This window comes from Rhea pennata, chromosome Z (genome assembly GCF_028389875.1).
Source record: "Rhea pennata isolate bPtePen1 chromosome Z, bPtePen1.pri, whole genome shotgun sequence".
NCBI lineage: Eukaryota > Metazoa > Chordata > Aves > Rheiformes > Rheidae > Rhea > Rhea pennata.
This window is the reverse complement of record NC_084702.1, coordinates 20,443,181-20,587,359: the sequence shown is the minus strand read 5'-3', so window position 1 is coordinate 20,587,359 and position 144,179 is coordinate 20,443,181. Positions and strand designations below refer to the sequence as shown.

Genomic DNA, 144,179 nt, shown 5'->3' with positions numbered 1-144,179 from the left:
AACAAGAATCCCTCCCATTTGGAGGGAAATAGGAAGGGCCTGGATAATGCAGGCAAGACAAGAAGATTGCTGCACACTCAAGCAAACAGTGAAATTAACGCAAACACAGCTGCCAGCACAAAGATGGCCTGTCCTGTCACTGAGCAATTTATGGTAGCACTTAGAGGCCCTGACAGCTCAAGGCCTCTAGTGATTAAAGGTGCTAACTGCACATATTAGAACATGCAGGACAGCCAGTCAAAGTAGCTCTGGCTATCCATGGTTTAGCATCTCCCCACATAAGCTTAGTGCTTAATCCTGGTTTTAATTTAATGCATTTACATCACCTCTGGTAATGCCTTCCTCATTCTATCTTCCCCCTACATTGACCCTTTGGCTCCACCTCCCCTTATGGCCAAATGCCTCACAGATTATAGCCACTTGTGAAGGTGCAGTGACAATGCCTGCAGAAGTTCTGGTGAGAAGTCAATGACTGGCAGAGTATGTGGCAGCACGCCCAGCGTGTGAAACTACACACTCACCAAATTCCCCTCAGGGCCAGGTGTGCACTCTCTGTTTTGGCAACAACACCTAGCTGTTTCCTGGGCAGTAACTGCTCAAGGTTGGCACAGCTGAGACAAGGAAATGGTTAAGGGGTCCTTATAAACAAGGAGCAGAGTTCTGCCTAGGCACCTGACCTGTGCAAGCTATGCCTCCAGCAGCCTCCCACTGGTGACCCCTCCTCACAGATCCCAATCTCTGTGATGTGCACAGGAGGAGACAAAATAACCCAACTGACATGTAAGTGGATGGATGTCCCCACTATCCAGCAAGTTAATCCTTGCAACCCACTCAGCAACCAGGCAGTTTCAGGTCTAGAGGGTGTGCTGTGTGGGTGCAGAATCCAGTTAAATCTGAACAGTCAGACAGGGAAATGACTGCTGATGGGCCAGGAGACATCTACCTGGTACCAGTCAAAGCGAAAGTGTCCCAGTCTATATCCCTTCTAGGAGACTCTCACCCAGAGAACCAAGACATGATGAATACACTGAGTGAAGCCCAGTCTTGTACACTGATAGCACTCAGGACACCGATGGAACCATGGTGAGCGCATCAAACACAACTTCCACAAGATAAAGAGCCTACTTCAAGTATTACATGACGTAAAGTCCAAAGAATTTGCGTAGGACAAGCTCTAACAGTAACCGTTGTCATGGCTGTCAAATTTAGGACTATGGCAAAAACGCCTGGTCCTAGGCTGATTAGTTCTGTATGCATACATGTTATAATTTACTATATACATATACATACATATACATGCATATGTATATAACTCTTACAATGATTTAGTTGCCCGCACACCTTAATTGTTAGTTTAGTACCAGAAAGGCATGTCTGAACATTGTACACACACTGATGGCACTGATACCACATCTCTTTCAGTCACGGTGAAGTGTACTGAGAACGCCTGCAGAATATCTGGCAAGGAGTCAGTGACTGGCAGAATATGTACCTAGCATGTCCAGTGTGTGAAACTACGCACTAACCAAATCCCCATTAGGGCCAGGTGTGCACACTCCATTTTGGCAACAACATCTAGCTGCTTCCCAGGCAGTAGCTACTCAAGGTAGGCACACCTGAGACAAGGAAATGGTTCTGGTAGATTTAAGGGGTCCTTACGAACAAGGAGTGGAGTCCTGCTACGGCATCTGACCTGTGCGTCCAAGCCGCGCCTCCAACAGCGTCCCATTGGCAACCCCTCCTCATGGTTCCCACGGCTCCCCATGCAGCTTGTAGTGCAAGTCCATTATTAAACCCACCCTGTTTAACTCCTTATGAACCTTGAGTTTCTTTCTCCATTGGTATCCAACCTACTCTTGCCCACCTTGTGGTCACAGAAGGCATCCTTGGGGCTCTGCTAAAAACACCAGGATGAGCTCCCACCATGATGGGAGCTGGTTCTTTGCCTGATTCTAGGGATAGTGGCCAAACAAGTAAGGTAACAGAGCACAACTGCTCTGTCAAACTGAGGCAGAATACAAGCTGCTCTGCAGGAAAAAGGGCAGCAGGTGCTTTTGGAAATAAATCATCTAGAATTCTGTGAAATCGAAGAGCCTAGAACTCCCTGAGTCCACAGAACTCCCTGAGAGTGATTTCTACTGTGTCTGATGATGGGCTTTCTCATGTCTATATAACTAGCATTAAATATCAGAAGGAGTACCAAGTTCATATTCTGTTCTTTTAACTGCAGAAAATCTGTGCAGCACAAAGTTCCTTCAAGCTGCATAGCCCAGAGTCTTCATGCAGAGGTCACGAATTTCTGCTAAGGGAGTCGGGGAAAGCTACATGCATTCTTCTAACATAACACAGTAAAATCCAGAGATTTTAAGTTGCACAGATCCAAACTTCTCTCTGCAGATACACTGGATTTCATGAAAGCTCTGTAAAGCTTCTGGCAAAGGAATTTGAATTATGTATCCTGTCAGAAGGGAAAATGCAGCATTTTTTCCTAGTAGTAAAATTTTCGAAAGTAAGCAACTGATCAAGAACCTAGCTCTATGTACGCAGAAAGAATCCAGTTCTTTCAATCTTCCAAAATCATCTCACAGTGAATACTTCCGGTAAGAGGCCTTTTCCAGGGCTCGGAGATGACAACCTGCCTGAAGATCTGATATTTAGATCAAGTTAAGATAGTATTCTAGTATATAAGAATTGTTAGGTAAAAATTATTTGCATAGCACATCATAAATATAAACAGGGCTTTGATTTTTTAAGAAAAGTTAGTAGAGCCTTCTAGAAAGATTTCTTGAAGAAGACATCTTAAAAGGACGGAGAATGTAGCATACCTGGCTGTATACATTTTGCACACAAAACATTTTCTGGTACATAACCAGTGTTTCTTGATTAGCAAGGGATAGAGGTTCCTGTCCAGGCAGTCATCATGATGAATAAGCCTTGGGGAAAAAAAGACACAATAACAACCAGCCACATTTGAACTGATCTGAACACAAGCATGGACGCTGAGAATAAAGGCATGAGTTAGATCCTAGTGCAAACTATGATGAGAGTGAGGAGACTTCTGTTTTAGGCATTCAAATAAGACAGAATTCAGAGCACTTAAAAGTTTAAAGCTTATGTCTCTTATACACAAACTAAGAGACACACAAACATCACTAGGGAAATGTTTAGAGGCTCTTCATCTGGAGATCATCTACTTATGACACATACGACTTTTTTGGATTGCATGCCTCTACATATGTACTATGAAGTACAGTTTATGAACAATGCTTAGATATATCAGGCTTCTGGAAACAGAAAATAATTTGCCTCCCACTAAACACAGTCACAGTCTTGCTACCCACCATACTCTGAGCATACAATGAGTACAGCACACGCAATAAAAATAATCAGCACTAACTGTTGATGTGGTTGCCACCTCACAGCTATTACCTCCTCTTTCTCTTCCTTACCTATCCAGCTCAGCCCACTATTTCCATTCTTCTGTTCTATTCTTGCTTGCCACTGCTTGGCACAAACTCCAAACTAACAAGTGCAGCTGATTCTAGCCAGAGGTGCTATCAACACTGTGCTCCTGAGTGCTCCGGAATTAGTATGCAGATATGCCACAAGTTTGCTTTACATACAAAGAGCTCTTCACCTTGAGTGCCATTCTCCTCAAACTGCAGTCATGCCATGCTAGTTAGAAAGCAATGTTTTTATACAGAACAATATATACAAATATATATATATATATATATATATATATATATATATACACACGCACATGCATGCACACACACACACATGTATATAAAAAAGTATGGGGGAGAATAATCTTCAGGTTACTCTAACAAATATTCAACACAACATCTGAAGAAGTCTTGCTTTCAACTACTAGGGGACTCCCAAAAAGCGACAACTTGCCTTATATCTGTGATGATGATGATGTGCTCACAGTTCCCTTGGTGGCAGAAAAGATACGGAAAGCCAATTCTGAAGGATAAATCATTAAATGTGTAGTCTTCCATCTTAGCAGACTGAAGATTTCCATAGCCTCTGTCATGAGATTCTGACCACTCAATAACTGTTCTGAAAATAGAAAAGTCATCAATGTAGCAAAGCCGGAAACTGCAAAGGTACAGAAAAGGAAGGCGACTTTCCATGCATTTTAGGGAACCTGCAAAACTCTTCACTGGAATATAGTCACAAGACTGAAATCAAAGCAGTTCCCAACAGTTCATAATACTATGAAATAATTTTGTAGTAAGACCACAACCCTACAGAACTGTGCACTGTCTGCAGACATCTGTTTCTAAAGCCACAGCAGGCAGCCTTCTGAAGAGTTTCTTAAACATACACCTAATTGCACAATTTAGATTTCCAAAATTTAGGAATGAAGGGGCAGTGGTCATTGTTGCAACTATTTCTCTTCCTTCCAGTACATCCATACATAAAAGATTTGCACTTCTACAAGATTTGCAAATCTCTCTACTACAAGATGGGCAGTTCTATAAGGATATGTTTTAACAGTCTTTTCCATGAGGATCATCACGCTCACGAACAGAAAGAGGAGGAGCAAAATAATTAATTTCTCTGAAGTCATACACCAAGTCCAGTAAAACAAGAACTGAGTCCAAACACATGCCTCTTCCATACCACCTGTTCTAACACCTTGATCATCTAAGTTTCACTAAAATGCCAGAAAGCCCACAGGTCCTTAGAATAAAGTATTTAATGCTTAAATAGATAGTTCTTAGGCTCAAGTAGTGTGAGCTATAGTTCAAAATAAAACAAATCTGAAACTCTCCTCAATATCCTTTCAGATTTCTTTTCCTCAACAGTCAAGAGACTCCTTGCTCACTTTAGCGTGAAGACATTTGATATAGACTGAGCAAAATAATAGCCCATACACAGTGAAGGCTTGTTGTCTTCCTACTTCTTCTTTTGCCTCACAGGCAAATTTTTTGGTGATCATCACAACTAGAGATGGCATTTAAAAAGCCAATACAGACTGGCAATTGTCAATGTCTTCCCCTTTGCTGCCTCCTGTAACAGCAGAGTAAAATGGGAAACAAACGCCGCCTTCTTCCTTTCAGAAGGGAAGTGGATAAAAAAAGCAAATAAAGTTAAAAATAAATATCTATTTAAAAATCTATTTAACATAAGCAAGTAGCATATAAAGTCCATTCTAACTTCATATACTAGATTTTTCCTATCCTAAAAAACACCGCAACACATTTAAAATGGTTCATTTTTCCTTCCTGAAACGGTTTCTCTTGTCAACGTATATACCATACCTGCTCAGATCTCTGCACTCAGGGTATCTTTTATCATTATAAAAGACACCTTCAAAATAAAAGAAGGCAGATTTGTAGAGATCCTGAGAGAAAAAGGAAGAGAGAATAAGTGAAGTATGCACTAGCGTTACAATAGATTAAACACTCAAAGCATTACAAAAACACAAACACAATGTGCATTATAAGTATCTGAATTACATAAAAATGCTTCCTTCTATAGGTTTCTAAGCTCTGCATTGAATTTAGATGCTGATGTCACAACAAGGCTTATGCAATTGCTGACTATGGAGTCACTCTGCTGATGTTACATTTAACATTTAAGCCAATACAGGTTTTATTAGTTTTCTCATTACTATCCCCATCTTAGCATTTACACATTTCTGTCAAAACATAAAACAAGAACACAAGCTTTGCTAAAAAACACCATGTGCTAGGATGACATGGAACTCTCAAAATCCAGTCCCATTCCTGCCCACCCACACCCTCCCACCAATGAATACCACTTGGGAGCAAGTCCCTAGTCATATCCATGTAAATAAGACAGACATAAAATTTCATTAGGTTGAATCATCCTTCTTCTACAGTCTTAGAAAGAAATCCCATCCTCCTTCAAAATGCACCCCTAGTTACATAAATGCATGCATGCAGTCTGCTTGTACCAGTATTTTCTCTATCAAAAATAATCAGCATTTTATAGCACCAGCAGTGCCAGGACTCACTGGATTCAGAATCATCTCAGGAAATGAAGCTAACCCCTTTTAGCCTCCTACACACATGTAATAAATCCTGCAGCAGGACCACCTGTTTAATCTGTCATAATAATCATGTATTTAAAAATTAGGTTCCAAAGCACCTGCAACCTCATAAAATAAATGAGGGGGAAAAAAATCCCACTGAGACCACAAAACCAAGCATCATTCTGTTCATCTATCTATACTGCTTGCATACATGCATACATTCAGAGATTTGTCCCTTTTTCTAGAAAACTAAAAATTAGAGACAAATTGTATTTTTACAAAATATTAACTATATGTAGTTTTGGAACTTAAAAACAGCTACACAACAGCAGGAAGTGGAACAGACTAACATGACATACATATAGCCAGAAGACAGAAAACATTTAAATACTTATACAATCTAACTTCTAAAAAAAAAAGAAAAAAAGAAAAAAAAAAGTCACTGTTTTGTTGCTGTTGTCAAAAGTTTTATACAAAGAAGTGACTTGAAGAGAGAGAAAAAGACCAGGAAAGGCTGTGCTTTTTTATATCCATGTTATTTTTACTTTTGAGCTGAGTTTTTCCAGGTAAACTGGTTTGGTTCATTCTATAATTTTCTAAAGACTCAGGCCAGATTACAGAGTATGTTATCAAGCTGAACACAATCCCCGTACAGGGCTTAGTGGCTAGACAGTTAACAGTAAGAAGAGGCAGCAAACAGCCTTGTGCAGTGGAACTTGAAGCAGGCAGATGCCTCAGATCACAAATCCAAAGCAAGCAAGAAACCATACTGTCCAATTACTTTATTGCATTTTGCTGAAGAAAAATAATAGTAAAAAAAATAGTAACTTCTGTCACAAGAGTGATATAGCCACTACGCAAGTCGATCCTGGCCTGGGGAAAAGCACAAGTTGTCTTGCACAGCATTCTTTACTGGAAGTAATTGGAGGTTTAAGGACACTGAATCCCTCTGGAACTATTTCAGAGTGGAATACTTCTGTACAGACCGTTGCTTAGACATTCTGCATATACTACATATGCATGCAGATCTAACATATAAAAGTGATGCTAAAATACACTGCATACATGTACAGTTGAACTGTTAAAAAACAGTTACAAAATATAAATTTTCCAGTATTTTCAATTGCACTTTGAAAAACCAGGAGCACTGTTTACCTTCTGGCAAAAAAATTACCTGTTACTATATACTAACACCCAGATGTTGCACAAAACCCTTTTAAAACCTGTGTTTTCTTCAAATATATGAAAAATACTTGAATGAACCTTTCATTTGTAGACCTCAAGAACATTTTGACCAAGTATCTTCCAGGTGTGCATGTAACCCCGATATTGACAGGATTACCTAACAAAATGGGTGGACTCAAGTTCTACAACCTTCTGTCTGATTACAGTATGTACAAGCTGATGCATAAGTGAAGGTTGCTATTAAGTAAGAACAGAAAAGGCAGAGAAAGAACAGATGACAGACAATGGAACATGAATTATTTTACAGGCTGGATACTGAGGTATCAACAGACTAAACAAAATCAAACATGAAAACTATGGCCAACTGGGTACTCAAGTCCCAAACCAATTTTATTCCTCATTAATACAGAATGAATGTCAATTTGTATGAGGGCATCTTATTCAAGTTTTAACTCTAAGGTGTTAAAAGACAGGAAATGCAGACACTGGGACCACAGATGGAATCCATAACTGGAGAGGATTTGCACAAAGGCATAGTGGTAGGATGTGTTTTGGATTGAGATGATTTGTTCAGGCCCTGCACTGTCACCCTCCCTGGTTCTCTATAAAGCCTAAAGACTGCTACACTCTGGCAACTCTTTATCAACTTTTGAGGATCACACAGTTCCTAGTTAGTGAGTGCTTTAAAGTTTCTCTAAACTTCAGAAGATAGCAGTCTGTCATAGTGAACAGAAGGTCACAGGAGGCACTATTATACACTTCCTGGGAATTTCAGTTAGATCTTTCCTGATGAATGCTGGCCAGAAGTATGGATCAGAGACATTTCTTCCTGTCAACCTTGAAATATTCTTCAGTCTGTGAGTAAGGATCACCCACTACATTTCTCCAGGGAACCCCAGTAGCAGTACCTCTGCATAAAAGATCCATGACCCTTGCAGAGAAGCAAAGGCTGACAAAAACATAGGAGTAGTAGGAATAGAAGAAGTTAAACCTATTTACACCAATAAAATCAAAAAAGCCTCTCTTACCCTCTCTATATCAGCTAACAAGCTATCTGCTTATGACATCTCTAGAGTTACGGCTCTAACCTGAGAGCAAAAACATCGTCCTTTTGTATAGCCTGTATACTCCAAGTGCACTTGAAGAGAAGTCAGGGCTGAGATCAACAGGTAACTTGCATACATAGCAAGTTGTCCTGTGAGTTTGAGAGAGTCATTCAGATTTAAATCTGCCTCTCAGAGCCTCAGATTAGTCAGAAGTCTTGGAAAAGCTAATGTACTTCTGGCCACTTCTCTTCCTGACTGAAAGGAAGTAAATCCTACCTCACTGACAGCTAATTATTGTCCTGCTGAAGCAACAGGCAAATTTCTTTCACAAAGACCTTTCACACACTAAATCAACACCCCACTACAAGTTGTAAATTCGCAATCATGGTTGATGCAAACTACTGGAATTAATGCACACTGCTCATCATCAACTCTTGATGGCAGGTCAGACATGGCAGTATTCATTTACTTTGGGAAAGTTACCTGTGTCACAAAGCTAAATTTCAATCCTGTTTTTCATGACTCAAATGTCTCCTCTGCATGACAAGGAAGATTTGAGCCTCTAAATTCAGAACTAATCAACTACTGTTTGACCAGATAGCTGTAGCAAGTTTTGTTCATATTCTTCCATTCACTTCTGCACAAGTGAAAAGACTGGTATTTGGGATGTCTTTCTGTTTTCTTAAACAAGAAAGCTTTGTTTTTTCAAAAGACACATTTAATTAGAATGTGTCCTTTTCATGGATCCTTTCTGTGCACCCAAAAAGCAAGTGGTTGGAGCAGAGGAAAATAATCTTCATTCCTATGCTTGCTCAGCATCCACTTGCAAACACAAAAGTAGGTAAGTTAAGTGAGATGGTGAACCTTTGGATTTCTATTTCTCTGACATTTTAGAATATACTCCAATGAAAAGTCAGTCCACAGGCACACATCTATACATGAGCTTACTGCTACTAGTATTACTGTCCAATGGTAGCAGCTGACATGCCATCAGGAATGCACAAAATAGGTAAGCTTGGCAAGGCCACCAGGAAGTAGTTAGTTTTGCTGTAACTCACAATCAAAATCAATCCATCTAAATTTAGTGCAGAAAAGAAATCTTCCCTCCCTCTCTCTTTTATGTTCTCAAAGTTCTCTACACACACAGGACTTTCCAAGTAGAAGCTTTTACCTTGCTGATGTGCTCTGGTGCTTGATCTGGCTGATTGCTGAACTCACCACCTATTTGGAGGTCACTGACACAGGAAACAGAGTCTCTCAGCTCGGTGAGCTTCTGACTGCCCAGTACAAGGACTGTCTGATATGGCTTGTGATCTTTATGCTACAAAGAAAATAGCATATTAGCTTCAAATAAGGAAAAAAAAATTCTTCAGCATCAGAGCTGCTCTTTAGTGACCGCTTGGGGTTATTAGCAGTACCACAAGGCTCATCACCTCCCCATGCATGATATAAAATAAATCTTGCCTCAACCATTCTTAAGGCTGCAGATAATTAGTGTTCTCTTGAAGCCCCAAAACTACATTCCCCACAAGAAAGTGCAGAAAAGATAGGAAGCTTGAGCAAACTTATTTCAAAAGCAGAAAGAGTACTTTATTTTTCATTTGTTATACATTCTGAACCTTTTGTGAAATCAAGTAACTGATGAGTAATTATTATAAGAATTTTTTTCTGTAGAGCACTACCAGATAAAGAAAGCCCGACATGACCTTGAGAAGTTACCACAGTCTAAAGGTTTACCTTGTGTAATACCACACTCCCTAAGTGGTCTCACTGATTTTAGCTGCTTGGTCATTATCTGCATATGGAAACCTGCACGTCATTATGAGAGTTTGGAAAAGGCATCAGAATACGATGTAGAAAATTCAGTACCAACCTTCTGAAATATGACAGGATAGAAGATATTCAGAGTCAAAAGCAGTTCCCCCTCCTCAACTAGATCTTCTGGATTGTCTGGTCTCTTTCCAATTGCATGAGACTCCTGGAAAAATAAAGATACGCATAGACATTATATTGGCAACTGCTGATACATTTTTCTCTAACACATATATTTTCTTCTAAAGCTTTTTTTTCTACTTTGTTTTGAGCAAAGCAAAGTTTAGATGCATTTTTGATTGCTGGAGTTGAGTCCTGTGCAATGTGCTCCAGGTGACCTGCTTGAGTAGGAGTGCTGGACTAGATGATCTCCAGAGGTCCATTCCAACCTCAACCATTCTGTGTTTCTGTGATTCGAGATAAAAGTTTGAGAAACTGTCCTAATTTTAACTCCTTTTCAAATCTCTGTTAGTGTAGCCTTCTGAATTGACAACAGGCTAGTTCTTCCAAGATAGGGAGTTGAGAAACTGCTGTAATTACTTCATTCCTCAGCTCTGGAGTTAACTGAGATATTTCCAGGAATTAGAGACATTTAACCACTCCTCTGCCCTGGTGGAACCCAAATGCCATTGATTCTACCACTTCTCTTAGAAGCTTCCTTTGGATCCTTTGACATCAAAAGGGGGATAACAACTTTCAGCTTAAGAAAGACTGACTTAGAAATCTGCCATAGGGTGCGGTTAACAAAAGTCAATGTAACACTGTCTCTTATTAAGGAAGCTGAACATAGCTGGTGGTCTCAGTTTCTCCAAAATCTAAACCCAAATACAGCACTGCCCTGCCATACAGCTAGATTTTTGAGAAGAACTGAAAGCATTTCCATCCTACTCTGTTTAAGGCATAGCTCCAACTGTGAAGACGAGAGAGGCCACTTTTCTGTGGTTCAGTTTCCTATTACTTAAACAAACCAAGAGAGAATGCTGGTTCCAGAAACACTTCACAAGCACAAAGCAGTCTTCAAACTTAGTAACAGAAGTGTGTACTGCTGTTTGGTGTCGGTGCAGAAATACAGGTACGCTATCCTTTTGTATCCCTTTCCTAATGTGAACAAATTCCAAACTCATATTGGTTACTGTTTACATCCTATGTCAGATAGCGTAGCCACAACCATCTCTCGTACTCAAACACATGATGGCTTAGATTCCAAAACAGAACTCGAGCAGCAAAGACACTAAGTATTTTGTCTAGTCCCACAGTACATTCATGTGATACTCAGTACACTGGATCTCCTATACACTACTCTAGTACCAAACAAGTAAGAGTAACCGTACAGTAGCAACAGGCTGGAGATTCTCCTTACTACATTTGGCACTAACAGACTGTAACAGAAGAGTTTCTGTCTCTAAAATGTTACAGTATGGATTACCTTTCTATATAGTCTCTCTAATCCTTAGTTGTTACCTGCAAACTCACAGTCTACATAAACAACATACAGATTCACAGGAAAGAGGGGGAAAAAAAAAAAGAAGCAACCAGAGGTTGAATTTTGCCTGTGCTGAGTTATCGTGAGATCCTATCAGCTGACAGAGAATCTTACCATCTCATAAGCAAGTGTTTCTTGTCTGCAAGCCCGATCCACAATTATGGTTTCTTCTCGCCTCTCTAGTGCCTTCTTTCTAATTCTGATGTGGAAGAACATAGGAAAAAAATTTCATGAATAGCTTTATTCACTAACAGCTAATCTCTAGGCAGATTTTCAAACACTACAGAAGCTATTACTGTATCTTTTTCAAAGAGCAGAAATTCTGGCAGTCTTGGTATGACAGATTATGTTGTGATGCTCTTCTCCGACTCTAATAAAACATGGTGATACGAAGACCAGCTTTTGGATTCCTCTTCCCACCTCTTCAAAGGCTCATCCAAATTAGCGGGCAGTCTTACAACAGTTGTCCATAAAAACAATAAAATCTCATGTGAGCAGGCTCTCCTGGAAAAACTATTTTACTACCTACGAGGAAGCTGTTTCAACTATTCCTCCCACTTTAGAGGAATTCAATTCATGTTCAAGTACAAAACAAGATGAAAAAAATAACTTTCTCAATCCTAACGCATAGATACCTTTCTGGCACAGATACTTTTTTCTGTTATAGAAACTAGAGTATCATTTCGGGGGGGGGGGGGGGGGGGGGGGAGGAGAGGGAGAAGAGTACCATACATAGAATACTTACCACAAAACATACATTTAATCGCTGTATACTGAACTCACTTTAATTTCCAGGACAAGCCCTTTAACCCTGGGACCTTCCTGGAAGTTTCCAATAACAACAAAACTAATGTCAATCGCAACATTAGCACGAACTTCTTTGCATTAGTATTACACAAACTGAAATTCAAGGACAATAAAAGTCTGAATTGGTCAAGTATGAGTTTACAGCTCATGAAGTGACAAAACTGTAACACATATGGCTCAACCTATGGAAATGCACAAGTAAAATTAATGAATTCCATTAAGAAAAGGGGCAGATAACAGAGATACAAAACTGCAATTTGAACACTGATACTTTGGAACCCACAGTGTGACTTTCTGCCACTAGAAATAAGAGCTTACATATTTATCTCACAAGATTTTGGGTGAATCTCCTTTACACCCCCGTGTGGAGTTCCCCTCAGTATGCAGGCATGCTCTAAATTTAGGTGCTATTTCAGAAGCATCTAGCACCAGAACTCCTCAGGTCTTTCCGTAAATAACAACCACTTCAGTGAAACACTTCAACACAGACTGTACTCTGTATTTATTACTAAAACATTCCTAAGTAAGGAAGGCTACCAGAAAGCTAATACCAATTATCCTATCAGGAGATGATGTTTCTGCAGTTAGAATATTTCTGGAAACTGCTTCAGAAAGCACACAATTACCTGGAAGATGAACATGTGATCAGCCATGCTTCTGCTGTTACGTGGGTTTGTTTTTAAATCAGGATTCTGTTAGGGTACCATAACGACATACCGAAGAGTTAGTAGACTGCTATTGTCAGGAATCACTTCCGGGTCCTTTTCTTCATCAGAAGGCATCAACATATCAACACTAGAATAGTAACAAAATGTCTATTGAACATTTTTGCATAATTACTTCATAATTAAAATCAGTAACATAGAAGGAGTAAAGACAAGAAAACATGAACAAAGAAGATAAATATCTTATATTCCCTATATCAGGGCAAACGGATATTGTGGTTGCTAAGATAAAGAACCAGAAGCCAGAGTGCCCTGGAGTTTATATCTGGCTCTTCCAAGGACTGGGCAAGCTTTATCTCTACTTTGCATTCTGTCTTCCAAGCATAGCTTCTTACAAATGTGTAACAAGCCCAGTTCAGAACATGTGACACTTTCCATAATCTAGAAACATCACTTGGCTTTTTCAACTATTACTCACCTACCGCAAATTTCTGATGATACATGGGAGAATAGATTCAGCTATGAAGCAATCATTAACCTTAATGATCTGTTTAGCAAAGCTAACACCCCTTCTTGTGCAAACATAGCATACTGAGCATAGGCAAAGCCTACATAAACATAGTGTTCACACATGGAGTCACTGCTGTGTTATGGTAATAATTTACACTGTATTTCTTCAACTGAGAATAAGACAAAGCTTACACCAAAGTGACAGGACTACCCTTCCTTGTACCCTTTTTCCCATCCTCAGATCTTTTTCCTCCATGTTGTTCATGCGTCTGCAGAGAACTCAACTGATGCAGACTATATTAACTATATTTTTATAAATTAACTATAATTTTTTTGCTTCAGTGTAAATCACTAAACAATGTAGGAAGGATGAACAGAACAATTGCTTTTAGCTGCAGCAATGACCTAAACTCATGATACCAACACCAGGTTTTTGTAACATAAGCAAGGATTCAATTTCTTATAAAAATGCCATGAAAAAGAATCCTGTGAGACACCGTAACTGCCCCCTCCATATTTTTAATACTATTAAGTTCTCATAAGCCATTTCAGAAATGATTGAATGCCAAGACTGCCATAAGGTTGATACTGTTGTAACAGTATCTGTTACCTTTTTACTCAGAAATATACAAGGTTTAAGACAGTAGTCACTCTGTATTAGTAAGAAAAGAACTTTGTCTATCTAACTTACAAATTGTCAATAAAATATTATCTAGGGTATAGATAATATAGAGGGTAGAGGGTATCAACCACTTCAAATCAGACTTGGCCTGTCTCCTATTTGCTTGCAAAGTATATAAAGGAAATGCTTATAGCATTAAGTCAGTGTCCAGTTTGAAACCCAAGAAACTCTTATGCAAACTCATCTCTAAATATGGACAAACTAACCACTGGCAATACTCAGGAAGTAAAGTTTTAGAGAGTACCATCTATTCTTAGTATAATTTATAACCTTATAAGATGCTAATGAAAAAGAAAATAATTATGTCCTTCACATCAACAATATTGAGTAATAGTATCACTGCAGTAATGAATAAGCCTTCAAAGTAAAACTGCATAGGAATATACAGTAATTGATATCAGCTGATTCCAGACCTCTCATTTGACAAACAGCAGAAGTCAGACACAATTCTGGTTCTGGACAGATAACCTAGTTCTCATGACCCAGTACAGTCACTTTTTATTTAAGATGATTCAGATTTGCTATTGTTTCAGTATTTTCTTACCATTCAGCAGTACAAAAAGAGTTTTAAGTTTCCTCTCTTAGAATTTAACTCCAAATGGGAAAACCTTCTTTGAAAGTTTGTGAGAAAAGCAGAGTCATCATTCAGATGCACCTTTTTAAAAGCAGCTGTGTGGCAATTAGTTACAATCTCTTATAAAAATAATTAACTTTATCCTTAGATTCCCACTTAAGGAACTAAAGGCAGAGACAACTGAACCCTGAATCAAGTGCAGACTGAACTGATGCTGAGGAATAGTGATTTAATTAAGAGACTGGAGAGGAGCATGAAAACAGAGAACAAGCGGCAAACTCTTAGATGTGGCTGTTCTCCACTCCATGTAGATTCGTGATACGAACTGTTCATCTATTTAAGTAATGTATAGCCCCTGCTGGGTAACACAACTCATACGGGTAACATAACTCACAACACACACTGTTCTGTGGCCAATTAAAAAAAATAAAATAGAATTTATCTCCCACCAGCTCACTCAGACTTGTTTACCTAAGTCTTCCTGCACATGAGTCAATGTTCCCATTCAGCAGCCTTAGTCACTTAAGACCTAACATTTTGCAGACATCTCTGCACATTCTTCAAATAAGAGGTAGGTTTTCTGCAGGATCTGAAAATGCCTATTACTTCCTCTTATGAAGTTTCACCTCATCAGAGGTGACAGTCTCCAGTTTTCCTTTATGCATAGATGTAATGTCCGTACTCACTGTACTCTCCTTCCCACATAACACTACCCCAAAACATGCCAGAGACCTCTGGCTGTGCTATCTGCACAGTGCCCACTGCGCTCCTCCTTTACAGTTCCCCTGTGAGCAGCTCCACACAGACACAGTGTAAAAGAGAAGGCAGGCTAGTTGCTTCCTCACTTTCCTTACAAGGACAAAACTGTAGCTAGAACAAGTAGAACCTAGAACTGGATTACTGAGAAGCCCCATGAACCCTAGAGAGGCCAGACATAGATATTTCCCACCCTGGACAGTCAGAAACTCTCCATTTCTAAAGGAATGATACACAGCCTTTTGGATATCTAATAATTTACAACCTGCCTTATCATACATAACACATGCTTTGAAGCCTTAGAAGGCTTTGCTGTATGGCCCTTTCCACAGACTATAGTAGAGTTCCTCCAGAGTAACTCCAGTGAGGTCAACTGATTCACACCACTAACATTTGGTCTATGGTCCTGTGGTTTTCCAAATGAAAAGTACATGCCAATCCCTTCTGAAAAGAAGGCTAAGCATTGGTGTCATATGCCTAACACATAAACTATGTGATACAAATTTTGCAATCAGGCATAATTTGCTCCTGACAACCACAAGTATAAGATGCCATGGTGACCCCACAGAGAATATACTTAGGGAAACAGGACAAAGAACATCCCATTAATAACTACCAGTGCACTCAATTATGGGAGAGAGACATGGCCAAAGACAGTAGCCAAAGTATTTCATGGACACTAAGGTGAACTGTAGGAAAGTGATGAGGAACAATATTTGCAGGTTTCACTTGAGAAACAAATGGAAATAGTTACATGGAACTGGTGTCCCTTAGGAAGATACTTTAAGAAGATTAGGAATAAAAAGTCTAAAGGCAAATCTGTGGAAATTTGGACATGGAAATAAACCTTAACTGAAGCATTTAATCACTGTGACTTTACTTTTTGTAGAATACTTTGGCAACCCAATCAGCCTTCTCAGCTTTAGAAATTTACCTAAAAGATGCTTCAATATTTTGCCCAATGCTTCCCCGGTAAACAGATACAATGTTTATACCACCCTTCATACTGCATATATTTTAAGGGCAATACTTTCATCACCTTTGAGACACTAATACTGCAAGATGCTAAATACTAATACGTTAAGACGCTAATGCTAGCTTAATGCAGCTTTATAACACATCCCTAGAGATATTTACAACTATCCCTTCTAATAAAGCAAGAAGGTGAACCAGGGCTGAAGTGGAATAAGGTACATATAAACCTCACCTCCCTTGACCTACCTAAAATCCACACTGATCTGAGTCTAAGCCTGTCGTACATAAACACAACAAATCACACAGAAGGTGAAACAGAATAACAAGCAAACAGAACAGCATTCTTATCAGTTCAGATCCAAATAAGCGAACATGGAACTTTTCTTAATTTCTCTGCATTGTTTAGTCTTCACAGAAGAAAAAAAAAAGAAACCAGTGTCTCAACCACAGCCTATTGGGATGTACAGCAAGCTAAACATTACTCCATTTCTTTTCATCAGAAAATCCTTAACCATCAAGAATACTTAAATGTGTATTATGTCACATATATTCTAAACAAGACCTTCTATGGATATTAAAAAATGTAATCCTGATTTTATGAAAGATTCCTATAACCCTTTGACATTTGTTTTTTTAAAATACATGTAGGGGGGTATCCTCACTGTCCCATCTCTCTTCTACCTAGAGGAAAACTGCTTAACTTCCAAGAACAGTAGTTCACAATCAAAAAATAGTTTTCACATCCAGGATATCCTCACTTCAGTGCACAGAAACTATATTCAGGCCACTATTAAATGTGACCCAGATACTCCATTGAACAGAGATAACAGTATTGTCATCTCTTCTCATAGGAGAAATACAAACAGCACAGAGCAGACAAGTGAAAGTGATTAGAGGTAGTGATTTGAGGCCAGTCCATGTAAGGAAAGACTCAAGAGACTAGGACTATTTAATTTGAAAAGCAAAAGCACATGGAGATTAGGGATTGAGATTTCTAGCCTGCACAGGGGAAAGGTCACATCAGGATGTGCAGATTTATCTTCATTCTCCTGCAAAGCCAGTAGGCAGCTGCCAGATGACCCATCCATTCCCCCAGATGGATCATCTGTCTTTTTTTCCTTCCCCAAATCTTTTCACTACACAGTATCACTTTCCACAGTATACTCGGCAGCAAGTGCATACAGTGTAGCAGTCACAGATGTAAAGAAGCTGAAGAGAAAGCAGAATGATAGAAGGGAAGAATAAACAAAGCACAGAAAAATCAGACCAACATTCAAGCAAAAATAGCAGCAGACAGGATCAAGCAACAGCATTTTGGAAGACAGCCAGCTACAGCACAGGAGCAATCACAGACTACAACTACCCCGCAAAACATAGAATAATTCCCACAGTCACTGCCACATCAGAATAACTGCACCTTCTTTAACGTAAACAGCAACCTCTGCTTTTAGCAAGCCTAGTAATGGTGTGTGTGTGTGTGTGGGGGGGGGGGGAATGCAACCCACATACCACGATCCCAGTCACCAGCACTTTGATAGCTGATGACTGGTTTAGTTAAGCTAGCATTAGAAGTAAGAATACTGGCATTTTTTTTCCTCCAGACATAATTCAGTAAGTGGTGATTTCTTCTTGCCTTAAAAGTGCCTCTGAAAGTCTCAATTTGTGAATACCTTACCAAGCTCTCACCATTAGACAAAAAATTCTCCCACAAGTGTATTTGGCTGCACTCAGAGCTCTTGGGCTCTTATTCCTACTTTTACTTGTTTCTTGCCTTTTGTTAAAGCAACACCTATTCCGATCTCTCTGTCTCTCTCTCTCCCTCTTCTCCTGAGGCATCATTATCATTTAAATAAACAATTATCAGACGAACTTTTTCCAGTTAGTGACTTTACTAACTGCAGCTAGTGACTTACTAAGTTCATTAACTTTATTATTACTGGCTTTAGCATCATTCATATTGCTACAATATAATTGGCTGTATAATTATCTCCATCATTTGGGTTACAGCACTGAAAATATTTAGGAGGACGTATCCACTGTGTAACACCTGCGTTTCTTTGTAGCTATCACACATGCAGGCCATTGAAGGAAAACTGAAGGACAGCTCAATGTACAGCACAACTCTGCCTACTTCATGGAGTTTTTCCTTCTGACATCACATCTGAGATTATTCAGTATGTTAAGGTGAACAAATTTCATCTTACATTTGAAAGAATGAGTAAATATTTCAGTATCTTTGAGATGACTATAACTGAGGGACAGAATGTGCCCAAAGCTATACAGACAGTAGCTGAAGTCTGACATGCCTTTCTTATCAATGAACTACAGACAAATCACCAACTGTGACACTTTCTGTAGGATTTTCTGGGTGAAATTTGGCTTTTCATGCTGGCTGAGTAAGATGAGATGATTCTAACTGCTAATCTGACCTGAAAGCCTAAAGCTTTTCTGCTTTAGCTTGTTAGCTCCTGCTGCTTTAGCCCCTGGATGGTTCCACGCTTTCCTTGATACTAGCTTGCATTCCCTGGTCTGGAAAGACAAACAAGACGCGCGCAAAACAGGAAAACGATTTACCTTTCCTAGCCCTAGTCCTAGCCCTAACTAGGGAGCGGCGGGAAGAAGCACTGCGCCCATGAATAACGACTATTACAGCTTTGAGGTAATCGCCGGCCTTGCCAGACAGAAGCAGCAAAGGACCCAGAGAGGCCAAAGCGTCACCGTCCGCAGCCAGTGAACCGCGTTCCGGAGTCCCGTTTACGCCGGACGCGGAAGCACACACATCGGCCGGCGCAGAGGGGGCTGGGTGCAGGGAAGAGCCCACCTGCACACAGCCCGCAGCTCGGCCGCCGTCTCCGCCGCGCAGCCCAGCTCCGCCGCCGCCAGCTCCAGCTCCGCCCCCGCCTCCGCCGCCAGCGAGAGGTCGGGCGGGCCCAGATGCTGCCGCCAGCAGCGGCCCAGAGCGCCCACGCGGAACACGCGCGTGTACAGCTCCGCCACCTCGTAGTCGGGCACCGTGTCCGCTCCCGCCGCCCCGCTGCCGCCCGACATGGCAGCCGCCGCCGTCGCCGAACCCGCGCGCGCGCGGCGCCCTGGGAGCTGTAGTCCGCCGCGGGCGGCCGTTAACGGCCGCCGCCGAGCCCGCGCGCGGCGCCCTGGGAGCTGTAGTCCGCCGCGGGCGGCCGTTAGTGGCCGCCGCGAGTGTGTCGCGGCCGCTCGCTGCCAGGCGCCTCGGCGCGAGCAGCAGGGCGCTGGTGGCTCTCGGGCGTGGGGGGGGGTGAACGGCTGATTGGCGCGTACGGCCGCCATGGGCAGGGCGTAAGGATAAGGTGGTGTTTCTGAAGCCTGGAATCAGTAGTTGCTGTTTACTTAGCAGAATGAGCGGCCTCGGTGTGCTGTGTCCTTTCCAGGCAGTGCTAACTGCAGAGCTTCTGGTCTGCACAAGGTAAAACACAGAATCATAGAATCAGTAAAGTTGGAAGGGACCTCTGGAGATCACCTAGACCCACCCCCCCACTGCTCCAGCAGGGTCACCTACAGCATATTAGACAGGATCGTCTCCAGGTGTGTTTTGAATATCTCCAAAGAAGGAGATTCCACAACCTCTCTGGGCAACCTATGCTAGTGCTCTGTCACTCTCACGGTGAAGTTCTTCCTTATATTCAGGTGGAACCTCCTGTGGTTCAGTTTGTGCCTGTTGTCTCTTGTCCTGTCGCATGGCACCACTGCAAAGAGTCTGACCCCGTCCCCTTGAGACCCTCCCTTCAGATACTTACACACATTGATAAGATCCCCTCCCAGCCTTCTCTTCTGCAGGCTAGAACACTGTCAGTGCTGGGTGATGGGAGGGGAAAATATGGAAAGATTTTTTTGGCCAGAAGATAATACAGCCTAAACTGCTCATCTCTGCAGGTATTTAATTGTATCCACCACAAGTTGGGCCTCTGTGCTCATGGGGTGCCTTATAGGACAAGGGCAGTCACGAGATGGAAGGCACCTGCTGCAAAGTTCGTCTGTTAGTATTGACATCCATGGATCCAGCCATGCACAAATGGTGGTATTGCTGATTATTTCTGCAAGTGTCTGGAACTGCTTGTTAAAAGATCTAAGGAACAATCATGTAAAATGCATCATCTTCCTTGTTTTAGTGTGATAGGAACTCTTTCGTCATGCTTTATTGCAAAATTATGTTGTTCCTCTACCTGAAACAATGTTGTTCTAGTACCTGGAAATTCCTGGTTGGAAGTCTGACAGAACAGTCATTAGCCACACATGTTACGAAAGAGGCAGAAGTAATTCTGGAGTGATCTAAAGTGATACACCTGTTGCACAGATCAACTGAACCACAGCCTTCACAGTCACTTGAAGCCAAAATGATACATTCTTTAAATACTAAATAGTGTTCCAAAGGAGCCTCTTAATGAATAGTTTGGAGGAACATGATGAAAGTGAGACAAGGAGAAGGTCATGAAAGGAGACCAGGGTCTTTGCAGCTGCATGGAAAGGGTAGGATGCCAAGAGTAGAAGAAGGTCATAAAATTGGCCTGCAGCTTTGGCAAAGGAAAACAGTTAACCTGGTGGAAGAATGTAGCTGCACAGCCCCACAATACAGGAACAGATTCTGCTTCATTTAGCCCCTATATTCTCTCCAATTATATCCACACTTGACGTGTATTTCAATGCTGAATTTCTTCCTTAGCTCTCACTTAGATCTGCTTCTAATTGTGGTTGTTCTTCTTTATGGAAGTTTTGCCAAGTTTCAGCCCCACCTTTCCTGTCCTTATTAACACCCTTACATTTTCTGTCTTTCTCCATCACATGACGTTTCCCAGCTCCGGAGGAAGTTTTTGATTAAGGGTTGCTGCTCTCACTTCCTGTTATAACCTCCCCAAAACCTACTAGTTGTCCCATTAGGGATTCTCAGTCCAATTTCACAAACCACGCCTGTTTCTTGTCTTTATTGTGATCTCCCTTTGAGGGCATGTTCTGTTTATGTTGTGAACATACCTTTTCCCTTTATGCACTTGCAACATTCCCTGAATCTTGAAAACATTCCATCACTAATGTGATGTAGCCACATCTAGGATGGGTGTGATGGGACTATACTCATCTATGGCACAGTGTTGGAATGAGCAGGTAGCAGCAATTTGGGCCAAGAATAGAGGGATTAAATCCTACTCTTCCAAAAAATTATTTCAGATTTTTAATGTTTACAAAAAGAAAATAGGCTGATTTCAAAGGCATTGTGTGGAAAGTCTACACTCAATTGGTAGAACTCTATGGCTGGATTTTATTGGAAAGTATGAAAATACCAAAGTACTATCACAGAATTCCTCAGCTCAAGGATGATCACTGCTAGTGGGGAGTGTGATTTGGAAGAGGCTCCAGACTGCTATGCTTCTTGGATTGGGGACATCCCTTAGGGCTGTTCAGTCAGATATATGTTACAGATTTCCCTCACTGCCTCACTTTCACCTCTCCATGACAGATTCAGTTTTGGAGTTCCTTTGTATTCATTAAAAAGGGAAAAAAAAAAAAAAAGATTTTCAGTCACTACAGTCTAGATAAATTTCAGCCTCAGGAATAGTTAAGCTAACAATACCAGAGCAGAAATTTTTGCACTAAGAGAGAGGATATGTTTTCTGTTTCATTTCCCAACTTTAATATTAAAAAGTCATATACTTATAAGGCAACTCTGCTCAATCCAAATCCTCTTAAGAACAAACAGAGCTATTTACTTTTATAGCTTGAAATTAATCTGCCCTTTATATACTAGGGCACAAGCCCATGAGCATTTCAAGCTTTACAAGAGGTACTTATTTTCTCTGCCAGAGAAACTTCAGTGAATTCAGTCTCAAAGTGAAGGCTGTGTGAAGCAGCATAAATCAAGCAGGTATTAAACTAAATTCTTAAAGTAAGGAAGTGCTGAAATTGAGGAAGCATTCAGAGACCATCAGCATTAGATGGAAAGTGGAGATGGTGTTCAAGAACCCTGGAAATAAGAAGGTGGTAAAAACGCCCTACATGTAAACTTGAATAAAGGGAAATAGTAAGTAACTTGTTGCTGAAGTAATCAGATAGTCTCTATTTTCAGCCTGTGATCCTGAGAGCTTAAGAGACTGATTTTCAGACCTCATGTGTGCACGACTTCAGCTACACTCAGTAAAAGCTGTAGATACATAGCTGTTCTGAAAGCAGATCCTAAATGGTCCAGGAAATCTGACGCAAATACATTAATTAAACTTCTAGACTTCACCACAAAACCACCTTTCATTCCTTTCTTGAATCAGGAGGCTCTGGAAGTACATATATATTCATCATAGTTAATCACATAGCACTGTACTTGAACAGTACTTGCAGCCATAGTCTTAGAATGAAAGGGTAGCTTTGTGGCTTAATCATAAATCTCAGATTTTACGCTATTTTTAGCTGTGACTTACATCATTAAATGTAGAAAAGTCATTTAAAGTCCTCTGGGCTTCCTATTCGACCCAGAAAAATCACCCTAAAAACACTTATGCTACAACAAGAGTGTCTTGAGACTAACACAATTTATGTCTGAAGACAGTAAGAAAATACTTTTGGAGAAAAGATGTTGAACATTATTTTTACGCAGTATTGTACAATCAGTTCCGTTCTTGCTTGTTAGCTCAGTGACCTTGATCTCCATGGTGTTGAACATTGCCTGTTGCTGTGTTTTATGCAATAACTATCTTAATGAAGCACTACGGGGATACAGAAATGTTCCAGGGCTGTAATTTCATGAGATGGGGCTTCAACAGCAGGAGGCTTAAGAATTTATCTTTGCTGCTTCCTCTACTACACCCATTCATTATGAGGATACAGCTGTCTTCTGGACTGCAGTAACCAAAGTACTGAAAAAATCCAGTCAAAAGTACTCTCCTTTCTTTTGGATGATTGTTTTTTAACTTGGCTTCAGTTAAGCTATAACATTTACAATATGATCTCATAAATGGCTGCACAGCTAGCCCGGGACTCACTGGGTATGAAGATGAATGGTGAGGCCTAGGAACCTGTTGACTGTCACTGCCTCCAAAATTCCCAACCTGAGGAATAGTGGTCTGAAGTTATGATTATCTTTCCATCAGACTTTTAATGGCAGCTACTATCACCTTTCAGTGTCACACCTGAACAGGAATGATCCATTCCTGAAATGCAGCTAAATATGAAGAATAAAAGCAGCTTATATTATTTTTGTAATGAAGAAAGAATACACACTCACTTAATATACTCATGAAGGATCTGCATGAATCTTTATGTCTAAAAATATCCTGTAAAAAACTGTGCAGGCAATTTTAAAGTTTTAAAATGTAATTCAAATAAAATAGATAGATTGATTTTACATCTCCTCCCCGAAAGTTATAAAAGCAATATGTTCTTTTTCTATCACTCAGGCTACTCAGGAACAATTAAAGAAAAGAAAGGAAGCATCCTTTGGTTGTTAATTTCTGAACTGTTTCATGGTTCAATGTGGCTTTAAGCAACTCAGGTAAGAATTGCATGAATGCAAGATGTTCATCTCCTTAATATTGAGGAGTCAGAATGATTTCCTTAAAGGGTTTCTCTTTATCTCTATGCTTTCTTCTGCTTGCCAGTTAAAAAGCTAGGAGTAGTTCATTAGAAAAGCAATACAAAGATTCAGAGAAAGAAGATGTCAGGAATGCATACAATCTAAACTAGATTAAATAGAGTTCTAGTCTATGGGTTTAAATGTTGCTAATCCAAGGAATTCTGAACTTTATAGCTAAATTTGGGTATATTACTAAAATAAGGAATAAACAGAAGCCAGACACAAAGCAGAAGTAGTATCATAGAACATATTAGCTCCAGTTGCTGGGAGCTTATGTATCACTTATGGTCAAGGCAAACATAGCTATCAATAAAGGTCTGGTCAGGAACTTAAGATGCCACAGTTGTACCAAACTTTTACTCCAGTGATAATTAGTTGTAGCTTCTTTGGAAATATATTTTAAATACCATCCTTGGATTTAGCCATGTATTAGATCATGTTTGCCTTCTGGTACAAGTTGGAAATGAAAGCTGCAGGATATCAGAAGTCACATTTGGACTTGATGATGCATTGCTAAATTACCAGCTAGAAAACATAATGTGTCTACAACATTTGCAGGAGAAAGAATTGCATTCATTGATGATGTGGTTTTGCATGTTGCCTGCACATTAGAGAACCTTCTGAATTTACTCTTTAGTGCCTAACAGTCTAATCCTGTTCAGATATACTATCAATTTTCTTTTTGGTAAAGTGACTAATGGATTTTTCAAATTTAATTGTGAACAATCTTACCAGAAACAATGTATTAAAAATATCTAGACAACAGGAGAGGCTATTACATAAATTGCCATTGCAAATTGATGGAACAGGTGCTTTTGCCAGAACTATGCCACTTATCTAACAAAGGACTAAGAAAACTTCTACCACTGCAGTTTTACATAAGAGAGAAAATAATGTGAGAAAAGATGAGATTTGCTGAGGCAGCTGATTTTCTTCCAGAATTATTTATTACTTTGCCAGTCTAAATTGCCAGTGTAATTAACACCTAAGAAGCTATGAACTACATTTTAAAATCATGTTTTATAAACCACAGGCTCTTTTTTTCCCCCTCTATATTATCTACTTAAAGTATGCAAAGACGCTAAGTGAGACTGCAACTGAGCTTCTGCAAGGTATCTCAGCTGATCAGTCATCTCCTATTGCTGAACTCTTTCCAAAAGAGTATGTAGTATTTCTGCTTCATGTAACTGCCTCTAACTGCCCCTTCTATTTTAGAACTTTCATTTGCAGAATATAAAGGAAACCTTGTCATGTGACATGGTAATTCATTGCCCAAATAATTTAAAATGTTTAATGTATGTTTTACAAGCTTTATGGGTTACTCAGAAGGATTCTGTACATGGGGAAAAAAATTGTTTTTTGATGAATTTTTTTTAAGAGAAAATTTGGTAATTTGATGTCTGTATAAGTTTCAGTGACTTAGAAATATGCAAGACCATATCTACTTATAAAGATTTTGAGTAATTGTAGCCTAGCTGTGAAACCTAAAGCAAAGGAGCTAGCTTCCAACTTTCATTGAAATTGAAATAGATAAATAAAATCCATATATCTATGAAACATTTTGACTCAGAAGATATTTCCGTGTGCTGATTAGGCAGTTGCAATGAACAGTTTTTTTATTCTACAATTGCCAGCTCTTAATCACAGAATCACAGAATGGCTGAGGTTGAAAGGGACCTCTGGAGATCCTATAGTCCAACAGAGCATGTTGCACAGGATTGTGTCCAGGCAGGTTTTGAATATCTCCAGAGAAGGAGACTCCACACCTCCACCTCTCTAGGCAATCTTTTCCAGTGCTCTGTCACTCTCAGTAAAGAAGTTTTTCCTCATATTCAGGTAGAACTTCTTGTGTTTCAGTTTGGGCCCGTTGCCTCCTGTCCTGCCCCTGGGCACCACTGAAAAAATTCTGGCCTCATCTTCTTGACACCCTTTTTTAAGATCTTGTAGATATTGGTAAGATCCCCTCTCTGTCTTCTCTTCTCCAGGCTGAACAGGCCGAGCTCTCACAGCTTTTCCTTGAAGGTGAGATGCTCCAGTCCTCTGATCATCTCTGTAGCCCTACACTGGACCCTGTCCAGTAGCTCCAAGTCTCTCCTGTACTGGAGAGTGCAGAATTGGACACCGGTAGTTGAGATGTGGCCTCACCAGCGCAGAGTAGAGGGGCAGGATCACCTCCCTCGACCTACTAGTAACACTCTTCCTAATACAGCCCAGCATACCATTAACCTTTTTGGCTACTGCTAGCTTGTGGTTAACCTATTGTCCACCAGAACTCCCAGGTCCTTCATAGACATACTTTCCAGCGGGTCCGCCCTCAGCCTATACTGGTGCATAGGGTTATGGGAGACAGTGTCAAAAGCTTTGCTGAACTTAAGGTACACAGCATCCACTGCTCTCCCCTCTTCTACCCAGCCAGTCACTCCATCACAGAAGGCTATCAGGTTGGTTAAGCAGGATTTCCCCTTTGTGAATCCATGCTGATTACTCCTGATCTCCTTCTTTTTCTCCACAAGCTTAGAGATGGCATCCAGGTTGAGCTGTTCCAATACTTTTCCAGGAAAGGAGGTGGGGCTGACTGGCCTGGAGTTTCCTGGGTCCTCCTTCTTGCCCTTTGTGAAGAATGGCATGACATTGGCTTTCTTCCAGTCCTCAGGCACCTCTCCAGTTTTCCATGACTTTTCAAAGATGATGGAGTGTGGCCTATCAGTAACATCTGCCAGCTCCCTAAGTATTTGTAGGTGCATCCCATCAGGGCCTGTGGATCTGTGGGTTTCAAGTTTGCCTAACTCCACCAAATCCTTACACTTTGGCATTATATCACAAATGAACAAATAAGTAGAAGAAAAAGAAGAAAGGATCCTGGGAAGAGGCTGATTTGAAAACAGGCATAAGTGTTTGTCAGCTGCCTTTTTAAGTGAAGGAGGAATACTCACCGCTTCAGAAGGATTGTAAGGTTTTCTTTTATGGTTAAGGTGTTCACTCAAAGAGGCAGACATAGCCTGTAAATTACATTATGTCTTTCTTACTTCTGACTCTCAAATCCAGCTACAGAAATCTTTGCTGGAATTTTAGAGTACATTCTTCATCTGACAGATAACCAGCTATTATTTCTCAATTTGTATTTTTTCCAAGAGCTTTAGTTATGAGTAAGGACCCCATTTTGCCAGGTGAGCAGAAGAAAAATGCAGCACAGAGGAAACAGGATAGAATTAATATAGTCAAAGATGTTTGGTCCAATATGAAACTGTGATGCAGCATTTTGCCCAGGGTGCAGAGAGACATTCTACTGAGTAATCTCTATTCCAGCCCATCACTGATTGTTCTTGACAAATACCTGAGGATCTTGTCCCTATCTTACGCTGCATGCTATCCTCATAGATTATCCCTAGAGGAAAGACTGAATTGCATCACATCAATAATTTTTGTACTAGCTTAAGGGCTTTCTGTCATACCAAATGACAGTACTCCCTCTTACTCTGTTGAAAGCTGGCTCCTGCTATGCCTGAGAGGAAGAAATTTGAGAAAGTAAGTATGATCACTTTTACCAAGTTGAATTCCATAGCTGAGTGCCATACATTGTCCATTTACCCTCCTTCACTATCACTAGAAAGAGAACTTACTGGACAGCCTCTTGGTTGCCAGTACCTACACTGAGCATAAAAGCAGAGTGTGAGAATTTTGTTCAGTTCAAATCAAATCAGTTCAATTCAAGTCAATTCAATGGAAGTCCAGACAAATTTATGGAAGAGTAATCTGGTGGTGATTTTTTCACACAGAAATTGCATCCTGCTCAGGAAATTTTTGAACTGCAAAGTATGGATTACAGGAAAGTACTTGGGGAAAGATTATACATACTTGACCTGTTCTTATTTTCCTTTCACCTGAAAAACATTCAAAGTATGCTTTTTGCCACTGACAAAGCCAGGATACAAGGCTAAGTGGACATGTGATACCTCTCACTATGCTCATTTTTATATTCTTAATACACTTAGCTCACTGCTTTTTAAGGAAAAAGGTGCAGAAAAACCCAATTTTCACCACGTGTCATCATCACCAGTACTAGCCAGCTTGGACCACAAGGATTAATTGCCCTATCAGTCTTTTTAAGGAGCATTTTAGGGAGTGTCAGAAGGTTTGAAAAGAAAGTAGGAAACTGTTTCTGATTTTTGGAACTTCATTTTTGACACTGGCTAATTTGTCTGTTGACAAAACTTGTAATCTATTCTAGTGATACAATTTATACCGATAACAGGCTTGATAGAGTCTTCCATTCTATATAGCACTCAAAATTCTGATAGAGAGACAAAGTACCTGTAAGGAGTTCTGTACACAGGTCAGAACTTACTATCTCTGTATGTATTAACATATGCATAAAATCAGATGGCTTGGAAATAAAGGGTCCATTAAGTCTTCTGAAAAGGTATAGACAGCACAGAATACAATGCTAGCAAAATGCAAATAACATTCTGTTCTATATTGCCTTTACATTTGCACAAACAGTAACCCTAAGCTTTTGAGGGTTTTGCAAAGATCTTTAGAATCAAAGCTTAATGCTACAGTGAGTGAGAGGATGTTGAAGCAGCAGGGAGGACACTGTCTCCTGCTGAGAGGATCTGACCTCCAGTCATGAAGATAAACAGCTGCATTGCTCAGTGGGCCTTTTCTGTGTTTCATAATACCCAGATAATCACAGGCAGAAAACATCCACCTCCTGTGTATGATGATTCCCAATGCGTCCGCATACCTTTCTGTAAGTACTGGTGTCGCTACTACAGATCCATGAGCATGTGATTTTTCATGCTGTTTATTATACTTTTTTGCACTAAGTGTTGAAGAAATAAAAGTATAAGAACAAGTCTTGAAAAATTCTGGGATTTTGTTCAGCAACCAATGTGTAGTCTCATCATCTTTATGAACAGACTGTTCATGCTGACAAGCCAGCTAATTTGCAACTTGCACCTCCAGAGTAGGATACAAGCATACCTTGATATCTTCATGCTAAATACAAGCGAATCTACTTTAACCTAGGCTTCCCACTCCATCACACATCTTCTAAATGACACCCAGCTGATAGTGACAGAAGTGACAAGAATAACACATTTCTTACTATGTAGGCATAATTCAGCAAGGAGCACGAGGGCTAGAAATTGGAAACTATTCCACTAAAAAAATCTGTTGAATGCCAGTGATGATAATTGCTAGTGATTATTCACTGATTGCTAATGCAATCCAGATTTATCCATCCCAAACCACAGAGAGGCTGGCAGTTTTTCATATAGGAGGATGTTCAGGCTAGATCTTTAAACTTCTAACAATAACTCTCATTATAGAGAAACCTACTATTTAATTGCTGAAATCTGTACTAAGCTTCATGCAGTTTTAGACTTACTTTGTGGACATACAATACTTAAACTTGAGGGCAAATTGAACTCTAGGAAGCAGAGGAGGAAGCAGAGCATTAGTAAAATGATACTAGATGAAAGACAAAATTCTTTTGCTGGTTGAATAACATTAGAATAAGTCAATGGAAAAGGGAAGTTGCTGTAATTCATTTGGACCCTGTAATTATGCTGCATGAAAGAAAGATCTGTGGGGAGAGATCAGATCTTTTATGAGAACAGATGGTATAGCTGAAAAAAAGATGACAAGGTTTCACGCACACAGACCATTCATTAACTGACAACACAGATGGATCAAACTCACAGCTAACTAGAGAACAGTACTGCATGTGTGGGTAAATATATATCTGAAACCTTTTCTGAAAAAGACTGCTTAATCCTCACCCCCAGAGTCTTCATTTTAGAGGTTTATTGAAGACTATTTGCTACACATTCATCTAAGTCTTGGAAATTGGTTTTCTAGTACTGAAAGAAATAAGCTTCTACTTGGAGTCTAAAACAGAAGCATGCAGGAAGCACTTGAAGACAGATTTTTAGTGCTTTAGGGAGTTGTTTTTGTTGTTCGGACAAAGAGTTGATCTTACTGCATGACCAAATAAGCGCTGGAGTCAACAAAAGGCAGAGAGCAGGAGGCTTTTTGAGGGGCACTGTATCTAAGTCCTCAAGAGCCTAACAAAGAATGTAGAGAGAGCATCCTCTGTGCTAGTCCTTTCACTGACTGTGCAGGTAGATTTTGTAGGTGTGATAGAAAAATTTGTACTGTTAAATGCTATGTTTGAAAGTTGTTTCAATCGCTTACAAATAGTATTTTACAAACCAACATAGCTTAATTTTGTGAGATTCTCTACAGCTAATGCAATGTAAACCATATGCATTAATATTGCACTAATAAATCTGCATTCTGGTAAGTGAACTGTTTCAGCTGATCTAAATTCTTTGAGAATTGCTATTTATAAGTGGATGCTTTGATTAAGCTGAAGAGGAATGAACAGGCACATGGTTGCAGATGTTTTGTGCCCTCAGAGAATGATTCCCATTTGTTACTCAAAATACTGATCTCTCTGGCTGAATTAGTGTTGTCTCTTCTGTGGTCCTGAGGCGCTCTGCTCTCTCTGCGTTCCCAGTGGCAACTTGTACATGCTATGTACAGCAGCTGGCTGAGCCTCGTTCTCTGTCATATGGGACTTCTTATATAATGGTGCTGTCCTTATCCTCCTCTGAGGCATCGACAAATTCAGCAAAACAGGGACAGCCAAACCAGCACTTTCTTGCCAAATGTCTTTCTGTACTCTCCTACATTTCCCGTTATGGAACAAAATGGCTTTGTGATGTAGGAAGCCTTAGATGATGGTCCTCCGCTTTGGCTTGTCAAATGCGTGGGGAGGGTGACTCTTACACAAAAGAGGAATTGGCATCATTTTAGCTGTGCCTTGAGGAATTTATGGTATGGGAATGCAGGTTTAAATTCTAATGCTGCTCCTTAGGAGACAGCTGAATCTTTTTAGACTTCTCGTGGCTGCTGCATTAGCTACATGCCACTGAAGTGGCTTGACTGACCCATGGTAGGACAAGAGAGTCATTGTAGTCCTGATCACCCCATAGCTCCCAGTGAGAAGAAAATGTAGTTATAAACCAGGAATAATCTGGAGATAAGCCCATTGAGCTTTTTAAGTTGGGCTGTCTGTACACAGACTTCTTATAGGTAGGTAGTGTAATTCCAGGTAATTATACACTCTCACTGGTCTATGGAAATATTTGTCAGAATACCAATCCTAATAGCATCCTGCTGAAGCAGACTAGTCATGTTATCCCATATTATGGGACTGAGGCATGGAAAGACAAGCTTACTGGCAAAAGGTCATCCAGTCAGTATGTACTAGAACATGCACTGGAACTAGAGTTATTCAAGCTCCAGAATAGTTTCCTAACTACCAGCTTATCCTTCCTATCCATTTGTGTCTTTGCATATGGCTGCACTTCAGTCCTCTGTCTGACTGTCCATGATAGAGGCCGTGTGTACTGGCTCAAGCAGGCATAAAATCTTGTGATCATAATTACCACAACACTGAATCTCCTATTCCATCTTATAAAAAATTTTGAAACCTACACCTGTGGCTTATTTGCTCTCCATAAAGAAAGTACAAACAGACACATCATTCTTAAGCTTCAATTTGATACCTCTATAGGGTATTTTAATTCAAAAATGTGCAGCACACAAGGTTTTATTTTAAGAACTACAGATAAATACTTTTCTGTTGAATAATCCTTGCTTCACTGGGAAATAGGAAACCCACAAATAAATGCGTGGCTTCTCAACATGACCTATTGTGGCTCACAGCCATCTGTGTTTACAGTAAGAGCTCGCCCACATGCATTAGTCTGTAAACTGTACCAAAAACAAAGCCTTTTTTTCCTTATTTTACTCTCCATCTATTGCAATATTAAGATGTCTCTCCCTAGGTATAAATGTTTATATAGATTACATTATAGATCTAAACAATTTTGCAATTCCCTCAGCCAGTGCTTCGCTGCCTTTACATATTAGTAGTTGAAAAGATTGTTGTGCTCAGTAATAAGAGAAATATTTATTAGCTGACTGAAACCCTTCTAGATCCTCTAGCAGCAGCTGCATGTTCAGATTATCAATAATCAATCAAAACATAAATGAATACAAAAAAAACCCACCTCAAAACAAATTCCTCAGGGCATGATGGAGTTTGGGGTATCTTAGTCTGGCATTTCGGAACTCTCTATTTCTCTGTTTTAGCTGACCTTAGGCTGTCAGAAAACTGTCTTCATGACCATGGGGAGGAAAAGAAGAGTTGGAGCAAAGAATATCAATAAAATTCGTTGTGCAATCCAATAACACTTCTGCTAGACTTCTGCTAAATACATCTCTGAATGTGATTATATAAAAAGAATAGAAACACAAAGTTTTACCTAAATGTCACTGGATAAAATGGATTTATGATTAAATTAGAATTTAGGATTTTTTTAAATACAATATTAAAAAGCACACTCACATTTCAGATAATAAACAGGAACACATTAGTGGTACATGTAAAGCACAGCCACTTCTACCACATTATGATCTCCAGGACAATAAAGTCTTCATATGTGTATCTGTGTTCATTTGTGTATTGCTGTGTACAGCAAATACACGTTGTGTGCGTCTAATAGGTAAACTGAAGATGAAGAGAAGTTCCATAGGTGTTGCAAAGATGAAGAAATCCGTGGCAATTCTTGCATCATAGAACTGAATCCTGGATGAATAGAAGGGTTCATATAGAAGTGAACTTCCTATAGAAGTTGAATAATCTGTAGCAGCCTTGGGATTGCAGCAGCCTTAAGATTGTACTGGCACTTCTAGTTATTGCACAACCATTTTCTTACTACTAGAAGACTGAGAACGAGAACTGTTGCTGTCATGGAAGCCAAACCATGTGGTGCCAAGGAGTCTGAATGAAAAGCAGCTCTGCAGCATGTGGTTGGAAATGTACACTAGCATGGGAGCACTGCACTGCTTCTTGTAGGCCTCTTCTTTTCCTTTTTTATTGATGTCTGTCAGGACTTCCAGATAACAACTATTAATATATGAGATCCAGTATATGGCTATTGCTTGAACTTTGTTGGCTGCTTCCCCTTGTGCTTCTTGTGCAATTTCCTTAAAATCACATAGTGGTAACCCCTCTCTGTTTAAATATGGAGTATTTCTTGGTCTATAAGTTTGTTGAGAATAAAGGTGTATGAACCCAAAGAAACATGAGAAATGCTTGGAAATAATATGAGATGGTTGGTTGAATAAAGCAAACTATGCTGTAAATTTTGAGGACACAACAATGTTAGCAAATTATGATAATGAAATCTATAAAGATTTACAACAGATTAGGTAACAAATTATGCAACAGTGAATGAGAAGTAGCTTATTCTACTGCTCTTTGCTGGAAAGTTACCTTGCAGTTGTCACAAGAGAGACTATTTGGTTGGGTAGTTCTATATAGTGGCTAAATCACAGTGCATTCAAAAGTCATAGTACCTTTTTCATTTAGCAGTATCCTGAGAATGGAGTTGGCACTCGGTGTGCTGAAACTGAAAAGACCTGATCTATTTTTGTCACATGTACCTGGACTGTAAGCATCCTGAAGACTTCCTGATATTTAAAAATTAAAAATTAAAACTAGGACATCTTAGAATATAATCTGTCCTCTTAGAAAACTTCCTTGTTCAATTGAAATAGTTTTGTGTGTTTGTATGAAAGTTGCAAATATTATGAACATCCTGAGCTATGTCTTGAAAATGCTAGCCTTTATTTTTTTTTTACAGGGGGGTCAATTTTTTTTATAACTGATTAGAATCCCGAATCACTTTGTTCCCCAGTGGTTTCAGTGAGGGTTCCCTGTGCTGGTAATGACTTGTCCATGGACATAGTCATTAGATCTTTTTCTTTTCAGAATATCTGTGTGCTCCAGCTCTTCTGTTTCTCACATAACAGCTTCTCCCTGCCTCTTTCTGTTTACCAGGCTCAGATCATTCAGAAGACATTTTCTTCACAGCTTGTACATACTCTAGCAAACCCTGACTACACTCACTTCAACATGTTTGTTTTTTCACATGTGCATGAACAGGAATTTCTGTTTGCTGTATGTGAGCAGTAAAGGAAATTATAACTCAGCAAGTATCTACTCTTAGTTTAATGTTTTGACTTATACTGTACTTGAGTCATACAATGTTCCATGAAATTAATAAAGCCAGAGCTTCTTTAGAAAATTTCTTCTTACTGCTGACAGAGACATCCATCTGAATTCCATCCATCTACAAGAATTTTTACTAATTTCTATGTCTGGATCAAATCAAGGCAAATGTACACCCTTAATATAGCATTTTCCACATTAGGCTCTGCTTGTGGACTACAGTCAGTGTAACGTAGAAACAAGTATTTCCACAGGGAGCATATTCACAGAAGAGCTGTCCACAAGACATATTAGCTCATTTTACTAGGAAGCCCAAAATTAGCTGTTAGAGGACTGATAATCCAGTAGATGCTTTTTCTGCACAGTCCTCCACCAATCTTACTCTGAGACACATTTTTGAAGTAGTCATATTTGTTCCCCAGTTCCTCCAGCTGGCTTGCCAACTCCTTTGTCAAATGAGCTGCCACCAAGTACTATGGGAAGCTTCTGGTACAGAATATATACCTTTGACTCTAGTGGAGGAACACTGAGAATTGCTGCAGATCAGTCTGTTATAGAAGCAGATATACTTAGAAGCATATTAATTTTGGCACAGTATCATGTTAACATGCCTAATGGGATTTTGATTAAGAGCTAGATCAAAGACAGCCACCTTAGAGTGTGGGAAAGGCAAACTTGAATTTATCTGTACTGCCTGTGCTCTAAATCTGTTTATTAAACTTTAACCGTTTAAGTAAATTACAGCATTTTAAAGACACTGGTTATTTCAGTCTTGTGTTTATCAGAATTCTTAAATAATAGATGGCTTGAATAAATTCATATAAGTTAATATAAATTAAAAATTAATATAAATTCAAGATAAACTCTAGAAACACAGACAATTTGAAACTTACTGTGTTTGTACTTAAGAAGTTATTAATGAATACTCTTCACTCTAATAAACATTTTTAGGAGCAGTACAACATCTCATATTATTCTTAACGAGTGTAATTCTCTCCATTGGCTAAACTTGAATTTTGGAGCAAGATGAGTCATATTCAAGCTTCCAGAGCTCTTATTAAAATGGTTTCAGGTCATTCAGCACACATGCAAAAGAAGTACTGAATCAGCTTTGTGTTCCCAGATGATACACCACATCTCAGCCTCTTCCCAGATGAATATATGACTGGACTTCTGTCAGAGACTGCAAAGCACAAATGTAGTCCCTTCTCTATCAGCAGCACAACCTTCTTACTGACTAGATGCAATCAAATCTACCACTACAGTGATATATTATATAGTAGCCTACATGACCACAGGAAAGAAACACACACATCTGTTTTAAAGATCTTTAATTTGTTTAAAAGAATAGTACTTTCAATGTGTACAATATATGAAACATTTAGAGTAGCTAATATAGAACTAAATAAAGTAAAATAAAATATATTTTATTACAATATGAATGGTAGGCCTTTGGGTACAATTTACCAAGTACAAATTGCTGTCTTATTAAGTCATAGAGTCCACTGTTGAAGACACAATTCTTGTTTCTGTGTGGGAATAAGAACACTGTTGCATGTGTGTGACATTTTGGGTTTGTTTTTTCTGTGGGGGGAAAGGAGGTTGCCTTCAGGCATTTTCATTTCCTAATGACTTGGACATATAACAACCATCTGTTTAGATGGTTCGACGCAGAACATGCTGTTCTGAGAGAGATGAGATAAAAGAATAACCAGGGGAAAAAAAAAAAAAAACAGAACAGAGACAAGATGTAACAGATATTTTTTCTCAAAAGTAAAAACTTCTGTTAATAAGGCAAAGAAAATTTCCATCAGGTGAAGTTAGCCATTTTTCCTTTGCTTTTTCTGATATAAGTAGAAAAAAATGTGAAGTAAAAGCACGTAGAAAGAATTAAGCTAAATAAATATATTGCCTCAAGAGTTCAATTGGCTCAAATTACTAGAAAATTTATAGGTAAACCACTCCCTTTCTTGAACCTCGTGAAAGTATCACACGACAAAACACAGTAGAGACAGTTAATGGGACTCAAAGGTTTCAAAGGGAGAAATAAGCCAATTAAAAATTAACCCTAACAAAACCATCAACTTACCAAAATCTTTAAAGGCTTATTTAATAAAACAATCTGTAAGAAGTGGTCAGTCATTCACAATATACCATGCATCATGCTAATAGAAGGGAAAGTGATGATATATTAAAAATTACTTTTTGAAAAAATACATATCATGCCTACATTAAAGGTTTCCAGAGGTTCTTTCCACCCTAAATTATTGAATAATTCTCTGAAAAATGCACTTAGACAAGAGGCTGGAAAAAGGAATATTGACATTCTTTCAATGAAAACAAGTGAGGTCAAGATTAAAGATAAACTGGAAGAAGTATGAAGATGAAGAACAGGAGAATTACACAGAATAACAATGAAATAGCAGAAAACTGCTTATTTATATTCACCATAAGAAAGGAAGAAAACTGCAAGGAGATGAGAAATACCATACCAACATATATAAATGTACCATCCGCAGTAGAATAGGAAAGCGTTAATGATCTGGCCGGTGGACAGAAGTTATGAGTTCCCTTGAACACCTACTAGAAAATATTCCCGTTGGGATAAATAAGCTGTGAAGGAAGTGAATAGGAAAAAAAGAAAAGAAATTAAGAGCATTTTTTTCTTTTGTTGGGATGAGATACGTGGAAAGGAGGAGGGAGAGGAGAGAAGAAGGAGGGAAAAAAGGAAGGATGGAAAGAGGGAAGGATGGATGATAAATGCCTGCATGCCTGCTGAGGAGAGAAAATGCTGATCAGTAAAGATCCATTGAAGAGCCGTTTAGGTGATGGGGTGCAAAAGGTAATGGAATGTCAGGTAGTTCTTTGCCTTTGTTTTCTAGAGTAATGGAAAATGCAGTGACTTTTAAACCTCCTGAGAGATAATAAAAGGCTATGGATTTTGCTGTTTTTATTCTTGTTTTTACTGTTCTTAATTCTGCATCCAGCGTAGCTTGTTGATTTACTCTATAGTATCTTCTTGAGTTGGACTCAAAGGCTGAAAGAGGCAGGGCTTCCCTTAGCAGAACTTTTCTTTTTGATATTGTTCAAGATTCTGTTTATGATGAAATATCTAGTAACTGTCTGATCAACCTTCTAATCTTGGGCATGTGAACTGAGCAGTTCTTTTTTAGACACTATATTATTTACCACATACTAGTACAGTGAATGCAGGGGAACAAAGCAATCTTGACTGAAAGAAATGGTTGTTTTACTTCAAGATGGCTTCCACCTTTAAATAAAAATAATGCAGGAGTCTGAAATAAGGGACTGTAGCTCTTTAAAAGCTCCTAATGGAAGTTGAAAATCTATGTGTTTCTGTGAAAATACTATACCAACATATTTGTTACGAAATAATACCAGGATTCTTAACTTCCAGGGAAGATTCTTCACAGGTTTAATTAATAAACAAGATTTAGATAAAGTAGCCTATTGAGGGTAGAAAACAAGTAAATGTAACAGACTTACACTTTAAGCCTTATTTGGTGTCTACATCTCTATCCTCTGCAGTACTTGAGTACTCTATGACGCAGTAATGCCTCAGTGCCAAGAGATGTCTTGGAGATACAACTTATCTTTTACACCTTTCTGTGAAAGTGTATTTTGGTTCAGTTCCTAATGCCATTCTTTTGGGGCCTAGGGCCCAAGAACATATTTTGAGGACACTTTCTTCCCTAGTGATTGTGCTAACTTGGATAGATGGGCTGCTGTATGCCTTGCTAAACTCTCCTCATGAGTGACTGTGGGAAAACAGATGCAGGGACTGAAAGTTATTATTCCTTCTGGAGATGAAAGTAAAACCAAAAGCCTGTTGTTTCATGGCTGACTAGTGGTAGAGGGGTGGTGGATGGGTAAGGAAATAATGGGATAATCTTAGCCTTCTAGTAGTACAACTAAATGCACCCATCAAGGCACTCTTACACATTTTAGCTCTGAAGGGGTTACTGCTGTTGCTATAGCAATCTCTGAATTATTATTTGAACCAAACTCTAGCTCAGCTTGTGGGAAGGAACAATACTTTGACACTTGTCCCTGTCAGGAAGAGATGTTGCTTCATCTTAGTTTGCGTATCTAGAGCTGGCTGATTGTGGGGAGGAGGGGAAAATTACCTAGTGGTTATAGTGTGGCTGTTACGGTTCATAAGCAAATACATTCTCATCCATTTTTCTGTCTTGGCTGTCCTGTGTTGCTTTTACTATAGGTCTTTATCAAATAGTAGCTCTCCTAAGTTACTAGAAATATTTATTTGCTTAGCTGTCTTCTCACTCAATATGTCAGTCAAGATAAAGAACTTTCTTAACATTAGCAAACTTGGTGATTCTTGTCAGCAAGTCTTGCACAGGAGTTTTATGTGGGTAGACTCACATGTCATTTGTACTGTTCAGAGTACTCATTACTTTAATAGATAGTTTCTTAAATAAGTACTTCCTGAAATAGGTGGGGCTTGGTTTCTGCTTACTTGGCCTACTGGGAACTGCTAAGAAGTATATAATGAGTGGCAGCTACAGTTCTTCTACTTGGGGGAGTCTAAGACAGTCCAACCCAAGTGGAAAATTTCTGAAGGAGTACTAAGGCAACTTCCTGGGCTTGCTTCATAACAGACTTATTGTCAAGCGTAGTCCTCCAGAGAAACAGATCAATATCAAGTGTTTATAGTTAGTTTTATTCTCCTATATTCATTATTTTATCATGAGGGGGAGAATGGGTCTTTTCATCCTTGTCAGATCTTTGTATTTGATCAAGGAAGTTTTTTTTTAAAAAATCTTTCTCCTCATTATCCTTTGAATTCTTACAATGAGGCAAATACCCAGTGAGTACTGAAGAAGTAACAATAGCAGAGCTATCAAAGATCCAGATAGTGGTAATGCAGCAAGATGCAGGTGCTGGTTCTGAAGACAAGGGAATATATAAGCAGGCTGTCTCTGGGTGTGAATTCTATACAGCAGTGCCAACAAGAAGGGAAGGGTCTCTCAATGGATGGCCTCTGCTGTCAGATCTGAGCAAAATCCTTTTAACAGATCCACTGGAGTGCTCTCTGAAAGATTAGCAATCAGCTCATAATCTCCTAATTCTTACTTTAAAGATATCTACATTCAAATGGATGGAAAACAGGAGCTGGCCAATAATTGCAGGAGGTCTCTTTTAGAGGATTGAGCCCTGTTAATTCTTGTCCATATTGCTTCAGAAGTGTTTTTTCACAAATGGAAAACTCTAAGGGGAAGAGGAATTTGCAAGACTTTTCTCAGATGCTTAAATTTCAAGGAGGAAGAGGAAGAACACTAACTGATTAAAGTCAGCTGGAGAGCTTTGAGATGCCCTTAGTCTTTCAGACCTGACTGTAACTACACTGACTTATGCGAGACTGTTCCCCATGAGAGCCCCTCAAAGTCCAGGCAAGATTCAGTCATGACTCTGACATTCAAATCACCTATATTCAGACTTCTGTAGTACTTTTCCTGTGTCAGCTATGTGGATCAGGAATTACACAGTTAAGATGATTATTATAGCATGTATCATTATTCTGACCAGAAAATGATCACTGCAACTTTTCCACAAGGGTATATAACTGGGTGGAGAGGAAAGAGGATGCAATAATATAACTGAAACCAATCAAGAGCTAATCATAACTAGATTGTATTGGCCTTGAACTGCTGAGCATCTGGACCCAACCTCTGACTCAGTTGCAGTTATGTCTCCCACCCAGTAATTAGTGACTACAAACACCTCGGTGTGGTTTCCCCAGCCAGACTCTAGAAGCACTGATGCCTTTAGCTGTTTCTGCAAGCAGCTTAGTTTTTCTTTTGTGTAGCTAGAAGTGGCATAACTGCTCAGGGGAGTGGATCCTACAGAATGGTACAGGTGGTTCCCATCCGCAGCAGCCATGTTTCCAGAATTTGGAGACCTTATGTATTATATCTATCTAACCTGTATACTATGTCACACAGTAGAATACCTCTGTTGTAGAATAACACTGGCTTAAAACCTGTTTTTGAAATGGAAATAGAGTGTCACTTTAAGCAGAAGCACATCTCAAACTGATCGCCTTTGGAGCTCAAGAATGGAAAGGAAGTCATGCCTGGTGTTCACCAGAGGATAAGAACTTTATAATTCTGAACAGGATACAGTTATGGTGTAATTAACATAAATTTTAGCTGGAGTTGTGTGGGCAATATTAGAACACATGACTGACTGAGGCTGTGCCTCAGAAGGCATGTATGGGCCTGTCAACTGCATTCACAGTGTAAATGTTTCATATGTTTCAGATCTGTCCCAGAGAAGTATATTAATAAATCTTAAGTACTTAAGCAAGTTGCCAGTGAAGAAATTTACTCTACTGCAATATAAGTATGGAAGAACAGTGATCCTTCTACACCTTTCCTGAGAAAATTGCAGTCTTGCAGTATAGACAAACATGTTCAAGTTATGTTCCCCTCCTCCCTTTACTTAGCTAGGGAGAGCTCCCTTTACTTAGTAGGAGAGCTATAGCAGTACTGTCCAGAATAAATTCTTAGTCTGTAGGAACATTTAAGTTGCTAGCCTACACTGAAAGCCTGTACTTCTGCCTCTTCTTAGATCAAAAGACCTTGTTTATCTCTAGGCTGTAATCCTAAATCTTGCAGAAAGCTCTTAGTCTGTGTCTTCCTCCTGGTTAGCTGAATCTGTTTAGTTCAGTTCCTCTTTCTCCCTCTCTCAAGAGAGAAGAAAAAAATATGGAAAATCCAGGCCTATTGCACTTGTCGCTAGTTCTAATCACAGCTAATGCATCAAAACTATGTATTTCTTAGTAAGGGCTGTGACAGAGAAGTAACTTTTAGGTAGTGGAAGTGGGTATCATGCTATCTATTGCTGATTAGTAGGACTTGACCTCAGCAGGCAGAACAGGAAAAAGTGGAAAATGCTAGTGGTAGCTTTTTAGAGAAGAGCATCACCATACTCTGCTGAACTACCTCCATCCTTCAGGATAAGGCAGAGTAAAGAAATGTTGTAGTACTTCTCTTAGCTGATAGTTTTGCAGATTTACTTGTCAAATGCAAGTTAGCATGGTGATGAAACAGCTCTTCCACAGTACTTGATCAGGGAGTGCTGGGGAACTGCAGACGTAAATTTCTGCAAGGCTTCAGATAGTGGCTACTTGGACTAGACTGACTGTGGACACCTCTGGAGGTCTGCTGGAGGAAACAATGCCACTTCCACAGCTGACCTATAGTGCTAACTAGAGATGTCCACTTAGATAAGGTTTGAAGCAAATAATGAAGCACAACCCCTACTTTCCTATCTCTGCAGCCATGAAAAGATGTACCACATAGTTCAGTCTGCAGTCTGAGCTTAGGCCACCAGAAAACCCCACTGAGCTGCCCTGCAGAGCTGGTGTGCCCTAGCTCCACATGGTTATTACTGAATAACCTACTGTGCTGCGTACCATGGCCAGATACAGGTAGCTGGAAAAAACATCCAACTTCTTAGGAGAACTGGGTCCTGGGATGACTGTGGTGTTGTAGATAACTAGACCTTGAAGGAATTGTAGAAAACAGGCTTAGGACTCGTGAAAAACAATGAGGCCTTGAAGCTTCTTAACCAGAATGTAACCATGAAGGTAACAACAGGTCTTTCAGTATCAGAGCAGAATGGGCCAGTTTGTAAGACTTACATGGAAGTTCTGTCAAAGAATTCAACTAAAGGTCATCCTGGTATGACACCTACCTGCTGCTAGAGACCCCTGTGACCCCAAAAGACAGCCCCTCCTGGACTCAATGCACACGTGTAATGATATGTAAATGTATAAGCAAATTCCAGGAAAAGTAACAAATACCCAAATTAATTCCAAGAATTGGAATGAATATGTGCAAGGAGTTTCACATATAAGCTGAATGACTCATGGTCTCAGGGTGGAGGATACTACGTGGAAAGTTTCCCAAAGTCTCCAGCACCTGTTAAACGAATGCCTAGTTCTTAGTGCTACGTTGGGGTTAAGAAGTTTTATTTCTGGTTTTCGGTAACAGTGGCAACAGTTTAGTCACAGGAAGGGTGGCAATGCTCCTGCAAGCATCGGGCTGGCAGGCAGCATGGCACGCAGGAGAGTGGTGCGCAAGGACAGGTGGCAAACCCAGGGGCGACTCTCCATGACGCGGGGCATCAGGACTCCTGCCTGGCGACGCGACGCATGGCCCTGAGGCCTGTCGAGCTACACCAAGGGAGACAGTCGGTATTTAGCGGGAGCTGGTACATCAGGGCTGCTCCGCTCTGCCCTCAAATCCCGGCTGGAGGCTCCCGAGCCTGGGCCACGTTCCTGGCGCCACAGCATGAGCACAGGGGCCGCCAGCACCACACCCACGCGGGGCCAGCCCGGAGGAGCACCCGGCTTGTGCCAGCCGCACCCGCCCGGCCCGGCCGCCCAGACCCCGAGGCCCTTCCTGGGCGCTGGGCGCTGCGCCCCGGGCGCGGCCGTTGGCGCGGCCGTTGGCGCGGCCGTTGGCGCGCGGCGGGGAGGGGAGGGGAGGGGAGGGGCGGGACGGGCGGCGCGGCGGGCGCCCGGGCGGCGCGAGGAAGACAGGGCGCGACCGGCGGGCGGGGGCTGCCATGCAAAGGAGGGGGCGGGGCCTCCGGGCTGGTGCGGCGGCCCCGGGGGGCGGGGGTCCGGCGGCGGCGGCGAGGAGTAGCACGGAGCTTGGCGGGGCCGATCGCGCCGCGCCGGCAGGCCATTGGGGCGAGGGAGCGGAGCGGAGCGGAGCGGGGCGAGGGCCACAGTCATCCCGGCCCGGTGGCGAGCGGAGCGGGAACATGGCGAGCGTCGGAAACGGCACGGAGGAGAGCGGCGGCGGCGAGGAGGTAGCGCGGGCGCGGCGCGGCGCCGGGTCGGGCCGGGCCCGGTCGGCGCTGTCTGCGCGGCGGGGCCGGGCCGGGCCGGGCCGGGCCGGGGGGCGGCGGCGCGTCGCCCCGCCGCGCTCGGGCGCATCCCGCCGCGCACCTGCCCGCGGCGGGCCGCGGCGGCGCGGGGCTGTTGTGGCGGCGGCGGCGCGGCCCCTGGGGCGGGCAGCGGCCCCCCGCCTGCCCGCGCTCCGCTCCTGCCCGCCTTCTCCCCGCTTCTCGTTTTTATTTTTACATCTGTAACTTTTCGCGCGGTGCCGAGGCCGAGCGGCTCGCCGGCCCGCGGCGGGAGCGCCGCTCCGCGCCTGGGTCTGCTCGCCCCGCGGCGACGGGCCGAGGGAAGGTGCCTCTGCCCTGCCCGGGAGCTGTTTCGAAGGGAAGATCCCTCTGTAGGGGGCCCCGGCGCGGGGACGATCGCTAGCAGGCAAATCACGCAGTTCTTGTAGCTGAGAAGTTTGGCAAGGTGGACTAGCAGTTGATTTAACACTTACCATACTCTGCAAATTTTAGTTAAAGATCCTTAACCTTTCAAATGCAAATCCCCAAACTCTGCTCACGGGGAAGCTGAGTGCCTTAAAATGGCCATCTGAACTTTCCTGCTTTGAATCCTGTCAGTCCAGAAAAATGCAACAGCAGAAGTGTTGATAGCACCTCTCAGAAAGTTAGTGGGAGTGGAGGGAGACAAGTGTTAGAGGAGTCACTACAAAACTAGGCAGCCATAAATGGTGAGCACACTTAAAAGCAAGTAGCTTGCAGCCTGGAATGTGCATGCAGTAATATTGATTTGACCTCTCACTGTATGCTCTAATATCATTGTTTTTAGCATTGATTGCAGTCAGCAATTCATTCAGAAAGATTCCTGAAGCATGGCTTGGGCCAAACATTGCTGAAGAGAACTTATGAATCATAGTATTGCGTAATAGCAGCAGAGGGGTGCGTCTCTGTGTTTAACTTTGTCGGGGTGAATTTTAAAAACGGGCCAATGCCCTGTTTATGAAATGAGGTAGTGTTTCATATAACACAGCCACTGACAAATGCATATAGGGAGCTTAGCGTGCACTGGGGTTCTGCTGAACGTTCATGTTTTGTATTTGGCTGTTTCAGAAGCAGTTCTTGGGACAGGTCACAAAAGGCGGTTTGTTGTTCTTGCTCTTGGTTGACAGATGAAGATCTGAAAGACTTAGAATGTTTTGTCAAATACTACAGGTTTTATTAGTCTGTATTACAAAGTGTGCAGTAAAACTTGCTGCTCACTAAGATTATCGTGTAGAGGCATATTGTGAAGAGGATGTGAAGTGCCTAAAACGTCACTGTATACTTGAGTGAATCACTGCAAAATCTTGAATTGCCAAGCACAGGCAGTGGTCTCTTAAGAAACTTAAGATTTGTTGCTGATACAAGGAGCAGTATCACTGAGAACAAGTTATTTATCAACCCTTGCTGCTATCAGGAGACAAGTAGTTGAAATTTACAGTTGCTAAGGTAGGGAGTTAACAGCTCAGCTGTAGCTGTGCTGCCCTGCTGAAACAATAGGGAAGATTATCCTTCGCTCAGTTTGCTATTAAGTCTGGGTGCTTAATCTCCTAGGGGTAAAGAAACTTTCATACAAACAAATAGAAAGGAAGACATAAATGCACCTGGGAAGCACTTAGTTTGAGCTATAGTACAGAAAGATGGCATAAGCTTTTTCCACATGAGCTCCAAAGAGCTCATATTCTTTGCAGAGACTTCTGCCTGATTCCCTGAAGTCTAAAACAACTTTGAATGGTTACAGTTTGAATGGTTTACAGTTGAAAATTCAGTAAGCACTGAATTTGAAGAGTTAAGAGAGGGAGGTAAGAGGCTGGGATCATCAGGACTACCGGGTTGATCTTGGAATAGTTTAGTCACTGCTTCTGCTTCTGTAACAGAAGTCGTATAGACCACAGGCTTCCTGTGCCTTGGAAAGATAATTCACCACATTATCTATCTTAATAAGCTGAATGTGATTTCAGCACTTGAGACATGGGCTAGTTGTTTTTAAATGCCTTAACCTTTTAAAAAGCAATGAAGTTGCAGTGGTTTTACTCTAGGAAACTTAAGAACAAAACTGATAGTTCCTAAACTTAAGATCTGTGTGCTTCTAAATAATGGTGTTGTTTACCTGGAATATGGCAGATGGGAGATCTATTTATTTTCAGATTTAAGTGTACATGCTTGGTACTATATGAATATAACATTCCAGCATTGCATAGTGTTCTGTGCGTATCTGAAGGTTTGAAGAGGGATATATTAAGCTAAACCTTGAAGTTACTTCCTACTTAATAGGAGTTTGACTAGCAAGAAGCCTGCTAATAAGCCCAAGTTTGGGGTGCAGGTAGCCTCCTTTCTGTAGTCAATGAACAAATTTCTACTTTTCCTTATGCCTCTTGTAGTTCAAGGAAGGGCCTGAAGATCCTGGAAGGATCATCTTTATCTGTATTTAATATTGTTGCTGACTTATGCCCTGTTATCCTATAGCTGTGGCTTGCCAGTGATCATAAATGGGTATGTGTGTTTGTGTGCTTATTTGGAAAAATGATCAATTATTAAACTCGAGATTTTCCTCTGTAATATTTCTTCCTGAGTGTTCAAGTGTGTGTGGTCTTCCTCTGTTAGGAAGCAGTTCCCTGGATGTTATATGATCACAAAGTGAAAATGTATCCCTGTGTTTTGACTAGTTTTGAACTGAGAGGATGATATGCCATGAGCACTTAAAGCACTAGAATTCTCTTTCTCAAATAAATACAACATTGATTATTACCTACTAAGAGTAGTAGCTCTTAGCAGTTTGATGCTAGGATTCTTTTTGAACAGATGGCAAATCTAGGACAAAGAAGTTTAAGGGCCAAATAGCATCCACTAAAGAATAGGCACTGCAGAGTCTTCAAGCAAAACTTTAAGCCTTCCACCCCCCATTTAAAGATTACTTAAAATAGTGGGCCAGATCTGCTTCTGCGAAGTTCACTCTGTGCTGCCCTGGTTTTTCAAAGTCTTAAAGCCAGCTTAATTGGTTACTTGGGGATTCCCTATCCATTAAATAAAAAAAAAATCTTTGGCCTTGTGCAGATGAGGATTGTGGCCAGACGAAAAGGATCATGATCAAGAAGTATCTAGTTGCTATAAAAATGTCTTGTCTGTCCACAGTCAGTTAGCCTAAGGATTATATTCAGAGCTGAAAGTGATTTGGTGCCCTTGTTGTGGATGTTAATTCATGGGCTTATGTTAAGGACAAGTTGGCCTGTTCAGCTAATTTGTGCTTTCAGCTTTAAACTGACCAATTAAAGAAAATTAACATAAAGAACATCTGCTGTAGTTCTGTAAACTGCTCTGACAGAGATGGATACTGAGTATACCGGCTTTAAGTTTATCTAGAACAAATACCAAAATGAAGCAGAAGTCTTCAGGAGTGATATTTAAGTCAAAAACTATCTAGTACTGTTAAGTATGCTGTTTAGATATTCAAGTTCTTGTTCGTTGCAGCAAAAGCTTTACTGCACAGATGATCAAAGATCTACCAGCATGCTTGTTTTCACCGGTAACTTAATAATAATGTACTTAATCTAAATGAAAGAACTTTGTAGCAGTTCTATCGCAAATGTTTACTCTTAAGACTTCTCAATAGTTTTATCTGATAACTCTGACCTGAAAAAGAAAATCAGTGGAGGAAAAACTGCTGTAGCTGCACCCTCCCCACCCCTTGACATAACGAGAACATAGAAGAAGCCACTGAGCATGTCCATCACCATAGAAAGTGAAGGATTTGGTAATATGGAGCTGATAAGAGATACTGAATATGCTTCCTTTCATCATGAAGGATGATTTTATTTGTAAACATCCTTACCTGATTTGGATGTTCTCTTTGAGAACTAGGTTTTGCTCAGCTGAAGGACTTAAGTTTGTCAGCTTACTTTTGGGCTTGTGTTTTAGCCTATCTATCCCATCACTTTTCCTATTCTTGTTCTGGCTTCTCCAAGTTTCACAGTGTATCTACATGTAAAACTAGGGGCAGGGCTCTTCCATCAGTGCAGAACCAAGGGAAAATTAAGCATATGTAGTAATTCTTTTGTTAATAATTTTAAATTAGGCTGTTGTCCTTGCTTCTGAAGAACAGCATTCTTTATTTTAAATAAAACAAGCCATGACTTTGACAGAAATTTGTAGTAAAAGCAGGTTGGTTTGACTTTTTTCCTAATGGCCCCCTATTCAAGGTAAGGACACATACTCTAAGTTTATATTACCTATAGCATTCTGAAATGGTTGATTTCTTCACATACTTCCGTTTCTTAGCTGGCATCATAAAGCTTCCTTTCTTCACTCTTTGGAGCCCCCTTGGTTAAGTTGGGGGTTTCAGAGAGGCTACGTGGTGGAAATACCCTGCTTGCAAAAGAAATTTAAAGCGAGGAGATTTCTTGCTTCTTGGCTGACCTTGCCAAGGTGTTTGGCATGTATTACCTAACAGTATGGACCAGGCTGACTAACCATAAGAGTTAGTGATAAGCAGATGCTATCTTATCCCGTCTGTCTTGTAAATCTATCATAGCTCACCTAGCAAAAGGACTTTATAATAGCAGAGAGAGCTTCAGATAAGTCATACTGCTTTCTTCTCTCTGTGACAGCAACAGAAAGTTGAGATAAAATCACAGTAGCTGGGTTCAGGCTGGCAGGAGCAAAGCACAGGAGCAACAGACTACATCTGTTGGGTAATGATTTTATGCACAATATATTTTTTGGATTACTAGAAAGGATAGTAAACTTGAGAGAGCAGAAGTAGTGGAGCACTGTTCTTCCAAAAAGAACAAAATCCTTCAGATTTCTGAGTCAATTCTCTGAGACACATAGGTGCAGCTGTGGGTATTTAAGGTTCTAGTCACAGCTAGGATCGTCTAAGAATGTTAAAAGCCCTCTCATGTCTAAAAATACTCAATTAAGTCAATAATAAGTAAATATTACAAACTTGTGGATTGACTTCCAAATATAAGGTACATGAGGGTTTTTTTTAATCAAGCACCTGAAGACTTACCTGTCATCTTATCCTGAAGTCAGGAAGTGTACTCTCGTACCTCTGACCTTAGTTGCATTGATCTTATGTTGTGATGTGGTAAATGTATCATGTTTTTATCTGCTTCTGCTGTGCATTCACTGTGCAATATAATAGTAAATAAGCTCTGCATACCTGCATTTACTCTTGGCTAAGCCAATGTTTGTGTGCTGCTCTGCTTTGGTTCCTTCCCATCCCCAGCAGCCAGCATCATGCAAACTGTTGTTCTCTGAAAATCCTCTTTTTGGAGGATGTACAAGAGCCTCAAAACAGAGATTGGAGGAAACGTCTTGTTTGTTAAGCTAAGACAGTCATTTCTGTGTTCAGCACCTATTGGCACTACCAATACTTTTAGAAAGAGTATATTCTTTAGTAAGTAGTAATACCTGGCTGTAACTGCTTGCAGGTCAGAAGAAAGTAGAAATACTCCTGTCAGCTTTAAGCTGAGGGATATAAAATTATAAAGGTAGAGTAATGGTTTTAGTTATTCCCAGTTAAAAATAGACTAGAAAGAAGCTGCCTTCATCTGGAGTGTCACTTGTGTGTGCCAGTGAATCCTTATCCAGTGGGTCAGCTAGCTAAACCTGCTGTGTACAGTTTATTTATTTATTTTTTTTTGTTTTTAGTACGCTTAGGAAGCTTCCAGGGCTGGTTTAAGTGATGTTTTCATTTAATATATTAATCTTTTGAAAAGAAATGTGAATACTAATTCATTCTAAGGTCTGTTAGGAAAACATGCATTTACCTCTGAAAATACTGTAGAGAAGTAAAAATTACCAGTTGTAGTTTTGGTAAGGAAGCTTATTAGATATGGTAAACTTGCACAGATGCTTAGGATTCTTGTAAATTACCTGACTGTAAGATGCTGAGGAAACACTTCAATAAACTTTCGGTATTACACACACACTACGAAATTTTCTCATTTTAACTGGGGAGATGATACTTTCTGCCATGACAAAAGTTACAAATAATGATTTTAAGATATTTGTATGTGTATGTATGAAACTTGTTTCTTAATTTTTCTTTCTTTCTTTTTCTTTTTTTTCTTTCTTTTTTTCTTTTTTTTTTTTTTTTTGAATAAACTGAATAAAAAAAAAGATGGAGGTGGAGCTGTAAATAACATATAGTTTACTAGGGCCTTCCAGGCAAGGAAAGAATTTTGAAAAATAATCCTATGAATGACATTGAGGGAAGAGAGTTGGCTTTTTTGTTTTTTTCCCTGAACACTTTACATATAATTAATGTTTATATCCTTATGCTGTACTAATTAATTATTATATCCTTCTTTAAGGGAAGTTTGGGAACTAAACTTTGGAGACAACGCAGTTTATGCTAAGCGTAAGTGTGTGACTTGAGCCAAAAGAATAACAAACTTGGTCAGACCAAGATTCATTAATTTAAGCATGGTATGATATCTAAGTCTATACCTTGTCTAGATGGAGAATCTTAGCATAAAAAACATGTACAGCTCTGGAAAATCCAGTTAAACATATCTGCCTGTGTACTGCTAGATGACACCACTGAGGTAGCTGGCTCTGTTAAGCTGCGTTCTACTGAGCTTAAGCAAAGTCTCCTTAAACCTTGGGAAAGAGAGATTCAGCAGCAGCTCAGTGTCTGTGCCTTTTAATGTAATTTGGATTAAAGAGCTATATATGGCTATAGCTCCCTCTATCAGTGGAAAATACGGGGTTGCTCATGGCTAGTCCCTTTTAAAAGATGGAGTGGTTAGTTTGACACTTTGCCAAACTAAATCTATTTCTGCTAAATAGTGACTGTTTTTACTGCGAATTGAATTCATGCTGAGTTCAAAGGACATTGCAAGTTGTGTAGTTAAGTTTCAGAGGGAACATACTTCTTAGTAAGTGAATACCAAAGGCAAGAGTGCCAAGATCTGAGGCAAAAGACTATGGTGGGCTGCTTTGAAGTCCACTTTACTTCTTCATTCTACTTTAATTTTACTTTAGAATTTTTATCTTCCTTTTCACCTGATTCAGCAACATATTTGGGATGCGAGTGCAAAGTAAATGCAGGTTATTCTAGCTTTGTATATTTTTAATGAATTGGAGACCTAAGGGAACAGTTATCTCAGAGTTGCACAGATCAGATGCCAACTGTGAGGATTTTTCTGAGTAATGCCCTGTACTTTTCTTTCTCTACGTTTTAGAATTTCAGAGTGGAAGAGTTGTTTTAATTTCTGACTGCTTTCTATCTCTGCTTTAGCTTTTATTCTGAGTTTGTGTGTACAGGTAGTCAGGAAGCAAGTACGTTCTTCCTGTTTTCTATCAGAAGAGCCTTTTCATAGCCTTTTCTTTTGGTGTTTTCTCAGATTCTGTAATAGGCTTCTTACATCTTTTTGTAGCTTCAAGAAGTGGTGAATCAAGTGAAGAGGATGTTCATTTTGCTAAGAGAATTCCATGTGGACAGAAGTTATTGGAGAAATTGTATAACTCTGCATCTGTTTGATACTTTGATTTGTGATTTTTATATTGAATCAACTACGTGATTTAGCTTATAAACGTATCACTGAAGGCAACTGCATTCGCACAACTGAAGAGATGGTTAAAAAGAGCACAAGACAAGGATTAGAGGTTGGGGATTAGGAACTTCTGTAAGAGTTCTCTCTGAATGGTTTAAGAATAGCAACTGTAGGATGTAGTGTAGGGTCAATTTTAGCCAGTATCTCTGAAAAAAACAGTCCTGTTGGCCAGTGGGAGCTGTGCAGTTTCCTGGGATACCTACCATTTTGTTATATGTGTGCACATCCCTCCAGGAGAACAGAGAAGGTAACTCACTGGATTTAAATCTAACTTTTCCAAGGTTGATATTGCTAGTTTTTATTTCTATTTTTTTTAAACCATAATCACTTTGCTGACAAGTCTCGCTTTGTGTTTGCAGAAGTACCTTAGCATTACAAGACAGGTGGAGTGAAGTAAGGGATACTGAGACTGCTTCTTCTGGTAGCGTGCCAGGGTTGCATTGTCAGTTGTCTCTGAAGCATGTTCCTCCTGATCTTAACTGAAATCAAACACAAAGTTGTACCTAGCTTTGCTCTCAGTTGTAATGGCAAAAGCACAGATATTTTATGTGATTAAGATAAACTTCACTTCTGTTTGTTTATATATATATATATATATGTATATATATATATATATATATATATATAAAAATATACATATATATCTCCATACAGATTATAAGTCACTGTATCAGCTGGTCTCTTTGTATTATGTGAGTTCTGAAACTACTGAAAGGGAGTGCTTAGATCTTGATAGGTGCAGAATTTGGAATAAGTTCTGTCTTGCTTAGTTTGAATTCTCTCCTTTTAGTAATTTGTGCTTATTCTGAAGAAGTAAATGAAAAAGTGACATGTGAGATTTCAGAAACTCTTGCAACCCCCACTGCATCATGCCCCCTGTCCCCCAAGCTAGTCTAAAGTCTTGTCTTAGATATAACAGCTGTGGGCCTTAGTGAAAACAGGTATGGATTCCTGTCATGGGCTTAGATCAGATGTGATATAAGTGGTTTACTGCAAACCTGAGATAGCATATAATTGTCTGGCTGATACCTTTTCTTCCATAGTTAAAAGAAGTACTTTATACCTTGTTTAAGGATTTTGACTTTTCTGCTTGTATCTGGCCAGGTGCTGAAGAGACAAAGTAATATACAGAAATTCAGTGCTTTAGACTAAGCAATGCATTTATGAAAGGTTTTCCTATTGTGTAGCACCAGTCACTGTAGCCAGTTCACTGGACAATTGCTGCAGGGTGAACTTGATGTAAAGGAGCCAATGGTTTGATTGCCCACAAGTATGCACTTACCCTACAGTAAAATTCAAGGTAATAACACGGAGTGAGAATTGTTACCTTTCCAGAATGAATAAATAACACAGAAGCAATTTTCTAGAGGCCCTGACCTACCATAACTTCATGCTTGTGATAAACAGAAGAAATGACGAATGTAGTGACAACCAAATTTGTATATTCTTCTAGTCCATGTTACTGCACTCTTGATAAAACTTCCAAAAGCTATTAATTGTTAGCTAAGTTTGTGAGCTTCATGGCTGTGTGCATGTGGGAAACACTGCATATCTCTTTCTTTCTAACGAGTCTCAATGTGTAAGGAAATTATGTGGACATGGGAAAATGTATGCCTTGATTCAGTGCATCTGTGTAGTTTATGTAGTCTGTGTAGTTTATTCAGTCTCTTTTCTAGCTCCTCCAGCTTTCCTCTAATGCATGAGGAAATTTACACTATGCTTGGGGAGAGACTGGATAAAGTACTAAAGTAGAAGGAACCTTGACTGAAAAAGGAGCGTCAAAGCCCTGTGGTAAAAACTTACGGTAAATGCTAATAGGCTAATTCTTAATTTGTTAGTTTAATGTAATTTTAAGGTACATTTCACTTGTGATATTTCTGGGTAAGGGCTGTTCTCATAGTTTAATAAGAGAATGTGTTCAGTTTGCAGTTGCCTTTTCCAGTAGCCTGGAAAGAACGGTAGCTAACTGCCTGTTTTAAGCCAAGATAGGGGTACTTTGCCTGGTGTAATTTAATGTGACTCCAGTTCTGAATGGGAAACTGTATTTTTATTAAGCTGTTGTCTGTCTCAGATTCTGGCAGAAAGGTGGTGAACTCTTCAGAAAACATATTGAAATCAACTAACTTAATCATAGAATCAATAAGGTTGGAAGGGACCTCTGGAGATCATCTTGTCCAACCTTTCTGCTCAACCAGGGTCACCTAGAGCATGTTAGACAGGGTTGCATCCAGGTGGGCCTTGAAGATCTCCAGAGAAGGAGACTCCACAACCTCTCTGGGCAACCTGTGCCAGTGCTCTGTCACTCTCACAGGGAAGAAATTCCCCCTCACGGTCAGGCAGAACTTCCTGTAGATCAATTTCTGCCCATTGCCTCTTGTCCTGTCACATGGGACAACTGAACAGAGTTTGTCCCTGTCCCCCTGACACCCTCCCTTCAGGTACTTGTACACATTGATCAGATTCCCCCTCAGTCTTCTCTTCCCCAGGCTGAACAGGCCCTGCTCTCGCAGTTGTTCCTCATAGGGCAGGTGCTCCAGCCTTCTGATCATTCTCGTAGCCCCACAGTGGACTCTCTCCAGTAGCTCCATGTCTCTGTTGGACTGGGGAGCCCAGAACTGGACACAGTGCTTGAGATGAGGCCTCCCCAGGGCTGAGCAGAGGGCCAGGATCACCTCCCTCGATCTCCTGGCAACACTCTTCCTAATGCACCCCAGACCATTGGCCTTCTTGGCCACAAGGGCACATTGACTTAATGCTAGTAAGGATGTTAAGCTGCGATGACTTTAAGAGGATCCTTTTCTACTCTAATGAAAAAAAAATAGATCTTTTGTGTGTTTCTAGGAAATGGACAATCTCCTGAGTCTTGTAATGGGTAAGTAAGTTGTACTAGGGCCGAAAGTCATTGCCTTATTTCTGTGTTACAGAAATTTGTAATTGTAGCAGATGTTGGATTCTAAGCTCTGATGTTCTGTTACTGTCAGTAGTGCTGATGGATCAGAAGATGAACATAGAGACTTTAAAGACATTTTAACAACATTATCACAAACATTGCTGTGGGAATTACTGCTATTGCAGCAAGACTTTTTTTAAAGCTAAAAAGCATTTGAAAGAAAACATATCGCTCATCACTTTGAAGTAGAAGTTCTTAGTACTTGATAGTGCTAAGTATGCAGCGAGTACTACTGCATTATATGCAAATGAGTAGACTGCTATGTAGTCTGGAGATCTGAGGGGAGCAGGGAGAGGTTAATATCTGAGATGCTTATCTTAATGTCACTTTCATACTTTTCTTTTTGTGATTAGTCATGGGCAAAACTGACACTGGATCATCTTTATAATGAGGTAAACATTTGTTCCCCTACTTGGGATCATCTCTGGAAAGTATTCATTTCTGCACTTCCAAGGTAGAGCCTCTATAATGAGACTTATTTGGGGTTGCTGATTATGTTGTAATTGGTGAACATTCTGAGATGATACCAGAATATGCCTCTAGGGGAAATATAATTGGTAAGAAGTGATGCTTGTGTGTAGATAATTCTGTAAATAGATGCATAGTGAACCTGTTCTGTAATTAGAATTTTTCTTGTTAGCTTTAGAAATCTATGGAAGCAGCACGTATCTTTACTTTAAATTGCCTTGTTCAGCACACAGTAATGTGATCTTTCTCTCTTAGCTATTTATATTGTGTTCTTTTACTTTCCTAGGAATTGATCTCCACTGTATCTAATCCCTTCCTATCCTAAGTCAAGACTGAAGGTCAATTTATAATTGCAGTTTGACTTGCACTGTACTTTCCTATTTTTCCATCTTGATAAGTGTGAGGGTTTTTCTTTGTTTGTGTTTAAAACTGATATATTTGTGTGCATTCTGTTTGTAGTTTTAATTTATTTATTTTGTCTTCAACATGGTCCTTTGCTTGAATGTTGTTGGAGAGGAAGAAGAGACTGGAGTTGAGATTTTACCAATTTGTACATCTACACAGGCTTACTGTTAACTTAATTATGGAAATAGAAACCTTATCAAAGCTTGGAAACTGCTGTGCACTGGCAAGAGAGTTTTACTTTAGAATGGCTTGATATTTGATAAATGCATTTAAATGCACAAATACTTTTTTGGGGCATAGTTATAAGCAAACTAAAGCCAAACAATGACAAATATGTTTTGTCTGGGACTGACAGAAATGGATGTTATCTCTTGTAAGGAGAACATACACTATTATTAGTAATAATGGTCTGATATGCTTTTCAAACTTTATATAATAACAAACCGATGGACTAATATTTCTTTTGGTTATACCTTCAGAGATCACTGTTTCCCAGCTGTACTGTTGGTTTGTAATAATATGAAGATAAAACTGTGGGCTATGTAAAAAGAAATGAGTAAACTTCTATTCTTCAGAGTTCTTCCAGGCATACCAAATATTGAGCCCATAGTAATACAGCCTGCTTCTGAAATCCTCTAGCAACACTGATCTAGCTGATCAGTCTTTTTGATGATGGATTGCAATATAACTGTAACTTAAAAAAACAAAACAAAACAAAACAAAAAAAAAACCACAGACTACTCCAGTCAAAGTAAGAGCTTTAAGTTTTTTTTTTTTTTTTTTTTTTTTTTTTTTTTTTTTAACAATAAAACAGCTTTGTGAATGAGATGAGGAAATCTGTGGAATTATGACCACTCAGGATGCATTTAAACTCCATTTTTTGAAATCTCCTTGTATAACCTGCAAAATTTTGAGGCAGATAAGACACCAGTTGTCCTAAAAATATTACATTAAAGAGTTCCAAAACTTTTAGTCAAAAATAACACCATCAAAGGCTAGTTGGTGCTGGTTTACCTAGTGAAACTGATGATGATCCTTTCAACTTTTGAATGCTGGAGTTAAGAGAAAATTAATGACTAATTTTTTTGTGATGAAGACCAGGTAATTTGTAAAGATGGTCTCCTGTTCCGGGTAAATGGCTTCCACAAAACCAAATAAGAATTTTTTTGAAATTTAGAATCTTTCCACCTCCTTACGCTGTTTCATGTTGATTAAGCTGTATGTATCAAGAAGTATGCATGTTCTGCTTGCTTGGAAGGGGAGAAATATTTTTATTTTTCTTTCATATCACACAGATTTTGAAATAGCTTAAAGAACTCCAAAATGGTCTTATTTATGATCCATTTCAGTGTCAGATACTTGCACTTAATATTTTTACCACTTTTTCAATGCTTTTTATTTTTATCTCAAAGCTCTTCAGTATGTTTTGTCTTCTAGCAACCTATTAAATCAAATACTTGAGTACCGACTGGTTGTGCTTTTTGCTTTCTCTAATGTTGGCTGGATGGGAATTACAGTTCAGTTTTTCAGCTAATCCCCACTTCTACTAAAAAGTCTGTATGTGATTTTTTTGGGGGGACACTTGTTTTTTTTTCTTTTGGTTCTGACTAAACCTATTCTTGATGTATAGGGATTTCAGATTTTTGAAGAGTTTAGTAACAAATACTTCAAGTTAATAAGTAGCTAGTAAGCAAGTATAGCAGGGAAAACATATGAGACAGCAATGGAAAGTACTTTTACTTAACGTTAAGTAACAGTTTTTGTCACACAGTTAACAGTAATAGTAGTAATGTGGAAGTAGGAAACGGGTAAAGAGAATTATACATTCTTCTCACCTATCAAATCAGCCTATGTGAAACTTTGTTTTCTCTTCCTTTCCGTTCTCTGCTTTTTCAGCTGATGAAGAATCATTTCCGGTCAACAAACTAAAAATTCTGCAAGAGTGGAATAAATAATTTCGTGCTATGCTGACTATTGTTGCTTCAAATTTCATTGTATTCATAGATGTGCTGAAATATGGTGACTGATCAGACTTTTGTCTATTCAGCTTGCTAACGTGGCATGCATCTTCAAACTATGTTTTTCTTTCCTCTGCACATTAGCTTTTATCTTATTCAGTGAGCTTTGTTCGCTTGAGTCCAGGGGGCATCTTAACTGCTTAGGCACGAAGATTGTGTCTCTTCTCCATTTTTGTTAGCAGCAAACCACCTCATGTTGCTTTGTCTAGTCTAAGCTGAAGTATCTGTTTAAGTTAGCCAGTTATGGACAGTTAAGTTTGATGAGGGAAGGAGAATAGGAGAATTTTACTAGCTGTGAGATTTTAATTTTAGCAGTATTGGTGAGACTGGAAATCTTTGTTGTAGTTGTAGGCAGATCTGCTACTTGTAAATTGCTCATGCTTTGATTCACTGGATACAGGTAAATTAGAAAGTAAATGCTTGATCCATCTCTAATGCTGCAGCTAACACTTTCAGTAAGTGTTTTCCTCTTTGCTCACATCTCTGTGAAACTTCTAGCACTGTCTTTACCTCTTCAAGTGTAGGGAAAAAAATGGTAAGACCTTGGTAGTCTGCTTGGAAATTGATCTGAGATGTTTACTAAACATTTTGTTGCCAGTACAGATTCCTGGAGGTAGGGAAGCTTTGCCTTTTGCTGTCTTTCAACACCAGTATCTCATCCATGCCAGAAGTGTCTTGGAAAAGTTAGGTACACCTAGTACTTACTGGTTACAGTGTCAGAAGAATCAGATCTGGAAAGGTGTGAACAGGATCTTATCAACTATATAGGCACAGCAAATGTAAATATCTGCTCTGTGAACAGATCTTTTAAGTTTCAATTTTCATATATTTCTTGGTAGTTTGGGGGTGACCGGCTGCAAAGAAAGGTCATTGCTTTCCTATATTTCATGGAAAAAGCTTTGCTTTTGTGAGCAGTTCCCTCAGCTCTCTGCAAAAGCAGTGATGTTTTATGCAAAGTATTCCTTAAAGTGTTTTTTTAAAAAGGAGATGGATTATTTGTTAAGTTTAGTAAGTTTGAAATAGTGCATAAGCACAAAAAACCTGCATACCTTTTTTTTTTTCCTTCTTTTAAATAAGAGCAGTTTACCTGAAGGAAACATGATTGCCTGGCTAAGTAATAAGGCCTTTAAGCCCTATAAAGTTGGTTGTGTGATTTTTTCCCCCTTTTTTCTTTTTCTTTTTTCTTCCCCATTTTTCCCTTTTTTTTTTCTCCCCCTCCCCCCCCTTTTTTCTTTTTTTATTGTAAAGGCTTGACTATACTGAGTAAAATAGCATTTGTGTACTTAGTTGAGTTCTTGCTGCCACAAGGCTATTTCTGTTCCTGGAAGGGGAAATTACTTTCCTCTTTTGTAGCAGCGATATTGTTTCCTTTCACTTGGAACTGTATATCTCATGTGATTGTGTTCCTAGGCTACCAACTTAATACTGGTATCCTGTGTCATAATGGCAAATGGTGTATGAGAGGCTAATTTCAAAAAGTATTTTTTAAATTTAATTAATTTTTAAAAGTAACAAGTAAAGAGAGGATAGTATCTTCCATGTTCTTGTTTCTGTTTTGTTTTAAGAAATGGCTACCAGGAGTCTAAGGAACATGTAACTAGAAAACATGTTGCAGTTTCTAAACTCTTTATATTGTGGAGTTTTCTCAATTCTGAGTAAGTGTCAGGAAATGAAAAGCACATATGTTTTAGAAATAGAAAGAAATCTGAATGTATTTTGATTTATCCAAATACATTGGTTTTTTTAGATTGATGCTGTATGGATTCGTTCAGGATAACAGCAGAAACCAGAATCTAAGATGTTAGTTATGGAGGGAATTACTTTGTCTCCTGACTGCTGGAGAAACATGCAGTCCAAAGCACCTATATTTTTTCATGTCACTGCCCATTTAAGTAACAGTTGAATTCTGTCCTTATGTGACACAATCATCCGATTGTTAGTATGCAGGAAGGGTGTCCATAACATTTCGTAGGTCAAGTTCCAGAATTGCTTTTCTCTTTTTTTAGTTCGTAACAGCTTCTATCTGAAGTTTGTAAATGTGTATACGCATGTAGCCTACTTCTGTTACTGTAAATGAATTAAAAAGACAATTGCTTAGCTTAATGTATTTATTTTTAAACACACAGAGTTGTAAGCTGAACTTTCACAGCTTTAAACGACTAAGCTACATTGATATTTATCTACATGCCTCCTGTTCGTGAAGTAGTTATTTTCTATATTTGGCCCTCTTCCACAAATTATTTTTTTGTGGGGCAGAAGGGGTTTAAAACAACAAGATCCAGTCAGTATAAACTCCAAGCAGATATATTGCTGGGAAAATGATCATACTTATTCTGGAAAAGAGCAATAATCAAAAATTATCTAAAAAGGAGTCTAAAGAGGCATTATCTTTTTGATTCTGTGAAATGAAATTCTGACAGTAAATTCCATAGTGGAAAGACATCTATTGCTGTAGTTAACTGAGAAAAAATTTAAAGGTGTAGCTCCTCATTTTTTATTTTTGTCATCTTGATTTTTATTTTGTTAGTTCTTTTCAATTGAAAATTTCATCAGCATTGTGTTTACTTCTAGGGTATTAATTTCTTAAAAAAAGTATTGAACAGAACAGTGCCTTGGAGACATTTTATTAGAAACACCTGTAATTAATTATGATCTTCCATGGACAATTAACTCTTTGTTTAGTCAGCCAATTCTTTATTTAAGGTGTATTTTATTAGATACCTCTTAATCAGTGCAGCATATGAAGGAAGGGCTTATCAGTCCTAAGTGTAGGCTGTCTTCATGATTACTCTAACCAAGAAATGTTTAACGTTCCCAGTCCATCTGATGTATCTTTGTTTGGTTTGTAAATCCGTGTTCATTTGTTTATCTGTCCTCTAATTCTTTATTAATTGAATCTCATTTTCATGCTTTTGCCTAAGACCTTGTTTACTGTTAGTGGGATCTTGCAGTTACTTGCTGCTTGCCATGATGGCAGTTTAGGCTACTCTAGCAATGCTTTGGCTAAGCCAAAGAAAGACTAAGCAAATCTTACTTTCTTCTTAATGCAAATGCAAAGTAAGTGAATGGATGTTAGACTGTGGATTGTGAAATACTTATTTTTCATTAAGAACAGACTAGACTTCTGTCCTGGAAGAGCAAATGATAAATAGAAAGCAAAAAGTTGGCAGAAGAAATGTCCCTGAAATGAATTGTATTGTTAATGTTAAATAAAAAAAAGAATTAGTGCAGTAGTGAAATATAAACATGAAAATCCGCAGTCATTTTGTTGCTTTGGAGCCCAGTTATGCTCATATGTAACTGCAGATTTAAAAATTTTCCTAGATTCATTGCTGTTTACTGAGACTTGTCAGGGTTCTGTCAGCAGCTCTTGGTCCAGCCAAGTCAAAGGTCTGTCTTTTTGTATCCTTAAATACTCTTAGGAGTTTGAGTATTGCCGTGATGTCCAGTGGCTTTAAAATTGTCACTCTTGTAAGCCTGAAGTTTAAAATTTTTAGCCAGCAGTTTCCTCAAAATTGTTATTGATGTAGTTCTGATTAAGATTAAAGGGAAATGAATGTTTACAAAGTTGCATAATAGAAAAGAGTATATTTACTTAGGTTGTTGTTCAAAACAATTTCTTTTAAGTATTTTGTTCCATTTTTCTAATAAAATATACAGTGATGGCCACCTTCCAGAAATTGCCCATCCTCTTATGTTTTAAGAGTGCTGCTGTAGGAAGGAAGATCATTTGGAAGACCTTCCTTTCGTAGCCCAAGTCCGTCTTGGAAATATTTCAGATCAGTCTCTCCTATTCACACCTCACTGTTTCTCCTCCCAAAATCACACTTGCTCTGTTGCATTTATTTATTAGTAAGTAAAAAAAGAGGATTAGTCCATGTGCCACTGCAGTGGATATGCTGATGCCCCTTCAGCTCCATCTGGACAGGTTATAGGGTGAGTCTCCCCTGACTTTGGAAAACTCTTTCTGAGCTAGTCAACTAAACCTGACTAGCTCAGTCTGAACTAGTCAGGTGAATCCCACCCAGAATGATAATTTTCATGGGATCTCAACATAAGGCATGCTATCCTTTCCTTTCTCTTTTGGAAATAATTAGACCTCTCAGTGAAGCCTCTCTTTATATTAGATCCAGTCAGTGGTTTGTAATTCAGCAGCTATACTTCTATGGGCAGGTAAAGACATTAAATGTGTAGCTTATCATGGCTTTTGACAGGTACCAAACTTGCTGTGAATCCTTTTCACCCGGCCATGATTTTTGAGAAAAAGGATGGTGTAGGAATGAATTACAGATAATTGAAGAGGACAAAAATAAAAATTTTCCATACTTGAATAGAAATCTAGACGGAAGCTTCAAGACTAAAAGCATCTGAATGCATGCTTGCTTATTAAATATGTAATTGTCTGTGCAAATTCCTGTACTTTACAATATCTTAATGTGTGTACTTTCCAGGGAAGGGAATTCTCCTTTTTTTTTCTTCTTTCAAATCTTTCCTTGAAACTGTATTCTATTTAGTACTTAAAACATAAAGCTGTGAATAGGTTTCTAGCTCTGCTGTAGCACCATCTAATTTTAGTTAGCATTTTTTCATTGTTTTTTCATATTTTTTCATATGGTTTCATTTTTCTGTTGAATCAATATGCAATCTTACATATGTTAACATATATGAGATAAGGCTATTTTTTCCATAATATCTAGCATTGATTCTAAATCATGGCTAGTGTTCCTAACTGTTGGACTTTGTTTTCTGAATGTAGGTTGTCACTGGTGGAAAGAATGTAGATAGTTTATATATATATATATATATATATGTATTAACTATATAGTTCAGTAATGGTACCCTTGCCATAAGTCTGGATTTTAAAGGAATAGTTTTGATTGACAGATCTTGCTTACCACATTTTGAAAAGAGAAAGTGTTAAACATTCTTAGCTTGATAAAATTAACAAGTATAACACGATAGTTTACCAAAAGTCATAGGTTACAGTTTAAGGCAGCTTAAAGGTAACAGACTTATGAGGAATTTAGAAGAAAAGAGAGAGAGAGTTCATTTTTCATGCTAGGATTTCTGTAACAATCAAGGCAAGCAGTGAAAGCACTGTAACTGCATTACACCAATTGTAAACTAACTGATACATCTCCTATAGGAGTTTAGACATATCTCACATTTTGATTTACATGAAGCTTTATAGGTGATTGTTAGTCTTCTGTAAATGGTTTCTGCTCTTATTGCTAAAGAGTTGTGGAACTCTGTTCTTTTTTTCTATATTAATATACTATCCCCATTTATGGCCATGTTTGATTTAAGTTCCACTTCCTTAGATTTGCAAAGCTGCATAAAGCTAATTCTTTTCAAACCTGCTTTTATCTTGGAAAAGATGCATCAAAAAGATGTGAAATAGTGCAGCAATCTACCTTAAAAAAGATGAAGATGGTGTAATTCAAGAAAAATATTTTTGAGACAGCTCTGTTTTGTCAAATCTTGTGCCCATGTTTCTCATGTTTATGGAAGTCTGAATTAGTCTTCGTCATGCCACCTAGTGGCAGTTTTATTTTCGTTCCTGTATTTTAAGTTCTTAGATTGAGCTCTTCTCTGAAAAAGGTTCAATACAAATCTGTAGATTTGCAGCATAAGCTAACAGTGTGTATTTAAGCATATTGTTGTAAGGCTTAAATATTAAGCAGTGTATTTCTTTTTCCAAGTAGAATATCTGGGGGAAAAAGCTGTATTGCTCTGTATTTGTTGATTAAACTGCAGGCCTGTATTTCCTGAAGGTTTGTGCTGAATGTTTATGATTGTTACAATAGGGACATACCAGAGCAGGACCTTTAGGACTTGTTGCAGGATGGACCTAAGCCAGGTGTAGGAAACAAATGAAGGACTGTATTAGCCTCAGTCTCTGACAAATCTGTCTGGACATGTAAATAAAGATGATAATATTCTTCTACCAACCCTACTAAAGTAAAGAGATCAGAGATATGGTTTGTGTAGCTGCTTAAGACATTAGGCTCAAAGGAACTTGTATATCTACTGTCAGTGAAAAGTAAGACCATTTAGCTTGATTGAGGTTATCCCTTTTACTGTAGATTGAAATGGAGAAGCTGTTCTGGAAGTTTGTTAAAACATTTTAGCTGGAAGATGCAATGTCATGGTGAGCAACAGAGGATGAGGATTTTCCTAGACTTTAAGTGTGCAAAAACATGTCTGTCCATGTCTCTGGGCTGCTTCTATATCACAGCAGATATGTCAACCCAAAAAGTCCAGTGGTTTATATGTTAAGGGTGTGTATTTGTATTTTGTGTGTGTGTATAAACGTGTATCCATGCCCATCCATCTGTGTTTGTGTGTATTATTTTTTTATATATATATATATATGTGTGTGTGTGTATATATATAGATATATAAATACATATATATATATATATAAAATACACACACGTGTATTTAAAATGGCAGACAGTAACAGAAGCCAATAAGTGCATATGTAAATATGATTCTGTTAGTGCTTAGAAGTTTATATAAACAGAATACCTGAAAATATATATATATATATATAAAACTATATTGGAAAAAGATTTTAATAGTGTCTACTTCAGATTGCATCTGGTTTTATGTAACACTTGGCTTTTAATTTTTTCCTCTTGTTGAACAGGCTTAATTTATAAGTAAATGATAACTGAGACTACTTGAGGGAAAATAAATTTGTTCTGAGTACTTCAGGATCTTTTTCTTATATTTTAGTATGAACATGATGAATCCCAGAATTTTGCCTGGGAGGAGCTGTTCTGGATAGTTCAACTGAAATCTGCTTATCTCTTATGCTGTAGGCTGACATTGCTATTTTTGCTGAAATAGGCAAGGAGTGGAGCAGAAAATGGCCATGCATTTCTTTAATATTTTCACTTTCTTAGTTACGAGGAATCTGTGTGATTTTTTTGTTTTTAGAGCCAACTACAAACTTGTCTGTGACTGTTAGGGAAAAGAAAGCAATAAGATGTCAAATCAAATGTCTTCTAATATGCATTCTGCTTATATGCTGGAAATGGAAAGGCACAGAAAACTTTTTAAAAAGTATACTTTTATTTTTTTAATTTCATAGAGAAAGTCACCATGAAAAATGTTGGTTTGAGAGACCTTGAGGATTTGCCTCTTGAGAGGCCCTGATTATTCCCTCTACATTGGAATGTGGGGAAAATGTCAGTGCTGTATGTAATTCATCTTCTAAATGTTTAGATGCGCATTTCACCAGCTTGAACAGCAAGGAGGAGAAGTCAGTAGGAGCCAGGCATAGGCCTTAACCTACACAGAGAACTTTACATGTTAGGAACAGACAAAAGTTTCCTTTCACAGATATTTTCCCATCTTGTAGACTTCTGATTGTTACTCTTCTCTGAAAGTCTCTGTTAAAACTTATTTTACTTGTGAAGTTTCTTTTTTGTATGAAAAGTGGAAAAGTGCTCAAAATACTTTTGGATATTGTTTATTTTTTTGGCCAAATTTCATGTAGCATTGATTCAAGGAAGCGAATGGTCTTCAAAGAACCACTTGATTAGAAAAGGGATGACTTTTATTCAATGTCTGTAGTGAGACATGGGTGACAAGGTTCCTAGGTTCCTTTTTTTTAGGATATTTGTTCCTATTGGCTTCTGTTCAGCTTTTGGAAACTTGGTTCAATACTGCTCAGATCAGAAATCATTTCTTGACTTCTTCAGAGTTGTTTACTGTACTCTGTGTAATAGGATTTGTTCTGTCTGCTCTAGTATTGTTAACTAGTAAATTTATCTTGAACAAAAGCATTTAGTCAGTGTGTCAATAACACTTCTAAGTGTATTATTTCTTACAATAGCTGCAGACAGAAAAGGACATGCAATTGCAGTAGTTTAAACTTGATGTAGTAACATATTCTACTAGAAGAGCATGATGAAATTAACTTTCTTTTGCAACAGTTTTTCTCTGAATAGAAAACTTACCTTCAGTAAAAATGTAAGTAACTTTCTCAAGGGTGGATCAGAATCACATAGCATATTGCTGAATGTGTTATAAAGCAGTGAAACAGCATGTAATGCTTCATCAGGATACTTAATTATCAGCTGCATTTTCTGGTATATTTGCTGAGGGGAGGAAAATGAAACACGGCTCTGTTTTGTGGAATATTACTGAATATATTAGTTTCAATCTCATGCTTATGCAAGTACTACAGAAGCACTGATCTTTCACCTCGCTGCCAGTGAGTTTGCTGTTTCAAGTTAGCATTGTAATAATTGAGTGGATAGCCTTAAATTAAGCTGTAATTGAAGTTTTAGCAATGAATTAAAATTATTTCTTTTTGTCAGTGGTATTCTTAGTTTGCAAGCAGGTTTTTCTGGAAGGTTGTTTGCTATAAACATGGTAGTGCCAGTATTATTCATGGTTATATATACAGAGAGTGCTAGGCAAAGAAATAAGATAATATAAACCTTGTATATCAAGACAGTGTTATTCCTGGAAACTTTTTAAAAATTAAAAAGACTTGCTTTGTCATGCTTCTAGTTTTTTCCAATGGCAGGAAGAGCAAGCAGAAGAGCAGAAGTATAAAATGGTTTCTGCACAAGGAACAACTGAGTAGGGTGTCACGTTTTGGCTTGTAAAGGAGATAATTTGGAAGATATGACAAAGGTTTACAAAATCCTGTCAAGGAAAGGATGGGTAGGAGTAGATTCTTCACTGTCTCTTTCAGTTCAAAAGATAAAGGCCATTAAATGAAAATAGCGGGAGCCAGATTCAAAGCAAGCAGAGTTTATTATTCTTCAGAAAATCAGTGGTAGATCTGTAGAATTGCTCGCTGCGGTCATGATGTTATGAATAAAAAAAAGTTCACTGAGTTCAAGGGCAGCCTAGACAAGTACTTGAAACAGAGGTCTATTGAAAATTACTGTATGTACAAGCCACATCAAGTTCTGGAAATTCCCTGAATTACCAATAGCTGGAAAGTGTGGGATTGAGAGGAGGAAATAGAGAAGTAGCAGTCACATTTGCCTTGTTCTTGGGTTTTTGCTATACACCTCTTAAGACCACTTATGGAAGTTGGGTAGCGAAGTAAGTGGCTGCTGATCTGAACTATAATGACTGTTTTCATATTCCTACATCTTCTTCCCTGTATTAATTTTGAAACTTGAAATTTGAACCCAGGTGGAAAAAAAAGTTGATCTAGGTAGAAAGAGGTAGCAGCTCTATCCAGAATTCTAATGCCTGGAGCAAGCTGTTCATATAGTCTCTGCTCATGCATTAACTATGTATGTGTGATATCTCAGATGTACTTTGAACTTGATGCATATGCCAGCTGACCAGAGTAAATCAGCTGTATGCTCAAAATATCTCAATTACATTTTTTTTTGCTTGTAAATATACTAGTTGACTAGTGCATCCTGAATACATCAGATGTTGCACAGATTACTGGGGCATATGCTATATTTCTGTTCATGGTTTGCAGAGTGGAATATGGGAGTTCAAAGAGGAAGGGATCTTCTGTTTAACTTAAGTTCTGTTCTGTAGATCTGCAGGGAATGGATTTGTTAGAGTACAGAATTGCTAGACTGGAAGCTGAAAGCACAACAAAGAGCCAGTAGGCTGTGAGTGTTAGGATTATTGCTGCAGAATAAATACTGTCTGATAATGTAGCTTTCTGCTGTGTTGCAAAAAGAGTTCCCAAACATACATGTATTTACTTTAGTTTACTGAAATACTTTTTTTTTTCTTTTGCAGGAAAGCTTTGAAGATGCCTTTGAAAATATCCCCGTGTAAGTAAAATTTTCTAAAATGTGGATGTTTTGTTAAAACTGCTTATACAGCAGTAAATTACTGCATGCACACTTTTTAGAAGAAGCATAATTCTATGATTACTGTTCACATCACTTTTGCCAAAACCGTTAAGGTCCCAAAAGTTAGGAAATGAAAGTTTAATTAGGTTGATACATATGTGGTTAAGTATTGGTGAAGAAATACAAAAGTTAAAGAATCAAAAAAAAGAGCAACTGCACAGGCACTTTGTTGTTTACATACTAACAGCTTTAGGTCAATTTCTGTATGGTGAAGAAGCACTGGTGAAAGACTTCTCAGTAACACATTATACAGGACCATCAAAGTAAGATTTTCAGAGTTGGCACTTTATAATGCATTCTTCTGTGGATATTTTTTTTACCATATGGAATAAAATGGAGGATGGTCACACCATTCTCTGGCATGAGTTTTCATGCCAGCAGAACCTTGTTTAAGTATATTCAGCAACAGCTTATTTAAATTGTGGTAGAAATATCTGATATTTTTCACAAATGTGTTTAATTTTTCTATAGGATTTCATTGCATTTTTGTGCCGTGAAATTCACCAGAAGGGAGGCTGTTAGTGATATCCTGAGATTGTCAAAACTTTTCTTGATCTTGAGGCTGTAGCCTAGGACTGAAGTTAGTTGCTGAAATTTCCATGGCATTTGTAGTTTGTAGGTTTAGCAGACCACTATATTTGTACAATACTTAGAGATTAGAAAGTTCTGCGCTAGATATATATATAAAAAAAAAATATACCTTCTGGGGAGTAAGAAGGAAGGAAGGATTTTACATATTAGTGTTAAAAACTTGTTGATGTTAATGGCTACTTTTCCTTACTTTAATTCAAAACAGTTGCTGTATGATCAGATGACTTCTCTCTCTGGCTGCTTCCTGTGCTTTTTTTCTGGGAGCAGAGGAGGTGTAGAAGTAAAACTGATATCAGTATCTTGTTGCTGTTGTCATTTCTGTCTATAATAACTGTCATGTAGGAGAGTAAATTTGCTTTCCTGTGGGACAATGGAGAAAATGTCACAGCAAAGAAATATGTTGTCGCTTGTTTAAGGTACTTAGTTAGGTGTCACCATTGTTATTTTCTTCCTTTGCTGGCTAAAAATACTGTACTTTAAAATTCTTGACAGATTCTGGCATAGATGTAATCTAAAATAGACTTTCCATTTGTCCAGATTTCATTACCTTTAGTTAAGTCTGTTTCAGCAGTTTAGGTGACCTGCAGTTCTTGTGGGGTAGTGTTTGAGACAGCATGGAATGAGCCTTATCTGCCATGAATTTGAGAGTTGCCTTAGAGAATGAAAAGAGAGCTTGGCAAGTCTGCCCTATATTGAACTGACAACTACTACTTCTAAGCCTAGGAAGAGACACAGTATGAGTAACTGGGTTTCACTGGGCTCTAACTCACTGTTCTAAAATTGAATGCAAATATAAAGAATCTGATTTTTTTCAGGAATTCATGTAGAAAACAAATACGCCAATTCATGTGTCAGGTACTGCTTCAGTTGAGGTATATGCTACATCAAAAAACTCGGATTACGCAGGACCTTTGTAAACACCGTTCCTGTGGCTCATGAGTGTCCTGCAAGATTTCAGCTGACAGTCATATACCTTGTTAAAATAGGCTGAACTAAATGTAGTAAAACTTGTACAGATGGTAAAAGCAGTATCTGTTCCTCTGTAGAAGCCTAGCGCATTGACCTGTCATGAGATGTGCATTATGTAATAAATCCTCTTTTTGGAGTCTGTCTTCAAGTTTACTCAACCAATAAAAGAAATAAAATATTATACAATAGTTTTAACATTGAAATAATCTAGGGATTAACCTGTGTCTTAATAAATGGCTTAATAAATTTCAGGCTCATAAATGACTCCCCATTTGCTTCTCAGGCTTGCTTAGCAATACATTCCCAAATTAGACACCTGTTCAAGTAGTTATTATTGCAGATGAGTGAATGCTTTAATACTAGTTGATCCGAGTGAAAGAGTTAGTAGGCCTCTCCAGCCCAATAGGACACATGTATAGGTGGAAAAAAAAGTATGCAAGTTTTTCAGCATCAGGCAAGCCATAATTTCAAACTCTGAATGCTTTTGTGTTTTCAGTGTATCTTTAGACTTTCCTGTAGTATGAATATAGCTGCTAGTAGTATTCCAGGAGAAAAAAATATTTCCGATTTTCTATTCCTGTTCCAAAAGTCTCTACCATTATTCTAACCTTTGTGATATTTGAATTTAAAACTTCTATGAAATCCTGTAGGCTTTTATTTTAATTTGTTTTGTTTTGGAAGAAAAACCTAAATGTCCATCTTATTGTTTCTTGATCCAGGTCTTGCCGTATTCGGACTTTCTGGTGGCAGTCTACTTAAAAAAGATATTAGGGATATGGGGCTGAAAAGTACCATTTTCCTAAACTATTACAATTTCTTAAAAATTATTATTTAATTACTTTCATATTAATGAAAAATGGTATTTTGAGCATTGCCATACTTTAGGATTGCAGAAATATATGGTATGGAAGGATCTTTGTTATTTTCATGCAACATTACTGTCCTGGAGTAGCTTTCATGAAATATTGCCAGGTAAGAAGATTGTTGTAGGCTTTGATTAGTCAACAGCACAGAACATCTGTAAATTCTGAACTGTCCTGGATGAAAGAAGGAAAAGGCATACTGATGAAGTTTTGCAAATTCTGAAAATCGTTAGTGACTTACCATGTCATTTTCCTATATATAATTAAATATTTTGTTTATTAATGGCTATAGTAAGTTTCAAGTATTTGAGATACTTCCTTCTGGATTCCTTGGGTTCCATGTAGCTAGTAGAGAAATACATCATGAGCACTGAGATAAATGAGCTTCATTTCATAGAGATTGCTGTGAACCTACACTTTCCCACACGAGAATAACTCCAGCTTTTACTGCACATGGCCGCATGACCTGCTTACCTTTCTACTCCCCAAGCTGTATCTGTATTTTTCGTGTTCCTGGATGGTCAGTGGCTAGTTTGATTGTCAGCAGGCCAAGGACATAGACGGATAGCTGTTACACTGCAGTCTTTCCCTCAATATTTGCCCATTCAGGTTTTTCTCAGCTATCTTGATGTTGATTTGAAACATCTCTTTGACTCACTGCAGTTCTCTTAGATTTGGCTTGGGCGCACATGACTGAACAGTTAGCTCAACTGCACATGTTGTTTCTCACTTTAGAAATGAGACTTAGAGGCTGTTCAGTGTGAGCATTCAGGCCATAAAAATGGGGCAGCCTGGACTGGAAAATTTCTGTTGATAAACTTGCTCTGTTTTGATAATTAGTTTGCAGTTCTGGAGATTATATAAAAATGTATATTCTTTTATATCTGGGCAGGATTCTTTACTTGATTAGGTTGTCTCCTTGTGAAAGGAGAGATCTATTTGATCTGTTTAACAAAAAGTGCCTAAGGCATTGATAAAACTTTCATCACCTTGGGACTTCCTGTGAAAGTCTTTAATGTTGTTTTTCTTGAAATTCTTTGGCTACAGTTTTCAAATGACACTGTTAATAGGTTGCCTCAGGGAAATCTTTCTTAAATCTAGTGGCATATTTGTTGTTCTTTACCTTTCTCTGTTGGGAATTACTAGTAGTTTTTTTCCATTAATAATATACTGTGGTAGAAATTGGAAACATTACTCCATTAAAATTATGAATTGCCAGAGGTTCAGACTTTAAGGGAAACCATATTTAAGGTGTAGGGTTTCTTTGTTTACCTTTTTTTTTTTCTGATTCTGATCTTAATGAAGTCTCTCTCTAAAATATTAATAAATAGGATTTTTCTTCCCCCTAATTGGATAAGAAAGTTGCATTGTCCCAACTCGGGCAATATATCTGTTTTTTTTTTGTTTGAGTGGCTGATTGTACTTTTATTGCCCAATTGAATTAAACTAAAATGAACCTTTTTTTTATATAGTGAATTGCAAGTATTTACAAAACCTTTTTATGTTTACTTGTGTGTCTTAAGAGCTCATTAAAATTATATTGGATCAAGTTGTTTAGAGAATTCTAAAAGAATGAGTAGGAACTGGGTCTTCATGATATTTTGTATCTTTCATATCGCTACAATTTTTATATATATGTGTAAAATAAAGTTCCTATGAATATTGCTTCACTAACTTACTAGCAAATGATTCTGTAAATCTAATTTCTCTTTATATGGCGTTTTCCTCTAAATATCATTTCTTAACTGTAGATGCCAGATTGTGCGGGTTAGATGTTAAAAGGGCAATGAGTTATCTTAAGAGGGTAAAATCCTCTAAGTGTCTAGTCCTGGCTGTCATATCTGAGGACAAGTCCAGGAGGAAATCAGTCTTTACTCTGATTGTCTAAATGGATTAGATTGTTTATCTAGACTCTTTTGTGATCTTTTGCAAGTGTAGGCTTGCAGGGACATAGGGCGTACTAATCTCCCCGAAAAGGTTTTGTAACGTGCCTGAACAACTTGTATAGAAACGTGAATAACCGTTAATACTATTTTTTTCTTTTTTTTTTTTTTTTTTTAAGATTCACTGGCCCTAAAGCCAAAGGGATACTCTTACAGTAAGTTAGTCTGCCATTTTGTTTAGTGAGATCAGTAGTGTTTCACCTACAGCTTCTCTATTAAATGCAGTTACTAAGTTTTCTAAGTACTGATGTGGCCATAATTCTGGATATAGCATATTCAATCTGAAAAAGAGGGTATGTGGGATGTGTGAAACTCAACCTGCCATTACATGGTTGTGTTGATTCAGAACTACTGTAAACTGGTGTATAACATTTTGAAAGTAAGCAATTAACTTGAGATAAACACAGGCACTTTATTTTTTTGGAAATTAAATCCTCTGTCAAGAATTAAAATTAAACTACTTTTTAACAACACTTTCATCTTTTCTCCACTGGAGTGTCTGCTTATTAATGTTTTTGGCAGTTTTAGAAAGTAATATCATCATTTGCCAATAGGTTCAACCTATAGGTTCAAAACATGCAAGAGAAGAACAAGTTCATGCTTTTTGTTTAATTCTTACTTAAAAAAACTTCTTTGGTGTGTGAATTTTATTATGGGAAAAAAAAGAACTTCAATTTTAATCTTACTGAGCAAAATAATCTTCAACTCCTGTATTTTTCTCCTACATTAGTTTTTCCCAGTTACTCAAAATATTTTTCTGGAATAGATTCATCAATGTTGCCAAAGCACAATTTTGGAAACTTTCATTTTTCAGTCTTACAAGAATTAGATTTAATGAGGTTAGACTTGACAGTTGTTAACTGTTGCCGTTTTATATCTAAGCCTAGTATGTGCTATCATTGCTTTCTTTTTTTTTTTTTCTTTCTTATTTTCTCCTCCGAAGCCCTTCATTTGTTAGGAACGTGTATGGAATGTTAGTTATATCTGTATATCTTCTCATTTCATTTTATGTATTCCTTAATGTCATCTGCATGTGACACAGAAACAAGTTACCATTAAATTATCATACACCTGCTTTTTCACAGTATTGGTTGGCATGCAGGCTTTTCACTTGACTTAGGCAAGGTGATACTTTCTATTACCTCACCTTATCTCAGAGTTCAAAGATAAAAACATGCAAATGAATGATGGCAACATTTGGAGTAACTGTGTTGTGGTCCTGTATGTTTACAGAAGATCACTGTAGATTGTATTTGGGAAGAAACACAGTATAGTCCCTGTGGTTAGATCCTGCAAAGAGGTCATACACTGAGGCAGTCTTCATGTTGCGCTGTTTTTTTTTAATAGAAATTTGTGATACCAGGCTCTAAGTCATGGCTTTAATGGAAAAACTGGATAGATAACATCATTTCATTTAAATACATTTTTTAAAAAATGTAATAGTGAAAAGGTAGAAGTTAGAATTCTATACGAAGCAGACTTTTTTTTTTTTTTTTTTTTGGTGAATGATGCAATTCTTAATACTTCTAAATTTGTTGATTCCAGCAGAAAGGGGCAGATTTCACTACTATATTATCATTCCTATTTTGCATTTCCTTTTCCTAATGAAAGCTGGATATTGTTAATCCTTTATCCTACCAAAGCAGCTCTGTGTGGTATTACTGGGGTGATAGATTAAGCGCCAGAAGTGTTTAAGGAAGTTAGAGAAGGTTATCCTAGTAATCTCAGAACTGTAGTTAAGATTTCAGTTATACCTGCGCGTGTGTGTGTTTTGTCAATGAATGAAACTAAACAGCTGAAGAAATGGCCCTAAATTCAAATTTGAATTCGGGGAGCCAAGTCCTTCTAAGAACAATGTGTTTCACCATATGCTTGGATTTAAATTCTCGCACTAACTTAAGATGGTGAGAAACAGCTCTGACAATTTAAGTGATTAAATTTTTATTTTCTTATGTTATTACAAGTAAGACTCTGATGTGATCAAATAAGATTTGTCTGTTGTTTTTCAGTAGAGATGTTCGGGCCTCTTTTTCTGCAAATTTTATATGGATATCTTGTGAATTTGAAATGTGCAGTTCTGTATGTACCCGTGGCTTCTTGAAAAAGAACAAAAAAAAAAAACAAAAGCACAAACTGGATTGGCCAACGTAACTTTGAGTTTTCTTCCTTTTTCTACTATTTTGTAAGCCTTAGAGGCTAGAGCATAGAAAAATATCACCTCCTATTTTCCTGTGATCCAATGTAGGCTAAAAAGGAGCTTTTTTTACTATTAACTTCTGGAGTCAATTATTATGGTAGTATCTTGTGTGATCTACTAATCACATGTGTATTATTATTATCTATATATATATTATGTCTTGAGGAAATCAATATTTATTCTATGATTTAAAGACTTGATAGTAATTTTTACAGTCAGAGAGCTCAAGAATAGCAGCAAAATGGTATCTTCCAGTTTTAGGCAGTAAATTTCAAGCTCAAAGGCATACCAAGTGCATACCTTCCTCTATATACCTAGCTATAACTACATAGACAAACCTCCAGAATATTTTCAGCCTCCACTTCAGTATTTCACTGGGCTTGCTATAAGAAAGTACTGTAAGAAAGTGGCTGCTTGTCACAAAGGTAAGGAAGAGTTTCACATCTTCACTTAAAAGGCAAAATAACAAAAGTGAGAATATCTGAATGGCTCTCCCTGCTCCTTCCTCAACATACATGTGTGTGATGAGCAATATTAAGAAGTAGACTATTCCCTAAAGTTTAACTATGTCATTAAAAAATGATGTTTTCTCTCACATTGGCTGAAACTGATTTTTGGTTATGGCATGGGTGTTCTAGAGTTTCCTTTGAGAAGTTTTTATAAATAAAGCTTGGTTCAGGACATTACATGTTGTTAGGAATAGATACTCTTACCCAGATGGTACAACTTTAAAGAGTACTTGTAGAACTTAAAGATGGAGGACAATTTAATTTTGTACTGCTCAGCTCTCATATGGCGTTGGCTCTTCTGCTTAGATTATTCCAAGGGGATGAAACTATTCCTGTTCCAGATGATTTGTTTCTAACTCCTACTTTCTCTTGTTGCTGTTGATATTCATGAATAGAACTGATATATATTAGATGCCTGTCTGTGCTATTGACTTATTTTTGGCTGTGGAACTTTGTTTAAAAATTTAAATTTCTAGCAAAAAAAGGCAAAGGGTTAATAGAAAAATGTTTATTACATTCATTTGTTTAGAACTGTGAAGTAATGAATATTGCACATAAAACCTGCTGATTTTCATCAAATTGCTGTTTGCTACCCAGCCTTGTATATTTGATTTATTTTTACTGCAGTTGCATTAGTATACTTTTCTTTTCCTGTCTATTGACTTTAAAAAGATGAGGTAACTCCCCTTTTGTCTTTAAATACAAATCGTTTTACATTTGTCTTGTCTCCATTTTCTCCTTGTAGTTAGGCAGTGATGGATTAGAATTAGGCTGCAGCACAGATTGGGAAAATCTCCCAGCATCCTCTTCCTGCAGAAGCATCAGCTACCAGCATTGACTGTAGCTGCTACCACTCTAATTGACATTTCTTTCAAATTCAGCTATGGAGAGCTCCTGTGTTGCCAGCTGCTGGCTTGTGAACTTTTATCTTTTTATTCTTTTTGCTTCGTAACTAATTAATGAAACCTCATGGGTACTGAGAAATAGAACAGAGGATCAGTTCTCTCTCTGGGCTTTTTTCCTATCTTTTTTTGTGTATGGTGGAAAACGAACAGAGTGAAAGAAGCAGCACTTCCTTTTACATAAGGACTGTATTTACTCACCTGAAGTTAATTGAATTAACCCTGTAAGTATATTACTCTGCCTTCTAGTCCCTGAAATCACAGTTGTGGTAGTCAAATTTATGGGGGTTTATCTGGGAAAATTTACCTTGGCAGGTATGTTGTGCATTTTAAAAATATGTTGTAGTTTAGATGGAGTTCCTTCAAGAGGAGGTAAAATGATGTATTCAGTATGAGTTTATGAATAATTGGTTTTCCTCTGCACTTTGCATTGGTGAACAATGCTTTCAGCAAGCAGCAGCTTTCCTGCTGATGTCAGTGCTTAATCAGCTAGGATGCTTTAGACTGTAGAACACTGCAAGGTGTGTATATTGGATTCTGCTCTTGAAAAGGTGGTAATTTAAAGACAGTATCAGACTTGGTCATTTTCTGCGTTATACAGTACGTCTTTCTGTCGTGGTAGCTGTGATGATTTAACTGTTTGAGGTTATATAATCGTTTAAATATAAATAGTTTATGGGATGCAGTTTTGTGGGGTTTTTTTAAGAGTACTAAATGTTAAGTATAATACAGTGTATTTTAGAGATTTTAATAATTTAAGGTCTGCAATATTAACTGTAAATTTACTGTGTAATAAATTCCTGTGAATTGTTTTGAAGTTAGAAAGAATGGTCTTATTTGTAAGACTGCTCTGTCCTAATTGTGTTTTGGGATCTGAGCCAATATTTGTGTGACGCAGTGTTAGTCCCATAAACGCCTGGCCTGATCTGGTGTCCTACTTGCTAAATGATTTATTTCTTGATTTTTCCCTACTGAGATAAGTAGAATTTTTAGGCATTTTGTATAAAATTGTCAACAAGATGTCATTATTATTTGTACATGCTAGCTTATTTCAGGAGGATATTTTCCAACATTTGCTTGTCAGTGAATCTTACTTAGACCTACTGTTTATAGGAGATGTTAACTTTGTGTATGAATCTATATTTACTTGTACAAATACAGTGTTTTGGCTATATCACTTTTGAAAATATTTGAACGTTCATTTTTGCTGCTAAATAGTGTCTGTATTGACCTTAGCTGGATTATTTGATAACTATTACAATAATAAATTTTATACAAACACAGTAAATTCTGAGCTTAACTACAAAGATCACATGTTAAAACAGTCTTAAATACTGTGGAATCATTGAGTTTACTAATAAATCTGATAACAAGTAGCCTTTACACTGCTTTGAGTTGTGTCATCTGAGCCTACATACTGACAGCATTTTCTTTAGTGTCCGACAATGTAAAGCAGATTTTTCACTCGCTTGCAGATCAGAGCTGGTTGTGCTTTGTTGTTTTCTCCCCTTTGTTGAACTGTGGTCACTTCTAAATAGCAGTGTTTAGGATTACATTTCTTTAGCAGGGCTGTATTGAATGTTTGCGTAGGTTGATAAGTTTGAATAAGATTATTTCACATTCATTTTGATGGCTATACACTGCAGATATAATATATGTGCATGTTCACATAGGTAAATAGTAACCCAGGTAGCTGCCGTGCATCTTGTTTGTTCTCACAATATGGCTGATTCATTATGGAGAATTTGCATCTTGATTACTGTGCATGTGCAGCACAGTTTGTTACTGAACTTATGAAAGTAAAGAATTTGGTGTCAGATGAAGCAGCTGATTGTGCTTTTTCTTCTATTTTAAGCTGTACAAACAACTGACTTAATTGACTATTAGCTCACTGAATCTGATTAATGGTCATTTAAATTACACATTTGTAAATGCTTCTGTTTCTTTGCTTAAAAAAAAAAAAAAGCCTCTTGTATGTATTTTCAGAAGAGTGGAGTGTGGTGTTGGGAGTAGTGGATTCCAGTCAGCCTGAAAGATGAGTTTGCTCTTGCCATTTTATTTCCTTTAGTGTTTGAGGTTCAAGCAGATGACAGTCTTTACTTTGGCTGTCTTACTTTTGTGCTTATCTGGTTACTTTGCTTTAATATGTAGAGTAGTAATGATATATGAGGATACAGCAGTCAGGTTTTTGTGGTGTGCAGAAAATGCCTTGATATTTATTATCAAGGCAAACGTGTTCTATATTTCCCATATAAAACACCATTGGGAAGGTTGGAGAGTCTGTCTGTCCATCTCTCAGTAAGTTTATATAGGAATTCTGCTGTGAATTGCTAAAAGTGAGTATGCCATGCATGGTAGCATGGTATTAAAAAATGTATGTATATGTATATTTACATCCTGTAAATATTTGGAAGCAAAAATATTTGAATACTTGTATTCACTTCTCAGATTTTCACGCATCAGGATAGTAGGCACTGAACTGCTTTTTATACAGGACAAAAACAGTCCTATTCCTACCTCTAAGTTAGAGAATGAGACTAGGCTCACTCAAAGAATGTAAAGCGGTATTGGTCTTGTGATGTGAGAAATCTCATCGTATGCCTGTCTAGTATTTTAAATTTAATATCACACAAGACTTCTAAGAAGAAATTTTTATTTGGTTGCTTTGAAATTCTTTGTATATTTGAGGCTTTTAAGCACCCTTCATTCATAACATAATTCCATTAACTCATAATTGGGTAGGTTTGAGGGGATGGCGCAATCTAATTGAATCATGCTTTTTCCATCCTATGCTGTTCCACTTTAGATCTATTGTGCAGATAGACTCCTGTCCCCAAGAATCAAGTGAAAGTTAGTACTTGAGAAAGGCTTGGGTGCAAGTCACACTGTTTGCCTCTGTTTGCTGTTGAATGAGATTTTAAGTGTACTGTACAACGAATTCTAGAGTGAGGAAGAAGTAATTATTTCTGGATTATGTAACACAGTATGTTAGCTTCATGGTTTTGCCAAAGTACTGAATTGTGTAATCTAATAAGGTTTTAACTAAGCTGCCATTGATAGTTTTGTGGGTTTTCGTGTTTGTTTTTGATTTGAACAATGGCCATGTATATAGAACAATGGACCATAATATGGTAGTATTTCAGAGTTATTTCTGATTGTTTGCAAAGTTGGCTAAAATATACTGGATAGTTTTGCTACTAGTTGAGCTGTCTTAAATTTATGCTTAGCACACAGACTACAGCATGCGTTACTGAAGTTCTGAAACTGTGAAGAACATAAGTTCAAATAGATTATTTTATGAAATCTGTCTTATATTGGTATGAAGCTTTTATAACTTCTCATAAGCTGATAACAATTGTCTTGAATCTGTACACTGCAGGTTTTCTGTATTTAAAATTCATGTTTTTCATAAGAAGGGATGTGTGCAGAATGAATGTAAAATTTCCTGTGGAAATAAACTGTAGCCAGTGGATTTATATATTAAAAAAAAAAAAAAAAAAAAAAAAAAAAAAGCATGTATTCTTGCTATATTGATTGGATAGCTGCAGTTTGTAAATCTTTACTAATGATGACTGTAATCTAGAATACGTAAGTTAGAGATCATTTACTAACTTACAGCCATATGTCTTAAGTTTCTTCTGTTGGGTGATTTTAAGTAGCATTTCCATTGTGAGTTGCAATCTGAATTTGAAATGAAATTTAAAAGCGTTTCCAGAAGTCTTTTGTTTATCTGTCAATGATGCTCACGTGATCCTGCATCTTTTCTTGCTGTTTTTTCAATTAACTTTTGGGTTAATAGTTTTTCTTATTCATAACTGGAAAGTGATTGGCCATATTAAATCATTTACCTTAAAAGAGATATGAATATTTTTTGTGCTTTAATTTCAATTAGCTGCAAGAAATTTCTAAATGTGAGATTCCACATTTTTTGAATTGTTCTCCAGATGGAAAGAATGTAGATATCTACTGCTAGCATACATATAGATAAAAAGTGAAATCCTAGGAATTTAGAAATGTTACAATATTTCCCAAATATTGTAAAATATTGTTTTTCATTTGGTTTAAAGAAATGCCTCAAATTTCTTTCTTTGAGAAGCCTTCCATAACTGATACGGGCCTCTTTTATGGTAAAGTAGCTATTTGTTGGGAAAGTATTCTTTTTGATGCAGTGCTGCTTGTTTTCTTGTTTGCCATCAAAATTGGGTCCTTTCTATTCACTTCAATTTTTAGAAGTGAATATTTTCACTCTTTTTTATTTTAATTAAGATAAATATGCATCTTTAATGTGGGAATCTTAAAAATAACTTGTTACTACTAGTTCTAATTTTTTAGGGTTGTGTTGCCTCAGGAAAAGTGTTGCATTGCTGGCACTAATAAACTGAAATATTTCCAGTAACTGTAGCCCAGTGAAGCTTGCTTTAGCAAGAACAGCAGCTGTGCAGAACCCAGTAGTTGTCAATTAAATGTTGTTTGTTAGCTGAAGTTGATTATTGTGACTGTGTTGTAAAAGAGCCAATAAATAGTTTTAGAACTTTTGCAGCAAAATTCTGCAGTACCTACCCATGTGAAGTACTGCTTATACATTTGAACACAATGGATGTTGATTTGAAAAAATAAGAAAAAAAAGATGTAGAATCTAGTCTTAAACATGTGATTTTAAATTGTGGAAAGCATAGTTAAATTAAAAATAGATTTTATTGCAATTTCCAGTCCCTGAATCCACTTTTGTGAAACATGTTTGTAGGTCATTGCAGCAGGGGTGATTGTATAGCAGACTAATTCGCCAATAAATAAAAATACAATAGCATATATCAAGTTATGTTTAACTTCAACAATGTAACTGCCTTTCCAGTAATTCTCTTACACTAAGCTATGCTGTACACACCTGACCAGGAAGAGAAAGTTGATGAGGCCATCTATAGACAACTGGAAGTAGCCTCACAATCACAGGCCCTGGTTCTCATGGGGAACTTCAGCCACCCTGACATCTGCTGGAGGGACAGCACAGCAAGGCACAGACAGTCCAGGAGGCTCCTGCAATGCATTGATGATAACTTCTTGTCACAAATGGTGGAGGAGCCTATGAGGAAGGGTGTCCTGCTGGACCTTATCCTTACCAACAGAGAGGGACCGGTTAGAGATGTGAAGGTTGGAGGAGCCTTGGCTGCAGTGACCATGAGATGCTGGAGTTCAGGATCCTGCAGGAAAGAAGTGAGGCAACAAGCAGGATTGCAACCCTGGACTTCAGGAGAGCAGACTTTGGGCTCTTCAGAGACCTAACTGGAGGAATCCCATGGGTTAAGGCGCTAGAGGGAAGGGGGGTCCGGGAGAGCTGGCTAGTATTCAAACATCACTTCCTCCAAGCTCAAGAGCGGTGCATCCCTGTGAGTAAGAAGTACAGCAAAAGGGGCAGGAGACCTGCATGGGTGAGCAAGGAGCTCTTGGCCAAATTCAGAGAGAAGAAGAAAGTACACAGAATGTGGAAGAGGAGACAGGCTACTAGGGAGAGTTATAGGAATGCAGTCAGAGTATGTAGAGACGCTGCAAGGAAGGCTAAGGCTCAGCTGGAATTGAGTCTGGCAAGGGATGTCAAGGACAACAAGAAGGGCTTCTTCAAATACATCAGCAGCAAGAGGAGGACTAGGGAAAATGTGGGCCCACTACTGAATGGGGCGGGGGCCCTGGTGACAAGGGATACAGAGAAAGCAGAATTACTGAATGCCTGCTTTGCTTCAGTCTTCACTGCTAAGGGCAGCCCCCATGAATCCTGCAACCTGGATGTGAGGGAGAAGGTCTGGAGAAAGGCAGACTTTCCTTTGGTTGAGGAGGATAGGATTAGATACCTTCTGGCCAAAATTGACATCCACAAATCCATGGGTCCGGATGGGATGCACCCATGGGTACTGAGGGAGCTGGCGGATGTTGTTGCCAGGCCGCTCTCCATCATCTTTGAAAGGTCCTGGAGACCTGTAGAGGTGCCTGAGGACTGGAAGAAAGCCAGTGTCACTCCAGTCTTCAAGAGGGGCAAGAAGGAGGACCCAGGCAACAATAGGCCAGTCAGCCTCACCTCCATCCCTGGAAAGGTGATGGAACAGCTCATTCTGGATGTCATCTCCAGACATATGGAGAAAAGCAGGTGATCAGGAGTAGCCAGCGTGGATTCACCAAGAGGAAATCCTGCTTAACCAACCTGATAGCCTTCTGTGATGGAGTGACTGGCTGGGTAGAAGAGGGGAGAGAGTGGACGTTGTGTACCTTGACTTCAACAAGGCTTTTGACACTGTCTCCCAGAACATCCTCCTAGATAAGCTCAGGAAATGTGGGCTAGATGAGCGGACAGTGAGGTGGATTGAGAACTGGCTGAAAGGCAGAGCTCAGAGGGTTGTCATCAGTGGCGTGGAGTCTAGCTGGAGGCCTGTGGCTAGTGGAGTCCCCCAGGGATTAGTACTGGGTCCCATCCTGTTCAGCTTCTTCATCAGTGACCTGGATGAGGGGACAGAGTGCCTTCTCAGCAAGTTTGCTGATGCTACCAAGCTGGGAGGAGTGGCTGATATAGCTGAGGGCTGTGCTGTCATACAGAGAGACCTGGACAGGCTGGAGAGTTGGGCTCCTTCCTCAGGAGGAACCTCCTGAGGTTCAACAAGGGCAAATGCAGAGTCCTGCACCTAGGGAAAAATAACCCTAGGCACCGGTACAGGTTGGGGGCTAACCTTCTGGAAAGCAGCTCTGCAGAGAAGGACCTGGGAGTGCTGGTGGACAACAAGTTAACCATGAGCCAGTAATGTGCCCTTGTGGCCAAGAAGACCGATGGTCTCCTGGGGTGCATTAGGAAGAGTGTTACCAGCAGGTCGAGGGAGGTGATCCTGCCCCTCTCCTCAGCCCTGGGGAGGCCTCATCTCGAGTACTGTGTCCCTAGTACAAGAGAGACATGGAGCTACTGGAGAGAGTCCAGTGTAGGGCTATGAAGATGATCGGAGGGCTGGAGCACCTGCCCTATGAGGAACAGCTGCGAGAGCTGGGCCTCTTCAGCCTGGGGAAGAGAAGCCTGAGGGGGGATCTGATCAATGTGTACAAGTACCTGAAGGGAGGGTGTCAAGGGGACGGGGACAAACTCTGTTCAGTTGTCCGATGTGACAGGACAAGAGGCCATGGGCAGGAATTGAAGCACAGGAAGTTCTGCCTGACCGTGAGGGGGAATTTCTTCCCTGTGAGAGTGAGGGAGCACTGGCACAGGTTGCCCAGAGAGGTTGTGGAGTCTCCTTCTCTGGAGATGTTCAAGGCCCGCCTGGATGCAACCCTGTCTACCATGCTCTAGGTGACCCTGGTTGAGCAGAAAGGTTGGACTAAATGATCTCCAGAGGTCCCTTCCAACCTTACGCATTCTATGATTTTATAATTGTTCCAGCCTAACTCATTAAATATTTGAAAGATTTTTATCGCATGTACTGGTGCAATGACTTTTTTTGTTGTCATTTATTTTAGTAAATAGTTTCCTGTGTAACTCCATTCAATTAATCTGTTGACAAAACTGAAAGAGACTTAGTAAGTTGCAAACTCTTTTGACACTTTAAACCATTAATGCTATTGCTTTATATACGTGCTGAGGATTGTAATTCTAGTAGTGGATATTCCAATCTGTATTAAAGGTTTTAAATCACTATTATTTTTCTGAATGTCTATTGCAGCTTCACACAGTTGTTAACAACAACTTATTTAAAGCTGCTAATAGCCAGTAGGAAATTATAGAAACTATCCCTAGTTTTTTGGAACACTTTCATGGATAACTCATACTAAAAGCCAAAACGTATAAGCTATTGTTGGAATTCAAAAAGTCGTTTGTTCTTTTCTAAGAATTCTGCTCCCCTGAAGTAACAGTGAGATAAAAGATACTTTTTCCCATCATACACTTTTTTCCAAGTTATCAGTAAAGCACCTAGACTGGAACATAGTGACATCTTATTCTCTTTGTAATAAGATATGCGTCTGTGTATTGCAGCCAAAGTAGTGCATTTGCCTTTTCCTTTTTCATTCAGTAGTGAACTGCGTTCACATGCGTATAAAATCTAAAGTAATTCTATTGTAGCGTTAATCTAATTTGGTAAAATATGTACTTATTTGTGATGATAAAATATGTTAATTTTCTAGCAACTCTAGAAAACTATATGGAGGTAGGGAGAAAATGACCTTGCTGAAATAGACGAGTCAACAGGAAAAGAATGTGAGTCAAAAAAAAAAAAGAAAAAGAAAAAACAAGTCGGTACTTTTTATGGAAGTCCATGTTACTGCAGCAAAGTATCTTTTTATTCCCGATACCTGTTTTCTAATGAACTTTGTTAAATTTCGTACCTGTCCAAAAAGTGTTCTGTGCATGCATCTCTTTTTCTATATGGATGTCTGATATGGAAAAGGGAAAAAATGGAAAGAAAGAACACTATTTTATTCTATAGTGGAATGTTGTTTTGTTTTTCACTTTTTTTAAAAAATAATGAAGTAATAAACTGAGTGCTTGGAAAGATGAAAGTAAGAAAGGGACACTGAGCCCTGACTTGCATCCAGAACCAGAACAAGTGTTGCAAATAGAAAGTTACCTTTTGGTCTGAGGAGAAATTTTAGCACCGTTCTTCAGCAGAAGATGAAGACCTGGGTATGGTCTGCAACCTCAGTGCATCTGCCCTGTGGATCAGTATTTGTATTGCTGTACCAGAGAATAAAGGTACTTGTGTAATTGCAGTGCACATACAGATTTGATTTCTATTTGATGTGGATATATTGGACTTTTTCACTGTCTGCTCACTTGTTGTAGAAATTGGTTTGTGATGTTCTAGCAGATAAATCTTCACTTTTTCTGAGCCTCTGCATAGAAATACTCTTTGTCTGCCAGCAAACAGAGCCAAATACAGGTGACAGTTCATAGTTCATCTGCATTTTAAGTAGTAGGGCATCATTAGTTCAGAGTTCTCTGTCCAGCTCAAAGTGAGGTAAGATGCTATGAAGGAAGGTGGCTAGAAGGTCACTCTGTCCTCTGCAGTTTTGAAGACTATTCCTTTAATGTCACTGGGATTTATACCATAAGATAGCTGGGGCAGACATTGCTTCAGTGCTAGTCACAAAATAATTTTAGTGCATGAATATGAGAGAGAGATTACTTTTTTTCCTTCTTTTTTTTAGTAAGTTTGTACTAAGAAATGAGTGCTTTGCATGTGTTTTGGTTTTTAATTTTTAGAAAGCAAGAAGCCATTTACATTAGCTGGAAAGACAGAGCAAGTGGAATTAACCAGGCATGTACTAAATGAGTGGAATTTGCGTCTGGGAAAATGAGAATATAAAAGCATTGGAACATACAGAGCAAGTGCTTGTATGTTACTAACTATCTCAGCTCATTATTCATATGCAAGAAACAAAACCCAGCATCTAAATCCAGATATATAAAAATGAGTCTTTTGAAAGATCTCAGAATTAGCTAATAAAATTATTTCACAGAACTTAGTCATTATAAATGAACCTTTTGTGTTACTTACAGCTGTTCTGTGGAGATACATTGTTTAAGCCAATAATTAAAGAAGACGTATATAAAGATATGTAAATTGCTCTACTGGTTGCATGAAATATTTTAATTTGGACAAATTTATTTAAGCATTCAGGGTCTGAATGCACTAAAATACAATTTTGTTGTTCCCGTTTAATATTTCCTTGATAAACACTTTAATTGTGTCTTAGTAAATAGGAAGGAAAGGGTCATAAGAATACCTGTTTCTGATGATTGTTACTGTTGTTAATAGGAAACATTTAACCACTTGTATAGATTTAATATGAAATGCTAAATACTCTGTTTTGCCAACTAATAGGCAGGGTCTTCCCTATCTACATGCTCAGGTTCTACTGATCCAGATTTTGGAATGACTTCTGGGAGTATGAACAGTTGTTACAATCTGAGGTCTTGGCAGGTGGTGAAACTAATCCCAGCCAGATTGTTTTGTTTTTTGGGGGATTTTACAGCTAAAATATGCAATATATAATATGTGTTGGGAGTCCCATTTGAAATTTTTCTTTCTAAATTAAAGATTTAGGAGGTGTGAATTTGTAATGTGGGAGGTACAGGTATTCTGCGCCTCTCCCAAAGGGCTTTCTTGATTTGTAGTTTCATTTTGCAGAAACGAATGTGGGAAAATACATGCTAGAATTGGATGACAGATTTACATTTTTGATAGTCTGTCTGATGCTGTCATTTTTTAAAGGTTATTAAGACTAGATCTTAGATGTGTGAAGTCCTAAGTTAATTTCAGTGCAGTTAACATCACAGAGATGTAAAATCTTGTGTGCTGAAACATGAAGAATAAAGTTCTTAAACCCTACATGACCTACTGCAGATTACCACTTTCTGATAAAGATAAATGAGTATAGCTGATATACTAAATGACTACTGCCACTTTCCTTTTCCCCTCATCAAGAAAAAGCCAAATGGAAAGAATCCATCAAAGGAGAGAGTCAAAAATCCAAGGTGAAGCAAACCCCATTAAAAGGAGTAACCAGAAATTATGCATGATCCTGTTGAATTTATAATGAAAATGGTAGCTCATTTTGTAGTCTTGTTGTTACTACTCCTTTTCCACCTATTACGATTTGGCATTGAGAGATTAGATTCAGAAATTGTTGCACAGAATGTGTAGTAGGGGAAAACTGAAAAGGAAATACATACATTTACTCAATTATTCTTCAAGCTTCAATTCTTCAAGCTTCAATTACCAACTAGCTTGTGAAGAAAACTCTCACAGGCCAGAATGATTTAGGACTTAGAAAGGAGGGGTGTATGTGTGGGGAAAAGTGTTAGGGAGCATTTTAGTTAAGTAGTTTCCAAGCTCTTGGTTTAAGTAAACCCACTGTATTTATATTTACATACACACTAGAAAGTTTTCTGAATAAGGAATAAAAAAATTATAATTCTGTAATGGAGCTACTTTCACAAAAATGAATGTCTAGATAAGAGATTCAGTAGGATTAGCCAATGCAGTCTGGAGAATTTTACCCTGCTGTTGTGTATTTTTCACGTCACTTTAGGATATGAAAAGCAGCACACAAGTAATAACAAGAAGCCTTCTTTTTTTATTTGCCTGTAGCAGTAAAAAGGATACCTTACCTGAAGGATTTTAATTTATTATTTGAATGTGTTTAATTTATACATAGACCTAAACAAAGTTGCTGTTTAGCAACTTTCCTGGAATATTTAGAGAAAAAAATAGTTAGAAGTCTAGTTTAAGAATGCTTAAATGAGATAACATAAATCAGTACTGGTAACAGGGCAGTATTTCATTAGTGTTGTAGGCCAGAGATCAAGAGAACAGAAAAGTACTAGATCTGCTCTGTATTACCTGTGCATGTTGCACGCTAAAAAACATTTCAGTACCCGTGCCTATGCAGCAGTGTAAACATCAGCAGGAGTCCTAGTTTCCCATGAACTCACCTGGGACTACATGCTGGAATGAAATCTGGGTGTGCTGACCCATTGGTGGGCAAACCTTAAGCACATATGAAGAAAGGAAACCATTGCTGGTAAGTCTCTTTTTCTGTTTGACTGGATCCCCGGGATACCTCTTGTCTGCTGACAGGACACTGCTTTTGTTATAAACCTGAAGATCAAGGCAGTATGTTGCAAGGACAGTGTTACCTGCCTTGGAGCATGTGCAAAGCCAAAGAATCATCAGGATGTGAATGAGTAACTGATAATACCAGTTGAAACAGAGATAATATTTTTACACTTCTAAAAAGTATAACAGTGTGTATAATAGTTTTGTACTATCTAAAATTACATAAAATTGAGTATATAAATTGAATTCTAATATGGAAGAAAATAAAGGTCTAAAAAATTGTGTAAAATTATTTTTGGCGAGTCTGATGGTAAAACTGCCAGATTTCAGTTTTGTTCCTTGTTATCTTAAAGTAGGAGATAACTATAATGGAGAGAACTAAGTTCAGGTTAACATGAAATATGCTTCTGTATGGAAGAAAACATAAATTTCTTAGGAAAATTCAAAAATTACCCTGAGAAGTGTACATGGCATTGATAGTACTGTACTCCACTGGAGTGTTCTTGCTGAATGTTTCTAATGCATTTGTATTCTCATTGTAATGTTTGTGATCTTATGTTGCATTTTCCCAGCTGAACAAAGTAGAGATATACAAAATGTATTGTAGAACTGGTATAAAAAGATTCTGCCATAAAGTGAAATTCGTATAAACTGTATTTGGTTAGTTAGCTGTTGGCCTTCTGTTGAAGTCCAGCTCAAACAATGAAGAAATGTGACTTTCGTATGTCTACAAAATCATAGTGATATGTTTTGAAATATATTTTACTTTTTTTTAAGAGTTAAACTTCTGAAAGTCATTGGTCCCTGAAACGGGGACCTGTTTTTTCTTTGTTTTTTTCAGAAGAGCTTTTTGAGGTGCCAAATAAACAAAAGGCAGTATTTGCAAATACTTTGGAAAACTGGCTCCTATTTCATTACTGAGATGGTCACTGAACTATTTTCAAAGGTTGCCTAATAGTGGTACTACAGCAGCTTAGAGTCTGTTTGGAGGATTTTTGGATGCCTTTTCATGTTTTGTTTAACCTGGAGTGCAGCCTTGCTTTTAGTGCTTGCTACCACACAGTCATGCAATTGACTTCAGTGCATCCTGTTTGTATGTCAGTGTAGTTTGCAAAATTGGTCTCTTGAAGTTATTCTTTTGCAAATGTATTGCTTTCTGTTTCAAAGAATTCTGGGCAAGTTCCCTTACTATAGCAAGGGTTTATCATGACATCCTATCTACCTCTTCTCAAAAATGAGTTCAGGACAGCTCTCCAAGTTGGTCGCTGTTGCTCTTTTATTTATGGAAAAGGTGCAGATAGATGGTAAAAGCTTCTGGCTTTGCTTTCTTTCCTCTCTTTATTTCCCAAGGAAAGGAGAGTAACAGGAAAGGATTTGGTAGTTTGGTTTGTGAAGGTAAGAGTTGATTTACCACAATGCTGATTGGGATCCTGCAATCAAATATGTAAGACAGAAGTTAAATTCATTTTCTCCCATGAAGTATGCAATTTTTGTAGATTTCGTGAATTGTTGTTACGAATCTAGTGGACTTCAGGAGTTACTGCTATGGTTGTATACTTTGTGTTAATACATGGGAAACTCAGCTCCCATTGATAAAGTTTTTTTTCCTAATGGCCTTGTTTTCAAGAAAAGGTTTTGAAAGCTGGAGGTTAGAAGACTCTAAAGACATAAGCCAGAAACCAAATAAAAAAGGGAGGCAATGGTTAGCTGCTAGCCCTATAGTTTAAGATGGAAACATTAATTTCCTGTTCTGCTATATGAATCTCGTACAATTCTGGATTTGCCTTAATACCTGTTCTGTGCTATACGGGAAAACATGTCCTTATCTTCAATAATGTGAAGAGGAGATAAATAAAGATTTTGAAGCATACATGATGGTTGTAATAGCTTATGTAATTACATAGCGTAATTGCTCTGTGTAAGCTTTTTTCTTAAGCTACGAATAAACAAGGCTGTGGATGGACTTTTAAAAACTAATATGTAGAATAAATATAGACTTGATAATAATGAATATAATAGCAGTACAGAAGATGATATTATATATACTGACCAATATGCTCCCTTAAGCCCTATCAGTAATTCTATATAAAGAACTGCATAGGCCAGATTTTCTGATTTAAGCATATGACACAGACAGAATTGCTGAAAAAGGTTTGGTTTGTGTTGCTGGGTGTTTTTTTATTTCTTTTTGTTGTCCTGTTCTGCCTCCTTGAGGCAAAAGGGAAGGGAGTATACTTGCCTGTGCATGAAGTTTAGTGAAACAAAACAAGTTATAGAACCAGAGAAGACGATCATTAGAGGGTATTAAAGTCTGATACATACATACACATATATATAGGGGGAGAGAGAGAGGTGTATATATATATTTTCATCTGATACAAGTAGTAGAATAAGATGGAATACATTTATGAAATCAATATTATGTTTTGATCATAAAAAAGCTTGTAAGGCTTAATTGTATCACATCTTGTTTCATTAAGCAAACGTTTTGAAGTGTTAACAAGATACTGTGAATATCAGAATTAATGAGCTATCTAATAAATGTTGCAAATCATCGTTTGAAATGAAGTTTCTGGATGTATGAAACAGTAAAGACCAATGAATGTTCTCAGAATAGTAATCTGTTACTATATTACATAGCCCTACACCTATTTGTTGTGTATCTGGAATATATTATAAGGAAATTGGAGACTTTACCTTCCCCAGTTTTGTATTGGGCCTTAAGTTCTTGAAATAATTGTGTTAGGAAGCTATTTAAAGACAAAACAGAGATCTGGACTTATCTTAAAAATAAAAAGTAGAAAGACCTTTGAGAGGTCATGATGTCATGTAATCATAGGCAAAAGACTGTAGTGATCAGCTCAGTGAACAACTCCTTTTCTTGTTTTGAATATACTATAATATTTTGGCATGTAAGAGATTTATAAAAGATACAGGTAAGATAAGCCGTAAAACTCTTAAAATATTTGAATAAGGTATATTCTTCCTTTATATATCAATGCTATGTTAACTTTCAGTAGCATAGGAACATTTGCATATTTGATCAGTTGACCAGTTCTTTCCTTATTTCATATCCTAGGGTCTTGCTGCAGTACTGCAAACAGCATAGCTGTTTGCAGAGTGTCTCTCTTGGTTTACTTGAAGAAAACTACTGTTATCTCTATACAGATCTAGATTTGAGTACATAGTCTGTTACTGCATTTGTGTGGACATTGGAAACTGAGAGCTTGAAGACAAAAGTTCTTTGTGTTCTATAAGCACTAGTAAAATGGCTCTGTTGCGTATTGACTGTTAATTCTAGAGTAGTATGACAAATGTTCTAGTGAACAGAGGAAGACAAAGTCATAAGCAGCATCATAATAAGCTAGAGGGCAAACCCGTGTAACATGGATAAAGAAAGTTAAAATCTGATTCCTTTCTGCAAAGGTAGATTTTAGAAAAAGAGTAGAAAAAAATGCTCTGAAAGAGCTTCAATATTACATAACAAAAAAGTTACAGATATTTGGAGGTGGAAATGGTTATGCAGAAATTTTTTTTGGATTTTTATATGTTTACAGTTTGGCTAAAGTGGAAAAAAAAATATTTATTTATTTATTTATTTAAGGGCATCCAAGATGGATCTCAAGTGTGCTCTGGAAGAATGTTCAATGGCACTGAATTTATTTCTGAACAATAAATTCTCAGAAGCCCTGGAATTACTTCGTCCATGGTGAGGTCCTGTTATTTGTTGGAGTTCTGTAAATAAATAGTGAGAAGTATCTTGTAGTTGAAGATTAATTTAAGGCCACTGAAGAATGTAACTTTCATTTATTCCCTTCCTGATACGTATCTCTGCATTCCTGTATTTAAACAGTGAACATGTTTGTTAAGACTACCACAAAAAATAGTTTATGAAGCATTTAATTGTTACTTTATTTCAGTTGTAATCATATTGTAGAGTGGTTGAGGTTGGAAAGTACCTCTGGAGATCATATAGTCCGACCTCCCTGCTCAACCAGGGTTACCTAAAGCATGTTACACAGGATCGCATCCAGGTAGGTTTTGAGTATCTCCAAAGAAGGAGACTGCACCACCTCTCTGGGCAACCTGATCCAGTGCTCTGTCACCCTCACAATAAAGAAGGATTTCCTCACATTCAAACAGAACTTCCTGTGTTTTAATTTGTGTCCACTGCTACATGTCCTGTCCCTGGACACCGCTGAAAAAAATCTGACCCCTTCTCTTGACACCTCCCCTTAAGATATTTGTAGACATTGGTAAGATCCCCTCTCAGTCTCTTCTCTAAATTGTCCCAGCTCTCACAGCCGTTCCTCGTAGGGCAGATGCTGCAGTCCTCTGATCACCTTCATAGCCCTACACTGGACTCTCTCCAGTAGCTCCATGTCTCTCTTGTGCTGGGGAGCCCAGAACTGGACACAGTACTCGAGATGTGGCCTCTCTAGGGCTGAATAGAGGGGAAGGATCACCTTCCTCAACCTGCTGGCAACACTCTTCCCAGTGCTCCCCAGGAGACCATTGGTGGTCTTGGCCACAAGGGCACTTTGCTGGCTCATGGTCAACTTGGCTGTCAACACTCCCAGGTTCTTCTCTGCAGAGCTGCTTTCTGGCAGGTCAGCTTCCAGCCTGTATTGGTGCCGAGGGCTATTTTTCCCTAGGTGCAGGACTCTGCACTTGCCCTTGTTGAACCTCAGGAGGTTCCTCTCTGCCCAACTCTCCAGCCTGTCCAGGTTTCTCTGAACAGAAGCCCAGCCCTCAGCTATATCAGCCACTCCTCCCAGCTTGGTAGCATCAGCAAACTTGCTGAGGAGGCACTCTGTCCCCTCATCCAGGTCACTGATGAAGTAGTGACTGGCCCCAGTACTGACCCCTCGGGGGCACGGCTGGCTACAGGCCTCCAGCTGGACTCTGAACTGCTGATCACAACCCTCTGAGCTCTGCCTTTCAGCCAGTTCTCAATCCACCTCACTGTCCGCTTGTCTAGCCTACACCTCCTGAGCTTGTCTAGGAGAATGCTTTGGGAGACAGTGTTTGTATACCTTGACTTCAGCAAGGCTTTCATGTCCTCTGCTCTCCCTTCATCTACCCAACCAGTCATGCCATCATAGAAGATGGTGCTCTTGGACTGGTAGAGTATGACTTCCCCTTTGTGAATCCATGCTGACTACTCCTGATCTCCTTCTTTTCCTCCACAAGCTTAGAGATGACATCCAGGTTGAGCTATTCCATCACCTTTCCCGGGATGGAGGTGAGACTGACTGGCCTGGAGTTTCCTGGGTCCTTCTTCTCACCCTTTGTGAAGACTGGCATTACACTGGCTTTCTTCCAGTCCTCAGGCTGACCTTCCAAAGGTGATGGAGAGTGGCCTAGCAATAACATCTGCCAGCTCCCTCAGCACTCGTGGGTGCATCCCATCAAGGCCCATGGATTTGTGGGTGTCAGGTTTGCCTACATGATCTCTAACCTGATCCTCCTCAACCAAAGGAAAGTCTGCCTTTCTGCAGTGCGTGGGATTCCTGAGGGCTGCCCTTAGCAGTGAAGACGGAAGCAAAGGCGGCATTCAGTAATTCTGCTTTCTCTGTATCCTTCGTCCCCAGGGTCCCCGCCCCATTCATCAGCAGGCCCACATTTTCCCTAGCCTTCCTGTTGCTACCAATGTATTTGAAGAAGCACTTCTTGTTGTCCTTGACATGCCTTGCCAGATTTAATTCCAAATTGCAGGAAGGCCTTGGCCTTCCTCATTGCATCTCTACATACTTTGACAATGTTTCTGTATTCCTCCCAAGTGGCCTGTCCCCTCTTCCACATTCTGTGTACTGTCCTCTTCTGTTGGAGTTTTGCCAGGAGCTCCTTGCTCATGCATGCAGATCTCCTGCCACCTTTGCTGGGCTTCTTTTTCCTTGGGATGCACTGATCTTGAGCTTGGAGGAAGTGATGCTTGAATATTAAGTAACCAGCTCTCTTGGACTCTACTTCCTTCTAGGGCCCTGACCCATGGGATTCCTCCAAGTAGGTCCCCGAAGATGCCAGAGTCCACGGTTGTGATCTCTCGCTTCCTCCACTCAGGATTCTGAACTCCACCATCTTATTCAAGCTGTCATTTCTAATTTAGAGAGGAAAAGCAAGGGGAAACAAGACCTTGATCAGTGTATCTTTGATCACAGAATTGGTACAACGGAACTGTTTTTGACCAGGGAAGCAGAACTAGAAGAAAATTACAGTATTATTTTCTTTTAATGCTTTCTATATTAAATTTGTAGCGACAGTAGCAGATTAATTCTATTTTATTGTCTCTTACCGTTGCTCCAATAAGCATGAAAGCATACTAAGTCTTAGTAAATATATGTAATTCTGAAGAGTATATTTCTGCTAATGTGGTTTCATATTGTCATAATAATTAAATGGAACAAAACTGATAGACCTGGAAATAAATAATGATTTTTTCTTCCTGCTCTGTCAGGTATTCTGGCTTCTGAAAGTTTCAAAGCAGTCATGATTACCATTTCAGTAGAACAAAAACGTACAGGGGGAAGATCCCTTAGGAGTAGTGCTAAAAACTCTTCCACTGTAAGCTAATTCTGTCCCAGTGAAGTTGGTAGTAACCATTGTAAATTACCTGTAGGGTTTTTTCTTCTATTCCTCATTTACTGCAGGTGTAGGTAACAATGAATGCTCAAAGATTATTTGGAGAAACATAACGAAGCTTTCTCTGTGTTGAGAGACAATCTGGGTGACTGTTCTTTTAGACTGGGATCTGAAGCCTGTTCATAGTTGCTTTCCTGTCTGCCCCACAAAAACAATGCATGTTACATTGAAGGATATTTCAGTGGTGGAGTTCTGTAGTTTCTGTTTGTATACCTGCATACCTTCTTGTTCTACAGGTTGGTAATAACAAGATGGGGTAAGACTGGTAGGTATTGTTAGATAGGTAGTATGGATAAGTGAAAGAACAATTGTTAGTAGTTGTTAATTATTACTTGGAGAAGTAATGTAACTATCAACAGCGTGCTTTTTGTGGCATGTAAGATAATAAATACAGAGAAAGCATAGAGAGGATACAGCCTTTTTGGATGTGCTACCTCCACATCCTAACTTTCTTCCTAACTCTTTTTCATCACGCAATGTCTGCGAATGCAAGTAAAATCATTTGAGCAGTGCTTTAGGAAGGTACAGCTGCACTGGTATTTGCTGAAACTTTATTTTTGGTTTCTATTACAAAATACAAAGTTCTGCATACAAGGAGGTTGCATGTATATTCATACATAGATACATATACCTACAAACTTGTTTCATTTCTGTTGTAAGACAAAAAAGCCTTTGTTTTTATTGCAGTAGTTTTTTATATAGTGAAATATTTTAGTTGATATTTGCTGTAAGGAAAAATACTATCCTGGAATTAAATGGTATTGCTGTTTTCAGTCTATGGCAGCTAATGGCCTTGGAGCCTACAGCACATTCAGCTAATTTTCAGAGACAGATTTGTCCTAGTAAGGAAACATAAAGCCTATTAAATACAAAACAGCTCAGTCATTTTATTGAAAATTTGCTTTTCAGTGTAAGTTAAATCCTTAAGGAGTCTAAAATTTTTTTGAAAAGTTAATGTTTAAGAATTAAGCACTTAGGCCAAGAATCTACTTCCCTTGTTGTTGTTAGTTTCCTTTCTTCAAAACTTTTTTTCTTAATGTTGAGTCTCTGATTCAAAATGATGTCAAGAAAATGGAGAGGATCCACAGAAGGCTACACAAATGACTAGAAACTGAAGCATGTGACCCAAAGATTGAGAGAACTGAGCTTGTTTTGCTTTGATAAAGAGGAGGCTAAGGGATTCATGTAATAGCAATCTGGAGCTGTTGAAGGGGTGTTGCAAAGACAGAGCCAAATTCTTCAGCAGTATTGGGGATGGTACAAAAGGCAATCACCACAAGTTGTGGCTTAAGAGGGTCAGACTGGTCATTAGGAAAAGTAGCACAGTGAGGAGCACAGCACCAAAAGGAGTTGCAGTTGTCACTATGAAAGCTTTGGGAACTTTGTTAGGAAAAAAACAGAGCTACCCAGACCTGAATTTTACAGCAGTGCTAGTTCAACTAGTAGGTTTAACTAGATGGCCTCCAGTGGTCCCTTTGAAACAAATTTTTTATGATTCTGTGGTTATCCAGTGAAAGCTAGGCTGGCAAAATGTAGTCTTTAATTCATGACTGACTGAGCTTGGAGATACTGGCTTTTCTGTGACATCCTTATATGGATTTTTTTGTATCTTTGAGTTGGCTGGTAACATTGTTTCTCCCTAAGTCTTGCTTAAAGTAAAAGCTGTGGTAGGAATGTTGTATTAGAGTTTGGTTAACAAAATTAAACAGATGCAATGCATCGCAAATAGGAACATAATTAGGGGGCAACTGTTCATGTAACCCATTCACTACAATAGCTACCTGTGGAGGTGGTTACTTTACAGATTATGTTCAGTCCACGGTTTTTTGCTTTATTTTTTCGTTCTCTCTCTCTCTCTCTCTCTCACACACACACACACACACACACACACACACACACACACACAGAGAGAGAGAGAGAGAGAGAGAGAAAACCTCAGGTATCTCTGACAGCACTTAATTATCTCCTGATTTTAATTTTGTCTAAAAAATACAAAACTTGTTTGTCCTAGGTCTAAAGATAGCATGTACCATGCTCTTGGGTACAGCACTATTTTAGTTATGCAAGCTGCCATGACATTTGAACAGCAGGATATACAGATGGGAATTTCTACAATGAAGGAAGCTTTACAAACCTGCCAAAGGTGAGCCCAAGTAATTTACATTTACAAGGTTCATATTCCATTATAGAAAGTGCTTTGCTCCATTTGTAACATATCCCAGCTATCTGTACACCTTCAAAGCAGGCTATTGTCAATATGGCAGTGATATAAATGAATTACATCATGTTATGCTCTTGTTATTGGTAAGAATATGTTTATTAGTATTGCAGAAACAAAAGACTCATCAGGTTTGGTATTTATATCCTCTAAGGATAGTTAAATAGGTAGTTGGGCTCATTGACCATAAGCTGACATTTACTGCATGATGAAACTGCTTGAGCTGTCTGAATGCGCTAATTCTTCTTTCCCATGCAGATGAATAGCTTAAAGGCCCTATAGTTTAAGCTTTCTCTATTGTCATGAAAACATATATTTAGTTTTTTTAGGTTGTTTTCAGATATGGGCCAAACAGTTTAATAGAAATAGGTTTGTACTGAGGTTACTCCTAAAACTGAATCAAGTTCTTTGTTGATGTAAATGTAAATGTTTACTCCACAGCTAAAGGGCTACCACTCCCATGAGAAATGGGAGGGGAGGGGAGAGGAGGAAAGAAAAAAAAGACCATAAAACATTCCTGGGTGTTTGCTATGTTTTCTTTACTGAACTTTAATAGAGACTATCATTATGAAAGGTGTAAAAGGAAAAGTGCTATTATAAGAAAACAGACAGCTGTGCATAAAAGCAGTTACTAATGAAAATGCTTGAAATGTGTTTTTGTTCTTTTGCACTTTAACATGTTGGGTAAGTCTATTTAACATTTGCTTTCCAGGTAGTGTTCAGTTTTGCATATGCAAAGAAGCTCCTGTTTTTTCAGATGTGCTGTTGGTTCAGAGCTTCCTCTGAACTATGTTGCTTGTTACGTCTGGAAGAGAGGCGCCTCTGTGTCCTGCATTGAAAAAATAGTTTCAGTATGGCCTTCCATCTTTGGAGGATACAAACTTTAATTCATAGGTGCTCTGTTCTGCTCTATCCCAAAACATACAAAAATACCATTAAGATAAAAGCAATTAAATGCTCGAAAGTGAAGAACTGTCAGAACTACATTGCATTAATTGGTCCCTGCTTTGTGTATGTGTTCTGTTAACTCCTACTATCTCATTGTCAGAGTTTTGCCTTTTTCCGTATTCAGAATAGTAAAAGAGATGATAAACAAATGCTCAATATTTTTAATGTGTGACTTCCCAACTTTTGAATTGCCTTTACTTTCTGACAATAGAATTGCTTCTTTGGCCCCTGGATAAAGCTGAGGTCTTTGTAAATATCAATGAATTCATTTTTGGAGTACCTTATTGAAGTAAAATAGCAATTTGAAAGATCAGTAATTGAGATCAGGAAGTTTGAAATTCCACATATGGTATAGAATGCTATAATTGCTGAAGTATTTATGGTTTTCATTTATGTTGAAACATGCTCCTCTTTACTTGTAATTCTGCGTGTGGCTTGATGAAAAGAAATGGAAAATTCATAAATGCAATTCGTAAAACCTTGAAATCCAGTTGAAGTGACTTGTCTAACATCAGAGACCTTTGTGGCAGTTCTGTAAATGACATTAAGTTGCCTCCACTGTGACTTTTTTTTATCAAAAATGTTGTTTTAAAAGCTGGAGGTCCTTTGCAAAATGTATTTTACTACATGATGTCAATTCACCCCTCAACAGTGTTCCTGCATGCATGCTTCAGATAGGAACTTGGTGGGTGGAAATGAGGTGTGTTACTGTGTACATGGACTAAATTAAATGCATATTTGGAAGTTGAATTAAGATAGGATAGATTTTTGAGCTTAGATTTTGTATTTGTAGTGATAATTAGATTACTCAAAGAAATGTAGCTATTGTTAATGATAACTTACTGATTGTGTTGACAAATGGTGAAGAATTACTATGTGTTCAATTAAGTTCAAGTTTCTGTTGAAATTTTGCTTATCCTACATGGGTTTCTTTTCTTCCATATACGACTGATGTAGATTCAGGAAAAGAAGCACAGTGGTAGAATCCTTGTCCAGTCTAGTTTCTAAACAGCCAATGGATCAGTTAAGTGAAGGTAAGTGGATTATAACATAAAAAAAAAAAAAAAAAAAAAAAAAAAAAAACCAACAACAACAACAACAAAAAAAAACAAAAAAGAAAAATCTTCAAAAACATCAACCTAATGTCTACTAGTATATTCAACTGTGTAAAATTACTACATGTCTTAGAATAAAGTAAATTCTCTGTGTTCCTTCTTGTCTCCAAATATTATGAGTTTTTCTGAAACTGAGTTAGTGCAGACAAATCACCTTTGTTTTGCTTTTAATGAAAAAACTGTTAAAGTGGCAGTTTTGGATTAATTTATCAGGCTCTGAATATGCATAAATTATGAAGAGAACACCTTTGATAGCAGATTGTAGGACTGAGAGAGGTCTTTTCTGCCTGCCTGCCAAAAACAAACCTCTTCAATACAAGATACATCAAACTCAGTGTGTCTGTATTATAGAGAAATGAATGTGGCTTATCTTGCAGTGCAGCTTTGCAAGTAATATGTGTTAAGTGAGATGTATAGAGTGCTGCATGAGAGCAGAAGGTCTGCCCATGGCCTCCAGATAGTTTAGCATGACCCTCGGAAATGGCATTTACAGTGTCTTACTCGACTTAGGAAAAATCTGAACCACATTTAGAGTGTTACTGTTCATCTGTAAAAGTTTCTGAAGACAAGGAAGGAGTGTCTGAAGAACTAACTGCTGTAGGTTGACACTTAAACATAGTGTTGTTGGATAGTACAAGAGAACATCTGTCAGAAAGACAAGGAGTTTTTCAGAGCTGTTGCCCCCGGTTGAAGTCAGCTTGGGCAAGATCAGAGTTTTTGTCTGAGGAAAGCTGAAGTAGGGGAGACCATTTTTAACTAATTTCTTAATTACTTCCTTTGGGATTTGTATGTTAGGGCTTTATTTAGCAGTAATCAAAATGGCAACAGTAGAATCTTGCTCTTTTCTTGGCAACATTTTGTTTGTTTCACCTACTCCAAGAAGAGACTATGGACCAACAGACTTTGCTGATGTTAAATAACTTTTCTTTTTTGTTTAGAGGAAATGCATGCTGAAATTTGTTATGCTGAATGCTTGCTGCAGAAAGCAGCTCTCACCTTTGTACAGGTAAAATAAATTTTCCTTTATATCTCTATGTAGCAGTTTAAAGGAAAGATGTTAATAGTTATACAAGACTGTCATTCAAACAATAGATTTGATATTTAAAAAACAAACTTCCTCTGTAATGATTAAGGTGACAATCACCATAACTTACTGGCAGTAATTGAAAATACGATATGTTTTGCAACCCAGATTTTTTTTTTTTTTTTTTTTTTTTTTTTTTTTTTTTTTGCTTATCTGAATAACCAAAGGCCTTACTGATACCCAGGAACCCAAAATCTAAGAGGTATTGCACTGTCTCATACAAACAGTCTGTATAAGTTACTTGTGTCACACCTGAAACTGCAGGCACTTATTTAAAAAGATGTTAAAGTACTGAGAAATGTTTTATCTGAAAGTACAGATCTGTTTGTGAATGAAAGGGATAGAATATTTTCCTACCAACAAAACTGCAACTGATGCCCGTTTGTCTTTAATTTAATATCACTGTCCATGAACTTTTGAAATGTGTCAGCAACAGTATAGTAACAAACAATTGTAAACTGAGCATGCCTTAGATTTTTCCGAAATAAATGTTCGCTTCACACAAAAGTCTGCTGTTAGATATTGTTTTACGCTTCTTGTTTAGTATGTGATTCAGTGATATTAGAACTACAGTGTTTTCAAATTTAATCTGAAAAGAGAAATTGTTGATCTCCTCATATTTTTGTTTGTATATATATATGTATATATATACACACACACACACACACATATATATGTGTGTAAGTATATATATATATATTTGAGTGCTTTAAGAACATTTTAAGAATTTACTTTAGAAAATCCCTTAGAGAGAACCTACTGAGGATGAAGTGAGGTAAAGAGATATGAAGGTCAAAAGTACCTGAAAGGTTAATTTGGCAAAGCTTTATAATCCACTTAATATGATACTTGTAGCAGAAGTGTTGGGAAACATTAGTAATGGAATGTAAATCCTTCTAGTAACTGTCCTTATCTCCTCTCCTAAATGGAAGCCACCCCCAACTTTTATTTTTGTGTGTATGTGTTTTAAGCATTAAGAAAGGAGACATACCAAGTTAACTCAATTTTATGATTCTGGGAAATGGAATAGCTTTTGGGGAAGGGGATGCTTTCTTCATAGCAGCACCTTGCTGTGCATTATTTCAGAGGTCCACTGCTGTTGATTCAGAGGTCCCTGTCCTGCTGATTGCTGTCACACCCCATTGTTTTCATCTTTGATTGACCTTGGTTCATCTGAGGATGAGAATGATGATAATGAAAATGTCACCATTCAGAAGGTTGTGCTTGCACTGAAACATTTACAGTGATTGTTCAGTCATACAGGCAAAACAGTTGAGGCCTTTCAGAATGGTGATCCTTTCATGGAAACTGCTTTTCCTTCAGTTGATTTCAATGCTCTTGTTCTTGCTTTTTCACCTTCTATGTTGTGTGTGCAGTCCCTGAGTATTTAAATGTTGTACATTTCTGAAATGCCAGCAGACATTCCCCTTCTGTTCTGTTCATGGAAAAAAAATCTATCCTGTGTTGATAATATGTTAATTATCATGCTTTTCAGGAATGCATTTTTGATGACTGGTGGATTTTGGCTTATAGAGGTTTCTAGAGGTTAATAATCATATATAAGTTGGGAAGTATGTATATGTGGAGTTGCTGTTGATCAGAAGTGGGAATTCATCTGCTTAGAGGTTGCCTTCTGGCAGATTGCCTTCTTCGAATTGCCTTTTGCCAGGTTCTGGGATCACTTGTATGTTTCAGAACTGGCATTTCAAAATTTTTCTTAAGTATTCTTACAGCACCATCTGGTGGAGAGTTTTCCTATTTCATTTATAAGCATCAGAGACTGCCAAAACTAACTTTTTTTTTTTTAAAAAAAATCCTTTTAAGTTTTAAAATTTGTCACATGATAGAAAAATGTTACCCTGACAGCTTAATGTATGTGGTAGAATCATCTCTAAGGCTAAAGTTAATAACTGAAAAGTATCTTTAAAATTTCCAATGACAGTTCAATTGTAAAATGACTTAAAACAGAATTGGAAGATTTTTAAGTTTGTCTTGCACAATTAAACTTTTTTTCCAGGATGAAAATATGATCAACTTTATCAAAGGTGGCCTGAAAATTAGGACAAGTTACCAAATATACAAGTAAGTAATTAGAAAGCACTTAGATTCAATGTTGACATAAACAAGTGCAGTTATATTAATGTCTTTAAAAAAATCTCATAACAAACATAACATAATGGTTATATTTCATATCATTTCTAAGTTGTATTCCCCCCTCCCCTTTTTCTTTTCTGCATCTGAAGAGAATGTCATCAGGTGCTACAGATGACTCAGGGGAACAAAAACAAAAATGAAACTTATCACCAGTTTGAAGGAGGAGTAAAACTTGGAATAGGAGCATTCAATTTGGTATGATTTTGTTTTTCACACTTCAGAAAGGCTGTGGGGTAAATCAGAACTCGCACAGTTCTATATAAGATTTCTTCTTTGCAGATATCCTCTTTTAAAAATCAAATGGTTACAGAACAGAGATGCAGGTTTTGTAGGTTTTGTAGTATGAAAACAGTATTGTTTTTTTGCATGTATGCACATTAGGATTTCTTAAAAATAATTTATTTAAAAGTTTTTTTAATTGATTAATTAATATTTTTTAAAAGGAAAATAGCCTACATTGACTTGTGTGTAGCACAAGTTCTTTGTTTCAGTGGCTTGCTCTGGATAGGCACTGTGAATTAGTGCAAAAATGCAGAACAAGCAATAGTTTACTGAGTTTGTACAAAAGACAATTTGGTGCATCCGCAAGCATTTTTCTTTTCAATTTACTATCATTGCCATTTCACCTCTGTTATGATAACAGTAAGAGTTAATTAATGCTGTTATCTTAATTTTCAGTATCAGGACAGGAACTGACCAGTTCTGCATGTGGTCAGAAGAACTCAAGTCTGTCTGCACCTGTCAGTCTTAAAACCCAGAACTGATTGGGTCTGTATTCACAAGTGCTCAGACTTATTCTTTGTGAAATCTCTTCTACAAGGAACAATCTGTTCTGGGCAAAGTATAGTAAAGTGAATGGAGTTTTCAAAACCTGTCCTTCAAACGGACCACCTTGTAATGTGCTTGTTGGAAAGATAAGTGTGATCTTAATAAACTCATACCTGTTGTACGGAGAATGCAGCTACAAGGGGAACAGAAAGTGCACGTGATAGAGGGCTGAAGATGATAAACATAGCTAAAACCTCTGAACAATATTCTTACTGGTCTGCTAATCCATTTCTTCTAACGTAGGAACAAATAAAGTGTTTTCTGAGATAGCATTGAGTCGTTCGGTTGGGAGAAGTTAAAGATGACAACTGTAGATTATGAGTACTACCAAAATAAATAATACTTTCTTCTCATCCTAAATAAACCACAATTTTCAAACAGTTCTGATCAGCTGAAGACAAAAATAGTTACCTGAAGAAGCACAGTCAGACTTCCTGTCTTACTGGATGAGTGAGAGTCCAAATTTTTATGAAGTTTTATATTGATTGCATATTGTTAATATGTCTATTTTCAAAAATTTTTAAACTGTATTTTACTTTTAAATTTTTCATTAAGGTGTAATGACAATTAATGTTTTAACTAGAATTTTTGGTTGAAGGTTTTAGAATTTTTTGAATATTTGTATGGCTTTGTATATTTTATATATCTTTGAAATGTATTGCAGATGCTGTCACTTTTACCTGGAAGGATCCTCCGACTTCTAGAATTTATTGGATTTTCTGGCAATAGGGTATTGAATCTGATATTTGTTTTTCAAATTAGTACTTTCTCTGATAAAGAGTGACTAGGTTTAACAACAGATTTCACCCTAAAATGTGATGATTTACATTTTAATATTTTTAGTGTTATTAAAAAGGCAACTAGTGGGCTGGACTGCACAGTCAGAGAAGTACGTATGTTGATAAAGCTTGAAAAACCATTTTCAAAGGGCCATGGTTGTCAAGATGCAGTTTCTGGCTCTTAAGGAGAGGAGATGTATATACATTTTTTCAGCCTCTACATTAATAAATTAATGGGTTCCTTATGTCAGCAACAGAAGGAGTCATCATACTTTTGTTTCTTCTACACTCCCAGTCCATAGCTTTGGGGTGAGGAGCTTCTGAATGTAGCATGTAGCTTGGGAATCTTAGTATATCTTGTCCTCACGGATGAGGAAAGTATTTGTAATCATAACCTAGTCTTTTATCTTTGTAAGTATTTTACATCCTCGTACAACTCATTTTGCTACCTGTAAATAAAGGAAAAAAAACCCCACAGAAATAGATATAACTAAAGTTCAGATTATTCATGAGCCAAAGAGGAGTCATTCTGTGATCTTGCAGTTGTTAACATATCCATAAGTATACTTTGCTTGTGTAGAATTAGATTTTTAGTAGAAATCTGGTCATTTTACTTTTTTCTGTGAAAGTTGTACCTGATGCTGAAGCTTTCCTAAGACTTTTTGCCCTGATTAAAAAGACAATAAAAGGTGAAAGGAAAACTGAACTTGTCTGATGTAGTATCACCACATTTTTATACATTACCTTAGTTTTCCTGTAGCTTAGCAAGTTGTAGCTCATTAAGTATAAACTCCTACCTGGCTACATACAGATAAGCTAATAGGTCTGTGAGTTTAATTCCTTTTTTCAGTATACACAAATTTTGTTGAGCTTCCAGAACTGGTATTTAGAAGTTGGTGCATTAGTAGAGCTAGTATTTTGATCAGAACTTGAAAATGGTGATTGACTTGACACAAGATAATTGAGGATAACCAGGGGTTTATGCATGAGTTTCTCTGGAGGAAGACTGCCTAGAAGTAGAACTGAAACAGTTGAACACAGACAGTTCCAAGAGGCTTGTAGCCAGAAGATGGGAAGAGGAATGTAGACCTATGCATATGTAATTTTATTCACTATTGACTTAACCTACTTCTGCTCAGTGCTATCAGCTATGCCAGAACCGTTTTGCTGGAACTGAGATAAGTTATGAATTAGGGAATATATACGTTAAAAGGAAAAGCTGAATGGCAAGAACCTAGACACTATGAAGCTTAACTCTGTATAACGATAGCTAATTCTGCATGCATTTGTGATGTTTCTTAGGAGTTGGGCCTCCATCAGCTACGGGAAGGTGCATCTGGCAGCAGTTTGAGGGCCATTTTGTGTACCTTCACCTTGCTGGTTTATCATACTTATGTCTCCTTAATCCTTGGTAAGACCCTGAGTAAAGCCACTCAGTCGTGCTGCACGTTATGACAGATCATGTGAATTTGAACTGAATTTAGAGGCTGTGGTTGTTAGCTTTGTAATAGATTGCTGTATTCTTAATTATGAACTCATACTTATGACTGGCAAAGCTATGTCTGCCGAAACACATAGACAGACGTTATACTGAGATTTTGTTTCATTTGAAGGGCTGTCTTAATATGCAACAGCAATATACCAAAAAGCCACTTTTTAAGTTCAGACAAGTCCTTATAATAAATTGATGTTGGTTATAGCAAAAACTGATTCTAGAAAGGTGTACTACAGAAATAAAAATATATGCAATCTTTTGCCTGTTTTATAAGCGGTCTTGTAAATTTAGGAGAAAATAGGAGGTGCTGAAAAGTAGAAGTTCCCTGAGCTGTGCCTGTGAAATAGACTAGGAAAAGTTGGCTGGGGCACAGTAGCCAGCTAAGGATCTGAAACCTGAGACAGATTTCCCATGTGGAACTTCAAATATATAGAGAATTAATTAGTGGGATTAAAAGTCATCATTAGCTCTGTGTGATCCCTGGCATATAAATTTAGGTTCTTTACTTTGGGAGGGTTTCAGTCCTTGTTTAGGTTCTTTTGTCTGGGTGAGTTTCAGTCCTTGTTTCCTCCTCAGGAAGTTAAGAAAAAGCACAATTGCTTTCATTATCACCTGGTTGTCATTACTGAATGCAAAATTAGGAAAGGAGGCAGCTGAAGAAAGATTTCATAACTTGCTAAGGAGACTTTAAAAATTAGGAATTTAATTTAAATAATATCCATATATTCTGTTGTGCTTCTACTTGCAGAAATTTACTATCTTAAAAGCTATTAGTTCTTCGAGGACAATAATTTGTGTTTATAGAAACTTAGTATGATTAAATAATAATTTTACTTTTGTATAAGAGTAATCATCCATTAATCAATTTAACCGCAAATGTGATTTAAAAACTTTCTAGTAGACTGCAATTGTTTTTGTTTTGGTTTCTAGGTACAGGGGAAGCCAATCTTCGTGAAGCAGATGGTCTCCTTGAACCCTACCTCCAGAAGTTTCCAAATGTGTGTACTCTCAATATATTTTGTAACATTTATGTATTTACAAAATCTTAAAGTAGTAACTGTGTATTTGTTTCTCTCCCCTCCTTTCAAGGGTTCCATTATATTATTTTACGCTGCTAGAATAGATATACTGAAAGGAAATTTTGAAAAGGTAATTCAGTTTATTATTCTTACTGTTTTAATCTTTTTCAGTGTTCTACTTGGGGAGAAAATTTTATTTGCCTAATTGATCCAAGTAACTCGTTTTAGTTGGACTTGCAATTATCATCATCTCTCAGTTCAGATTTGGTGCCATTATTGATTCTGTAAGAATGAGGAAGATTATACCTTATTAGTTAGCAGTTCTCCAGCACTGTACTTACTTTGGGTCCTGGGAAGGAGTTTGCTCTATAATTAGAGTTGGTTTTCATGTTGATCTGTAAGTGTGTAATTTTTTCATTATTCTTACTGAACTTAATCCTAGGCACAGGTAACATTCCAAGAATGCATAGCAGCCCAGCAAGAGTGGAAGCAGATTCACCATCTCTGTTACTGGGAGCTGATGTGGTGCTACACATTCCAGCAGAACTGGCTTCAGGCATATCGGTATGCAGACCTACTCAGCAAAGAGAGCAGGTGGTCTAAGGTAAATGGGGAGGTGGACATGATTACGATATACTTAGTAGCCTCTTTGTAGTTAAATACTAGTTTCCATAATAAGTGGAGATTTGGCTTTCTTCTAAAACTTGTAAGCATACACCAAAATGGGAGGTTTAACTGTTCTAAGAAAGATGTACCAGAAGCACTAATACTATGCTTCAGCCTTACTAAAAACTGAGATGCCCACACAAGACCAATAAAAGAATGGAGAGGAAAACTTTTCACTTACATCTGTAACAAAGTTCTAATATTCCTAAATAAAACTTGGCTAAAGAAATTGCAGTTGTTAGTTCATTATAAATGGGCAGTATCAGGACTAGCCAGGAGATGTTTTGTGACATGAATAGAAAGGTTGCTGGAGACATAATCTCATGAGTAAAGCAAGATAATGTACTCTTTTCTTGTAAAAATGCATTTCAGAACATGAACAAAGCATATTATTCAAATAATTTTTGGATAAATGTTCATTATCTGTTCTTTCTAGATAACTGTCTTACACTTAGTGGAGAGGAGATATATCCCATTCTTGACAAAAGAGGAAGAGAACAGTATTATTCAGTGTGAAGTGCAAATACCTTGAATAGAATTATGGATATTTATTTGATTCTCAGAGAGGGCAGAGCCCAGTTATGTCAGTACTGATAAAAGGAAAGTGCCATATTTTTTTCTGCGTTTAGAGACATACCTTAAAAAACAGAACAAATCAGATAATATTCATGGACTTTTGAGTAGTTATTGCTGCAGCCTAACCTCACCTCTGTCATAGCAGTTTGCATAATAAATTGTTCTGATTTGTGTGTGAAAAAGCTGTAACATTCTGACTTAAATATTAATAAAAATGTTGAAAATAAAATTATATTCATACTACAAATTACATGACAAAGGAAATGCATGGCTAAATTTCAGTAGATCCATCTGCCTGAGAATATTGGCAACAACAGTGGGCGAGAGATTGTTAATGTTTTAACTCAACACAGCAAATTAGATATAGTAATATATTGCTTTTTCTTTTTGAAATAGGCAATATATGTATTCCAGAAAGCAGCAATCTTGTGTATGCTTCCAGAGCATGATGTGAAAGGGACTGGTGAGGACATTATATCTTTGTTCAGGTAAGCTTTTCTACATAACTAGATGTGTACTTCTTCCGCCATATACATATTTGTGACTAATCTATCTTTCTTGGGTCACTTTCTGCCTACTTGTAACTGGCAACTTTTCAGTAAGTATTGTGATGCTGAAAAAATAAAATACTGCTTTTAATAGCAAATGTTCATTTTATTAATGCAGACTGGGTGGTGTAAAACAACTTATGATGTTATATTCTGAGCCCAGCAGTGTATCTTACTAAAAGAAATAAGGTTAAAGATAATGTAAAACAACCTCTGTTTTCCCTTCCCCTCCTTGTAGACAAGTGGATGGTTTAAAACAGAGAATTGCAGGAAAATCTATCCCGACTGAAAAGTTCGCAGTAAGGAAAGCTCGACGCTATGCAAGTTCTCAACCAGTGAAGCTGATATTGCCTGCCTTGGTATTTACACTTGCTTTCTTGCAGTACTTTTTGAATGAAAAAATAAATATAATTTATTACACAGGAAAAGAATAATATTAGTCTGTATCTGTCTACCTTCTTTAAAGAATTATTGGCATATATGAGAATAAGATCGCCTTGTGTTTTTTGTGACACATTCTAGAGGCTGGAGCATACTAGCCCACTAGCAGCAAAAAATAACAGCCAGGTTTTCCTCGTGGAAGTTGAAATGTGTAGAGAATGAATTGTTCTTGCCACCTGGGGCTTTAGTTTCTCAGTGGTATTTAGTATATATGTTTATACACTTTAGGAGGATTTCAGTCCTTGTCCCCCAGACTCATCAGGAAAATAAGGAGAACTCATTTCTTCCAGTATTGTTAACTTTTTAGGTAAAATTTGAGGGGTGTGCATGTATGTGTGTGTGGTTTTTTTTGAGTGTGAGCAATATATGCAGCAAATAATGATACATTACAAATGCTATTCTAGTTTCACACGCTTTTAATTTCAGAAAGCACTAGCAGTGCCCTGCTTGTTTTTGTGCACTTTGTTGCTTAATTATTTATACACAAAAATTCTAGCATAAACCTACGCAATGGAAGATGAAAAGCAGGTAATTGAAAAGGGTTTTCTAGGTTAAAGCTCACTGATATAGAAAGAAAGGCCTTAAGCAAAGTCATACAGCAATTTTAAAATTCAGTGGTTTTGTATTTGATTGTTTGTATTCTCAAAATAATAATTTTAAGGACCGTTGCAATGAAGTTGTCCAGGACTTGTACAGCACAGTGCTATTCAGTTATGAGAAAATATTTTTAGCCTTGCTGTCCAATTTAGTATCTTGTTAACATAACAGTCTTTTCTACATAGTGTTTGGTGTTAATGGGGTAAACTTAATTGATACAAGTCTACAGATCAAAATGAGTCCAGAATATTGTCCAGTATTGTTAATAACATTTTATTTCAAACTTTGAGACAGATTTTTTTTCTCTCTCAGAATAACTGCTTAGCTACAGCACAAATTCAGGCAGAAACATTTCAGCAATGTGTTGTGTCTGTTTCAAAGTGCCATTACACTTAATGTTCTGGATGTGTAAGCGGAATTCAGCTTTAAAGATTAAATACTATAAACACTATTATCATAGATTAACACTATGTCTGTGATCACTGAATAAAGATCTTAGATTTTTTTTGGTTAGAATTTAACTCTGTGCACTCACTCTGTGCACTCACTGTTTACTTAATGTGCTGTAATACAATATTTAGTGCTTATAAAAACATAATGCCTGTGATTCTATTGAAGCACCTAGGAGGCCTTTTTTTGCCATGATTTGCCTCGATGGTTTTTAATAAGATTTTGTAGGAATAACTTGGAAATGTATGAGAATGTTCATACTAGAACTACATTTTCATCAAAAAAAGGTTTTATCTACTTCCAGTGTTAGTCTCTATAAAGGACGAAAGCTTATAGATTAATTATAGCATGGATATGCGTATACACACACAACGTGTGTGTGTATCTCATGCAGCATAAAAAAAATAACTACTTTCAAATACTTTTTTGGGTTGTATGTCTCGAATAGAATCAAAAACATACACTTTTTTGATGTTTATATGGGTGTTGGTATACGTATGGTAAAACCTGTTCAGTTTCTTTTTTTAAAAGATCTGTGAAAATACACAGTAGAATCTCTTAAGAAGAGTATCTTGAAGGTGCCAAATATTCAAAACTTAGAACCCCAAGTAAATTTTACCTGCACACTTGCAATGTTATTTTGCCTGCCCTATGCATAGATACTCTTGATACAACTATATGTGATTAAAAAAACAATCAGTTACGTGCAAGTTTATTAAGACAAATGTGAATGTCCTGTATATGTTGTGGAAGGTTATTTTAAATCATACAAATGCTTTTATCCTTGAGCTTCTTAACTTTGAGTTTTGGTTTTGAAAATTTTATATTCTTTAAAAGATTTTTGTGTGCAATACTTTGAATACTCAATGTTGTGTAACAGCCTTCCAAGTGTTACTCTTTAGGTAAGTATTTGTGCAGTTTCATGGGTTTATCTTGTTTGTTTTTGTCAGGAAATGATGTATGTCTGGAATGGCTTTGCAATTGTGGGCAAAAGAGCAGACCTCACTGAAAATCTGTTGGTAACAATTGAAAAAGAAGAAACTGCTCTACAAAATGAAACTAGTAAGTGATCAAATAAGATTGAATTAATTAGTTAGCCAGAAATGCTGATGGGACATTTTTCTTTCTCTGTACCATAATGTTTTATGAGGTTAAGTGTGGCTCAGCTCAGCCAAAGTGTGATTTGTTTGAAGTATGGAAATTTTGGAGCCATATGAAACTTTGTGGTTCTTTTTAAATATGTCCTTGAATTCTTTGAAGCATAGATATTTTTTACAGAGTCCGTCCATAAGTTAACAGAGCTTAGGTTCTAAGTAGAAAGAGAAGAAAGAATAAAACAGATGTACTTGTAGAAGAGGATAGCTTTACTCACTGTTCCTTAAATCAGGTTTTCTCAGGTAGGTGCTTCTGTCTGTCACTTGAACTTCTGAATAGACTTCTCTTCTGAATTCTTCTTCTAAAATGAATAAATATAACCTTTCTATAGAGTTGTTTTTGTAGTAATCAAAGAAAGAAACAGTCTCAACTCTACCCAGATTTTAATCACATTTATCAACAATTAGTCAAAGAATTAGATTCCCCCATTATTGAAGTATCTAGTTATGTTAGTGGGTCTGTAGTTGCATATACATAGTTTTGGAAATATGAAATATAGTCTTTATTTATCCTGTGTACATTAATAATAGCTATATTCATGGTTACATATCAGAACTTCTTCAACTCTTCAGAGTCTTTAATTTGTTACTACTAAATAAAAAAAAAAGTTAAGAATAGTGCCAAAATATAACTTTCCCTAAAGTATAAACCTCCAGTATAGCAAAAGCTGTTGGAAACTGAAGTTCCAGTTGTAGAAACTACTAGTAATACTATGAAAAATCCTCTGAGCTTAGTGCTGCAGAGAAGGAACAGGGTGAGGTGTTCATATAAAGCAGGAAATGGAAGCAGTGAGGTATCTTCAATAGTAAACAAACCAAAAGAGATAAATAGACAGCAAAAGCATGAACTAAATGATGATAGCAACAGCAAAAGCATGAACTAAATGATGATAGCAACAGTAAAAATTTAACACTTCTAATGATATTGTATTCTAAATAAATAGGTAAAAGAGAAGCACCCTAATAGTTGTCTTAATCACAAAATCATATCGAACATACTACCGTTGTCTCATACCTGAATATTTGATTTTCAAGCAAAGCAAATCTGACAACTGGCTCTGAAAAAATAAATGATATCTTTTTTTCTTGGAAACTAAGTTAACTCCTTGTCCTCACACCATTGTATTCATTTTGTGGTCAAATTGAGGCATCTTGCAGTCCTGATCACTTGATCATCCCCTCAGGAGGTCTTATGGAAATGGTATGATACTTTTCTGGCCTTCTATGTCCAAATATTCCTTAACTGGCTATCTGAACATAGGAAGAACTTCCAGGAGTGCCTCATTGTAGGTGAACACAGCATTAGTTTGCTTTTGTAATATTAGCTGTATTAAACAAAAAAAAATACTAATGCAATAATGTCTGTTTTATTTTACACTTTCGCATAACTTCCTAAGTTGGGATTGTAATCCCAGCTGTTGAAGATAAACTGGAAAATGTAGAACAGTAGTCTCTTTCAAAGTGTTTAGGTTAGGATTATCAGTTTCATTTACAATATTGTGTCCCATCCGTATTTTTATTTAGGAGTTAAATTATTCTTAGGTGGATTAAAAACGTGTGCTGCATTTTGGATATAAGTGATCTTGTCAAAGTTTAGTCTTGGATTCTTTTTAAAGTGGCACATTTTAGGGGTGTTACGATTTCATCTATGTAAAATTTGTGTTTAAAACTGTGTCTTTGCCTTGATGTTCTTGCTCTCTATTTTGAGCTAAATTTATATCTTGTAATTTGTCTTAATGTGTACCTCCTGTATTGTTTTTTTCTTCTTGAGAAAGCTTTTCATCATGTTTGGCTAGGCTTTTTGTGTTGCCAAAACTTGGGTCTTATCTATAGAACTTAATAGAGAACATAGACAAACTTAAGCCATTTTTTAGCTCAGATAGTGTTAAACTGAATGTAATAATCACTGGAAATACATCTAGTTATGACTTTTAAATAAACTGAGGTGATGGATAAAAAGTTTAAGGAAGCATATAGATGATATGCATAGCATAAGATCTGGACAGTGTAATAAGCTAAGTGAGAGTAATTTGGAAGGCCAAGATTGAATTGGATCTCATATTAATCTTTCATACTCTACTCAAAACTTCTGAAAAAAATTATACCGTACTTCTTAAATCTGATGTCTTTCCTTTGTTGTTGCTAGTTTAAACCTAAAGTGTAGCAATGTTTGAGATATCTGCAAATAAAATAACATTGCATGACTTCTGTGCAGAGAACTTCTAAGAGGTTTTGGCAGAAGTTCTTGTGAATCCAGTATAGTATTATGCAGAGGTTAGTGTTGTAAGTAACAATAAGGATGAAATAAACTTTCTATCAAATTCCTAGACTGAAGTGCACAAGGTATCAAGAAAACCCCTACAGAGTAAAGCAACTGAAGTCACATAGAAATAGAAATATAGTGGATGACTGGAGAGAGTTTTGAGAGTATTTGTCTCTAAGAAATATATAAATTCCCAGCAAAGTAGAAAAAATAACTTAAAGGTGCTTTAGGACCCACACCTCTAGTTCCCTAAAAAAGGCAGAGACTAGAGAAGGAAAGTTAAAGAAATTGTTTGTTGCTTTAGAATAGTGTTGTTTAGAAACACTGGAGTGAGTGATTCTTAAACAATGGAATAGTAGGGAGACATGAGTAAAGATCCTTTTTATGTATATACCTTAAGAGAATAGATCAGAAAGGATAAGGCTGCCACTAGACAATGAGAGAAATTCCTATATGGTAAAATGAGTTTAATTACACTCTCAAGGTGAACAACCAGAGACTTCTGTACAAAAAGTCTAAAGGAAACAGGCTCTGTATCTTAATACTGAATTTGTGAAGTTCAGTATTTATTTTCTGAGTTGCAGTTGCATTATACATGAAGACAAATTGTCTATGTAGCATTTAGCTAGAGTGGCTTAATTTCTGTAAAATCATATATTCACAAGTGAAAATGAGCATCTGTAAAATTAATGCTATCAAAATCTGAGTTTTATTGTTCTTAGATAAATAATTAAGGCTTTAGGTGCAGAATAAAATGTTCTAATCTGCACTTAGAAATCTGTTGTTCACCAAAGCTAGTGTTGAATAATTTCCTGGTCTTCCAAACAGTACTCTTAAACAGTGCATATTTTTTACAAAAATATGTACTCTATAAATAGTATGTAATCCTGAAACATACTTGCTGTTTACACTTTCAAGGTCCTTTGTAATAGTAGCTGCAGTGCAATATAATTTAACTGTGGACTTTGCATTTGTGAGGCTGATATATTTTTTTAAAGCTGTGGACTTGGACAAAGTAAAAATAGTGATTACCAGAATTGCTGTAGAACTGAGACCCAAATAAGGTGATTAAACCTATTAGCAGAACATGACGAGGATACAATATTATTTTAAGAGCTGTCAGCACTAGATAGCTTTAAAGGACTTGTTAGGTGCTGTAAAAACATGTTAATTGCACATAAAGGTCATCTAAGGATTGAGGCCTCTTAAAAGAGAGCTATTGAGCCATTGGCCTCAAGTGAACGGGCACAGCAGGGAATCTGTCAAGGATTGTAGCTGGTTGTATGCTCTGACTTTGCTGAAAATAGAGATAGTAGAAAGAACAGATGGAGTTACTTTTTCCTCAGGATTTCTGGGAATGTTATTTTCCAGAGTTGTTGCTGTTTTATCTAAAAAAATATAAGAAGGAATTTAACTTTTAAGAAAAATCTCATTTCTCTGATGATCTTGTGTGTTTTATTATTTCCATAATGATATTTTCCTTGGAACGGAGGACTGCAAGAAGATGCACTTTGAGATTTATTAAAAAGTTGTCCTTATTAAATTGTGTTGTGCACTTGCTGTCTTGGTTACAGAATTTTGATTTAATAGCCTTTTTGCTGTGGGAAATACCAGGAGATAATACCTGAAGAAGGTGGTAAGGACTGGCAAGTCTTTACTGGCATCCCAGTAACTTCAGGGAATGAGTGGCAAAGTACTTCACTGAATACTAGGATGCTTTAATCTTGCATGTTTTGGAACTGTTTATGTAGGCTTTTTTGGCAGATTATTTTAAAAAATGACCTTAGAGGACTGGTAATTAGTGTAAACAAGATGATCTGATGGGAGGATGTTTTGCTTCCTGAATTGTTAATGTATGTGCAGCCATCTGTCTTTCCATATGTGTTTTCTTTCTTTTATGACAGCGAGCAAATGTTACAAACCGAGGCAACAAGAAAAGGCTGCACTTGTTAGGGTTATATTTCTGTACTAGGCACAAAACTTAATTTTTCTGAACATTATACCACTGCTAGTGAAGCTTTTTAATTAGTAGAGATGATGGGAATATTAACATACACAATTTTTTGCATTTTTGCTGCCATAAATGCTTTCTAGAAGTTTTACTTGACAGAATCCTTGTGTATTCTTATGCTCTTAACACTGCTGGTGCTACTGGAGGTCTGCCAGTGCTTTGGAACTGTGAACACTTAAGAGAATGTAGTGTGAAGGCGGTTTCATTTAACTGAAGGCTTTGCCTGCTGTTTTAGATGTTACAGGTACATAGTGGAAGGTTATACCTACTTTGTACTGACTTCCTGGTATAGAAGATGGGACTGAGTGCTTTTTTTTTCTTTATAGATGCAGGCCAATTATTAAGAAGAAATATAAACAATGTTGTGCACATATCTTCTTTTGTGTTTAAAATTGTTCCTGAGGGTTTTATATGTTTTAAACTGTCACATTTTGACTCCCGAGCCTGAATATTCCCTACTGATAATCTTTCTTGTCCTTTTCATGAAGATGTCTTTAAATTGTACAGTGCATTTTGCTTTTACTCTTAGATCACAATGAATATTATATGGATGATGTGTGCTTGTTGCAGTTACTAAAAGGCCTCTGTCTAAAGCACTTAGGAAGACTCATGCAAGCTGAACTGTGTTTCAATCAAGTAATTCAAAGGTAAAAACTATAAAAATAGTCTTTTTACTTTTCTATGCTGTAACTTGGGGTGAAGCTTTTGATGTTCCTGCAAAAGCGCTCACAGAATTCTCAAAATAAGAATTTTGAGGAGTTAAACTTTAACAGAAAAAATCCATCCTTTCTAAGAACTTGTATTAAAATACCTCTGTCAAGTATTTAAGGGCAAGTATTTCTTGACATAAATACGGTGTTTGTGACCAAAAATACCACACTATGACAAGTAACACTTAAATGTAATTGGAGTTTTTATTTTTGTATTTTTAGATCTATTAGTATTTAGTGAAGATAGTTCACCTAGATTTATTGGGTTTTTTTAACATTTAGAGCTATAGCAATAAGCACTTTGCTATGTAGATGAGAAATTAACATTTACCAGTTTCAGCTGACATTTTGAGTTTCTTATAGATTTATTAAATACTAAAGATGTCAGATTCATATATACTAACATTTTTGTGTAACAGTCATGATTGTGACTGTGAACTTACTAGAATTTTTAGACTGAGTAGGCAGTAAGAACAATTTTGACCAAGTTAATGCAATTGTTCTAACTAATGGAGCAAATTACTTTATTTTAGGAGAACTTATATTAATTGTAATACCTGTTATAATATGCTACCTGGCCTTATTTTGACATGTCTAAGATTTCAAGTGGGTTTAGTGAGATATTTTGCAAGTTATGGTATAGTGGCTTTTAATTGATTACAAATTAAAAGAATGTTGTTTCTTAAAAAAAAAAAAAAAAAAAAAAAAACTCTAAAGGTGTTTGACACATGAAAGACCTTAGGACTGAGGCATCTCAAAAGCCTTCAAACAATATTTCTTTAAAAGAGTCTCTTTCTTTTAGGTAAATTGAAAGTCCTTTTACTTTTCTATGCTGTAACTTGGGGTGAAGCTTTTGATGTTCCTGCAAAAGCACTCACAGAATTCTCAAAATAAGAATTTTGAGGAGTTAAAGTTCAACAGAAAAAAATCCATCCTTTCGAGGAGCTTATATTAAAATATCTCTGTAAAGTATTTAAGGGGCCACAAAGCTTTTTCAGATATTTACTCTCTGCTTCTCTTGGGCTGCTGCAGTGTATTGTGATAGTTTGTCACATGAGCAGTCTTGCTGCTTTAAGACTGCTTTAAGACTGCAGAGAAAGACCTGGGAGTGCTAGTGGATAACAAGTTGACCATGAGCCAGCAACGTGCCCTCGTGGCCAAGAAGACCAATGGTCTCCTGGGGTGCATTAGGAAGAGTGTTGCCAGCAGGTCGAGGGAGGTGATCCTGCCCCTCTCCTCAGCCCTGGAGAGGCCTCATCTCGAGTACTATGTCCAGTTCTGGGCTCCCCACTACAAGAGAGACATGGAGCTACTGGAGAGAGCCCAGCAAAGGGCTACAAAGATGATCAGAGGGCTGGAGCACCTGCCCTATGAGGAACGGCTGCAAGAGCGGGGCCTGTTCAGCCTGGGGAAGAGAAGACTGAGGGGGAATCTTATCGACGTGTACAAGTACCTGAAGGGAGGGTCAAAGGACCAGGGACAAACTCTCTTCAGTTGCCCCATGTGGCAGGACAAGAGGCAATGGGCAAAAACTGAACCGCAGGAAGTTCTGCCTGACCGTGAGGGGGAATTTCTTCCCTGTGAGAGTGAGGGAGCACTGGCACAGGTTGCCCAGAGAGGTTGTGGAGTCTCCTTCTCTGGAGATATTCAAAGCCTGCCTGGATGCAACCTTGTCTAACATGCTCTAGGTGACCCTGCTTGAGTGGGGGGGTTGGACTAGATGATCTCCAGAGTTCTCTTCCAACCTTACTGATTCTATGATTCTGTGGTTCTAAGGCATGCTTTCTCTGCATTAAGGCTTGCCTTGGTGGATAAGGTGCCCGTTTTGCTCTCAAACATTTGAAACATTTTCCAGTGCTAGTTGAGAACTTCTTCATTCTGCAAAATTAGTTGTTATTTTATTTTATCCTAATAATATTCAGTGTGTTAAAATCTAACAAGGGGCTATGGGATATGGCCTTGGAGAGAGGAGAGATTCAGAAGAGCTGGTTGAAATTTGAGGATCACCTCCACCAAGCTCAGGATAACATTCATCCCAATGAGCAGAAAGTCAAGCAAAAGTGGTAGGAGGCCTATATGGATGAACGCAGTGCTCTCAACTAAACTCAAACATGAGAGATACAGGAGGTGTAAGGAGGGGCAGGTGGTCTAGGAGAAGTATAGAGACACTGTCTAAACAAGCAGGGATTGCATTACAAAAGCAAAGCCTAGCAAGAGCTGAATCAGATGAGAGATGTGAAGTGCATCAGAAAAGACCTGTTTTCATCAGCAGCAAAAGGAAGACTAGGAAAAAGTGAGCATGTTGCTGAGGAGCTGGTAACAAAGGTCTTGGAAAAGGCCACCATACTTGATGACTTCTTTGTATCAGTCTTTACAACCCTACAACCAGTCTTCAGGCATCCTAGGTCCTCGAAACTTGTAGTAACCTCCAGTATGGAAGACTTAGCCTTGCAGGAGGAGCATCAATCTAGGAAACATCTAAACTAGACATGTCCATGGGAAGTGGACATACACAAGTCCATACAATGTGATGAGATGCATCCATGAGTGCTGAGGGAGCTTGTCACTCTCACTGTGAGGTCACTCTCAATTATCTTTGAAAAGTCATGGTATTGGGGAAGGCTGGAAGAGAACAAATGGCACCCCTATCTTTTAGAAGGGCAAGAAAGAGGATCAGGGAACTGTGTACTAGTCAGCCTCACCTTAATCCATGGGAAGATGATGGAGCAAATTTTACAGAGCTGACAGCTGACCTCAACTGTTCTGTGAGTCTAAGAATTTCTTCTAGTGAAGACAAGTTGAATTCTGTTACTTTTCTGCTTAGCTGTTCAGTCAAGCTACGGGAGGGGGGATCTTAGCTCTGCGATTGGGGAAGAGGAAGAAGTATTTGTATTACACTGCTTAATCTAATGAACATTCTGTTTTTAAACTTCTTGTCCGACTTTTGAACTATTATCACACAATAAGGGAGTAGGTTTGCAGTAGCTTTGACAACATACCATAATACAAATAATAAATGAATAATTTCATAGTTCTGGAAGATCATATTGATAGCATTTCACGCCTGCTCTTTACAGGTATAATTGATATGCTCAGGGGCAAGTGGTAAAGAAGTTCCGAGTGTTTTCTCTGGCCCTGGGCTTTAACTGTAAGTGGTGATTGTGCTTAAAAGTTAAAAGATTATCCACGAAAAGGTTGTAATTTACCACTTCTGTATTTTTCTGGTTTTCTAGTGAGAAGCAGATAAAATATGACAATTATTTGGTGCCATTCACGCTGTATGAGTTGGGTCTTCTGTACAAACAACAAGATGAGAGAGGAAAAGCAATAAGATTCATAGAAACTGCAAAGTAAGTGGACTTTGTGTTTGTTTATGTCTGTAGATTAAAAATAATGGAGTAACTTTAGCAATGGGGAAGTGTATTTTTTCTGACAGTACTTTGACAAAGTAGAAATAACTATGAATCTGTGCTCTTGACCACGAAAAGCTGTCCAATATAGTTGAATTTTAATTTTCTACCATTTCGTTTCTGTTCTTCAGTCACATTAGACAGTATCAGATAAAACAGTACAGTGTGAAGACAACATTTCCATTTAACCTTTGGAGCTGTTGGACCCATCAGTATGATAAGAGGGGGTGGACTCTGTTACATGCATGGGAATGGAGTTGGAAGGTAGAGAAAGGATCAATACTACTTGTTTCCCAGAGAGCTGGTGTGCCTGTGCTGCAAAGAGGATGTTAGGGGGAACCGATTAAGCATAGTACACTCTGATTTCTTCTCTTTCACTTGTCCTCTGTTGCAGGAGAGGGCCAGAGAGCAACATCTTCCATAGTGCAGTATGTTCATTTGGTTTGTTCATGAGAGTAGGGTATATACTTTGCCACTTGTTTGTGTAGAAAAGTATACTAATGGTGTAGTATAGTTTTATAAATGTGAATAATAATTACATAAATATATAATTTTTTGGATTACATAGTGTGATTTTCTTGTATTTTATTACATTGGTTAAGTTACATGTTTTGAACTTGAACATAAATTTTCAGCAAACAGCCTTTCTTTTCTGTAGCCTTCTTTAATTTGTCTTTTCACAGCAGACTTACTTTTGTGGTTGTGAGGGCTCTTGAAAGGATCAACAAAATCACAGAATCAGTAAGGTTGGAAGAGAACTCTGGAGATCATCTAGTCCAACCCCCCCACTCAAGCAGGGTCACCTAGAGCATGTTAGACAAGGTTGCATCCAGGCAGGCTTTGAATATCTCCAGAGAAGGAGACTCCACAACCTCTCTGGGCAACCTGTGCCAGTGCTCCCTCACTCTCACAGGGAAGAAATTCCCCCTCACGGTCAGGCAGAACTTCCTGCGGTTCAGTTTTTGCCCATTGCCTCTTGTCCTGCCACATGGGGCAACTGAAGAGAGTTTGTCCCTGGCCCTTTGACCCTCCCTTCAGGTACTTGTACACGTCGATAAGATTCCCCCTCAGTCTTCTCTTCCCCAGGCTGAACAGGCCCCGCTCTTGCAGCCGTTCCTCATAGGGCAGGTGCTCCAGCCCTCTGATCATCTTTGTAGCCCTTTGCTGGGCTCTCTCCAGTAGCTCCATGTCTCTCTTGTAGTGGGGAGCCCAGAACTGGACACAGTACTCGAGATGAGGCCTCTCCAGGGCTGAGGAGAGGGGCAGGATCACCTCCCTCGACCTGCTGGCAACACTCTTCCTAATGCACCCCAGGAGACCATTGGTCTTCTTGGCCACGAGGGCACGTTGCTGGCTCATGGTCAACTTGTTATCCACTAGCACTCCCAGGTTCTTCTCTGCAGAGCTGCTTTCCAGCAGGTCAGCTCCCAGCCTGTATTGGTGCCGAGGGCTATTTTTCCCTAGGTGCAGGACTCTGCACTTGCCCTTGTTGAACCTCAGGATGTTCCTCTCTGCCCAACTCTCCAGCCTGCCCAGGTTTCTCTGAACAGAAGCCCAGCCCTCAGCTATATCAGCCTCTCCTCCCAGCTTTGTAGCATCAGCAAACTTGCTGAGGAGGCACTCTGTCCCCTCATCCAAGTCACTGATGAAGTGGAACAAGATTGGCCCCAGTACTGATCCCTGGGGGACTCCACTAGCCACAGGCCTCCAACCAGACTCCACGCCACTGATGACAACCCTCTGAGCTCTGCCTTTCAGCCAGTTCTCAATCCACTTCACTGTCCACTTGTCTAACCCACACCTCCTGAGCTGAGGTAGGACGATGTTATGGGAGACAGTGTGAAAAGCCTTGCTGAAGTCGAGGTGCACTATCCACTGCTCTCCCCTCATCTATCCAGCCAGTCATGCCATCACAGAAGGCTATCAGATTTGAAGGAAACAGTTGCTAAGACCCATTGCTATGCATGTAAGTGTTAGCACTAATACAGAGCAGCCACTATATTAGTGCTATTAGAGACCTCTTTACTCAGTCTCTAGAGATAGTTTTAGATACAGAGATGAGTTAAAATTTTTGCTGATGTTATCAACCTTGTTCCCTGTGGACGAACTAAAGATGACTAACTTTGGTACTTCAGTGAATGCAGAAGACTGAAACAAATCAGGTCAGAAATGTTTCTCTTGGAGACCAGCTATCAGCTAGAAATCTGATAAGTTAACTTTATTGTTTGCAGAAACAACTACAAAGAATACTCTATGGAGTCCAGGTTACACTTCAGGATTCATGCCGCACTTGACAGCTTGAAAGTGACTCCTGCTTCAACGCCTTGAGTTCATTGAGAAGAGACATTTTTCACGTGTACAGTGCACCACCTTTCTGGAATTATTTCCTTTTTTCAATCATGGAAAAGAAAAAACCTAATGATTGTTTTGTCATCTCTGATTTTATGTTTGTCATTCCTTTAGACTGCTTTCTCTATGGCTCATATACCATATCTACTTGATACTTTTGAAAAAGATCTTATATTTTGCTTCATAAAAATAATTTAATGTTTGACTTGAATGGGGATATTTTAAAAGAAAAAAATGGTTGCTGGTGCAATAACATTTAATTCAAACACTTTATTTTTTTTATATGAAAACAGATACTGGTTATGCAGTGGAACTGGTGATAATCTTAGCATTTTATGGGGATCTTTTTTGTTTTTTGCAGTACACTTGGGACCTTCTGCCTCTGGAACAAAAATGCAATAGCTGCAAATAACCTTTGCCTATGTTTGGCAAATACCTTATGCTGAAATTTTATGTTCCAGAGGAAAAAACTCATAATCTTTGACTTAATTTCATTTTGGGAACAAAATGAACATGTCTGAAGTGCAATATTTTTACACTAACCTTTGAGAAAAAATTAAGCTGGGCTACAAGTATAATGTCTTTGCTGATCTATTTCACTGAGATGGAGGATCATATAGGGGATATTCTTCAGTCATAGAAGAGCAGGGCTACTGGGGAAATTAAGGGATCGTCTAGACCATTTTATTGCCCTAAGGCAGAATCAACAGTCATGTAATTCCTAACGCATCATTTTTTGTTTTTAACTTGTTCTTAAAAACTTTCTGTTTGTAACCTGTGCAGGCAATTTTTTCCATTGCTTAATTATTTTTACTTGGAATATTTTCCTGATACCTACCCCAAATATTTCTCAGCACAATTGAAACTGATTACTACTTGTCATCTCTGTCATAGACACGGAGAACAGATTGTCCAAGGAAAAGAACAGTCTTCTAATATTTGAAGACTGCCCCCCTTGCTGGTCTCTTCTTTTTGTGGATTCCAGCTGTCACTACTTTTCCTAATATATGAGACTGACTCATATATCAAAAAGTGAATCTATTTTTTAACTGGGAGTGAAGAAATTATGCATATTCTAGCCAAGAGTTTCTGCTCTTTACCAAAAAAAGTAATAAAGTTGAGATAAGTACATGTGACTTTCCTTCCTCCTTTATATACAGAAAGCAGTGTCAAACTGAATTTCTCAGTTCATACTGATACTGTTCCAGATCTTGCTAGCTGTCTGTTCAAAATGTTAAGAATATACTTGATTTTTTTTCTTTACTTAAATGTACCCTCCAGTAGCTGTTCTGTCATTAATTACTGCAGAATGTGTCCATGTTTGTATTTCATGAAGGCCAGTATATTTACTTCTCCATCATAAATTCTTAGTGACTGTGATCCTGGATGTGATTGTCCAGCCCTACCTTCATATCCCAAGAGAAAACAGAATGTAAGAAAGAGCTGAAAAGCATAAATCTTTAGATAGTAAGTCTTAAGTTAATAAACTTTTCAGTTACCCATTAAAAAGTCTAATGTAATGAAAATTCTATTGTTATTCTCACCAGATGACTGAGAACACAGGTGTTTCTATGACTTTATAAATAGCTGAATTAGTAATGCTTTAATTGCATTTAGGTCTGTGTAATATTGACAAGGAAATACTTGCAGGTGAAGCAACAGTTTAAAAATGTAAGCTAAATAAACAACATAAATCTTTCAAAATGGAAGCTTAATCCAAAGTCTGGCTTCAGTTGGCTTGGATTTGGGCCTTTTGTCTGTTGTAAGTGTGTAACTAAATTGTTTGCTAAAATTCCACATTTGTAGCTTTGCAGCTTCCATACCTAAAAGAGGGAGTGGTTGATAATTGCAGCATGCCTATGTTAAAATATGTTTTATTGACTATCGCTAAAATATAAAAGATATATTTGGGTTATTATCCACAAAGACTAGCATATATGCTACCAACTGAGCTCTCATATTTCTTACATACTGTACATACATGACTATTAACTACAGGCAGCAAAAATGAGGAATTTCTGTATAGTATGTATATTTCTGACAATATTTTTAATGGCCTCTTTAGGTACTGGCATACTCTGTTCAAGATTTTTTGTGATTTTAATCTGTATTGGACTGTATTAGTCAGAAGGGACCTCTGCATTTTCTCTTGAAAGGTAGTAAAAACAGTACTGGGAGCAGATTTTTATGATTTGTTTGGTAAATAATAATTAGCTGCACAGAAAAGGAGAACTGGAACTGCTGACTCAGGATAGAGCATGAAGTAGTCTCCAATATGTCATTGTTTTGGAGAATATTTTATACTTAATATTTTATGAGTGATCTGGGCAGAAATCAAAGTTAACAGAAAGTAAAGAGACTGCTTCCTTAAAAGGATTTTTTTTGATTTTTTTGATTTGATTTTTTTGAAAGTTTAGTACAAAACGTAATGTAGCAGTATACTTTTTCAATGGTAATGATTCTGACTTTTTCAATGATAATACTAACTGCAGAGTAAAGGAGAATGTTCTGTTTTCTTTATCTCAGCCTTCCAAGTCAACATTAAACGATGTGTCTGATGCTTTTCATAGTCTTGTTTGGGGATCAGCCTTTTTACACTCACATAGGAAAAAGGCATATCAATACACATTTGCCATATGTTGTTTAGTGTTCTAGTGCCCTTAAGTTCCCATTGTAAGTACTATTTACATAGTCTCCCTTTCTTTGCTGCTATTACAAACTTGTTTTTTAAACTCTTGTGCAATCAGGTTTTCTTAGCTTTATTCTGGACTATTTTTTAAAAAAAACTGATTAACAGTGGAAATAAAAATGTGTGAGGGGATGAATCGTAACCCATTGCGGAAGGTAGGTTTCAGTAGACCTGTAACAATGCTTTCTCTGCCAAACGCCGCAGCAGAAGTGCATGGCTATGGTCTCCTCTAACACAATGCCTCAATAATTCAGTAGTACTTAGTACATTCTGTTTAAGTTAGGGTAACTAATTTGTGGATAAGAGATAGGAGGAAAAACTATGGCATTTTTTTAATCTGCTGTATACTGTACTGGGCCTTAAATATAATTCTGCTGTAGTCTGACTGCTCTTCAGAATTTTCACCTCATTTGTTCACATCTCATGGCAATTTTGAATAATGCATTGAAACTTTGAAACTGAGCAATGCCGAGCATTTACCTTTGATGCTATAACCTCTCTTAATATTAATAGGAATTATATAATGTCTCCAAGAGCAAAGCTAAGCCCTTAGTTTAAGCAAGCAAAGCTAAACTTTCATAGTAATGTTATGGCAAAAGTGATCTTTGTGACAATAGATGTATACTTTTGAAAATGGGGATAACAAAGCAGCCTAGTTATAAGACAAAGCTTACCTTCAGTTAAGAATTGTCTACATGGAAAGTACTGCAGAATTTCCTGTATATGTGTATCATTTGAATGCTTAGTCTGTTGGTGAAAAGTTGTTATATTATGATTTTTAAGTGTTAGTTTACCACTTTTTAATAAAAATTAAAAGCAAATACATGTTAAAAGAAAGTTAATTAAAGACTGTGTTTTATATGTGTTCCTAATATACAGGGGCAGTGATATTTGTTACTTTATAGCCAGAAAAATAAATAATTGTACAATGATTGGATCTTGTTATAGTTCTCAAACATTTTACCAAGTAACCTATATAGAAATAAGTTCTTAAACCTGTAACAACTGCAGCTTAGGCTTTTATTTTATTACTAAATCTTACTGTATAATGGCTTCTTGTTTCTGTATATTCTTATACTGCATAGTTCAACAAAGAAAGTTTATATTTTCACTGGTGGTGCCGTTTATTTGCTTTTAAACTAAGATTTGCACATGTTTGACATTTTGGTAAAAACAAAGTTGGAATAACGGTGGGTGAATGACAAAATATTTTCGAGTACTGAAGGCATAAAGAAATGTTATTTTTGATGCATTAGAACAGATTTTTGCTTTAGACTAATAAATCACCTTTTATGCTGTTACTACTGAGAGCAGAATTCAGCACTGTATTCTAGTTGCACCTAAAGCACCCTCACTTGAGAATTATCAACACAGAATATCAATCAAAACGGCCTGGGCCGAAGTTTAAATATGATATCTCAGATGTGTATCTCTTTTTTTACTACCTATCTTCCAATTTACCAAGCTCAGGCAGGAATGAAGGATCTTTTGAAATGTAGTTGTCAAAAGCAAAATGAAAACTACTTTAGTCTTAATTTAACATTAGAGATCAAATAATACCTTTAAAAGGGATTACAGTATTCTAGTGAGTGATTAATGGTTAACTCACTTTGTTATCAGTTATGCCATTAAATTCAGTGAAAACTACACATAATCTCCTAGCATCCTTCTAAAATCATAGCCTTAAAAACAAGGACAAAATGTCCTCTCTACATGCGTGCAGAGCTTGGTTTTAGTAACATCAAAAAAAGTAAATGTTCAGAATTACTCATTGTTTCACAGGGGCCTGGTTAAACGTTTCCATAGTTGTGAGTCATTTTATTGATACTTCCCACCCAGTAGGCCAAACTAATTAACATTGTTTTAGTGATGAGAACAGAACTGTTAGATATATCATAGAAATGTAGGAGAACATAGTTTCTGTATATTTGTTGTTGCAAGACACTAATTTACTTTCAAATGTTAGCTATACCATACTACAGAGTAAAACTTGTAGCCAGATTAGAATATTATAGTATATTGAAAGGAATACAAGGCACACTGAAGAAACATTTTAAAGCATGGAAAAAGGAACTAGATTTGTGTTCCTGCAAGCATTTGGTAAAAATTGATGTTGCATTTATAAGTCTAAGCTATAGTCATCTAATCAGCTCAACACTTGGACTCCCTGTATTCCTGCCAGAAAGAGGATGAGCCAAGGTGCTGGGACCTTTACTCAATTTCTTTTCTTGGTGTTCTGACTTCATCATTAACTTGCCACTTAAGTAAGTCCTGTGGGGCAGATGCATGAAGAAATTTAAGCTGGAAATTCTAAGCTTTGCTGTACCGAGTTTGTAGATGAGTAGCCTCTAGAAAAAAAGAAACAGAGTTAATTTAGTGAGTTCAATTTTTAATGAATGTAAAATTGAGACTGTTCCTTTGACCCCAGGCTACAAGGAAGTACATATCAGGTTGTAATCACAGTAAGGAATACCTTTCTACATTTAGATATTCATTTCAAAAGATAACTTCTTGAAATGCATCATCAGTTGGAGGCATCTGTTGTCTCTGCACCCCACTGTGTCATAAATAAAGTAGTCATGGCCTCTTCAGCTTGACTGCTCTATTCAATACCTACCTCATCTCAAGCCATATACTCAGTGTTGATAACACCCTACTGTGTGAAAAAATACTAAGATTATATTTAAATGCCCTTAAATGCCCTCAATATCCTTGTATATATATATATATATCTGAGCGTGTAAGTGTAGGTTTGTAAAATTATAAAATGTGTAAGACTATATAATTTTTTGAGATGTTTATATGACCTCTTAAATTAGTACTTAAGATCAGGGTAGGGAGAATGTGTAAAACTAGGTTAATGCTACTTACATAGCTTATGTTGTTGAGGCTTAGCTTATTTCAGAGCATTAGAAGATTGTCAGAATTAAACTTGATAGAAAAAAAGGTAGGATAGGTTTAAGTTTCATTTTCTTTCCAATACCCTTTTAATCAAAGGGGCAGTGCTTATATGTCCAGGCAAAACAGTGTCTAAATGTGCAGAGGTATGGGTATGAAAACACAAAACATACACATCAAAAAAAATCACGTCACTTTCAACAGAGGTTGTATGTTGCGTTGATGAATTTAACCTGCTTAAACAATTTAAAAAGGAATCCAACTGTGATTCAAAATTGTACATGATTTAAAATGTGTATGATCAAGCTTTACTTTGAGAAGATGTTTGCCTTAGATGTCTTTCCAAACTCTATGTAATCTCATTAATATGATGGCTTCCAATCAATTTAAATTACTTTATATATAGCAATAGTCAAAACTTCGTATCATTGATAGTGACAATGGAAAAAGATATTAGATGTTTTCCCACCTATTTATTATTCTATCCACTTCAACAGAAACAAGATTGAAAGAAAAATTTACACTTGTTTTGTATATAATGCAAGTTATGTTCAAGATTGTTTTATTCTCATAGCCCAGATAGAAAGTGGTCTTACTTTATATTACATTGATTTTTATGTGTATGTACTCTGTGAAAGTGCTTTATTTCATGCAAAGACCCTTTTATTTATTTTCCTGTATATAAACATAGTTTCATTTAATAATACAAATAATGTGATAATACTTGTGTTTATTGAATAAGGAAAAGGCATTATCAGTCTTGAAGTAGTAGCTGTTTTAAATCACATTCTTCTGAGCTGAAAGAAAAGGAGGAGGATTGAGTATGAATTTTTTTGTGGGGCATTTCTATAGAAAATGAACTGTCAAACAAGAGGCTGCTTAATGTACAGTATTCTCTATTTGCAGTCTAATGACAATTCATATGTTTTAACAGTGAATAATGAAGCAACTTACAGAATATACTACATGTTTTTTCTTGAAACTAAGAATAGTTCAAATTGAAGAAGAAAAATGTTTGCAAAACAGGATTTGCAACTGGAAGTGATGTAACTGCATGCTGTATACAATTAAGTGTATGCTGTGAGTAAAAACAATTTTGGTCATTGAACAAGTCATCTTTTTGTAAGGGAAGCTAAGAGGAGGCATCTCAAGAAGATTGTTTTACATTTTAGTTGTGTTGTAAATGACAAGTTACTACATTGAAATCTGATGGAGGGGGAAGGTCTCACAACCTCATTAAAATCAAATTCTTTCTCTATAGGTCTATATAGTTCCAGTGCACAGTGTTTAATGCCATTGGGTAAATTAGCAGATAATTTAATGCTTCATTTTATATCTTTTTCAGTTCACTTATATTAAAACTGCTGTATTTTTTCCTCTATTTGAGATGCTACCTGAGTAGTTCTGCATCCATTGCAAAACTGAGCTTAAATTCTTTTAACTAATGCTGGCAGGGCAAAAATTGACAGTAAGGTGCTGCTTCCTGATAAAAGCAAGTTTTGATTAACTTCAGGAATCCTGTATGTAAAAGCAAGATTAGGTCTACCAGATATATGAATTTCTTCAAGTGTGTCCTCTGGAAACTTTGTTCAGGTAGACTTTAAAGATTGTTACATTTCTGGTATTTCTGGTGTCTGTCCAGTTGGAATGATGGGAAACTTGGCAGCAGCTTATTTCTTTCTGGATACATTTGAAGATTAAAAAAGGAAAAACAGCCATCACTCCGCATTTATTTGTTTTCTTCCTTGAATTTTTCATTACTTCCCTAAGCTAACTCTGTTGGAGTCCCATTCTTATTTACCTGCCTGACTGTCTGAAATCAATGAAGTCTTCAAAGCAATGTCTCAGGCTGTTGGCCCATTACTACTACCTCTGCCCAGTGCTTCCGTGTAATAGTACAGAACCAAGATATTTGTCTCTGCTAGCTGTAGCTGTTGCCCCCATTCAGATTGGAAATGGTATGGTCATTGGGAGAAGCCATTGGAGAAAATGCAGGACAAAGTGGGGATAAGGAGATAAGAGTGGGGTAGAAACAGAGATCTATTTGTTGGTGATTTCTATAGCACCCTAGATGTCATAGTCAATGTTAGACTGGAGTTCGGAGTAACATGAAAAGATAAAACAAAGGAGATTGTTTTAAGGGGATGCCAAGAAGTATATATTGGAGAGCAGAGTAATGAGCACTTCTAGGTAAAAGTAGATAGTGTAATTCAGAGGCCATGCAGGAGAGGAAACAGTTTCTTCCACTTAAGAAAATAGCTGATGAGGATAGGCTTCCCTCCAAACCAAGTGAGGGAGAAGCTACACTTTTGAAGGGGCTGCAGAGAACAGGACTCCTGCTCTTAGTCAGTGAAACAAGGTATAAATAGCAAACGAGTTGCAATTTAGAAAGTTATTTCAAAGTCCTTTAGATTTCACTAGCTGGTGAAAAGGAGAAGCGGCAGATTTTGTTGTTTTAGAAAGTTGACAGTTACAGGGAAAAAGAATGCTTGAACTTGTCAGGAACTCTGCGAGTTCAGCCTGAACAAGATTTTGTGCCTATGTGAAACCCTTATAGAGCTATGACTAAGGGAGATTTCTTGGGGCAGCAGATGTTTAAGTGCCACAGTTAGTGGGGAAGAAATATGAATATTTTTAAATGCTAACTCTTAAAACGTGTAATGATTTTCGATTTTTTAATTGAAAATGAAAAAGATCATTTTCATCTGTATGCATTACTGATCTACATGGCAAGAATTGGCTTGTTTACTTAAATTCATTATGTTTGATCTGGACTTGAGGCTAGACATTATCTACATATATATGTGAAATGGGATCCATTTATCTGCCCCAAATTTGTGCATCTGTTATAGGTTCCCTCAGTGGATCTCCAGAGAGCAGGTTAAGGGCAGGTGTCTCAAATGAGCATAAATGACTGATGAGAGCCTAATGGCTAAATTAGTTTAAACTAACTAATGTGAAAACTTGTGTTACCTTCCATGTAAAATTAGAGGTTCACAGGTAGGGTAAACCTAGAGATACCTCTAGGTATGTCTCCCCCTTTTAAGATGATTCAATGCTATAGCAATACTGAAGACCCTCATGTAGATGGGTTGCTGGCTGCTGTAGCCATTACCAATCATTTGAAACTGCTCAGCTGAGTCTGAATGTGTTATAGACCCCTCCTGTAGCCTGGGTCAGCGTATGCTTTTCCTGGAACAAGTGGATCTGCTAAGAGCACTGTTTTTATAGCAGAGCTTTGTCTATGATGGGAAGATAGCAACAGACCTCCTTCACTCTAGCACTGTCTACTCCTCCAAAATGAATGCAAGCATAAAACAAGCAAACAACCTCCCATTATATCGAAATGAATTAATAGCAACAATAATCTGAGTAGGAGATTGGGCCTCTTTCATAGAAAAGGCTAGAACTGGGTTGATAGTAGAGTATTATTTGTGTTCAGAACAATATTAAAACAATCCAAATTTTTGAAGTGCTGTTAATGTTATATCAATGGTACTATAGCTCTTGCTGTTGAATTTCATCTGAAATGTGTGTTGTTTGATGACCTTGACACTTTTGCGTCTTGTCTCCTGTGGCTAGTTTTTGACATGCGATACATCTATCAAGGCTGTTTTGACTACATTAACTAATTATTTGTTTCCTTCCAAAAATATGTGCTATTTATATGGACGGTTCCAGGGTGTTTTGAGTAGGACTGCACTGATACAACCTAAACAAAGAGATCTCTTAATTTTCACAAGCTAAGAAGGAGTTTTAATCCACTGTCATCTCTTCTCAAATTTTTGAGAGAGCAGGAGGCTTTCTGTAAGCCATTAAGAATAAGCTTTGAACTCTTGTTTTCATAAAGTTGTTTGTTTTGCCAGCTGACTTTCAAAACTGTATAGGGAATACAATTATTGTATCCTGCATGATTTTCATGTGTTTCAGGCTTTCTTTGTTAAACTGTCAGTGAAACATGAAGGGGAAGAAATCTCTGTAAGCATTTATGTAAAGAAAACTGTATTATAAATATATAAATTATAATATAAATAATAATAATTATATACTATTATTATATAATAATATATATGTTATATTACATGCCTAATATTAGATGAAGAAAGCTAGCAGAATTCTTTATCATTCAGATTCCCCAAATACCTCCTTCTGTGGTGCTCAGATGGTAAACAACTGGGGTGAATATGTGCATAGAGAGAGACGGAGGAGGACCAGCGTAGTTTCTTGCCAAATCGTGTGATCAGGAGTATGAATGTTGTTTCATAAGGTTATGGAGAGGAGGGCAGGCTGCAACTTTCACTTGCCATGGTAAATAAATATGTACTTGACCAGAATGTGCTGGTAGGGGAGGATGTGAAGATCATCTTTTCTTTTCTTTTCCTTTTTTTTTTTTTTTTTTTTTTTTTTTCCTGTTTCACCTGTTCATTAAATAAAGGTTTTGTTGACTGTGGGAGATGAAGTTATGATGTATGGAAAAGTATAATCTATTTTATCTAATTTCTATTTAGAGAAAAATATGAGCACTGGCAACTTTGCACAGTGGATTCTAAGCCATGCATCTTTAGTCAGTCATGAAACAGTTTCACTGTGAATTTCAGTTTCTGAAACAGATTTTCCAATTCAGTAAATAGTTAGATAAATAATAAAGCACATATTTTATTCCAAGGAAGACAGCTCCATGGATTGATTTGTGAAATACGACACCATGTTTTTAGTGATTGATAATGAGGTGGCCACATGGAAGTCTCGTACTGCAAATTTTCTTCAAACAAAGCCATAAAGAAAAAAACTGCTAAGGAGCAGGGTTAAAAATGCAAATTGAAATAATTGCCACATGGAAAAGGTGCATAATTGAAAGCTCTTACTTTTTATTAAAATTTGATTTTCTGTTGCATTGTTTTTGCATGCAGCATGACTTCTCCCCCTCCTGAGAAAAAAATTCAATTACAATGCATTTAGAAAAATATCCCTGACCATTTTTGCTTTTCTGCCTTTGACAGTCTTGATGACTACTATTACAGTAGTAGTCTTGACTTGTCCTGGCAAGAGGAAATCTACTTGTCTTACAGAAACATATTGCCTTGTGAATTTAGTTTTTGTGATGAATGTATTACATGACAATTTGTCCCATCCTATTCTAAATTTTGATTGTTGCTTGTGGAAGTTTCATATGTATTCTAGCCATTTCCTCTGAAAGGCCGTGAATTATGTGATTATGCTGTAGTAAATTGGTTGGGCAGCTCTGCCAATAGGTACAAATCTTTAGACAAGTTGCAGCCATTAAGCTTTTGTGAATTATTTGGTGGCATGCACAGTTTTCAACTCACAGATCTGCTAAGCTTTTGGTTGTAAAAGCTGAATTACATTACATTAATAGAGGATCGCTTTTAGGGAGACATAGCAAAACTTTCAGCTAAATTTAAGTCTGAAGTTAGATTTGAGTTGGAATTGAAAAATATTTTTTGATCAAAGTTCAAAGCATGCAGCTGAATTATAGTGCTGAAATAAGAGATTATGGGCCAGATTTTTAGATAGCACATGCTTCTGTGATGTCATCAAAAGAGATTTAAGATTTCTATTGAAAGATGGATTTTAAAGTATTCTTTTTCTGTTAAAGTATTGTATGATCCTCTGCATGTCCTCCACCAAAGATGAGGTCTGCCAGACTCTAGCTGTGCTAAAACAAAGGCGGCACTTCAGTACAGGTGGAAAACCTTATCTACCTGAAGGGTGGAGCATGTTCATCTATAAAGCATATTCCCAATAGATTGTTCCACTTGATCCCCACACCACACACTTCCTGCCATTCTTTTCATGCATTTTATTATGTTCTTATATACTGACTTATTGTTGTTACATACATACAGTTAAGGCATATTGGATAAGTGGAGTACCTAAAAAATAATCTTGGCTAAGGACAGATAAAATAAGGAACTGTTGTGTTGCAACAGGAGAATGTTTTGTTGTTGACATTTGGGCAATTCAGTCAAAGTTTTGCAGTTTCCTTTCTGTTAGTGTTGCGAATAAATAAAAAGGAGTAAAAAGCTCCTTTTTACTAAACCGATAGATCTTTAGAGAGTGTTAGATGGATAGAACATGACTTGGAAATCTGAAGGCTGGACACACCAGGACATGAAGCTGCTTTGCCCTGTTCCTGTGACACAAAGCTGACATAAACTTGGCTTATGCAAGGCTGATTGCTGGTTTGCCTTATCAGAGCAGTTCAGTGTAGTAAGAATATATCAATGAATCTGCAAAATTAAAAGAGAGTTAATACATAATAGAATTTGAACTAAGAAAAATGTTTTGATTTAGAAAAATATTTTGTTCTTTTCTTTCTCCTATTTATTTATTTATTTATTGGTAATCATAGTAATGCAGGTATCTTTATGGATATATATGAGATTAGGTTTTAAAAGAAATTACTGAAATTCGTTTTTGACTGGACTTTAACTTCAGTATGTAACAGGAATGCTTAGGGATGTGTTTGCCCTTATTGAGGCACGTTAGATACTCCAGAGGCACTTTTAGGCCTGTGCTGATTCCTAGTATTGCTATGAAGAGCATGCCTGACTAATGACCTCACTGGTCCAGTCTTCTACTGAATGAGCCTCCTGTCCAACTTTTTATGTCAGCTCAGATTTGACCTTTAGTTTTGGAAAACAAATTTCCAATTTCTGTTTTAAGACAGTACTTTTTGTCAGGATCTCAGGATCCTAGAGACTCTCACTAACTTATCTTTCTTTTCCCTGTACCTCTCTTGTTATTTAATGCTTGTATTTTCTCTTATTCAGAAAATATATATTTTTTCTTATTTAAGAGCAGATAAACGATCTGATTGCTAACAACCTTCATATTGTGTCTGAGCCTCTTAGGGACCAAATTCTGATCTTGGATGTGGACATTTCAGTTCTTTTAAAAACAGTGAAATTGACTCACATGGACTCATGATGAGCTTAGTACTAAACAAAATTGGATAAAGCATCCAGCAGTAAGGAAAGATGTTTGCTGTTTTCTTTTTGTTTACAACTTGAAAATAACTTAGTGACAGCTGGCCATGAAAATGTAAACATGCATCACTTGAAATGATTTCTTTTGAGGCTTGGAGATGGGGCACTTTGCAAGTCAATCTGAGGACAAAGCATGAGGGACAAAAGCGTTTGTTAGGAAAACTATAGTTACAGAGCAAAGTTTTGTTTCTAGGCCTTAATTTTATTTCATAGGCTCCTTGAACACTCTCTACAGCAAAGAGACTTTAAGGGTTTCCTGGTAAACTTCGCCTCATTTTTGGACTGATGTCACCTACAGGTCCAGAGTAACCTGTGAGGTCACACCTGGGACCAGTGCATGGAAGTCTCCTTTCTAGGTAGTTCATTTTCTGGCCCCCGTGTCCTTTGCCCAACCTCAGGAAACCCAGTTATCCTTCTCTTTTGACTCCACAAATACTTGAGCCTAAATTAGTCTCTGCACTGCACCCTTAGGTAAATAAAGGGAGCAGACTGTATATACAGTCTGGCACCTCGGAAAGGTGCAATGCTTTTTATGCTTTCAAGCTCATCTTTAAAGATAAGAACAAGGGATGTCGTTCAGTGTCAAGGGGAACAGTCTCAGCTGCTCAGCTATGTCTGCTGTTGGTCATTTACTCTCACAAGTGACTATGTGTTGAATTGGGTCTGTTTAAGAGCAGGAGTGAGACAGCTGATGTTGTGAGCACATAGGGGGCTGGCAAGGAAAGAGAGAAAATTCTAAACATTGCAAGACCTCCCTCTCTATATGTATATATATTTTTAAGTATTGTGTTCTCCTCTGCCACAGGCCTGCTTTTGGTGGCAATGCATTTGCAGGAGCCCTCAAGCTTAACAGACTTCAGAAGTAATCTTTCAGAGAGGTGTTCACCAGGTGCATAACACTCGTTATGCGCAGATGCTGCATACTGCAGATGAGCATTCTACCTACGGGATAATCAGAGTTAAGTTTACTGGCCTGGGCCTGCTTGCACTGATAGTTGGAGAGATAAAGAAACTATCCAATGGGTTCTTCTGCGGCTAGGCATTCCTGTCTTTCCAGGATTGACTCTCTGAGCTGGAGCCTGGCCAGAGAAGAGGTGCTATGCCAGCATGCTTTGCACTAGCTGTCTCTCTTTAGCACAAAGCGTTGAAGCTGAGAGCAGCAGCCAGAATGATGCCATGAGCTGATCAGCCACAGAGCTAGAGGTGAAACTTGGCCAGAGCCATCCAGGCACCAGTGGCCAAGCTGGAGCATCATCCTGTTGAAGGTAGAAAAGTGCCTGTGGCTCTTCTGTCTGATGTGGAGCTAGGCACAGCCAGCCAAAATAACCTGGTCGTGGTCCTCTGCCTCCATGTCCAGAACCGGGGAGACATGGAGGCAGAGCCTCGGGGTCCCAGACCCACAGCATGGTAGAGTTGGCAGGGACATAGTGTTTCCTGCCTTCCCTGGTCTAGCTTTGTGGGTGGAGGTTGTGTCTACTGCCATTTTTGTGAAATCAATAAGCATGCTCAGTGAACATGCAAAACCAGGATTTAAGACACTGCCATAAATTTAGTGGCCTCTTGACATGCTGCAAACATCGTTCATACAGATCTATGGATGTCCCACCACACATTCAGCAAACAGAGCAAATAAACAGGGTAATGATGTGAAGCAAATTAAAATTTTAAATTTTAAAAAAGTCTACTAAAAAAAGAAACATTCTGGGTGGGTTACAGCTGTGTGGAGAGCTTTATGAAAGCCTGTTTTTGGCTCTTAGTGTTTGTCCTTTTGCTGTAGATTCAGTGAGATAACAACACTCACCCAGAAAATTGCAGTTAATTAGTAGTGAAAGCTTGTGTTATTGGCACTGCTCTGAAGACTAATTGCTGGTACACAGAAATCACTGGAGGACTGGTTCTGGAGGATGCATGTTTACTACCTGTGCATATTTCCTCTCCTCCGCTTGCCCAGGTTTGCCACTGAAACATGCATGTCATGAAAAATGGATATAGATTATTTTTCATTCTTTTAAATACAGTTTGTCTGTTTACGTACAATGGCTGGCTGTTACGCAGACTGAAGTCCCTCAGCCTGTTCACCAAGCATTTGCGTTGCTGATAGCAATAACGCATGTGTTTGCACACTGCCGGCAGGGACAGCACTTACTTTGCCAAGGGGAAGCTCCCTGCTGAGTGCAGAAGAGGTGGTTTATTTTGTTTTCCACCTCGATCGCATAATGTTACAGAGCACAAGCTGCCAGCCGTCCTGAAACCTCCCACGGCACTGTGCCTGCAGTTTTGTGCTATTAGATGCTACCGATGAAGGGGCAGAAGTGCCGACCACTCAGTCCATATGGGGATTGAATTCCTGTCATAAAAGTAAGAGGCCCTGGTTTATTTCCTAACCATGCCAATTTGTATTTGCTTTCTTTTCGTTTCAGAGTTATGTAACTTTTCTCTCAGGCTCAGTGTGAGCACCAAACAAAATACCAAATACTTCATTACTTCTCTCACATTCAACTTTCCTTCTTAACATCTCAATTATAAATGTAATGGGAGCTAAGCAATACATCGTTTCCTTTTCACTTTATGTTGTTCTTGTTTACAAAGAACAGACCACAGGTATCTGTAGGAATCAAGTCATAGAAGTTGAGATTTCCTTTTATACTTTCTACTGTTCTGAAATATGTACCTTTTTTTTGTTGATTCATCAAATAATCACTATGATTTAAATAATAGTTTCAGAAAGGTAATTATTTTGATAAATTAATTCTGAAAATAATTCTTTTCCTGCCACTGACTTGCAAGCTTTTGCTGGTAAATGTTCAGTATCTTAAATTTTCAGCCGAACTCTTTCCAGCTGTCCCATGTGACAGGACAAGAGGCAATGGGCAGAAACCGAAGCACAGGCAGCTCCACCTGAATGTGAGGTGGAATTTCTTCCCCGTGAGAGTGACGGAGCACTGGCACAGGTTGCCCAGAGAGGCTGTGGAGTCTCCTTCTCTGGAGATCTTCAAGGCCTGCCTGGATGCAACCCTGTCTAACATGCTCTAGGTGACCCTGCTGAGCAGGGAGGTTGGACTAGATGATCTCCAGAGGTCCCTTTCAAGCCCATCAATTCTGTGATTCTGTGAAATTACAACTTCAAGCTGTTCCAATTAGACACATGATACATTTCTGCACTGAGTGCAATGTAATTCATAATCAGATGCCTAGGGCAAATATTTACATTTGCAAATTCAGCTTTCACTTTTCATGACTATTCATGAATAGTCAGCAGAGGTGACTAAAACATAGCAGCTTTTATGCTTATTGGAAGCATTATCTTTCCAGAAAGTCAAATAAAGAGGGGAGAAAAATTAAAGAATAAGATACTTAAGATAAAGATCTGTATTTCCTTTTTCAAAACATTTTCTAACTCCTAATAATTTTGCTGATATTAACTGATAGAAGTTTTAAATTTTTGAACTTCATGTTCAAAAGTGTTTTTTTGAACAGTGTGCTCCCTGAAAAGCACAAAAGTACTTTTAGTGCTTTTTTACCTCCTACTTAGTTAGCCAAGCTAATTAATATAGTTAATTTTGTTTTAAATAAAAACAAATTAGCTTCCCATGGAGGTTTGTCTTGGAGTTTATCTCCGCCAGGTTCCTGTTTTCTCTAAGCTGAGGTGGGAGGAAAGGTGCAGGCGCGAGGCTGGGGCTGTGGAGGTGTTACGGCGGGTGTCCCTGATTCTCAGTGCCTTTGACTGTCAAGGGCCAAGATCCTGTTGTGCGGAGATGCTCACAGCACTTCTGTGAGGTTTTCCTCCCTGAGCTGTTGAAGTGTGCTCTGATGCAATTTGAATTTCACATACAGTTAGCCTGAACCCCATTTAAAAACAGACAAGCAGAAGATTGGCAGTATTTGTAAGTTCTATCGACAGTTTCTGTAGAGTCCCCAAATGTGTGTGATTTACAGGAAATTGTGGAAACGTTAAGTTGCTAGCAAAGCAGGCTCTGATAAGAGAGGAAAGGGGTAGGGGTGCACTTAGATGTCATCAGCGCTCCCAGAGTGGGGGGATGTTGCCCCTACAGAAGTGTGACGGCTGCAGGGAAAACTTGGCCTTTCCTCTGTGGACAGCAAAGGAGGACTTGAAATTGCAGAGAAAACAGAGGAGTTTACAGGAGTTAAGTGAAATTGGGAATACTAAATGCTGTGGGAGTTGCTTTGCAGGATATGGAAGAAGTGGCTGCTTCCTTAACAAAATTAACTGAAGCTGAGAAGTGTATAGCAGGTTATTGAGGAAAATGTACTGCTAATTGGAGCAGCAGTCAGAGGAGTGAGTCCACAAGGCTGCAGGTTATAGAGAAATGTCATTGATGTACAAAACAACAGACTCAAAAGCTGAAGCAGAAAGCAAAGTCTGGAGACTAAATGTTTAACAAAAACCCGTTTAGAATCTCACCAAAAGAAAATACCTCTGAATTTCCATGTCATGGCTGTGTGGCTCCAAGCTTGAAGTTGGCTGTGTTGGACATGGAGGTGCAAGTACAGAACAGGTGAGGACAGCTGCAAAAAAAAACCACAAGTTCATGTGAAGAGCAGCCAGAGAGCAGCTGCGCTGGACATAGGAGGGCACCACACCATGAAGATAGCAATTGCATGAATTGAATGTAATCTTTAGGGTACTTTTGTGACTTACGTATACCTGTATACACTCTGCACACTTGCATGCATGCTCATTAACTTAGTTAGTACTGGTGGTAGATTTTTAGGTGCGAAACATCAGCTTGAGCTTGGATCAAAAGCCTGAGCTCCTGCACAGGCTCACAGACCTAGAATCCTGCATGCCTGAAGATTAGTGTCCACCAGGAGCTGGTGAGCTCCAGGCATGTGTGAGGGTCCATGGTATATCTGAACTGGCATCAAAACGGTCAAGTGCAGAGTGCAGCTAACAGAGGCACCGAACAGACGGAGCAGTCTGTGCAGCAGTTTTTTGTTTCCAGTCCTGGTAGTGCATGCTTCCTCTGATGCTGTCATACTCATATATATGTATATATATGTGTACCACAGAGCATGTTCCCTTGTAGGTGTTCGAGTCACTGAATCAGCTGTGCCAGAGGCTTCGACCCAGACAGACCCTCTGACGGCAGAGGAAGCCCTTCTGGTCTCAGAGTGCTGGGAGTGCTCAGGGCCTCTCCGTGAGACCTGGGCTGGCAGTCAGCTCTCCTGCAGAAGGTGGGTTGCTGTGGACGAGTTGTGTCCTCAGGCAAAGGTCTTACTGGAGGAAGTCAATAGGCTATGTAGCATCCCCAGCAATAGGTGGGAGAGAGACAGGGTTTTCCTGGAGACCATGCAGCTCCAGGACTCCCAACACCCGCAGCAGAGGAGCTGCTGCAGGGCTCTGTGCTGAGTGAAACGGTATATCATAACGCTGTAGGAAGAAGGCTGGAAACTGGTCACTTCTCATAGGAAGAGAAAGGCTCCTACTTCTCCTGAAGATTTGCAGTTGAGGAACATGTTTAGTGCCCTCCAGGCTGAGGAGGAGCTGGGAAAGGCTTCAAGGGAAGCAACTGGGCCAACAGACCCTGTGCCTTGTGGGAACACCTGGAAGAAGTAGGAGTGATTGCTAAGGGTGACTGACTCCTTGCTGCAGGGGACAGAGGAACTGTCTTTGGACCTGACCTCTTGTTTAGAGAGGTTTGCTGCCTGCCAAGGGCTTGAACGCGAGGCTGCCAAGGCCTGTCCACACTTTGGACTATTACCCTCTGCTGCTCTTCCACGTGGGCAATAATGTTACCAAGGGCAAACTGGAAACCATCCAACAGGATTTCAGAGCTCTCAGGATGGTGGTGGTGAAGAGTGTGGGAGCCCAGGTCATTTTCTCCTCGGTCCTTACAGTAAGGGGAAAGATGTGAGGAGGAATAGATAGATTTTTACAAGTTAACAACCGTTTGCGCTGCTGGTGTTGGCAAAAGAGTTTTGATTTCTATGACCATAGACCCTGTTTAAGATAGACAATTGATGGAAGAATCATACAGGATCGCAGAATGGTTGAGGTTGGAAGGGACCTCTGGAGACCTGCTGCTCAAGCAGGGTCACCTAGAGCATGTTAGACAGGATCACATCCAGGCAGGTTTTGAATATCTTCAGGGAGGGAGACTCCACAGCCTCTCTGGGTTCCACCTCACTAAGTGACGTATCTTTGCCAACAAATTGGCTAGGCTGGTAAGGAGGGCTTAAATCTAGGAAAGATGGGGGAGGCAGAGAGTTATGGAGGCAGAGTAGTCAGCAGAACACAGCTCAAGTTGGGATGCCTCCAGTGGATGGTGCATGCAGCCAGGGATGTGCATATGAGACATGGCTATGGAGGATCCACTTACACCCCTCCTAGGAAACCTGCAGGCACAACTACCTCTCCGAAATGCCTGTGCACACAGCACGGGGAATAAACAGGAGGAACTGGAGATTTGTGTGCGGTCACAGGGCCATGATCTCATTGCAATCACAGAGACACAGTGGGATAGCTCACATGGCTGGAATGCTGCCAAGGATGGCTATGTGCTTTTTAGGAAAGGCCAGGGAGGCGAGGTGGTGGAGTTGCTCTTTATGTGAGAGAGCAGCTGGAATGCATCGAGCTCTGCCTAGGGGTGGATGAAGAGACATTCAAAAGCTTATGGGTAAGGACTAAATGGCAGGCTAACATAGGAGACACTGTTGTGGGGGATTTACTACAGGCCATGTGGTCAGGAAGAGGAAATTCATGAGGCCTTTTACGGACAGCTGTAATCGCCTCACAACCGCAGGCCCAGGTTCTCATGGGGGACTTCAGACACCCTGGTATCTGCTGGAAGGGCAACACAGCTAGGCAAAAACAGACCAGGAGGTTCCTGTAGAGCACTGATGAAAATTTTTTGACGCAGGTGGTGGAGATGTTCGCTGCTGGACCTTGTACTAACAAAGAAAGACTGGTTGGAGATGTGAAAGTTGGGGGCAGCCTTCACAGCCTCCAGAATCCTTTGTGGAGGAAGCAAGGCAATAAGTAGGATCCTGAACTTCAGGAGAACAATCTTTGGTCTCTTCAGGGACCTACTTGGAGGAATCCCATGGGTCAAGGCCCTAGAAGGAAGTAGAGTCCAAGAGAGCTGGTTAATATTCAAACATCATTTCTGCAAGGAGAGTAGTGCATCCCAAGGAGAAAGAAGCCCAGCAAAGGTGGCAGGAGATCTGCATGCATGAGCAAGGAGCTCCTGGCAAAACTCCAACAGAAGAGGACAGTACACAGAATGTGGAAGAGGGGACAGGCCACTTGGGAGGAATACAGAAACATTGTCAAAGTATGTAGAGATGCAATGAGGAAGGCCAAGGCCTTCCTGCAATTTGGAATTAAATCTGGCAAGGCATGTCAAGGACAACAAGAAGTGCTTCTTCAAATACATTGGTAGCAACAGGAAGGCTAGGGAAAATGTGGGCCTGCTGATGAATGGGGCGGGGACCCTGGGGACGAAGGATACAGAGAAAGCAGAATTACTGAATGCCGCCTTTGCTTCCGTCTTCACTGCTAAGGGCAGCCCTCAGGAATCCCACGCACTGCAGAAAGGCAGACTTTCCTTTGGTTGAGGAGGATCAGGTTAGAGATCATGTAGGCAAACCTGACACCCACAAATCCATGGGCCTTGATGGGATGCACCCACGAGTGCTGAGGGAGCTGGCAGATGTTATTGCTAGGCCACTCTCCATCACCTTTGGAAGGTCAGCCTGAGGACTGGAAGAAAGCCAGTGTAATGCCAGTCTTCACAAAGGGTGAGAAGAAGGACCCAGGAAACTCCAGGCCAGTCAGTCTCACCTCCATCCCGGGAAAGGTGATGGAATAGCTCAACCTGGATGTCATCTCTAAGCTTGTGGAGGAAAAGAAGGAGATCAGGAGTAGTCAGCATGGATTCACAAAGGGGAAGTCATACTCTACCAGTCCAAGAGCACCATCTTCTATGATGGCATGACTGGTTGGGTAGATGAAGGGAGAGCAGAGGACATTGTATACCTTGACTTCAGCAAGGCTTTCAACACTGTCTCCCAAAGCATTCTCCTAGACAAGCTCAGGAGGTGTGGGCTAGACGAGCGGACAGTGAGGTGGATTGAGAACTGGCTGAATGGCAGAGCTCAGAGGGTTGTGATCAGCAATTCAGAGTCCAGCTGGAGGCCTGTAGCCAGCCGTGCCCCCGAAGGGTCAGTACTGGGGCCAGTCTTGTTCCACTTCTTCATCAATGACCTGGATGAGGGGACAGAGTGCCTCCTCGACAAGTTTGCTGATGCTACCAAGCTGGGAGGAATGGCTGACACACCAGAGGGCTGTGCTGCCATTCGGAGAGACCTGGACAGGCTGGAGAGTTGGGCAGAGAGGAACATCATGAAGTTCAACAAGGGCAAGTGCAGGGTCCTGCATCTGGGGAGGAATAACCCCGTACACCAGTACAGGTTGGGGGCTGACCTGCTGGAAAGCAGCTCTGTGGAGGAGGACGTGGAGTCCTGGTGAACAATAAGTTGACCATGAGCCAGCAATGGCCAAGAAGGCCAATGGTCTCCTGGGGTGCATTAGGAAGAGTGTTGCCAGCGAGTTGAGGCGGGTGATCCTTCCCATCTACTCAGCCCTGGTGAGGCCTCATTTCGAGTACTGCGTCCAGTTTTGGGCTCCCCAGTAAAAGAGAGACATGGAGCTACTGGAGAGAGTCCAGTGTAGGGCTATGAAGGTGATCAGAGGGCTGGAGCATCTCTCTTATGAGGAATGGCTGTGAGGGCTGGGACAGTTTAGCCTGGAGAAGAAATGACTGAGAGGGGATCTTACCAATGTCTACAAATATCTTGAAGGAGGATGTCAAGAGAATGAGGCCAGATTTTTTTCAGCGGTGTCCAGGGACAGAACAAGAAGCAGTGGGCACAAAGTGAAACACAGAAAGTTTTGTCTAAATGTGAGAAAAAACTTCTTTATTGTGAGGGTGACAGAGCACTGGATCAGGTTGCCCAGAGAGGTGCAGTCTCCTTCTCTGGAGATACTCAAAACCTACCTGGACGCGATCCTGTGCAACACGCTTTAGGTAACCCTGGTTGAGCAGGGAGGTTGGACTAGATGATCTCCAGAGGTCCCTTCCAACCTCAACGATTCTGAGATTTTGTAAAATGAGACAGAGAGAGTATTTATCATTTAAAATATTTGATTGTTTTCAGATATTTCAAATGTCCATTGGCTGCTGTTTCTACCTGGCGTCTGTGCCTGTTTCAGAGCAGAGTGGGAACAGACACGTGTAGTGGACACAGACACCCTGCGCCTGAAACTGAGAACGAACGCATCTGTGTCCTTCCGCACCTGTAAGAGAGGAACCAAGTGTTGCAAAAGTCCTTTGAAAATCTGTCTGCAGTGGTGCCCAGAATGAGAAGGGAGTGTAAAATAGAGGCTGCTGTATGTACCTCGACCATGGATGGAGAAGGCAACAGAAGCCAGACAGACTGTGTCTTTCAGATGCCAATGCTGGTGCTGTGTTTGCTGCTTCTTTCAAGAGCCAGTAGAGTTAGCTGAGCTGTGTAACATGGAAGAAATAAAAAGAGTCTGCAAGAAATATTAGATAATAAAGCTCCAGGACCAGATGGATATGCAGCTGATTTTACAGGACATTCTGAGACAAATTGCTTCGAATTGCACATGAAGTTTGTCAATGCACTTTAGAAACAAATTATGTTTTCCCCTAATTTAATTCAGCCCACCAGGAAGAAAGCCAAAAAGGGACAGTGTGAACAAATCTACTTCGTTATCTGGCATTGACTACGATAACTTTAAAAGTCCTTTCTATTAGATTAAGGGATAACCTAATAGGATTTGCTGGGTACAAGTTTTCTGGAAGACGTCCCTCTGCAAACTGCAACACCAGGTGAGCATATCAGCTTTGCTGCGGCAGTGTTATAATGTGATCAACCAGGAGTATCTCAGCAGGGGACTCAGCTTACCTCCCAAACAAGAAAGCCACTTACTCAGCAGGTCACTCTCCCAACCTGCCGACTGGAAAGTCGGCAATCGCTGTTTCCCACTGCCCATCAGGGTCACCTCTGTCGCACGTCAGAGCCGTGTGGCACCTTGCCTGGCCGGTCCCTGTGGGCTCCTCGGCGATGGTGTGGGGAGCTGATCCCCCAAGACAGAACCGCGGTGGAAGGCCAGGAGGGTCTCTGGCCGAGTCCAGCATGGCACCACATGAAACTGTCTGCACAGAGGGTGTCTTGGTTTCCCTTGAGCCAGCTGCTTACCAGGCAGGGGGAATTACTGGTGTTTCTGCAAAAACACAAGGAAAACCAGCACTGTGTGCTGTTTAGCACTTGTGTGGCCTATTACAAACAAGAATTTCTTTTTTTTAGGGAAAGGTAGTGTTGTGTGAGGTTAAGGAGAAGATATTTGAGGGAGAGATCTGGGGGAAGAGAGTACAAGAAGGAAGTCATAGTAACATGATTTGGTCACAGTTCATTGTGCGTTTAAATAAGCCTTTTCCAGAGCTGAACATAAACAGTGAGCACAGTTATTTCGACAAAACCACATATACTGTCCTCATTATCTTGCACTAATAATCATGATTCATTGTTAAGAAGCATTTTCATTTTTCAGGCTATGCTAGGCAAAGCTGAATATTCTGTCTGCGTAAGATGCAATGTTCCTGTCTGTTTATTCATGCAGGTGTTAGTCTAGAAAAACATTTTTGTCAGAGGTGATGTTTTTGAATGCCACTACCTAATTACCAGAATCTGAGAGACTGCTTAGCCCTCTGTTTGATGGGATTAACTTGTATTTATATGGTGTCAGTGCTGTAATCTATGTGTGTATACGCATATATTTATAAATATATATGTAAATACTATTTTATCTATTTAAAGTGGATGAATAATTATTCTGTCTAAGAATAATGTTATAAAACCATGTGAACACTTAGAGTTGTAAGTTATTTGGAAAACACTCCCTGTCCCCCTTGCCCTGAGATTGCAGCTCCTGCGCCAATGCAGGGAGGTGGGCTGTTTGTTTTGGGAGGGGAGAGCAGTGGGCAGGTGTACGCATGCGCAGCAGGTATCGTGTGACCTGCTTTGGTGCAAGGTGTCCCTGGCTGCAGAGGAGACCCTGCTGGTCCAGGGACTCTCTGGCGTTTGGGGCCTGTTTGCAGGGGTTGTTTCTGCTCCAAGAGGAGGGGGTGACATTGTGCTTTCCTCTGAGGTTATGTGTATGCCATGGGTTTCAGTGGAAAGTATACTGAGCTTTCTGAACGTTTATGGGTAGTTTTTCTCATATCCACCCTATTGCAAAGACAGGCTCAGACTCTTAACAGTTTCTTAACAATACTTCTAGGCTCTGGAGATAAATGAGAAATATTAGTATGATTTCAGAAAACCTGGCACTTTACTTTTTCTCACCTAGCTGTTTGTGATGTAGAAGATCCCAACACTTTGTCTCTCTAAGAAATTATATGTCTCCTGCAGAAGCTGGGAGTCTTTTTTTCCAATGATTTCTGTAAGACACAGATGTCAAATCTAGGCCTTGTTAAGACAAAACACAGTCTCTTAGGCTAGGGTTACTCTGCAGGGAAATTTTGTACTTAAAGGAGGAGCGAAAGCATTTCTGTTTTTTAACCAGTACACTGGCGTCTGTCTAAAGACACTCAGAATATTTAGGGCCAAATTGCCAAAAGTGAAGACAGCTACCTTGTACAACTACTCCAGCACATTTTTCTGATTTTTTTCTCTCTTCTGCAGTCTCTGGTGATGCTGTGCTGTGCTTCCCTCAGTAGGTGGCAAACTTCACAAGCTGTGGCTAGCTGGCTGGGTTTTTTTTTTTTTTTTTTTTTTTTTTTTTTTTTTGCAGCGCCCTTGTACCATGATTAAAAGAGAGTATGCTTGGACCTTCTCCAAATAAAATTTGCTGCCTTTCACTTGTAAAAAGGAGCCATTATCGCTCTTCATTCAAACATTTTCTTTCCTATGTTGCTCTGTGAAAAGACTGTGGCCACTTCAATGTAATGCTCACTTTCTGAGTGCAGTGGTCTGTGAGAACATTGAGGAAACAACAGGAAAAACACTCCTTTTTGCTATTAAAACAAACAAACAAACAAAAAATCATTAACCCCATCCCTGGAATACTGACCTGGTCTATTAGTAGTACAGAATAATCTTCAGCTAAAATAAGGAAAAGCACTGCCATTTTTTTCC

General features: G+C 38.4%; 2 protein-coding genes across 2 annotated transcripts in view; one reads left to right on the top strand and one right to left on the bottom strand.

The window, feature by feature from the left end:
• The window catches only part of SNAPC3 (small nuclear RNA activating complex polypeptide 3), a 20,390-nt gene extending 834 nt beyond the window's left edge, over positions 1-19,556 (bottom strand). Inside the window, exons 1-8 of the mRNA XM_062599332.1 lie at positions 19,330-19,556; positions 13,064-13,141; positions 11,654-11,738; positions 10,118-10,222; positions 9,416-9,565; positions 5,277-5,359; positions 3,904-4,068; positions 2,826-2,933 (exon numbers count right to left, since the gene is read on the bottom strand). Of these exons, the coding sequence (XP_062455316.1) occupies positions 2,826-2,933; positions 3,904-4,068; positions 5,277-5,359; positions 9,416-9,565; positions 10,118-10,222; positions 11,654-11,738; positions 13,064-13,141; positions 19,330-19,556 (1,001 nt within the window). The remainder of the gene's footprint in view (positions 1-2,825; positions 2,934-3,903; positions 4,069-5,276; positions 5,360-9,415; positions 9,566-10,117; positions 10,223-11,653; positions 11,739-13,063; positions 13,142-19,329) is intronic.
• Positions 19,557-42,867: 23,311 nt separating this feature from the next.
• On the top strand, positions 42,868-119,519 carry TTC39B (tetratricopeptide repeat domain 39B). Its single transcript, XM_062599000.1, has 19 exons — positions 42,868-43,051; positions 66,268-66,302; positions 89,544-89,648; positions 94,593-94,724; positions 96,705-96,781; positions 97,801-97,868; positions 99,964-100,028; positions 100,190-100,295; positions 101,593-101,658; positions 103,010-103,118; positions 104,133-104,200; positions 104,292-104,351; positions 104,664-104,825; positions 105,860-105,951; positions 106,250-106,370; positions 108,450-108,561; positions 113,457-113,574; positions 116,871-116,987; positions 119,279-119,519. Exons 1-19 carry the CDS (start codon positions 43,004-43,006, stop codon positions 119,373-119,375), a joined length of 1,758 nt encoding a protein of 585 aa, XP_062454984.1. The 5' UTR covers positions 42,868-43,003; the 3' UTR covers positions 119,376-119,519.
• The last annotated feature ends 24,660 nt before the right edge of the window (positions 119,520-144,179 follow it).

Coding starts and splice junctions, on each gene's coding strand:
- TTC39B (XM_062599000.1), top strand. CDS start 43,004: ATGGCGAGCGTCGGAAACGGCACGGAGGAGAGCGGCGGCGGCGAGGAG. Junction 96,782..97,800: donor AATGGATCAGTTAAGTGAAG/GTAAGTGGATTA, acceptor TTTTTTGTTTAG/AGGAAATGCATGCTGAAATT. Junction 116,988..119,278: donor AGATTCATAGAAACTGCAAA/GTAAGTGGACTT, acceptor TATTGTTTGCAG/AAACAACTACAAAGAATACT.